Source organism: Protopterus annectens, chromosome 2.part0 (assembly GCF_019279795.1).
Source record: "Protopterus annectens isolate FY-2018-M chromosome 2.part0, PAN1.0, whole genome shotgun sequence".
Classification (NCBI taxonomy): domain Eukaryota; kingdom Metazoa; phylum Chordata; order Ceratodontiformes; family Protopteridae; genus Protopterus; species Protopterus annectens.
In genome coordinates this window covers 1,363,592,701-1,363,736,879 of record NC_056728.1, presented here as the reverse complement: position 1 = coordinate 1,363,736,879, position 144,179 = coordinate 1,363,592,701, and positions in this window count along the sequence as shown.

Sequence of the window (144,179 nt, the reverse complement as noted above, 5' to 3'; positions counted from 1 at the left end):
CCTGTAGATTTGATTTGTGATGAGTGGGTGAATGAGTGTGAATCCCACAAGGATTCTGTTGTGGCATATGTCCTAAACCTCAGGACAAGGCTTAGGGAGCTCAGCAGCTTGGCCCTGGAGAGCTTGGCAGGAGCTGAACAACAGAAAAATGTCTGGTTTGACAGGAATGCTCGATCCAGAGAGTATGCTGTGGGGCAGCAGGTGATGGTTCTCATTCCTGTCAAACACAACAAACTGCAGACAGTTTGGGAGGGACCCTTCAAGGTGGTAAGGGAGGTCAGTGATGTTAACTACACGGTAGAACCCCTAGGCTGGAGGCAGGAGGCAAGGGCACAAATTGTACCATGTTAAAATGATGAAACCTTACAATGACAAGGAAGCTCTTGTGCTGAGTATTTGCAGTAGGAGGCAGGAGGGGTCTGAGGGGATCTGTGGCTACAGGGAGCCAGCCAGCAAAATTGCAAGTTTCTGTGGTGGAGCATAGAGTTGCAGGCCTATAATATGACAGTGCAACACTGTAATGGAGTTAGCAATGCCAACGCAGATGGGCTTTCAGTACAGGGAATGGGGTAACATATTCCCAGATAGGCTTATTTCTCTCAAGCCACATTTCTCAAGGGTCACTTGAAAAACTAGCTTGAGTCTTCAAGTGGGGGGGATGTGACAATAGGAAGTACTGCCAGCCATACCAGGGAGAAGTAGGGCAGTGGATGTAAGACTTGTACCAGCACAGGTAGCTGAAATTTTATAAATAATTATATGTCATTTGTATATCAAGCTGATTTGTACAGATAAATGCTTGTGCTGAAAATGTATTTGTGAACTTTGCTTGTGTTAATTTTGTTAAAATGTATCAATAGAGCACCCTGCTGAAATGAAGATAAATGTATATGTATTATGGTATCTGAATTAAGTGTATATGTTTTAATAGAGGACACTGGCACAACAATGGTTAACCAGCTGGCTTATTTTAAGAAAAATATGCATGAGCGGTTAAATCATTGAACGGCACACCACATTGCTGAGTAGGCCTAGAGATGGTAGGTCTGGGAGCAGCCATTATCTGTTAGCTTTTGTAAAGAAGGGGGAAAGTGTTGTAACTGTTTCTGGTTCATAGGCATTGCCATAAACGCTCTAAATGTGTATTGTAGCTGTCTGCTAAAGTCCTGTCTCAAACTTCAAAAGGAGATATTGTGGGAACCTAGAGTCAGGTGACCAGATGAGGTCATTCTGCAAGTCATCTTGGATATTACATTTTACAGGCAGTATTCTCAGAATATAGAGTATTCTGTTTGGGAACTGACTAGAAAGACTAATCATGTATTTCATCTTGCCTTGCCCAAGTAAGTTATTAAGGAACAGTAAATTCCCTTAGATTCAGTCAGGAATATAGTGAAGCTTATTTTAAAGATTATTTTTCTTTATTGGTATGAGTCTGTCCATCAATGCTGTTTTCAATATTTTCTGTGATTTGAACTCTGTGGGTTACTGTGAATTTATATTTAGTATTGTCTTGTTCTTTTGTTATTTATTGAAACTTTTCATTGTGGCTGGTCCTTTTTAGAAAGTATTAACCTTTCAGAGTACTTATATTTATTTGGTGACACTGTGTGGGCCACTCCAAAAGGACTAGCCATCTTGGTGAACTGCTATCATTTGTATTAATATTAATATTAATATTACACGGTATAATTGGACACCCTTTGTTAAGGGCCTTAGAGTAGCCGATTGTGAAATGTCTGGTGGCAGTGATAACTACCTTATACTCTGGGCAGAAGGGGGAACAGCAGGTACATCTGTGCCAGCCTTTCCCAGGTGTGTGTATGTGAAAAAGAAATCTCTCGGTGTGTGTATGTCAGCTACTTGGGGCAGGAAAATGAAGCACTAGGTTCACAGAGAGGGTGCTGGAGAACTTGACTTGGACACTCAGCTGAGGACCTATGCTACAGCTGTACCAGTGGGAAGTCTTATTGGGGATATGGAAGGAAACATATATAGAGACATCCAGACCCCAGGCTGAGTGTGTTCCCTGTGTGCTCTTAAGGGGAATTGTACTTGATGCAGAGAGGTCTACATCTGGAAATACTGAGTGTATCCATTTGTATTCCAAGTGCACGCCCCTGTCCAGTGTCAGTGGTGAGGATTCAGGCTCCTTGATTCTGGACCAGTGTGAGGACATCACATAGTGGTGCCCATCACTTATTGGTAGCAGTGGTGGGCATCACACCCCTAAGTATGGATACTGCTGAACCAGTTTGTATATGAGTACATAGTTTACTGCTATTGCCTTTGTTTTAGCTTCATTAATTTTGTATCACATAAAGATTTGAAACTCTCTCAATATTTTCTACAGCACTGTAATATCCCTTTCTGATTTTGTCATGTATAAAATAATGTCATCTGCAGACAGAGACAGCTTTTCTTAACTACCATGGCCGTTTAGGCAGTTTTCCATCTCTTTCAACTTGCTGGCTTAAAAGCCTGCATTTGTGCTTCTTCCCCACCTTTCATGTAACTAGTCTAGTCCAGGTACAGATTTGCTGTATCCAGGGCTCTTTGTAAGCTTCTGAGCCCCCCAAGCCTTTCTGTGTTGGAGGGAAGCCTTCTAGCTTATCAGTGGGAGTGGTAAGCATTAGGTAGCCTATCTACCATGGGAAGAGTGGGTTTTGGCCCATAAATTGTAGTTTATTGGCTGTTTAGGCAGTTTTTCATCTCTTTCAACTTGCTGGCTTAAAAGCCTGCATTTGTGCTTGCTCCCCACCTTTCCTGTAACTAGTCTAGTCCAGGTACAGATTTGCTGTATCCAGGACTCTTTGTAAGCTTCTGAGCTCCCCAAGCCTTTCTGTGTTGGAGGGAAGCCTTCTAGCTTATCAGTGGGAGTGGTAAGCATTAGGTAGCCTATCTACCACAAGAGGAGTGGTTCCTGGCCCAGAAATTGTAGCTACTGGCCGTTTGGGCAGTTTTTCCCCATTTCTTTCAACTTTCTGATTTAAAAGCTGCACTTGCGCTGTTTCCCACCTTTCCTGTTACTAGCCTAGTCCAGATACAGAGTTGCTGTATCCAGGACTGTTGGTAAGCTTCTGAGCCCCGTAAGCCTTTCTGTGTTGGAGGGAAGCCTTCTAGTTTATCAGTGTGAGTGGTAAGCACTAGGTAGCCTATCTACCACAAGAGGAGTGGTTCTGGCCCAGAAATTGTAGTTTATTGGCTGTTTGGGCAGTTTTTTCCATCTCTCTCAACTTTCTGGTTTTAAAGCCCATGTTTGCGCTTGATCCCCACCTTTCCCGTAACTAGTCTAGTCCAGGTACAGATTTGCTGTATCCAGGACTGTTTGTAAGCTTCTGAGCCCCTCAAGCCTTTGTGTTGGAATGCAGCCTTCTAGCTTATCAGTGGGAGTGGTAAGTACTAGGTAGTCTGTCTACCACAAGAGGAGTGGTTCTTGGCCCAGGAATTGTTGTTTATTGATCATTCGGGAAGTTGTCCATCTTTTTCAACTTTCTGGTTTAAAAGACCACATCTGCACTTGTTTCCCATCTTTCCTATAGCTAACCTACTGGAAAGCACTAGAAAGCCTTAAACTGATACAATCATTCTAGCTTAAAAGTGAGACTTTGGAGTGATTGAGTATCAGTTTTCCATATTTTCTTGCTGTACTGTTTTCCGCCTAAACGCTGATTTTCCAGCACTTATTGTGATTTAAAAACTTGTTTTTTTCACATATTGTACTTATTTGATGGCCTGCACTTTTAAAAAGTTGTTTTTTGTTTAAATAAATTGTTTAATGGTTGTAGACTACACACTAAAGTGTGATAGCCTTTTCTGATCGCTTGTAGTTGTTTAAAGCTGTTTTAAGTGTACCTTTTACTGTTTTTGCCTTATCTTTTCAAAAAAAAAAATTCTTGTTTCCCGCCTTTCTAAGCTAGTATAGTCCAGTTTTCAGGCTAGTGCTGAATTCAGGGCTGTGTCACAAGTTTCTGAGTTGCCCATACCTTACTTGGATAAAGGGAAGTTTCTCTATTCACCTGTGAGAGAGGGGAACTTTGAGCAGCCATCTGTCCCTGGAGGAGTGGTTCCAGCCCAGAAGTTAGTAGTTTAAAAAACGTGTTTGCACGGTTTTGTGCACTGGGCAGCACTGGTTAGCTAGGGTTAAATTATTCCCAGCTCCACTAAGTCTCCTCTTCAGTTTTTCACTTGAAACTAGTCTAATTCTCAACCTAAGCACTCAAAAAGCATCCTACAGTCCAGCACTTGCTCAGACCTAATAGCAAGCACTAATATACACCAACACTTGACTGCCCACCAGGGCAAGGCTCTTTATCCACCCCTCACCAACCAAGCAACTAAGCAGCTCACCCTACTGTTCAGGCATGTCCAAAGGGCAACTTCAGGTGCACTCTCCAGTCCAGCTGGTGAATCTGGGTATCCTGAGGCAATGTTACAACTGCCTCATGTACACAGATAGCCCTTTCCTCCTACCACAAAACACTAACATATGCGAGAGATGCAATTATACAGCCAAACTGGAGGCTAAGGTCTCTCCACCCAAGACTGGAACAGTCATGAGGAGAAGGTTAACACTTGCACCACACCTCCAGCCTCACATAGACCTGCTAAACCAGCACTGGCAAAAAAATACACATAAATACATTAAATCATACTCAGAGGCTCTAAATAAAAACCTGCAAAAGCATCAGAGAGCTCCAAAGCAGACACCCACAAAACCTGCACCTGCCATCACAAGCCAGACAACACATAAAACACAAAATCAATGTGCTGCACAATCACAGCCCTTAAGGCGAAATAACATACCTAACACACTAGTAATAGGTGACTCAATAGTCAGGCACACTGACACCCCACTCACTAGGCCGGACAAGGAGAAGGTTACTGTTAGTTGCCTATCGGGAGCCAGAATCTGCCACATAACACAAGCACTCAGGTCACTCCAGAACAAGTACAAAAATGACTCTGACATTGTTCATGTTGGTGTGAATGACCTGAAATGTACCTCCCTGGACTACATGAAAAGAGACATGGAAGAGCTCTCTGATCATGTAGCTCAGGCGGGTATGACCCTGACCCTGAGTAGCATCCTGCCCTCACCAAGAATGATACCTCAGTATAAAGAAAAAATGATCAATTTCAACAATTGGCTAAGCTTCTGTTGTCATTCAAAGGGGATCCAGTGTCAGCCTGGGATGGCATGCTTGACAAGCCGCATTGTTTCGCAAGAGACGGCTTGCACCTGTCACCCCTTGGCCTTCGAATACCGGACAATGCTCTTGCTGCCCCCATAGTGCCTTTTTTAGGCAAGGCTCAAAATTCAAACCCACCACCGTAAACAGCACAAGTAAAAAAATGAGGGTTATGCTACTCAACGCCAGGAGTTTAAATCTCAAAATGCATGCGCTTGAAGCACTCCTAAGTATGGAGAATGTCGACATCTGTTCAGTAACTTAAACCTGGTTCAAGGCTCCAGGGAGCACTCCAGCACTACTGGGCTACAACTCATACCACACATTTCGGTCACAGAATACGGACCGAAACACAAAAGGAGGGGGTGTATCCATATTCAGCAAGGATACTCACACCTTCAGGTTAGTGGCACAGCATGATACCTCTGAGATCATCCATGTGCAACTAACATTGGGCAAATCTAAAATGCAAATTGTGGCCTGCTACAGATCACCCTCCATGACCCAGGACCACCACTCCGCCTTTCTGGAGACACTGGAAAACATGAAGGTCCTACCGAACACCCTGATATTGGGCGATTTCAATTATCCTACGATTAACTGGGAAAACTGCTTGAGTACAAGCTCCCAGGCTCAGCACTTCCTGGAATTTATCAACTCAAATGCCCTGGATCAGCTGGTAAACTCCCCTACCAGAGGCCACAACATATTGGACCTGGTCATCACCAACATGGGCGACAGGTGTTCCGTACCGGAGGTCAACCCATCACTGGTTAGATCAGACCATAAACTAATCACCCTGGATGTCCACACCCCACCACCACCCCCAACCAAGGAAACCACAGTGAAAAACTTTTCTAAAGCAAACTTCACCTTACTTAAGGCAGAGGTGGTAAGTTTCACAGCCCCCACACTAAAGGATAACACTGTCCAAGATGTAGAATCCTTTACAATTGCACTCTGTGAGCACCTACAAGGATGCATGGATCGTGCCATCCCTAGCAAGATCAAGACTCACTTCCCTAAGAGAAGGAAACCAGTCTGGTGGACCCCTGCCATAAACAGGTTATACAACAGAAGGAGGAAACTAGTTCAGAGAAAAAGCAAATCCCAAGAAGGAAAGACATCCCTGATCAGTATCAGTAAGAAACTAAGGTCCCTCATAAAATCAACCAAGGCTAACTTTGAAAGAAAAATAGCCAAGGATTCAAAAGATAACCACAAAACCTTCTTTAGCTATATCAAGAATCTAAGTGGCAACTCGCAGATATGCTCTGAGTTAGTGCAAAATAGCACAAAATATACTGAACCTACTGATATTGCCAACATCCTGGCAGATAGATTCAGTGCAAACTTCACCTCCCTCTCACCTTCAAAAGGGCCCACAACAATACCGGAAAAGTGTAGTGTCCTGAAAATCACAGAAGCACAGGTGAAAACAGCCCTTTCAAAAGCCAAAAACACAGCATCAATGGGGCCAGATGGTGTCCCAGGCTGCGTCTTGCATGAACTACAGAATGAACTAACCCCCCACCTAAATATGCTGTTCAACCTCAGCCTCTCCACAGGCTATGTGCCCATAGAATGGCACACAGCAATGGTTATTCCACTAAACAAAGGAGGGGCCACAACTGACCCTGGTAACTATCGCCCCATAAGCCTGACTAGCCTGGTCTGCAAGGCTATGGAGCGCATCATCATGGAACTTATTAACAAAGACATTGGGAACCTCCAAACACTTGACCCGACCCAGTTCGGCTTTGTTAAGGGCATTTGTTAATGTATAATTTCAACTTTTGTGTTACATGCATGGACTGTTTGGAAGGTTAATCTTTTATACATTTGCTTCTTGTCATCTCCATTTCAGCCTATGTCACATTTTACAAAAATTTTTGTTTTATTGAAAACCCTCAAACAAAAACAAACACACACACACACACACACACACACACACACACACACACACACACACACACACACACACACACACACATGCAAAATGCCCCCCAAACCTATTAACTTAATAATACACACAAACCTGGGTCTATATCACTTCATCAAAGTGACACTTCAACAAACGGCATTTCATCGGAAAATCCATTCATCAAATTCCACTCATGTGGGGGGGGGGCTGCACCCATCACACCTGCCACTAATTATATATACCAACTCTGAGGTCACACTACAGTGAAGAAAGGGCAAATTTCCCCGATTCTCACTGTACCGCGATCTCAGTATGAACAGTTCAACAAATGGCATGTTCGATGTAAGTGAGATGAAAATGCAGTTTGCTGAACTGATTTGTCACTGAACTGATAGGGACCTCACAAAACTATGTACATCTTCAAATATCGAAGTTTTACCCTGCTAATAGGAACACATGTTGCAAATGGACAGCCACACACATAGACTTCAGCTAACCTAAAAGAAAGGTTATACATGCTAAGATGCCTGGTATAGCCTGTGATTCTATTATGTGCTGTCTGGTTTTGACTTATCTTTATACTTCTATCAGCTGGGAAAACATTTGAATGCTTTCAGAAAACATTTTCTCCAAGATATTTCTCTTTTTGGATTGTCTTCTAGAGACATGAGAACTAGAAACAATACTGTTTACTAGAAAAAAGCCTTATAATATTCAATATTCTTTTTTCTTTACTTGTTTTCTCATAACACTTTTTACTAGATTCAGCTAATGGCCTTAACCCAGTCATTCCCCTATGCAAAAATGAGAAAAAGCACACTAAATTTCTTTTGTCATGCTCTTTTAACCAGATCTTTTCTAACATTGCAGTGCCTACATTTCTTAAAATGGAACAAGTAGAAAGAGAGGAGAAGGGAGAAAGAAACAAAAAAAAAAAAAACAGAAGCACCTATTTACATTAGTATCCGCATTATGCTTAAAAATAACTGAAAAAACTTTACTTTAAAACATGCACTAGTTAAATAGCACAATTAAGAAAAAAATTGTTTCACTTACAGTTAACTTTCTCCCTCCTCTTCCCCTCTCCTGAGTATTTTTCCAAACATTAATGACATGAGGTAGTATACATGCTTTAGAGTTCCCTAAAAGTTTAACAAAGGCCCAAAATTCCAATATTTCCAGATTTTCTTGTTCTGTCAAGTTTCACAATTATAGTTACTGCTTTGTAAGACCACATTTGTCATTTTCCAAGTTACTAATTTTATTCTACAAACGTTAATAACATGAAGTATGGCATATGCTTTAGAGTCCACTACAAGTTTAACAAAGCCCAAAAAGTCCAATATTTCCAGATGTTCTTGTTTAATTCCTGTTCATCTCCTTCTCCCAAACACTGTCTCTGCTTCATTTCCAACATAGTCTTCTAGTCAACTTTGTGCTGTTTTTCCCTGTCTCAAGCATTTTATGTAGAACCACTGGAAAAGTTTTCACTGGCACAGTCTCTCTCTGGTCTTTATTACCAGAAGAACAAAAAGCAGAATCTCCTTCTGTTTCACAGCTCACTTTTTGTTGGACAAACGTTTGTATTTCTTCCTTAGCATGAACTTCATCAAAAATTATTTTATTCATCCAGGGAAAATATTTTGAAGATAGCTAGGTACAGCAGTTTGAATCTCATGCCTGCTTCTCAACATTCCCTGAATAAAGGGATACATTTACTCCTATTCTGCCTGGTGGACAATGACACTCTGCTATCTCCCACATTTAGTATTTTGTCCTTCTGCCACAGTTTTGTTAGAATCAACTCCTTCTGTTGATAAGATTGTATCTTTACTATCGAAGGTCTAGGTTGTTTTCTCATAGCCAGGTTTGGAGCATACATACAATGTGCCCTTTCAATTAACAATTCCTGTTGTGGAATACCAGTCTAGATGCTTATTTGTGCTTTCATAAAATAAATACAACCTGTTCCTTCCAGCATCTTGGGTACAGCAGAAAATCTCATGTTTTCCTATGTGCTCTGTTCTCTAGTTCTGTTATTTTTTGAAATATCTCTTCTTGCCCAGTAGCATGTTCAGCCAGCCATTTTTTTATTTTGCCCTCTGAGTTTTGTATTTTTACCACCTTATCTGAATATCTGTTTAAAGCTTCTTCCATTTATTTCCAACCTTTTATTGTTTGAGTTGACATACTCCTTCAGTGTTTTATTTATTTTAGACAGGTCTGTATGCAGTTACCTTATACTTTGCTCTAGGTTACTGGAAGTTATATGTGAAGCTTGCACTGCTTTTTGCTGAACAGCTACAGTACTTTTCCCAGTTAGCGTTTTTTCATCACCTTTTGTAGCTGATTTTCCTTCAGCTCCTCTGTATTTCTATGTTCCTGGCATCCAAGCAGTGCACTTATTTACCCAGAAATCTGATTTCACCAGCTTTCTCTGCTAAGTTTCTATTTTCACACTAGGAGAATTAGAATTAAGCTGCTACTCAATGTGTAGCCATATTGGAAGTCCACCTTTCAGGCTTGTCTTTGTAGACACAAATTTACACCAGGGTTATCATGCACAGACCTACTTGCTTTGCGAGGGGAGCATGATTAAGTGCTTGTAAAAGGTGGTGAAAATGTTTAAGTGTGTTATGTGTTGACTTAAAAGTATGTTTGGATAGGCAGGTTATGGTTCCTGTAATCCCTCTGATCACTTACCCAACATTGTTCATATTCTCTTAAGCTCATAGTTAGTGCTATGATACCTTAGATCTGTTTCCTGAAATTAGGTCTAAATCCTCACACACAGCAATGAATAAGCATGGAGGCAGAATGCAAGCCTCTTATTTCTCCAGCTTTGTGGCAGCTGTATGAACCTTTGCATCGTTTTGGTACATGATGTAAAAGTCTTTGGTGTCATAAATCATGACTCAGCTTATTTTTAACTGATGACTATAGTGTTCAAGATGTATGTTCCATTTTACATGTGCGTGCCATCAGTACTAGTTGTGCAGGAGAATTCTCTGGTAGAAGGCATTACAGTATGCTTGCTGGATAATGTATGCGCTTTGGTGAGCCTAAGTGATGTTCTTTTCTCCAAAGTGGGAAGACTTGCTTTCTTGTCCAGGATTAGATTGTTGCACCTGTTATGCATTTTAGTTTTTAAAGTTTCCCAACTACTTTTGCTAAGTAGCTTGAAGCAGGATAGTGTTGTTTATGGACCAAACTTTTATATCTTCCTCTCTGTGTGACCCTTAAATAACTACTATGTTCTGTAGACTTGATTCCACTTGTCAGGGATTGATTTGGCAAGCACTGCGGTATGAACTGCAGTCCCCTGTCTGGCTACTTCCTAGTTATTGAAACATGCCAATTTTAAAGGCTGCTAATGTTTCTTTACTAGTGTAAGGGCATTCATGCCACTGATCTCAGTGCCTGATAAAATCTCTACTTGTATGTCATCTACTTCTTTTAGTCAACCTGTTCCAGTGCAGGTAATTATTCAGGGCGGAGTTATTTTTCCTGCAGTGTCTAAGGCAATTATAGTCACAAAATGTTATACTAGCAATAAGACACACCAGAGTTGTTTTTCTCTGAAGTTAAAGTATTCAAAGGAATGTTTAATAAAACACAGGCACGTTGATGATTGTGGTGAACAGCAGACCTTGTATTAGTGTATGTCCAGAATAGTGAACGATATGGTTACATAAGCAGACAGAGTTACCTGTTGCTCAGTAATCATATTTTGCAGCATGGTAGCACAGCCAAAAACTAGAATAAACAGAGCTGAGCATAATGTCACCTTATTAACCAATCAGCAAGGCTAGACTAATGGCAAAAGCAGATTCCAAAAACATGAACATGTCTGCTGCTAACAAAGCTGGTAACTTTTAATTTTAAATAGAGTTTATAAAAGACAATGCAATTGTATAAATGGCTGCTCTAGTAAATTGTTGGGTTACTGTATAGTGACTGATTGCATTTTGCCAGATTTGTGCAGATTATTGAGATCATTCTGTTGGCAACATTTATAAGGGTTTAACACCACTCTTAATCCCCCTGCAAGTGCTTTGTTTTTGAGATGGCTGGAGTGTGAGTTCCCCTTACAATTCCAAGAAACTGTCAGAATATTATGACATCAGCTGTCAAACTGCACCACCACCATAACTTTCTGAGAGATAGAAAACACATTAGTGATGTCCAATGTTCTCTGTTACCACTGATACAGTAAACTATCAGCTAACCAGCACCCATGGGGATTGGTAGATGCCAAATAACTGTAGTCCCTGGTTGCTTGAGAGTTACTATTAAAACAGGCCTAATTAATACTGTACCTTATACTATTTGTTTGGTTTGACTTGTTCTTAGGTTGGGGAGAGAGGGAATGTATTCCTATCTTCCTTTTTAAAACTCTAAAACTCTAAAAACATAAGGTATGTTTCTGCAGGGGGTGTCAGAAAGTGCAACGCATGAAAATTCTACTTCATTTCTTCAATTTTTTTTTCTGGTTGCCTGAGTTCCAGTTAACTGATAGTTTATGTACAGTCAGATAACATAATGGAAACAGTATCCAAAAATGATTAGTGTCAAAAGTCTTGTGTTAGAAAACTATACTTTTTTTTGGATCGTTAAATCAAACTGAGGACTTTTCTACTCTATCATCTATCTATCTATCTATCTATCTATCTATCTATCTATCTATCTATCTATCTATCTATCTATCTATCTATCTGTCTGTCTGTCTGTCTGTCTATCTATCTATCTATCTATCTATCTATCTATCTATCTATCTATCTATCTATCTATCTATCTATCTGTCTATCTATCTATTCTACTTAAGCATTTGTCAAGTGCATAAGAAGAATACAGAAGCCCTTGCTTTCTTTTCTTTTTAGCTATACACATTCACTATGGGGTATATTGCTCAAAACTGAACTACTTGAAGCAGTACTTTGCACATTAGAAAAGTTGAGCAGGTTGCTTTCCATTCAGAGTGAGTGCAGTTATGGCTTTGTTTGCCATACTCCATTATATTTGTGGGCATGTTTTGTAAGAAAATGAAAGCACATAGGAAGAAGTAACTATCACTGAATCAATCTCAGGATGAGGGACAAGACTTGGGGTCAGAAAAAAGCTACTCCTGCCTCCATTTCACATCATTTGCATTGCATAGCAGTTAATCCAAATACCATATACTCACACATTGTTAATGCCTTACAGTTTTAATTTACTGCATGTGAGTCCTTCAGCAAGAAAAACAGACTTAGAAAAATGTTTTATGTATTTTATTCATTTGTCATTGTTTACTGGGTTGGTCCACTGGTCCACTGACCTTTTTCAGGTACAGCCTAGGCAGAAAGTGCGCTGTGCAAAACAGGACATTCTAAAAGGACAGTCTAGTAATTTTACTACCTCAAGTGCAAGATAAGAAATTATAATACCAATTAACACACTAGACATTTTTTCAACAGCAGGAGAATAGCTTATAGTATCAAATAGGGTATTTGCAACTTGGGCAATTCACTTCAGATTGAGCAAGAAATGCATTATTATGACACTCACACAATTTTTCAATATTACTTAAATTATTTTTGATCATAAAGTGTAGGACCACAATGAAATATGGGAAATAATAATTAAATTAATTTAACATCAGAATGAACACAGTAACTAGGAACTGTATCACATCACAGAAAAACTATAATGGGAGATGTCTTTATTATGATAATATGGAAATCTATTGGGAAAATACGGGTCATAGTTTTTTGATTCTAATACATTTGAAGGAATGTGGAATATATCTACTGTCAATTTACTGGCAAAGAAACCCAGTGGCTGACATAATATTCTATATAGCATGCTGGCAATTTGTCAGCAGAATATACATAACATCAAGACAAGAAGTAAGAGAGGAGCATTTAACAATGACCACTGTCACGGCCACGGATTCAGCCTCATGAGGTACATACCTGTCACCAGTTAATTTGTGAGAGTCAGGGGCTGCAATCTCATGAGGTAGAACTCTGACTGTCAAATATTATGAAAGGAGATTGGTCTTAACAGCATATGGAAAGTTCCCTAGGAAAGCTAATGATGCATTTCTAATGCTAGTGCCCCTTTTCCTGCTTTTTCTAATACATGATGCCAGCAACTAGACCAGTCATTGTCTGTTATTAAAATAAATAATATAATTGTTTAGCAGCTATGCCTAAAGCAGTCAATCTTTGAAGCTAACAGCTGATAAGTCACCCATTCTGCACACATATCAGCAAACTAACAAATAAACCAACAGCCAGACGCTTGTAAAAATAAGCAATAAAATTGTTTACTTGAAATAAATAACATTAAACAATGCATTTTGAAAGTTAAATATAAAGGCATTTATACACTTGCATCGATATACTATATCGATATACAAAATTAAATGCAAAATAAATGGTTTAAAAACACAGATGGCAATTGGGTACATACTAGCTACTGACTACCTTGTTTCATTGCTAGCACTAGCTATAGTGCAATTATAATCTACTTCTGACTTTTATGAGCATTTAGCACTTGTAGAAGACTCGGGGCAATACATTCTACATATGAACTCTCTGTCTAAAAAAGTTCAATTCACTCTTTAGAAGGAGAAGACTAACTGCTATTCACCATGTGCACTGTGAACTCAAATTAGTCCCAGAATCTGAGTTTCCTCTTCATAGGTTCATAGGTGATTACTAGGCTAGTGAGTTCAGAGGGCCTTTGTAGGTGTAGCCATGCTTCCCAAGTGTAACTGACAAGTTTTGATATCCTAGAGTTATTTTAAGGGGTATACGCTTGGGCATGGGTGGCCAAAAATTATACAGGCTGCCTCTATTGGAGATATAGGTGACAGACCAGGAGTAAATTCCCAAATCCCCATCCGCTGATCCAAGTTACACTTGAATTAGGTTTGGGAAGAACTTTGCTTCACATGTATGGGAAGCCTGTTCCAGAGAAGGGATAGTCTCTGAGAAACATACCTGTCCTCTCAACATGTTCTATTTATGTTTCAGATGATGTTTAGGTTGCTAGATCAGGTAATTCTGATGCTATTTGTTTTACAGGTGTGTAGCAGGTCTATCAGAGTGGGATCAGAGGATGCTTTGTAGGCCAACCATTGATCATCTCTCAGCTGTCTGTAGGAGACTGAGTACAGGGATAAGCTTTGAGGCAGTCTTTCTAGGACAAGTTCTTTATGCCCTGTATTCTTTTAGTGAGGAATGCCTGTGCACAATCCAGTTGTTGCATAAGCATTGTCAAGTACATACCAAAGGGGTCAATGTACTCAGTGATTGATCTGATGAGAGCTGAGTACAGCAGACCAGTGACATCCTTGGCTGTAGATGCCATACCTTTACTTATAAGTTGTGCAACATAGAATGATTTTCTTACTACTGTAGACGCATGACAGTCAAAGGCCAGGTTACTGTCTGCATGCTTTCCCAAATCCCTGACAACTGGATCTACCCTTAGGGATGTATTATCAGTGTGTTACTTTTCAGGGGTAGTTCTCTTCCTAAAGGATGCTATTATGCATTTCTAGGGAATGAGTTTTAGACCATGGATTTGGCACCAGTTATTAGTATGTGTCAGGCCTTTTTGGAGGATATTTGTGTCTTGGGGGATTCTATGACTGCCTAGTTTGCAGTCATCTGCAGACTTGGTCATTCAGAGGCCTTTAACACTTACCTTGACTTCAGAAAAATAGATGCCAAAACTGAGCAGCCACAGCATTGAGCCTTGAGGGACTCCTCCTCTACTGATAGATCTCTTTTTGGAGGTAGACTTCCCTATCCTAATTTCTTGGGTCATATTTGTGAGCCAGCTGGCTATCTGCCAGGTGACATATTTTTTTTTACCTAAGCTTATGAGTTTGTCTACAATACTCAAGTGAGCTATTGTGTGCTGAATGCTTTGGCTGGGTCAAGGTAGGCAGTATGCACTGTTTTGGCCTCATCAGTTGCTTTGATGACCTTCTTGAAGAAGTCCACGAGGTTGAATAGGCATGACCTACCCTTGATGAAATCAAACTGAGTTGGATCCAGTTTCTGAAGGTTTCCTATATCATTGTTTATTATTTTCATGAAAATTCTTTCCTTGGCTTTGCATATGAGACTAGTTAACTTTATGGCTCTGTAGTTACCCAGGTCTGAAGATGACCCACCCTTGTGCAGAGGAATTACATTTGCAGTCCTGCCTTCACTTGGCATGAAGCCTGTTTGGAGGCTATGGCTAAATAGTGATTTTAGTGGTCCTGATAGGTCATGTTTCATGGTATTAAGGAGGCATCATGGGGTATTATTGTGGCCAACTGATGCAGTGTTCTTGGCCTTGGAGAGTGGGCTGAGGACCTGCTCATTAGTAATATTTGGGGGTGTTATGTTCAAGGGTATTTGAAAGGTGTCTGGGGGAGAGGTGTGGTAAAACTGGAGCTAAATATGTTGGCCAGTTGATTTGCTATATCCCCTGGCTCAGTAGAGGTGCATCCATTTACAATTAGCTTGGATAATTGTTGTGTATTGCCTTTAAGGTTGCTGACATAGTTGAAGAATGCCTTGTGATTGTTCTTGGCTTTGGAGGCTATGTTTAATTCAAATTTGTCTTTCATAGATTTGATTAGCCCCCTGAGTTGCTTGTTTAAATTTATGAGGGAGCTTTGCCCTTAATTGGCATTGGACTTTTTAATTTTTGCCATGATTTTCTTCCTTTTGTTTTACAGTCGATTGATGTTGAAATTCCACCAGGGTGGCTTGGTTTTTGAGATTATCCTGTGCTTATTTCAGGTAAATACAGCTGTCTGTATGCAGCCATTAACATGACTGTACAGGGTTTCTGTGAACAATTCCATATAGGGATTGGTGTTCTTTGAGTTTGGGGGCTTAAAATTTTGCCAGGGTGTCACTAGGTACCAGAAAATGTGCCTTAGAATAATTTCCAAATGTTCCAGTATTAGCTGTGAGCCTGGGTTTTATTTTTATTTTAATGGACAGTCTCATGGTCCAACCTGACCACAGGTACAGCAACTCCTCATCACAGAATCAAACCTTGGTCTTCCATATGATAGGTGAGGATACTCATCACTATACTAAATAAGAAGAACTATATTTCATCTGAAAGTTTCCTATTTACATAGTCACACTGTTCTATAGGAAATGCAGTCTGTTTATGGCAACAGCCTTTGAAAGAATTTGGCAGACTTACAAAACATAGAGATGTGCAATGTATGTCTATTTGAAACTCGTTCAATGCTCTAATAACTTGGACAAGAACCACTATAGATTTTCTGCATCTTTATACATTTTACATATCTTACATGCAGGAAGATTTACTGGTAACAACAATTACAGACTTTTGTAACTTTGTATTTTTTCTGAAAAATAATTACATTTATATCTGCTTAGTATTGCTTTTCTACATTTTATAGTTTTGCTGCATCCTCTCTAAAAGACAGCTACAAGTTTTACACGTTATGCCTTAACCACAAAATTTGAAAAATCAAAAACAGCTAAATAGGAAAACCTAGAACTTATTTAATAGTCACAAAATAAAAACAATAAAATGACAAGTATCCAGTTAGTGCTTTCATTTCTAACCTTGAGACTTCTTCAGGCTGAATACATTTAGCATCACCATGCATTTATATAATACCTAGTCATGAGATTAAAATAATTTAGTGCTTTAACACTTTGTGTTTCAGGTAAGCAACAAAATCTTCTCTGTTGTTGTTTAATCCAGGTGGATTAACCAGACAATTCATTGCACGACTGAGAGAATGCATTGTGAGCACGGCCATTAAGAAGCTATAATATTTAATACAAGAAAGCTAAACACTAAATTAAAGGAAAGCAACTGGAAGAAAGCTGAATGTCAGGACAGTAGAAGAAGGCTAAAATATTTTCCAGACATTATGATGCATATGTCAAGAGTGTACTAGAAAGAAGAATAGCTTCTTAAATTTTTTAAATAAAATTATATAAAATGGGTTTTACAATGTGCAGGCGCAGCATTTAGTATTCTTGTTGTAAGGAACAAAAAGCCTTATATAGAATATAGAAAGAGATATGAGATACTTAAAAAAGAAACATTAAATTCAAATGACAATAAGAACAGCAGATAACTAAGAAAATGAATGGACACTGTAATTACCAAGATAATGCCTGAAGCATAAACATATGCTGCATATTTTTAAATATTAAAAATAATAACAATACACAGGTTCCAGAAGTTCCTGATGACATGCCAAAAAAGACAGCTCAATAAAACCAAGTAACAGAAGACAAGGAGAAGCATATTATACAGCACAATGCACATGGCACTGCATGATGCCTTGCAGTGAAGTGGTTCTTTCTGGTTCCTTTTTAGCCATGATATAGGCCACAGTGTCTAGGGTAAGTACATATAATGTTTATGGACAGTTAGTTGTAGACAATCAGCTAGCAGGTAGGCTTCTTACTGCTGCTTGGCTTACATTTACTTGAGTATGACTTGCTCAGTCTAACATATTCATCTTGAGACTGGATTCACATTTTGTCAAAGAAAGGTGAGCATATTAGTTTCACTTGAGTTAAATCATTTACCTTTTTCTTTAAATAAGTAAATAAAGATACAGTGCTTCCTTGGGGTTGATATATTATGCAAACAGTATGGGTGCATGGGGTGGTGGGGGCTACTACCTTTGCAAAATTGATGGATGGATTTACATTGATATCCATTCATAACACACTGACAGCAAATTAGTCAAGTTAAACTCACATCAAACAACACACCCAAAAATAGCAGGTGGCATACTGGAAAGCGAGGCAAAATCCTTGCAAGTCCAAATGGAGGACTTCACTATCCCTCTCCCTACTTATATATATGAACTCCATGTTACATAACTGTGGAGACAAAAGACACACACTGTAAGGGTGAAAAAGAGCAATTCTGCAGTGCAGCCGTACAATGTAACATCACTGTTTACATATTCAGTGATTTGTAATCAAAGTGACGACATCAGCAAGAGATGCTTTATTGAAAGGTATGACTCATGTTCTCAGTGGTAACTTATACAGATAAAGAGAGAACATGTAAACGTGTACAGATGAGGTAACTTACACAGATAAAGGGAAAACATGTAAACGTGTACACATGAGGTAACTTACACAGATAAAGGGAGAACATGTAAATGTGTACAGATGAGGCAACTTACACAGATAAAGGGAGAACATGTAAAGCTGTACAGATGAGATAACTTACACAGATAAAGGGAGAACATGTAAACGTGCACAGATGAGGTAACTTACACAGATAAAAGAAGAACATGTAAACATGTACAGATGAGGTAACTTACACAGATAAAGGGAGAACATACATACTTGCACAGATGCTAGACTCTGCAGCTGTGATGTAAAAATCTTAACCATTGAGGATGTACTTTTTCAAGCTATTCAGGACAATAGCCTTATGCTGTTTCCCACAATGATGAATCAGCCATTGATCAGTGTCTGTACAACTGATAACTCAGTATGTGACTATAATTAAAATAAATAATAAATAAAAATAGACTGTCTGTGGTTATTGCGTGCTTACAAACCATACATGTCCATGACACAAAACAGACTTCAAGATATGCTCTAAGTGAAGAAGTCTGACAAAGGTACATGGGAAAGCCAAGATTGTGTGTGTGTGTGTGTGTGTGTGTGTGTGTGTGTGTGTGTGTGTGTGTGTGTGTGTGTGTGTGTATGTTTGGTTGTGAATGTGTGCCTATATTTGTGTGTGTATGTGTGTGCTCATGTGTGTGTGTGTGTGTGTGTGTGTGTGTGTGTGCGCATATGTGTACATGTGTGTGATCAGGTTTAGAAAACTTAAAGATGATGAAAGCTTTCTGGCATTCCTTTGTGGTTGTTTATTTTTAAAGACCTTATAGGGCTGCCCATTTCGAGTGCAGCTTGGTATGTATTTCTGCTTAGGATAGGTATGGTTACAGGCATTTCAGCTTGACACTTTCATGTGCTCTAATAACTCTTACAGCATAGCTTGCTTATTGTTGCTTATGTCTTTTATATTAACTTTGTATCATATACATGCTTGAGAAATGATATTTTGCACCCATTTATCTTTATATGGCACTGATGGTATTTATGAATTGCAGATATGTTGTAATGTAATAGTTATGACTTATGTGATGATTCATCTTAATGAAATAGTAACAGAGAAGATGCTTACATATGCTGTAGAAAATAATTTTGTAGAGGGATAGACTATCTCCTTGTGGACCCATAAAGTTACCTACAAGCTTTCTCGAAAATATTTGTAATTGTATATAAATAAGAATAAATATTTGTGTCACCTTTATTGGTTATTACTTTTCACTGATATAGTCCATTCTGCACTCCAGCAAATAAATGCAATTAATTTCTTTATCTCAGTATCAGTCTTCTTCTACAAGCTACACCACCAAATCGAAAATAATCTATACTAAACTGACTTTGACTCATAAGGTAACCTTGTGTATAAGATATATGATGCTAAATATATATATTTTGTGATATGCTTTAAAAATACAGTCACTGCTTAAATATTCATGTACTCAACAAACATATGTACACTGTTTAAAATATCATGTATTCTGTAAATATTTGTATGCTGTTTGTATGGGTCTATATTAGAAACCTGAAAAGGCTAAATCCTGAATGTATGTACATCAACACATAAAGGTCGATGTACATACAAAGCGAAACACGTAAACGGCGAAAATCAAAATGCCGAATGTGTTTCGTAATCAAAACACGTCAAACAGGTAAGCAAAATAAAAAATAAATATTAATTTAATATGCTTTTCAGGAGGGCTTCACCCCCCCCCCTACTTAAATATACCAACTCCGAGACCACACTACAGTGGGGATAAGGACATCTTTCCTTATCTCCACCATCACGCTGCTGGCTAAAAGACACGTTCGGCATTTTGAATTTCTCCATTTACGTGTTTCGCTCTGTATGTACATCAACCTTTATGTGTCGATGTACATACATTCGACATTTAGCCTTTTCGTGTTTCTAATATGTAACCGTTTGGACACTGTCATTCTATGTGTAACCTTGATAATTTCTGTAAAAAAATATGAGGAGGTTTTCTTCCTGGGCCTCCAATGAATAGGGCTTTATCTAAAAACAGTCAGACATTCCAAATAAACAAAGACATATTAAAATTAAATAAATAAAATAAAATCTATTGTTTGTTAAATACTGTCACTATCTGGTATTACATTGATAATAGTTCATAATAAGCAGAACAGATCTTAATAAAGTAAGCTAAAATAGTAAGATATTGGGACATATCCAGAGAAAATATCACTGTACCTCTACAAGTGGTTTATTGCTGAGCTGTATTAATGCTATGGCAGTAATAAAAAATTCAGAGACATTAAAGAGGCTCAGTGTGCAAAAAACAATTAGCAATTCATTTGATCCAGCTGTGTTAAGATTTACTGAAGGTGTAGGCACCTACAGACACATGCACACATACATAACCCCATAAACACTCCACTCATTCCCCTAGACACTCAGACACACACATGTGCATGTACACACACTTACACACACACACCAGAACACTTTTGCACACACACACACACACACACACACACACACACACACACACACACACACAGAACAGGAGACTTTTACACATACACAGACATAGATACACACACACACGCACACACACACACACACACACACACACACACACACACACACACACACACACACACACACACACACACATGCATGCACGTGCATAAAGCCTCATAGTACGTACCTGCTTCAGTGCTAAATAGTAAATATGAGAGGACACCATAAAATGGTTGTGTACATGCCTATCACTTTGCTCCAAAAAAGCACAGTAGACCTTGGGCCAGATTCACGATGGCTTGCATGGAGTCTACAAGTAGAGTAAGACTCCATGCAGCCATCATGTCAGACGAGCGATCCAGGAACAGCCTGTAGGGGTGTGTAAGAGAGCTCCTAAAACGTCTCCTACACGGACAGGGCTGGGATATGCTAATTACCTCACTTGCAGCCGAAAGACATGCAAATGAGGTAAATTTGCGATCCAGGAAGCACAAACCTGTCCGAGTAGGAGACGTGTTAGCTGCAGAAATGTACTCAGTTAACAACTGAGTACCGTTCTGCAAATAGCACAATGGAGCCTTGTCAGCTCCAAATAAAGGTTGCATATGGTTGAGGAAGCATGCCAATGGCCAAATATACGGCCATTGGAAAGTTTTCCAGATGCAAAATTAAAATAAAAAGAATTTTATTTTGGCGATTTCCGATGTTTAAGCGTAGCGCAGCGCCGCGCAAACAGGGTGCACTATAAAAATCATAAAATAAGACAATAAAAGCCACAAACATGGAATTTATGAAAAGTGTTAAATGACAATGTAAGGGAATAGCAGGCTGAAGACAACATGGCCACCGAGTAGGGGTTGCTAAGGGGAGAAGCCCAGTCTAAGACATGTAACCAAGCATTAGTCGGCAATCCTATGTAAATGAGTGTTAGGATAGTGAATTGCACTTTTACATAACAAATGAGCACAGTCAGTGGAGTGTAGGAGTAGGATATGGGGAGGAACAGAGTAGGAGATAGGTGACATCACAAGGGGGTATGTATGAAAGTAGTGAAACTCATTGGAGCACAGTGGCATGTGTTAGCTTTCAGTTAGACATCATGGAAAGAGGTGTGTCAACAGGTAGGCCAAGGAAAGCCAAGAAATGGAAGGTGTATACTGTGGATAACACCAAAGTTTCTTGCTGAGTGGGTATGCATGTGTGTGCGCGCCTGTAAACTCGAGTAAGACAGAGTGCGCGCGTGGAAGTGTGAGTGCACGCGTTTAAGCTGGAGTACACATGTATAAGGCTGTTGGAAGACCTGTAAGCGTGTTTGTGCTGGTGTGCGCACATTTTAACCCAAATAAGCAAGTCTTAGTCCATCTAAGCATGTGTGCGCATGTATGAGCTGCTGTGAGTATGTTTCCACTTGTATGCGCGTCACTCCCCCATGGAAACAGAAAGGAAAAAGGAAGCACAGCAAATAGTAGGAAGCTACCAGGGAATACTAGTAGAGCTAGCAAGTGCAAACAATCAGAATCAGGCAATTACACAGGCAGAACACTAGCCCAGCCCAGCACTTAAAACTCTGCAAACAACAGTGTAGTTTGTTTCTCTCAGGAGACACTGCAACACTGGAGTAAGCTACTAGAAGTGAAAACTGAAAAAGCTGCACTCAGACAAAAAATGCTAGGGGCTGCCATTGCTGTTATAAGGCGACATATGCAACATGCTGAGGGTGGTGACAATGCAAATGCTGCCGGACAACCCACAGTGAGGAGACGGAGAAGAGTGTACAGGCCCAGGGTCACATACCGGGGTTACATGAGCTGGAGATAGTGGAGCGCTATAGAGTGGACAGAGACCTCCTGCAGCAAATTGTTGAGCTGTGCAGGCCACGCCTCACACACAGAACCAACAGAGGGGAACCCATCCCAGTGGAAACCAAGGTATGTGTTGGCCTAAGAATACTAGCAACAGGTACCTTTTAGAGAACACCTGGTGATATGATGGGGATATCACAGGCATCAGCATCCAGGGTACTGCACCAGTTCCTGGATGCCATGTCAGCACATGTCGGTGATCATGTATATTTCCCCAATTCTCATAAGGTATTGGCCAGCAATATGCGTCTCTTCCAGCAAATAGCAGAATACCCTGAGGTAGTGGGTGTAATAGCCTTGCAATACACACCAACTATATGTACCCAAATTGTCATGGTATGTGCTATGCTACATAATATGATTCTGCGAAAATAGCTGCAACAGGACCAGCATAGGCCTGGGCCAAACAGCCCCCCACCAGTGCCAAGGCCATCACAGGGAGAGCGTGACTCGGAGGAGGAACAACCTGTGCCTGCCCCAGTAGGCAGAAGGAGGCGTGCCCAGTATGCCTTGGCCTTGGCAAAGAGGCAACGCATAGCACATACACTGGCTCAGTAGGAACCCTGGAAATGATACCTCTCTCTGACTCGCGCATATAGTAAAAGGGATGCCTAACTTGACACTACCTGTTTCCAAACATGTATAGGGAGTGCAGTATGTGCATCTGACATAGGCAGCCCTGCAGCACCACCTGAGGCATGATTGCCATGTGTTAAGCTATGTAAGGTAGTGCTAAACAGCATTTACCACCATGTAGTATATGCAGACTTGATGACCTTGAGTATCATCCTACCCTCACCAAACATGAGGCCACAATATGAAGACAAGATGATCAATTACAACAATTGGCTTAAGTATTGATGTCAGTGAAAAGGGATACAATGCCTGTCAGCCTGGGATGACATGCTCAACAAGACATGATGCTTTGCTAGGGATGGATTTCACCTATCACCTGTGGCCTTTTGGATATTGCCAAAGGCTCTTGTCACCTCCATAGTGCCTTTTTTAGGTAAGGCTCAAAACACAAACCCACCTCCATAGGTATCACAAGGGATAAGAAACTATAAGTAATGCTACTCAATGCCAGAAGTCTAAACTGCAAGATGCATGCACTCCAAACTCTCCTCAGCATGGAGAATGTTGATATCTGTGCAGTAACAGAAACCTGGCTCAAGGCTCCCAAGAGCACCCTAGCATTAACAGGTTACACCTCATACCATGCTTTACAGCTGCAAAATATGGAACAAACTACAAAAGGAGGGTGAGTATCAATATTTTTCAAAGATACCCACGCCCCCAGGTTGGTGGCACAGCATGAAGCATCGGAGACTATTCATGTGCAACTAACAGTGGCTAAAACCGCCTTCCAGTTCATATTTTGCTACAGACCACCCTCCTAAACCCAGGAACCACACTTGGCTGACTGGAGAACACATGAATATATGAAGGTCTCCCCAAACACCATTATATTGGGTGACTTCAACTACCCAAACATAGACTGGGAGCATTACCCTAGCCCCAACACCCTAGCCCAAAGGTTCCCAGAATTTATAAACCAAAATGCTATGGAACAACATTCTACCACTCCCACAACAGGAGAAAACATACTGGTCCTGATCATCACCAACATGGGGACTCTATGCCCAAGACCAGAAGTGTATCCCTCACTGGTAAGATCAGACCAGAGAGTAATCTCACTGGATATTCACATCCTGATCCCAGCCCATGGCCAGAAAAACACAGTGAAAATTATTCACTAAAGCAGATGTCACACTCCTCAAAACTGAGGTGGAATCCTTCACAGCCCCTGTGCCTGTGGAAAATATGGTCCAGACCTCATTACCCTCTATGAACGCATTCTATGAACACCTTCAGGAATGCATGGATCATGCAATCCCAAATAAAACCAAGATCCAATCCTCCAAAGCCAGGCATCCTGTCCAGTGGACCCCAGCCATAAACAAACCATACAATACAAGAAGGGAGCTATTATATGATAGATCAAAATCCCAAAAAGGGAAGGCATCTCTGATCAGTATTATTGAAAACATACGGCCACACATAAGATCATCTAAGGCCATCTTTGAGTTAAAAATTGTACAGGACACCAAGGATAATCACAAGGCATTCTTTGCTTATGGTAGGAACCTGTGTGGGAATCCCCAGATATGCTCAGAAGTAGTCCAAAATGACAAACAATACACCAAACCCACAGACATTGCCAACATCTGAGCTGACAGGTTCAGTGCAAACTTCTCCCCCCCCTCCCCACCAAAAGGGCAAATATCTATCCCAGCAGAGTGCTGGCCCCCTGACATTGCAGATGCTCAGATAACAGCCAGCCTCTCCAAAGCAAAACACACAGCATCAATAGGACCAGACAGTATCCTGGGCAGTGCCCAACATGAACCCCAAGAAGAATTGAACACAAACATAAAACCACTGTGCAATCTCAGCCTTACCACAGGATATTTACCCAAAGAGCAGTATACAGCAACAGTGGTTCCTCTCCACAAAGGTGGTGCCTCAATGGATATTGCAAACTATCGCCCCAGAAGCCTGACTAGCTTGGTCTGCAAAGCTATGGAAAGGATCATCATGGATCTCAGAAATAAACATATTGGGGACCTACAGACACTGGATCCTACCCAGTTTGGCTTTGTTAAGGGCAGATCCTGCCTCTTAAACCTGGTTGAGTCATTTGAAACAGTCACCAAGGTCATTGACGAGGGGAAGGTGGTCCACACAGCCTACCTGGACCTCGCAAAAGCCTTCCATACAGTACCCCACTTGGTCATCATAGATAAGATCACCAGCTTCAATATAAACCCCTATGTCACTAGATGGGTTGCAAACTGGCTCAAGGACAGAACCCACATGGTCAGAAATGCTGGAGCCATGTCAGACCCCAAACCAGCTACAAGTGGCATCCCACAAGGATCAATCCTGGGACCTCCCTTGTTTGGTATATATTTCTCAGAGGTACAGGCCAACACAGAAGGACTGTTGGTGAACAAGTTTGCTGATGACTGCAAACTGGGCACCATAATCGACCCTCCAGCTGACACAAGCATCCAACAAAAGGGCCTCATAGAAACAGACAACTGGTGCCAGAGCCATGTCCTTAAGCTAAACGCAAAACAGTGTATAGTCCTCCCTTTGTCAAAATCTAAGTGCCCACAAATTACCACATAGGTGGTAACCCATTAAGTATGGAAGAAGTGATAAGGGGCCTGGGGACCCAAGCTGATAGCGATCTCTCATTTGATAACCACGTGGCCAAAGTGTTTAGAAAAACATTTCATATAGCCCACCTAATCATGAAGGTATTCACATCTACATCAGGGGAGGTCATCGTGCCTCTTAACTCATCCCTCATCAGGCCCATAATTGAGTACAATGCCCCTTGTGGGATGTACCTTATCAGACACCTGCATCAGCTGGAAAGACCACAAAAGTACCTCACCAGGAGGATCAAAGGGCTCAAACACATGCCATTCGCTGCCTGGTTAAAGAAACTGCAGCTCCACTCAGTGGCATACCGCCTGCCCAGAGGAAATCTGTGTCTGATGTATAAAGCCATGTCCAACCTGGAATCAATGGACATGCTGCACCTCGGAAAATCAGAATCCCATCAAGCTACGCGCTCAAGAGACCTGAACCTCAGGACTGAAATAAATAGGACATGCTGGAGTGACAGATTCATAACCCAGAGGCTCCCCCCATTCCTGAGTAACCCCCCACTCCAGGTTAGCCAGAGTCCCTCATTGACTCTCTTCAAGAGGAATCTTGATGAGTGGATGGGAGATTGTAGGTTTACCCTGGGTATCACTTCTATGTCACTGTTAGACAGAGGCACAGTATACTAACCTTGAAAAATGTCACGGCAAACTCCACTTAAAATGTGTGTTGAAAGCCAAACACACTCTGGCTAGGATTATAAATGCCCTAGGGCAGATAGCCTAGTATGAACCTATGAACAGAATCACACACACCAACTAGTACAACTGTGGTCAGTGTGGAGTAATGTTTGGCAATGTCCACCCAAGTTGGTGAATACACAGCAATGTCGGACAAGCCTGGTTTAAGTATGCCATAGCTGAACAAAATGCAACATGCTCATAGTTGCCCAACTGGCCCTTAACCAGTCTGGTCTGCTCAGTATGAACATTTAAAGCAGTGATGGGACTCAAACCCATGATACTGTGCACCATAGTGAAAGTACTGAACCACTACACCATGACAGTATTGCAGTGTTCAGCCAGTATGAGAGAATGTTGCCAAGTCTTTGCAAACTATCACATGGAAACCCTGCAGGCACAGCATAATCCCTGTTGAGTTATGACACAAAGGAGTCTGGCAGTAAGAACACAACATGACTTCCAGCACACACAGTATAAATGTCAATATTGGTCATGTTCACACACAACCAGAAATGTAGTGGACTCCAGATCACAACATATGGAAAGGTCACACTGGGCATGCTCACACACTTGGATAAATGAGACATATGTCAGGCAACAAACCATGGAAAGCCTGAACTGGGCATTCTCACACACTTAGGCCATGTCTGAGTATAGCAGTCAGTCACACATATCTGGCAGTTGTATGTGTTAAGCCAGGAACCTCCCACGATCCAGCAATCCGCCATGTGCACACAGTTAAATGACAACAGACACATATATTAATATACTGGAACCCTGTCATGATGAAACATGTTCCGCAGATACACAAGTTGTTCATAGAAACTGGGAAAGCTACGGCAATAAAGACCTGCAAACAGAAGCAGCAACAAATATTGTGCATCCCGAACATAAAATAGGTGCAGAGGTCAATACTAGGCTGTCTGCCCTAGGGAATTCATAAACCTTGGCAGACTGTATTTGGCGTCCACCTCCCCAGTAGAGTAGCCTACTGTGCCTCTGTAAAGTAGGTCACAAAAGGCACCCTTTAAGGCTAGTTTGCTGTGCCTCAGTCAAGCAGGGACACAGTGGAGATTCCAGGGGTGAATTTGCAATTTCCCATCCATGCGGCTGTATTTCGCTGGAAGAGGGTTGGCGAGGGGCTATGTCTAACTTTAATTGGGATTCAATTCCAGAGTGAGGGGAGCCTCTGGGTAATGAATCTGTCCCTGCAGCATGTCCTATTTATTTTTGTGCTGAGGTTTAAGTCCCTGGAGTATGTAGCTCTAAGGGTCTTGGATGTTATGAGGTATAGCATGTCCATTACTTCTGGGTTTGAAATGGCTGCATACGTCAGGCATAGATCACCTCTGAGTAGGTGTTAAGCAACTGAGTAGAGCTGGAGATCCTTTAGTTGAGCTGCATAGGACATCTGAGTGCAGCTTATGATCCTCTTGGGGAGGTACTGTTGTGTTCACTGTAGTTGCCGCAGGTGTTGGGTAAGGTACACCCCAAAAGGGGCATTGTAGTCAAACATGGGCCTGATGAGTGACTAGTAGAGGGCCACAATGACCTCCCATGATCTACATGCAAACACCCATGTGATAAGGAGGGCTATATAAAGGTCTTTGCAATGGCTCTGTCAATGTGATTAGCAAAGGAGAGGTTATGATCTATGTGGGTCTGTGGGATATTGCTCTGTTATGTAGTTGCTTCCTCCTTCTGTTGTACAGCTTATATATGGCTGGGGTCAACCAGACAGGTCTCCTGTTTTGGAGGAGTCATGGTTTTATTTGGGATAGCATGATCAATACATACCTGCAGGTGCTCATACAATGCGTTTGTAAAGGATTCTGCAGATTGGGCTGTATTATCCTCCAGCACGGGGCCTTTAAAGTATTCCACCCCAGTCTTCATAAGTGCAAAGTTTGCTTTTGAGAAATTCTTTACAGTGATCTCCTTGGCTGGGGTGGGGACGGGATATGGATATCCAGGGGGTTGTGTATGTATGCAATTCTCTGTGAAATGAATGGCCTTTTTGAAGACTGGGATAACACACTAAAAGATGTACATTCCTCTTTGGAAAGACTGATGATGTCAGCACCCTATAAACACAGCAGGAGAAGGGAAATCATCCAGTAATGCGAACAGCGCTGTCCTAATGCGTCTCTCTCAAGTATCATAACATAGTTAGGTAGGGGTTTGAACCCTACAAATGCCATGTGTGTGTTTGTCACACAGTTTGTCAATGTGTTGTGTGTTTTGCTTTTATTATTGTATGACATATTATTATAACAGTAATTTCAATGCACACATCAGGTATGTGTGTGCCACATACAGATATGTACCTGTGACCTTTAATAGTTCCTATGTGTGAAGCCTGCCCCATATGGATACAGTTGTTACCTTTGCCAGCATGTGCCGCAGCTTACCAGACCTTAGGCCATACATGTATGTTGGTGACAATGCAGGCTACTGCAGTGATCTGTGTCCTAGGCCAACTATGTGACACACACCCATGAAAGCTTTGATAGATTAATGTGGGTGAGGGTTCATGTCTGGAGTATATGTCAGACATGTTAAAACACAGCAAAGTCTGTGAGTGATGGACACCCAGTGTAGGTGTATGGCAACTGTTGCCAATATGCATACAGACACCTTCTTGCTTAGGTGATACACTGAGGGACTGCAGAATACCTTTGGAAATGTGAATATCACAGGAAAGACAAGATAACACTTGTCCACATGTACACACCATTACCCGATCTACATGATGGGTGCTACCACCTACGTGGTACTGTTGGAATATGTTAATTACATGCTGATGCCAATGCCACAGTTGCATTACAGCAATACAGCATGGCTTGGACAACAGGTATCTGTCCGTATGATACCCTTGTGGTGGTTAGGTGTGTCATGTGTAGAATGCATTGTAGGCCACTGTATGTATTTGCAGTCATGGATGGACATATCTGTAGTGTGTTGGCATGTACATGAGACTGCTATATGCCAAAGGGTATTGTTCCCAGGGATGTGTGGGGCTCAGTAAGAATGGCTACTGGTATAGTGTAGTACTGCAGGGATATCACTGACACCAGGTTCCTACATCTGTGTATCAGTTGAGGAGACACCATGTAATGACCACTGAATGTCAGGCTATGTAAGCTGTGTTTACTACCAGAATGCAGACCATTGACATTTGGAAACTGTATCACCCACAGCATACTGTCAAACCATGTCATGTTCCATGTTAACCATGTTCACAAATGTACACCTGCAACTCAGTGCTGTAAACATCACACATGTACTGTCCACACCCCAAAACATGCAGGCACAAGTACACACAACAGCCATGTGGCACATGTGCAGACAGTACACTTTGGGAATTAACACTGGTGTATACAAAACTGCAATGACAAACATAGGTAATGCATCATGCAAGCTCGAATATACCCACAACAATATCATTACACTGTACTGTTAACAATGTGATAATATTACTACAGTGCTATGTAGTCACCCTGTGCATCAGCACGATGCTACCCTGTTCCTGCATCAATGTTACAGATGGCAGGAGGTGGCACAGTTTCATCATATGCACAGGGTGTTATCTTGGTTTGCCAGAGTCTGCCACTGACACATCCAATTGACATGTATGTGTGTGTGTGTGTGTGTGTGTGTGTGTGTGTGTGTGTGTGTGTGTGTGTTAGTGAGGGGCAACAGTACAACATGGGGCAATGTTGCTGCAATGTGTGTGTGTGTATGTGTTAGCCCTAGGTGTTAGCATTATGTGTGTGTGTATGCATGCACACAGTTTCACCACATGGCTGCAATATACGGGTGTTTGTGGACAGCCACAGACTGTACCTGCCAGGTCATACAGATCACTGTCTCTGGCTATGAACATGGTACCTGTGCCTGGCAGGGGTACTATGGACAGTATCAGGTACTAAGCCAGACTGGGTACTGTCATCAGAAGCAATGGGTTATTGACTGGAGATATGTCCCTGCTTGACTGTCCAGAGCCACATGCACATGGTCTTCTCAGACGGTCTAATGACAGCACAGACCCAGCATTGTTGGGGCTGGTACTGGCACTATGGGAGCGGCTGCGGGTTTGTTGTCATCCGCGATGACTACCAGCTGATAATGTTGCTGGCATACATCCATGTCGATGCCTCAACCGTCCTGCACTGTCCTGGCTCCTGGACATGTAGTTGTGGAAGAGATCTAATGTGTCCCCCCAACATCTATCAATGACCTCGCTGATGTTACGGATGGCAGATGCAATGTCACGCATAGTGTCATTCATAGCGGTGCGATGTGCTCTAAGCTCCCTCAGACCCTGTCTGGTGTACCGTTCCATACATGCCTGTGTCTGCATTACAGCCCAGAACATAGCTGAGGTTGAAAGACCTCTGTGGGCACGTCTGACAGGGGCAGTACGACCACGAATGCTCCCACGAGAACCCCTGGACATTTGCCTGTGTGGTACCATGTCAGGAATCTGGCCATGGCTGTTGTGAGGGGATGCATGTGCCAATCATACCACACTACACTGGTCAATGCCCACTGTATGCTGTCCCTCAGCTAAGGACATTAGTGATAATGGATGTATCGGCAGGATGACTGTGCACATTGATGGGGTTTACTGCTGTGTAGTGTCAATTGGCTGACCAACGACAGACCCTGTCACACCTCCCTGTGCCATTACACATGTATCATCATAATCACTATCCCCAGCAGTGGCTTCAGGTTCCCTGCTGCACTCCACCAGAGCAACATCAGCACCTGTGAGAGGAAGATAGGAAACACAGTTTAAAAATGTGTACACAATATTAGCACACAGGCGCACATGCACACATGCACATAGGCACACAGGCGCACATGCACGCATGCACACAGTTGCACATGCACACATGCACACAGGCGCACATGCACATATGCACACAGGCGCACATGCACACTGGCGCACATGCACACAGGCACACAAGCACACAGGCACACAGGCACACAAGCACACAGGCACACTCCTCAGTACAGCAGATACAAACACAGACACACCTGCAATCCAACACATACACAATACTGTTTTAGGGTGGGTGACAGTATCACAAGGAAAAAAATCACTGCACATGTGTCAGCATGCAGATTATGTGTTGCACAGGAACATGCAGTGCAAGTGTAGACAGCCCTTGTTAATAACAGTATACGTGTACTTGATGCTTGTGTGTAGTTGTTCAGTGATTGTCTCCACCCTGGGACACAATGTGTACAAGGAGATAACAATGTTGTGCAAGTGTTACAAGCTGTGGGTGCATATATGTGCACACACACACACACACACACACACACACACACACACACACACACACACACACACACACACACACAAAAAACACATGACGGTGCTACTCATTGACTGCTATGTGTACTTTTGTGGTCGGCGGAACTGGATGTGGTGTAGTAACGTGAGCCATGATCAACATGCTTCTTGTGATCATTCAACAATAATAATGTGTGCCTGACAGGCAGCTAGCAGGCTGTACCTGAGGTGCAGTAACATGACTACATCCACAATTACACAGCCACTTGTTACATGGGTTTGTAAGGTGGCCAATAGTGAGCATTGCCTAACATGAATGTATTATTTGTTCAAGACTATTGCACAAAGACATGATAGGCCTCTACCCCTCAGGTATATTATGTGTGCTGCGTACATGATAAGTGGGATACTGAAGGGTGGCTATACAGCAGGTGTCATAATTGGACATGTGCAGCAGGCTAAGGTGTAGTGTGTATGCCAAACATGTGTGTGTTGTGTACATGTGTATCAGGTATGCCTATAAAATGTCCAGTACTGTGTTGCCACACATATGTGTCATGCTCTGTGTATTGCATGTGAGTGAGGCAGCTATTGAGAATAATGGGATATGCATAGTCTCACAGCAAACATGCATAGCATGCATTATGCGTAGGTGTGTTACATGTGCACAGACTACACCTCCATATGACATGCACATGTCATTAGCAATAGTATTGTTATTACACACTCACCAGCATGGATTGGCTGCCTTGCTGTCACTCCAGAGGACCTGCAAAATATGAGAGTGATTGCCAGTGGCCCAGATTATGCTCAAAATATCAATTTTGCAGAAGAATAGGCAGGTTAACAGCTACACAAACAGTACACATCTCACACACGCATAAACTACCAGTACAGAGAACAGTCAACTACAGATATGGCATGTTACCTGCACGCTCCATTTCAACATGCTGGGTGGCTCCGGCCTCCATGATGACACATGTTTGTGGATGTTGCTGTTGTTGGCCTGGAGCCACAACACTTAGGAGGTGCTCCTCCACACTGGTGAGGGGGCGTGGATAGGTACTCCACCACCTGTGGCAAGCTGTTGTCTGTGGATATCAGACGCACACTGCCGGACATGTCTAATTAAATCACTGCAGTGATGGCGTACCTGCTCATATGTCTGGTTATGCATGCCTATGTCATTTACCCAATGGACAAGATCTTGCCACAGTGCAGCCCTCTCATGCTGGTTCTGGCTGGTCCTGGAAAACAGCACACAGTAATTCTGCACCAGGCTCTGGTGGATCTCCTGATCCTCTGCTGCTGTATAAGGTGGGTTTCGCTGATGCACCATCACCCTGAAAGGAAAAGAAAAATATGTGAGCAAGTCATGTGGCACACTTAATATTCTAATGTACTGATATCACTTAACTGCCATATATAGCATCTGTCTGTCTATCAGGGGATACACATGTTTGATACCACATATCAGTGCTCAGCCCAGAACTGTCTGACAGTGCCTGCCACACTCCATACAACAAACTAGTATACACAAGCACTCGGCACACTGTGTGGGATACAATGCACAACCTCACACTGGGGGACTGTATCAAGCTAATGGATAAAGAATAGTGTCATCCCATGCAATGAATGCAATACACATTTACAGTTTCAATGGTAATCCACCCTAGTTTTTGATGCCATACCCCTACCTGACATATATGCACAGTTGTTACTATAGCCAGCATACTGCTGTCACAGAGTATACATGCTGCCAGGTACACACACATACCTTGTAACACACATGTGATTGCGGCCATGGCACAGGCATCATTGCACACACATTGCACATACATACGACACAAAAATGTATGACAACACAGGTGAGAATTAACTGTGTACCTTATAGTACTGTGTGCACCTACTTACAGATTACCTATGCATGAGGTATGTAATCTGTGCAGACTACAGGAAACACACCAGACAGTGTTACCAGGGAATGTGAACATACACCATACTGTAGTGTTTAGGCCTACAACATCATGTAATACAACAGTTCATATGTGAGCTGGATTCAACAGCAGTACCACTTACTGAGCATACATGTATTGTTTCTGCCTATGATGGGACACCGCAGTCATACACAGGGAAGTACATCACAATATATGCCAATCTACTATGTTTGCATCCCGATAACTGACACATCTTTCTCTGGCCTTACACCAAGGACACCAACTACCATGGCAGACACAAACTCACACTAAGCTATCACACTTTTACAGACCTTGCAGACAATCAGTGTCACACTCATTCAATGTCACATAGCTGGTATTGCACTGAGTACATGTCTATCTGCATTGTGTCATAGGTAGGTACTATGCTATTGGCCCTGGGCCTAGGGCAGCCTAGCCATATGCTACCATGCCCTTTGGGACACATGTAATGTGATTTTACTTGCTCCTGTGAAACGGTTACACAGAGGTGACTCACAGGGCATATTACCTATCTCCATAACATTCATCAGGGGTATGTATGACATCTACTAATAAGGAGCCTTGTTTGTTAATGCTGGGTGGTTTACTCCAGGGTATGGCATATTTGTGTATAGAAACCTGTACCTCCAGCATGTGCTGTTTAGTGTGGTGACAAGGATTAGGGCCCTAGGTCATGTAGGCTGGATGGATTGTGAGGTGTTGCCATGGTGGTTGGCCAACTGGTATGGGTGTGACATAACTGTGTATGTCCAGCAGTGGTAACCTCTGTGTAGGAAGTATGCAAAGCACTCTAGCTGTGGTTTTGAGAGTCAGTCTGCATAGGGAATGTGTTTGAGGGCATTATCAGTCTTTGTTAGGTATGTCTGTGGCCTTTCCACTTGCTGTAGTTCTCATGGGAGGTACATACTGCATAGGACATTGTGAGGTGTAGAGGGTACACTGACTTACATTTCCCTAGCTGACACACCTTTTGTGATGACACGTACCATGTACAGGGATTACAAGACTAGTGTGCCACTGTAGATATCAAAGGGGAGGCTATTGTACACCTGTGTCCCATGTTCCCTTCTGACAACTCCAGTGGTAGGCGGGCAACCACCTATGTAGTAGTTAGTGGGTAACATGTTTTGGAATGGGGAATGGTACTGCAGTACCAACACTGGTGTTCAGTCCATGCCTTGGTCACCAGGCACCTGTTGCAGCACATCTGCCCCATGTCCCTCTCTCACTCTGTCTTATATATATATATATATATATATATATATATATATATATATATATTTATATATATGTATATATATATATATATATATATATATATATATATATATATATATATATATATATATATATATATATATATATATATATATATATATATATGTATATATATATATATATATATATATATATATATATATATATATATATATATATACATATATATATATATATATATATATATATATATATATATATATATATATATATATATATATATATATATATATATATATATACACACACCACTATATATCTATATATATATATATATATATATATATATATATATATATATATATCTATCTATACATATCTATAGACATTCATATATATCTGTATATATGTATATCTACATATATATCTATATATGTATATATATATATATATATATATATATATCTCTATCTATCTGTACATACCTCTCTATCTATCTATCTATATATATATATATATATATGGATATGTATATATATATATATATATATATATATATATATATATATATATATATATATATATATATATATATATATATATATATATATATATATATATATATATTCATACACTTCTAAACATCCATTGCTGTACATAGACATAGACATGTACATAGACTGTCCACCTTTCATGGTGGGAATATCACTTCTGAAACAGATGTGAGACATACCATTCTGTAATGATATTGCACAGTGTTGTGCATAATGCATTATGCTGTCCTCAGGCCGTATAGCTGTAGCAGGCCTCACCACCACATGACATATACCTGCACTGCATGCTGTTTTCAATGCCACACACTACAACCTACATTGATATGTGCACATAGCAACCTTCAACTACATATGTATGTCCAGCCTTCACTAACAGTTGCAGTATGTCCCTTGCCCTATGCACATCTGCATATACATATAGATACAGACTGCTAACACATATGGAGGGTTCACAGTATGTAGATTATTAGATTATGCTGGTTTGCTGTGGACACTATTGTGTGAGTCAGAAGGTTGGTATATCTCTCATATCTCACGCTGTGTTGTAGCCACTGAAATGCATGTTGTACTGAAACCTGACTGCTGCTTCTTCCAGTTCACTTTTCTCAGTGTGTATGTTAACTCACACCTGCTAATGCTAACACTGTTTACATGGGAGTATGTACTTACCTGTGGGATTTGAGGATTAACTGGCATACAACAGTAGTTCTTGCAATGTGTTGCTATGGCTTTTGTATTTTCCCTTTACATTCACTCCTTGAATGCCTGATATTTGTCTTTACTGGAATGTGTTGCTATGGCTTTCCTATTTTCCATTTGCATTCACTCCTTGTAATGCATGATATATTTCTTTCAGCACTAAGCTCTTATATGTTTGCTGTGGCTTGGTGGCATGTCATGCGGTCGGGTGAGCCCAAGGTCTGGGGTTTGACACATACAGGGATATTTTATTTTGCTGCTGAGCAGTACTAGGGCCTTGTCATACAGAGTGAATAAGGCACTTTTAAACAGTTGTAAGCAGGTAGCAGGAAGTCAGTGGGGACACCAGCTAGGGATGTGCAGGCTGGGTGTAGGGAAGGTCCATAGCTGCACATTTCTTTAACTGCAATAGCTGTACATATGTTTGACATTTGCTGTGACATTTGAAACCTTCCACCACTGAGAGAGGGGTGAGGACAACTAAGTATATTGTACTAACAATTATGAATATCAGGCACATGCAGTGCTTGTGAACTGCTATACTGTCATTAGTATGTTAGATGGCTACATTCTTTGATATTTCTGTTTTGTACTCCTACATAAGGGCATGCTTGTGGAAGTAATTATACAGCTATTCGCAGAGTATGTAACAGCAGACAGGCTGATATGCCTGTGTGTTTCTGACACTTTCAGGCCTCAGATACTCTCAGGTATATATTTGACCAGCCTCAGGGAAAGGTACATATCAGTGGGATACACCTGTGATATATTTCAGATATTCTGCAGTTGTGACTGTGGGGTATTTTGAGCATATGTATTACTACACCATTTCTGACATGCAAGTAGTGTCTACTTTAACTTATTGACAGTTACCATTACGTGGGATTCCCCACCTTTCTGCCTACTGTTAGTACATTTCACAGGGAGTCCGTGGGGCACATGTAACAGTTGTTTGCAAATCAGGGACATCCCTGTAAATCAGTCACAGTTGGGAGGTCTGGCCTCTTACCTATTCAAATATGGCGATGTTTATCCTGCTGTGATACTGTGTGGGGTTTGTAAGGTGCTACTGTAACATTATTACCTACTAGCATGGCTGTTTCTCTTCTCACACTAATGTAATGCAATTCCAAAAGAATTGCCAGTAAAGATACACAGAACAAGCTTTGTGTAATGGCCTTCCTATTTTCCCTTTACATTCACTCCTTGTATTTCATGATATATTTCTTTCAGCACCAAGTTCTTGTATATCTGCTGGGTTCAGTGGTAATTCATGCAGACTAATGTTTCCAAGGTCCGGGGTTCGAGACTGACAGGGGTATTTTATTTTGCTGATGAGCAGACTACAGGCCTTGTCATACAGAGTGACTAAGGCACTTTTAAGCAGTTGTAAGTGGGTTTGCGTGAGTTTGCGAGACGCTTAGCTACGCTTATCTACGCTTAGCTAAGTGCACACAAGTCCACACCCACTGACTACTGCTTAAAAGTGCTTCCTCCCGCTAACACCCGCGCTAATTTCTTTTAAAGAAAAGAAAATGGGGAAATAGGAAAGTGGTGAAAAAGGGGGCACAAAGAGGGAAAGACAGTAGGGAAACCAGCTCAGGATGTGCAGGATGGGTGTAGGGAAGGTCCATAGCTGCCCATTTCTTTATCAGCAACAGCTGTGCATATGTTTGGAATTTGGTGTGAAAATTGAAACCTTCCACCCCTGAGAGAGGGGTGAGGACAACAAAATATGTTGTACTGCCAATTAGAATTATCAGTTTACATGTCCAGCGGACATGTGTGCGAATTGGGCAGCTATGTATAGGGCGTATTTTTTTGTGGGAACAGAGTGCCCTTTTTTATTTTTTTTCAGGTGAGAGTGGAATATGAGGTACAGGAAGTAGGTATATTTGGGGAGGTAGGTTGGGGAGGTTAATAGACAAGACAAACAAGATGCATACAGGGGTGGAGTATGACACATGTGGGGGGTAAACACAATTGATGGGGATGGATGTTTGGGCTTATATATGCCAGTTTTCCCGCACTTATCTGTGATTGGTCATTTTGGATATTTATCAGCTTAAAGCAACCCTGCTTTGTCATGGTTCTATTTTCATTCATTCCTATATATATATGCTAATACTGTATTTCTCAGTACAACTGTCATGGCTTAGTGGTTCAGTACTTTGACTATGGTGCACAGTATCCTGGGTTCGACCCTTGGCATTGCTTTTTTTATTTTACTACTGTCTAGACAGGCTAGGAGGTGTGTCTGTGTAAAGGCAGCTTTGATACAGCTTGCCCAATGTTGCCCGCTGGTAAGCTGGTTGGCGCGCTGTGCAGCTCCACGCAAACGGCTTATGCTGGGTAACGCTCTATTTAGCTATGAGCACTCATATTATGCTGGGTGAAGTGCTGCTGAGCTATGGACACTCATATTAAGCTTGTTAAAGTTCTGCTCACCTTTGGGCACTCATATGCAGCTTGTTAAAGCGCTGCTCACCTACGGGCACTGATATTCAGCTTGCTAAAGCATTGCTCAGCTTTAGGCAATTATAATCCTTTTTTTATAAATTATTCTGTCGGATTTCTTCACAAATACATGGCCCATTTCATTACATTTTACTTAAATTATAGTTTATATATATATATATATATATATATATATATATATATATATGTCAGGGGATTGTTTCATACTTATTTAAATAAAAATGGTGAATGATGTTGTGGGGGCTCGAACCATGACTACCTCCTCTTTGGCCAACGTCTCTACCGCTATGCTATTGCTACTTGGCTCAATTTGCATATGTAGATCTTATATGCTTTTCAATGTCTGCTAACTGTGGCTGAGCAAAGGGCATACCCACACAAACGAGCGCAAATGCGGGCAAACATTTTTGAAATTATAAAAAAAAAATGAAACTGCTATTTTTATGTTTTACACATTTTCAGTAGGGTTTAGTTTGTGGGGATGTGTGGTGTTGTGTTCCTTGACATTTCTAAGGACTCGCTTGTGGGTGTTTACTTTCAGGCCTCTGACTCTTCTGGGGGCATGTCCCTTTGCAGTACTCGGCATTCAGACATGTCCCCTACTTTCCTACACGGACCGTGTTAGCCTAGGGTATGATTCAGCATGCCCTCATGAATATGCATGGCATGCTGACGTCATACCGTTCAACTGCAGCCTCCGAGTAAGACATATTAAGTCTTATATGGAGGTCTCGTGAATCCGGCCCCTTGTCTATGAATTGTTATACAGTGCTATTTCAAAGACTATCTACAGCTCTTGGACAGAGTACATGGCTAATTTTGATAATCATACCCCCTGACAGCTGCATTTGCATTTGGCGATATCTAGCAAAATCATTGTAGCTCTGCTTCACACAGCCTTCATAGTGCTGTAGCATTTCAGCAGTCTTTGAATTACTAGCTTATAATGTACTGAGGAAAGCTGATAAAGAGAGGAGTGTTGAGCAATTCATTGTGTGTTTCTGAAAATACCCCCTAATTGCTTCCAGAACAAATCAAATGATCTGCAGCTCAATAATGCTTAGGGAATTGTGTACTTAGAAATCTTAACGACATTGTTCACCCACAATGCAGCAATGTTTTTACTATCATTCTGTTGATTAGAACAGCACTTCCACGTGGAATATAATGCAGTCTTCAGTGCTAATTCCACATTTAGGCAGGACTGTGAAACTTGAATGAAGACAGGAAAAATATGTGCTGTCTCTCACTGAACTTGTGCAACCTAAGAGTATGATGTACTGAAGGATTACAGTCTTAATTTATACTTCAAACTACCTCATGCTTTCTCATTTTATTGCCCACACATATTTAACTGCTGTTGCTGCAGTTTGCATTAGTCCAAACAAGCATTCAAACTGACAAATGATATTTCCAATTTCTTCTTAACTTTGGTTATGTAGGTGTTCTGCCTAGAAGGACAGCTCTCTGTGCACTTATAGCATTTCAAACCTTCATTCACAATAACAGAAGTTAGAGCTCCTGAAAAATCTCCTCTTGCTGATTACACGGACATCAATGTTATACTGTCAAGGGGTGCTGTCTTAAAAATAGAAAGGGCTAGGAGAGCTTGATAGGGTAGCAGGTTCTTTTTTATAAACTATAGATGTGGAGTCCCTGTTGCATGTTCAAGAACCATAATTGTGCTCTTTGGGACTCTGAAAAATCAAGTGAGAGAAGAGAGAAAGTATGTTAGGTTTAAAATTGCTGCATTTCAGAGAATTTCCTGTTCTATGAAGTGCAGCAATCTCAAACTTAGTACATATAAATAATGAGGTTGTAGGGGTGTGGTGACCTTTATCCCTTGCAAGAAATACATTTACTTTGTAACAGCGAGTTTTGCATTTCTCTTATATTTCTTATGTTATGAATCACACTTTTTTTTGTGGATTCAGGATTGGAAGTATTGAGTCTTTAACTTCTGATAGGGTGTTTTCGTAATTGTAGATATAATGCTCTTCTCTGCAGCTGTTTTTTTTTTGATATGAGTCTTCTGTTCATAGGTTCATTGGTTCATAAGAAGGTACTAGGCTATCGGCCCTAGGGCCTATTACAAGCCCAGCCAAAAAGGTACCCTGGCTTTTGCCACCCAAGAAAATTATTTTCCTGTGCCACTGTCAAGCAGAGCCACAGAAGTGATCCCCGGGATGAATTTCCTATTTCTCATACAATCATCAAGATTTTTCTTGAAGAGTACTAATGAGGAGCTTTGTTTGATATAGATAGGTAGTTTATTCCAGAGTATGGGAAGTTTCTGGGACAGGACTATATCCCTTCGGCATGTTCTGTTTATTGTGGTGACAAGGTTTAGGTCCCTTGAGCATGTAGCTCGATTGGATTGGGACTTCTTTAAGTGGAGCATGTCCAACAGCTCTGGGTTTGTCATAGCTTTGTATGTTAGGCAGAGATCACCTCTGAGTAGGCAATATGCGATGGAGTAATGCTAGAGTTTTTTGAGATGGTCTGCATAGGACATCTGTTTGAGGCCAGCAATCCTCTTTGTGAGGTATTTCTGTGGCCTTTCCAGTTGTTGTAGATGTCTTGTGAGGTACATATCAAAAGGGGCGTTGTACTTTATAATGGGCCTAATGAGTGATGAGTAGAGGGGAACAATGACCTCTTTTTTTCTGGATGAGAAACCTTTTATGATGAGGTGTGCCACGTAGAAGGATTTCCTGACTACTGTGGCGATGTGATTATCAAAGGAGAGACTACTGTCCACCTGTGTCCCAAGGTCTCTTATCACACTTTCGGTGTTAAGTATACTCCTGCCTATGTTGTAGTTCATGGGTAAAGAGTTTTTACCAAAGGGGATGACAATGCACTTTTTGGCATTGAGCTTCAGGCCATGGCTTTGACACCAGGCATCTGTCTCAGTGAGGCCCTTTTACAGGATGTCCACATCGTTAGGAGTTTGTTTCGATTATGGCTCCTAGTTTGCAGTCATCTGCAAACTTCATTAGCCAAAGACCTTCTGTGTTAGCCTGTACTTCGGAGAAGTAGAAACCAAACAGGAGAGGACCCAGGACTGAACCCTGTGGTACTCCACTTGTCACTGGTCTGAATTCAGATTTGGAGTCTGCTACTTTCACAGTGTGGGTTCTGTCAGTGAGCCAGTTGGCAACCCATCTTGTGACATAGGGATTTATACATAGTTTAGTGAGTTTATCTATAACTCTAGAGTGGGGGATGGTGTCAAAAGCCTTGGTAAGATCTAGATAGGCTATGTGAACCACCTTACCCTCGTCTACGGCTTTGGTGACTGCTTCAAAGAAGTCTGTCAGGTTTAGGAGACATGATCTGCCTTTTACAAACCTGAACTGGGTGGGGTCCAGAGTTTAAAGATTACCAATGTCTTTGTTTATAAGTTCCACGATGATACGTTCCATGGCCTTGCAGACCAGGCTCATCAGGCTAATGGGGCGGTAGTTCCTGGGTCCATGTTGACTCCCCCTTGTGGAGTGGGATAACCATCATTGTGCGCCATTCAGCGGGCACAAAGCCCGAAGTGAAGCTATAATTGAACATGGTACTTAGGTGAGGTGCCAGTTCATTCTGTAGTTCATGTAGAACGCAGCCTGGGATGTTGTCTGGTCTCATGGATGCTGTGTTCTTGGCTTTGGAGAGTGTGGTTTGTACCTATGCAGCCATGATTGCAGGAACTTTGCATTCTTCATAGAGATGGGCTTTTTAGGGGGTGAGAGGAGGTAAAGTTAGCACTGAACCTATCTGCCAGGATGTTGGCAATATCAGTTGGGTCTGTATATTTAGTGCCATTGTGCTGTAACTCAGAGCAGATCTGAGTATTGCCATTGAGATTCTTGACATAGCTATAGAATGTTTTGTGGTTGTCTTTAGAGTCAGTGGTGATTTTTGTTTTCATAACTAGCTTTGGAGGATTTTATCAGGGATCGCAGCTTCTTACTGAGGCTGACCAGGGAGCTCCTCCACTTATAGGATTTTACTCTCTTTTGCAACAGTTTCTTCCTTCTGTTGTACAGTTTGTTTATGGCAGGGGACCACCAGATTGGCTTCCTTTTTTTGGAGGATAGCATCTTGGTTCTGTTTGGGATAGCATGATCCATACACTCGTGTAAGTGCTTATAAAGTGCAATTGTGTAGGATTCAGTAGTTGTAACTGTATTGTCCATCTGCATGGGTATCATGAAGTTCACCACTTCTGTCTTAAGAAACATGAAGTTGGCTTTGGAGAATTTCTTTTACCGTGGTTTCCTTAATGGGGGGTGGGAGCAGGATGTGGATATCTAGGGTAATTAGCTTATGGTCAGATCGGACCAATGAAGCATTGACTTCAGGTGTGGAACACTGGTCACTCATGTTGGTAATGACTAGATCTAAGATATTGTTGCCCCTGGTGGGGGTGTGGATAAACTGATCCAGGGCATTGGAGTTTATGAATTCCAGAAAGCGTTGAGTGAAGGAATTGGTACATGAGTAGTTTTCCCAGTTAATGGCTGGGTAGTTGAAATTGACCATTATTAGGGTGTTTGGTTGAACCCTAATATTTTCCAGTACATCAAGAAAAGAGGAGTGGGAATCCTGGGGCATGGTGGGGGATCTGTAGCAAGCTACAATTTGGATTGCAGTTTTGCCCAGAGTTAGTTGCACTTGGATAACCTCGGCTGCATTCTGCTGAGCAACTAGCTGGAGGTGTGGATATCCTTAATGAATGTGGACACATGTCCGCCTTTGGTGTTCCGGTCCAGGTTACATGGCTGAAAAGTGTGGTATGAGTTATAGCCTGGTAGTGCAGGGCTGCTCTCTGGAGCCTTGAACCAGGTCTCAGTCACTGCACAGATATCGATGATCTCCATTTTAAGGAGTGCCTCGAGTGAGTGCATTTTGAGATTTAGACTTCTAGCATTGAGTAGCATCACCCTCAATTTTTGCTTGCGTGTTCCTGTTACAGTGGTGATTTTGTCATTTGAACCTTGCCTAAAAAAGGCACTATAGGAACGGCAAGAACCTTAGCCAGTATCCGGAATCCCAGGGAATGTACACCTGTGAATGTTAGATATTCCTGACTTACTGCTCATTCACAAAGGACACTGTTGCTTAACTTCTTATTTAAATTGTTTGTTGCATTAGAATGAACTTGTTTATACAACACAAAATGTACTTTGCATGTACTGTTGATTTATAGCACCAGTTTTTCCTAGGTTTCATGATCAAGTAACCCCTATAGTTGATTTACACTTATTGCATTGGTCTCATGCACGACTTTAGACATTAACAATTCACTTAAGTGTCTAGAATTTTGTAAACACTGACTTTGATCTTTGGACATTTTCATTATTTCAGCCAGGCAATGATTTCCATAGATCTTGTTATGAATCAGATAGCTTTATTTTGTCATATCCCTGACAAATATCCAATTTCACACCCTGAAATGATGTATATTTGAATTGTAAAGCCAAACCCTTGACTATCTGAAAGTCTGTTCATGTGACATTTATTCATAAGATAACATCTAAAAATTTCAGAACTTTTGATTAATATATGTTGACAACTATCAAAATTACAGCGTTGCCTTTCTTTGAAAATTCAGCCTGCCACCTTTTGTTAGTGTTTAACATTTTCACTTGCAAGTCAGTGAACAATCTTTTTGCTTTTTTCTGGCCCTCTCATGAACTTCACCTTTGACACTTTCATATTTTCTTTTGCACTAGGAAGCCAGGAAAGGAGCTTTTATCCTAAGATTCTATTTTGGAAAATGTTAATCCTTTTATTTCTATCTCTCCATCACAAAAAGACTTGTTGAACTTTTCAGACAAAGGCATTTCATATCAGGTGTGCACTGTCTTGAACCATTAGAAGGTAAAAAAACGTATCAAAGTTCTTTGTACAACTTTGCTTCCTTGTGTCAGCAGCTTAACATGTGGCACCACTTCACACTTGTCTTTGATGCTGACATATCTGAAAGCTGTTGGTTCTCTTCCGACATTGGCTGCTTGCATCCATTTTTCCAGTATTGATACAACAATACTGCATAGTGTGGGAACTAAACTCCTGAGGTGCCCTCCTTTGCATGAGACATTAAATGTAGGTTCTATCTGCCTGAGATGGTGATAGCTCAGGTACATGTAAAAAATTCCATGGAAGTATAAAAGAAAGAGTAGAGGTGCTTTATTAAAATATACTTTACAAGTATATATACATATTTACATACAATAATCACCTACACTTTTACCCCAGTCTTACTGTCAGTTCCAAAATATTATTTTCCTTAACACTTCATGTAAAATCTGTTGTGTGTTATATGAGGGCTCACAGCACCACTCTTTCCATAAAATGCATAAACATATCAGAAGAGTTCTGTCCATTGTTTTTGTTCATTGGACCCACCCTCATCGATTATACACAAAATGTCTGATGTTACATTTTTGCAATAAATCTTGTTTGAATATTCTAACAGTCTTTTTTCTAAATGCATATAATTTCATACATTCTACAAATACATTGGATGTGTTTTCTGTATTACACTCTTCTCTGTTATATATTTTTTCTTCCTTACTTTTCTGTTTCTTTTCTCCTTTAATAGATAGCTTTTTCTTTGGTCCAGTCTTTCCCTGACCACTGAGGTTATCCTCTCAGATACATTATGGACCCATTTTTCCCCCTGGGTGAGAGCCACATGGTCCATTCATTCCCTGGGGATGAGGGTCAGATGTATCGGGAGTGGCAACATCATTCTAAAGAAGATCAGAGTTTTTCTTTGGAACCCTAACTCCCTGCACATGCTCAATAGTATCCAAGAGGCTGGCATGTAATGAGCCTTTGTGATGCATGCTTTGCCTCAGCATGATATGATGTATTGGCCTTACCCCTTATAAATAATCAGCTTTGTGTGACCCCAGTTACCACCAGGGATTTTACAGTGGAGAGTGTGTCCATGAGCACACAGCCCTCCCCTACCACCTAAATAGAGGGAAGCAGGCTTAGGCCTTGTCATTATTGCCCTCCCCATACCAGCTCCAACAGGCATGTCAGCCACTAGCTGAACTTTGATCACCTGACCTGTATTCAAGGCTTTATACCACCATAGCAGCACAACTGGCTTATGGGTAAATTATTTACTGAATGTCTCCAGAGAGAGTCACATGATTCAATTACATCTCTATACATATTTTTCTCTGAAAATAAATCCTTTTTGTTTTTTTTTATTCCCTTCCATGCATCTACCCCTAAAAAGTAATCATTATATTATTATATCACATTTTCTTGTAATCACAAATGCGTTCCATATCAAGTTTTCACATAAACATTTTCTTTTGTGTTACTTTCATATTATTCCCTTTAGTAGGATTTCACTTTTTCCCTGCCTTGTAACTTTCCCAAAAGAATTCGTCATTTCTTTTTATTGACCAAGAATGTTATGTTTATCTAAAAAAAAAAAAAAATAACCAATATATAGTGGACTTAAATGCACCACTCAACCACCCTTTTACTTGTCATGTTAACTCCTCTCTTTTCTGTGGGTCCCTCTTAGAATCCAAAAAACATGAAGTAGCTTAGAACAAATCTCTTTCCATACATTCTAGTAAAATATGGACACTATCCTAACATTGTATCACTTATCAAATATACCTTCTTTTTAAATGATATCGCAAATGATTTCCATAACTTTATAATTTCTTTTATCCTTTCAAATGGTTGCTTGTATTTTTTTTTACCTTCCCTTCTTTGCCACAAATGAGAGCTATTTCCAAAAACAGATACCATCATTTCTCACTTCCTGTTATATTCCTTTACCCTTTTTCTTTAAACAGCCATAACCCTACATTTTAAGATATTTTCAAGTTTGAAAATTACTTCTGTTATTTAAATTTTATCAACAAAAATTAAATGATCTGTGCATGACATAGTAGTAAGAAGCATTTTACATTTAACAATTTCCTAATTTCCTTTATTCACTGCTCCATTATCTTAATCTAATTAAAATCATACTCCTCATAGGCCATCCTTATCCAATCCAATTTTCATGTAGCATTTCTTTCCACATTATAGTTTTATTACTTACACCCTAGTTTCTTAAATCGTCCCGTGCCTGTATGTAACTCACATTGTTAATGCCTTTTGTGCGACGCAGGCTACTATTCTCCTTTCTTTGTTGTCTTTTAATATAATAATTAATAGCATTCACACTTCTCAGTCTGCAAACATCAAACATCTGGAAAAAAGTACTTGAAAAGTAGGCCCATCTGGTTAATAACAAATCTGGACACATAATTAGCATAACAGTCTGCATGCTAAATATAATTAACTCCTCCAACGTACAGTAGGATGGTGGGATATTTCTCAAAGATTAAGAAGTTTAAAATACCGAGTAACAACATGATACAAAAGTGGCCTACTGTAAGTGCTCTTGTGCTAGCAGCTTGTTACGCACTTGCTGCCACTTTCTCCAAAAGGCAAAGGCCCTAAGTCTCTCTAGCCTGATCTTAACTACTTAGCCCTCACAACATCCTGCCCTAGTAAACTATATAGCAATACCAAAATCCTAATTCTAACTCTAAAACTCCCACTCAGTTCCTAATCAGAGTTCTTTCTACATAACCCTAAAAATCTATTCTCCCTTCTGTCGCTTGTCTAGTCAGGATACAATAGACAAGTCTTCGTGGGTTCTTTTCAAGAAGCTTTATTATGTACAAACACATCACAAGAAAAGCTTACTGACTTTAACATAGGTAACTTACATACAAACTAGCTATTGCATTCATACATGCTCACTCTCTGACTGCACTCTCAAAATGGCACTGGGTAAAGCATGTGCCCGCTATTTATATGTGCATGTTCAGTCCTTGATATGCCTTTTAAAGATAAAGTGCATACACTCTGTTCTACACCATTCTAAACTTAAAATCCTTAATCACTGCTGCCTCACATCAAGAGGTTCTTCTGTTCGATTCTCGGCTGGAGTGCCTTCTGTGTGGAGTCTGCATGTCCTCCCCACGGTCGAGTGGCCTCCAAAAGACATGCGCAAATGGACGTGCCTTTGCTGAAGGTTGGGCATCGGGCTGGCAACTCGGCACCATAAAAATTGACTGCCAATCATTAGCGGACCAGAGTTCCACTGTGGCGACCCCTAACTGGGAAAAGCCGAAAAGACAAACAAACTGCATATACCTAAAACTAAAATCCCCCTGCCTAAACCTAAACTCCTTGATTGTTCTCTAAACCTAAAATTCCTGCCCTGCTCCTTAACCCTAAACTCTCTTCCTACTCTCTAGACCTAAACCTCACACCCACTTCTTAAACCTAAATCCCCTTCCTGACCTTGGCCTCACTCCCTAATTTACATTCCCAAGTGACTGATTCCAGGAAGTATGACAACAGCTTGCATGCAGTAAGGGACAGCACTGTGAAAGTAAAGTAATATTCATAGGTTCATAGGTTCATAGGTAGGTACTAGGCTATTAGCCCAAGGGCCTAAGTAAGCCTAGCCAACAAGGTTCCCTGGCGTACGCCACTCAAGAAAGTTTTTTTCCTGTGCCCCTGTTGAGCAGAGCCACAGAAGTGAGCCCTGGCGTGTATTTCCTATTTCCCATCCACTCATCAAGATTTTTCTTGAAGAGTGCTAATGAGGAACTTTGCTTGACATAGATGGTTAGCTTGTTCCAGAGTATGGGAAGTCTCTGGGACAGGAATCTATCCCTCCAGCATGTCCTGTTTATTGTGTTGACAAGGTTTAGGTCCCTAGAACATGTAGCTTGGAGGGATTGTGATTTCTTTAGGTGCAGCATATCCAACAGCTCTGGGTTTGACATAGCTTTATATGTTAGGCAGAGATTAGGAATGCTAGGCAGGGGTTGGGAGGGTGGCCTAATGTTTAAGGTGCTTGCTTTGCAAACACAAGGTGCAGGGTTTGAGTCTCACAAGGGATAACTGGCTAGGCCTAAAATGGCTCACAAGGGCAGTTAGCTTAGTACTAATCTATGAACCTATGAGATCCCCTCAGAGTAGGTGATATGCTATGGAGTAATGCTGGAATTTTTTGAGACTGTCATTGTAGGGCATCTGTTTGAGGCCAATAATCCTCTTTATGAGGTACTTCTGTGGCCTTTCCAGCTGCTGCAGATGTTTTGTAAGGTACATTCCAAAAGGGGGTATTGTACTCTGTAATGGATCTAATGAGTGTCGAGTGGAGGGGAACAATGACCTAATTTTTCCTGGATGAGAACCCTTTTGTGATGAGGTGTGCCACGTAGAAGGATTTCCTGACTACTGTGGTGATGTGATTATCAAAGGAGAGACTACTGTCCACCTGGGTCCCAAGGTCTCTTATCATACATTCGGCATTAAGTAGACTGCCGCCTATGTGGTAGTTCATGGGTACAGAATTTTTACCAAAGGGTATGACAATGCACTTTTTGGCATTGAGCTTGAGGCCATGGCTTTGACACCAGGCATCTGTCTCAGTGAGGCCCTTCTGTAGGATGTCCACATCATTTGGGGACTCAACTATGGCTCCTAGTTTCCAGTCATCTGTGAACTTCATTAGCCGAAGGCCTTCTGTGTTAGCTTGTACTTCAGAGAAGTAGATGCCAAACAGAAGAGGTCCCAGGACTGAACCCTGTGGTACTCCACTTATCATTTGGAGTCTGCAACTTTTACAGTGTGGGTTCTGTCAGTGAGCCAGTTGGTAACCTGTCTTGTGACGTAAGGATTTATACCTAGTTTAGTGAGTTTATCTATAATTCCAGAATGGGGAATGGTGTTGAAAGCCTTAGCGAGGTAAAGATAGGCTGTGTGAACCACCTTACCCTCATCTACAGCTTGGATGATTGCCTCAAAGAAGTCAATCAGGTTCAGGAGGCATGATCTGCCTTTCGCAAACCCGAGCTAGGTGGGGTCCAGAGTTTGGAGGTTAGCAATGTTTTTGTTTATGAGTTTCATGATGATACATTCCATGACCTTACAGACCAGGCTCATCAGGCTAATAGAGTGATAGTTCCCAGGATCAGTGGTGGCTCTCCCTTTGTGGAGTGGGATAACTGTTGCTGTACACCATTTGGTGGGCACAAAGCCTGATGTGAGGCTATGATTGAAGATGGTGCTTAGGTGGGGAGCCAGTTCGGTCTGAAGTTCATGTAAAACGCAGCCTGGGATGTTGTCCTGTCCCATGGATGCTGTGTTTTTGGCTTTAGAGAGTGCAGCTTTTACCTGCGTAGTTGTGATTACAGGGACTCTGCATTCTTCCTGTATAGATATGGGCCCTTTAGGGAGTGAGAGGGGAATAGAGTTAGGGGGCCTATCTGCCAGGATGTTGGCAATATCAGTTGATTCTGTAATTTTTGTGTTAATTTTTATTAAAAACATTCTGTGTCTGGCATGCATTTACAGCAGTGTATGCTGTCTTTAAACTGGGTTTTGGGAGAAGCCAACTGTTTCAAACACCCGAGTCTCACTGATTCCATGTTCCCACTCAACATATTTACAAAACATCCTCCTGGAATTCAAAAATAACGCTTTGTGTGAGAGTAAACTAAAACACCTAAAAGTAGAAGTTAATGCAGTCTTGTAAAATGAGATTCAGAGGCAAATTTAACCATATTATTGACTTTTTTATATGTCTCGGAATTGGGTGTAATTGCCTTCAGTGCTAAACAGCACTTTCTGGCAGCAATTATCACTGGTAGCCCATGCATGTTATTGACACAGGCACCCCATTAATTCACTCTCAAACACACACACACACACACACACACACACACACACACACACACACACACACACACACACACACACACACACACACACACACACACACACACACACACACACACATACACACACACACACACACACACACACACACACATGCAACATCCGATATCTTCACCCCAGCACCATCATATCTCTACTTCATGTTACCTAACCTTAAGAGTAACATGGTCTCCCAATTGACTATAACGAAGGATTTCAGCACATTGGCTGTGTTAATTTAGATAGCCAAACAATTAACTGAATCACTTAGGGAGATCACATGACTAATTAACATTAGTTTCTTCCCTGGAATGTTTTGCTAACATTAAACACAACTGTGGAGATCGTCCATTGAGGTCATTCTAATGATCAAGTAGAACCACTGCATCGGCTGTATCTCTGAATCGGAAATGGTATCTGTGAGTGGTTGGCCACTTGTGTTAAGGCTTCTTGCTCATGATAGCCCTTTCTGAATTCCAGGTCCTATATATCTTTTTAAAATGTACAGCTCAGACCAGACATTCATTGTAGGTGTTGTTTGTTCCTTCACCAGTCTCAACATTTTATTCAGTTCCTCCATAGTTATTTTTTGTCCTTCTTCCTTTTGTTCCACTTTTATCTTGTTTACTGCCAGTCCTTCTCTGATTTAAGTTCTTCTCCTGTATACATCTTCTGCACATTTCTATATCCACTTGCATTATTTGATTTTGCTTAACTGTGGGATTTGTTGTGGAAATAAGATATGTATCTGAGGAAATATGTAGAAATCAGGTAAAAAAATTGTTTCACTATAAAGATGGCAAACAGTCTGTAAATGGAACTGCACGCACACACACACACACACACACACACACACACACACACACACACACACACACACACACACACACACACACACACACACACACACACACACACACACACACATACACAATGTTATATGATCAGGAATAATGTCGCTGATCTGAATTACTTCATTCAGATAGTGGAGAGGGCCTCCAAAGACCTGGGACATTTTTTCTTGACATGGTTGTTTTCTGAATGTTCTGGGCAGAATAGTCATGTGGCAAAGACAAGAAGGCTGTTGCAGTAGGAAATAAAACCATAGGCACCCGGGAAGGGACAGCTAAGCCAAATAAGTAGGGGAATCCAGACATGGGGCAGGGACACCAGACTATCTACAAACACTGACTTATAACAGGCAACCTTCCAGGATGTGAACAACTAATGCGAATCACTTTTAGGAAAAAGAAATATGTATTAGCTTTTCTCTGTCTTTGTTCTGTCTAAACTCCTGAACAATGCTAAATAGCTAGGAGCAATACAAGCGACATGTAATAACATTTGCTCTGTGTACACCTGGACACAGTGAACTCATGTGCTTCTTTTAGGCACTGATTTGTTTATAAGTTAAGAGTTAGACAACTTCAGTCATTGTTTAAGTAAACTTATAGATAGATCTGTAGAAAGTATTTTTTCTGAAGCTGCATATTTAATCATTTCTTTTAAATTTTCCTGTGCAAAAGTTTATGATCTCTGAAAATTTGTTAATTCATTAATTTTAAGTAAAATTCTTTATTATTTCATGAAAAACTTGTGCCTGGCATATTACTGTAGTGCTTAGATTCTATCCTTTCAAGAGCGACCATTTTGCTGCACTATAGGTTAATATAATATGCTGTCCTACCTTAAGCGAGTCCAATTTTTATGAGCTTGTTATCAGGTGTCACAAAGCACAAGCTGGCTTTTTTTATCATGTGTGTCAGTTGGTGGCAGCATAATACTGAAGAATCAGGAGTAGGAGGCACTGTGGCCTGGAAATCATGGTACATAGTTACACACGGATGTACTGTATGCCAAAATAAAGAATTACCATAAACACGAGTTGCAAAATGGCAAGACAGAAACAATAAAACTTTGCATTCATGAACATCCAGATCATTGTAAGTTTTTGCGGCAAAAGGAGTCAGTTGGACAGTGTGGTTCACCTTGCCCTTTTCTCCACTGTAGTATGATCTTGGAATTGGTATATCTAGTTGAGGGTGTGTGTGTGTGTGTGTGTGTGTGTGTGTGTGTGTGTGTGTGTGTGTGTGCGTGTGGGGGTTATTTGCTTCGGTTTAGTTTTTTAAGTTTTGTTGGCCGATTTTTTAATTACCAGGGGAAAATTTATGATGATCTGGACATTCATGAACATAAGCTTTCGTTGTTTCTGTCTCACTGTTTTGTAACTTGACATTATGGTAATTCACCTCTGACATCTCTGGCACCTTAATCTCCTATTCTAATATATTGGTTTAGTAGGAACCATTCCACTTGTAAATAACTACTCAAACATTTACAAGCTTACCTTATCTCAAAACTTGTATCTTAAATGCAATACTTTTATTTGAATATCTGTACTTAGTGCGACCATACATGATTTGTAATTCCTGCCTCTGAAATAGTAACTTTTGAATGCAATGTTTTTACTATATTTTTACTAGTACTTCTTTACTTACTGTAACCAGAACTTTGATTGTAATTTTCCTTTGCTTGTTTTTGGAGCTTTTCTCCCCAGGACTCCATTGAAAACAGGTTCTTCTTGACCCAATGGACTATCCTGGTAAATCTACTGCAAATAAATAAAAAAAATAATTATTTTGACATAGATCCATACACACACATAGTTGTGAAATGGTGTAAGCCAAGTTCCAATAACTTTTGCTGAGTTAACACTGCAAGGCAATAACCTAAGGGTGAGAAGGGTTGTGTCCTGTGGAGTCAGTGATCAGGACCCTATTCTTCTTTTTCTGTATAATGTGCAGTTGATTTAATCATAGCAGTTATTTGTCATAACTGAAGGCAGCAGTGCTCACTGGTCACTTACTGTTAAGGGCAATACCTAACATTTGTTACCACTGCTTCTTTATCACTTACCTTCAACATTTTTTCCCTTTTTAATTTTTTTCATTTCTTTCTTTCCTTTTTTTTTCCTAGAAAAGGATTAATTTTCTCTTTTTGACCTTTTTAGTGTCTATCACTAAAGTACTGTACATTTTCCTTCCCAGCATTGCCTAATGCCTCTTTTTTATATTGCTACATCCCTGTTGTTCTCTGTTTATTCATCTTTATCTGTATATAATCTTCTTATATTTTAGCTTTCCAAGTATCATAATATTCTGTCACTGTCATGCAATCTCTCCATGATTCTTTTGAAACTTGAACCACCTCTGTACTTCCACTGTGGTACTGTAAGTATCCTTAACCTCTCGGCTATCTTTCTTCTAGCTTCATCGTACTTAACAAGCTTTGAATTGCATAGTGATCCTAACAAACTATGTTCCACATTCTGCCTCCTTCGTAATATTTGAATAAATGATGTAATCTAGTTATCCTTTCAAGTTATCTCTTCTTTAAGTGTAGTCTGTGTCCTGTCCTGTTTGCAGTTTACCCTATCTTGCCATCTCTTTAGATTTTCTAAACGCCTGTCCCATCTTCCATTCATTCTTTCTTTCTTAAGTGACATTTACATCATTTACAACAATATTTCCATATTTACTCTCCTATAGTTTCCATGCTCTCAAATAAGCCTTCTTTTTTATAGAATTAGTGTTAGTAAGATGTACCACTGCTAACCTAAATTGGTCCATCTTAGTTATGACATTCAAACTTCTCCCTGACTTAATAATAATGATACTTGGTGCCTTTATTTACTTTTCTTTGTTAAAATGGCTAAGGTACAAAATTCTTTCAGGTCTATAGACCATATCATCTCCCCTCCCCAAATAGTTTGAAATTGCTCCCCTTTGCCATTGAAGTTAAACTCTTATATCCTACACAAAATTATATCAGATTTAATGAATTGATAACACTTTAGCAGTGCTAGCCTTCATAACTCACTTCTTATACTATTTACATTCAGACATTATCCTTAGCTGTTACATATTCTTTATTTTAAGCCCTCTCCGGCTCTTGTCCTGCACCTTTTCCTTCTCACCCTTTATCTGTTTTATCTCAATTGTCACTCCTTCCTCTGTTATATACTCTGAATGCCTTTCATCATCATCCTGAAGATCAAGTACTTCAAGTCCAATACTATTTTTGTCAATAGTTTTATCAAACAAAATTCATTAGTAGTTGAATTAAGCAATCAAACAAATCTAATGTTTCATTAGACACATTTCAGTCCATTCACCCCCATAAAAATATTAATTACCGGCAGTATTTCCATTTTGTTTAGAACATTCAGCATTAAAGTAATATCATGTTCAACGTTATTCATGTGATGCTTTTCAATTATATCTCTTTCTGAATCCTATTAGGTATCATTAACAGGTTCAAGAGTCTTAACAATATCTCCATATTTTGTACATTTTAATACAGAGTATATTTTACAGAGTCACCTTCAATCTCACTAGCACAATCTCTCTTTTTAGAACAGTCATTTTATTGGTGTTGTGTGTTTCTGCAAAGGAAAGAAGTTGTAGGCTGGTTTTAGTATTGTGCTGACCCATTGTTGAAATTAATAATGATAATGTTTGGTGCATGAAATTCCATTGTTGAAATTAAAAATGATAACATTTGGTGCGTGAGAAAGCCTCAAGTCTTTTGCATGTTAAGTATCCTGCCCCTTCCCTGCCCAAATTAACCTTTCATCTACAGTCTTCTTAGCATTAATCACCACGTTGAAACTTTTGTTTAATTATATTTATGTATCCCTTCTTTAAAGTTTATCAGTTCTCAGTTGTACATAGCATTTCTTTTAGCTTGGATGATTGTCGCTTTTTCTAAGGTAAATAGCTTTAGGCACAAATTGCATACTAAAAGCTTCAATCAGCAATGTACTAGTTACCTAAATAAGTTGTATAATGAATTTCTAGAACTTAAAAGCTCACGTTATCATACTATCCCAAACAAAATTTGAGTCCCCTTTTATGTAATCCTTACAAGTTGACATTTTCTCTGCATTATCTGCATGTTTACTGAGATCTTTTGCCATCTCAGCATTGCAGCACAACAATTTGCCCTCCTGGTATTCCTCTGAATTCCACCTTCCCTGGTCATGGAAATAATGCCCTCATGCTGTCTCTATGAAACATTCAAGATCCTAGCTCTTTTGTTTAGACTGTGGGGAAATACGGCAATGAAGTATCTTACCTTCCTTTAAAATGTTGCAACTTTGCAGTTTGCAACGAAAACATTTCTCAGCCGTTAGGATAAAAAACTATAGCATTACTAGGCTCTCTTTCATTCATTAATCCAAAAAGAACATCATTTTCCAAGCTGCTTGGCTACATTTCAGTTACAAGGATCATTTTTTTCTTCTTTATCAGTAGAAGGTCCATTGGTATATTTTATATCTATACCAACATTACCTCTTTCCATAACATCTTTAATACTCTCTCCTCTGCAGTGTTGTTGTCACAGTAAAAGCACCCCTACCCTGGTGCTGCAGCAACCAATTTGTTCTATCCTACAAAGATTAGGGGAAATTTACCCAGTATCCTTAACAGGTTTTCCCTTGCCTGTATGAATACCACTTCAGGTCCTGTAAAAGTATACTATATCTAGTGGGACTAATCTAGTCAATAAATAAATAAATAAATACATACATACTTACATACATACATAATAGTGCCCTATCCCCTAAGTAACAATCTGTTGTCCTTGTTGCAAGAAATAAATGTTTACAGGTACTTTTGTGGATCATTACTAAAAAAGATCCTCTTCTTGGATGGCTAGCAAGACCAGCAATAAAAATTCAGCCCATTTATAGTTCAGAACCATCTCAAAAGGTATGGTAAGACTATGTTTCCATCCAGGTATTTGGTAGTTTTGTAGAAGCTCTTCTGTTGCAAGTTCCTGTGACGTGTAGAAATTAAACTCTGGGTGGCATGGTTGGTTAATTATAAGATTTTTTTCCCCATATTTCCAAGGTCTGGTGTTCAGTTTGATTCCTGGTTACTATCTTTTGGAAATCTGCATATTGATCTCCTTTGTCTATGGGTTTTCTGTGTGTAAGCCATTTTCTTTCCCCCTCTCAAATCCATGCTGGTTGACTGGCTGCACTAAATTATCTCTCTCTCGCTCTCGCTCTGTCTCTCTTTATATATGTAGCTGAACACTGGGCCCACATACCTAGCTAATACATTTATTTTTGTTTTCTTTGACTGTATGAACAATGTGGTATCTACATGTCTTTTTAAAATTACTCCATAAAAGTCAATTATATACTTGCATATCATGGCAGTTTGCAAGCATGTCGAGTCAAAGAAAATTGGGAAAGAAATAAAATAACTTGCATTAGAGAATGAAAATTCCCAACATGTTTATTAATGTTTATTGTGAGCCCAACGAAAAGAAGAATACCTGCTTACAACAAGAACTCTCTGTGCCACTACACAACCGAATTCCATCAGTGTGTGATTTTTCTCCCTTGATAATTGATAACTCATCTTTATGTATGTCACATCTGATGACTGAAACATTCCCAGTTACCACTACTCACAGTCACTGCTACTGACTGCATTGGAGGACGGTACAGTGTATGGCTGCAGTCTTCAAAATGAATACTTTGACTGGAAGAGTAGTGACATAAAACTGCCAATAATAAAAGCAGTAATAAACTCATAAACTGCAGGTAAACTCAGTGATGCAGGTTCGCACTACCTTCATTTTGCCCTTCATCTCTGTGTTCTCTTTCTGAACCTTTGACCCCACTGCACAACTTGCAGGGCTGTAAGCAAGACACTGCAGTGGTAATAGCACTGGCTGCTGAGCAGGGTTTACACAAAAGTGTGAAGTGATGGCACTGTAAGTAAAAGCAATCAAACAAATCTTGACATGAGCCCGAACCTGTTTACATGTTTTCTATGTATTTTTTATTGACTAAATGATGGTTTATGCTTCAATAAGAATACAGCTACACATACTGCTAATCTGTCCAGATTTTCACAGAATGAAAAGATTTTTGCCTCATACTTTTGGTCTGTTTCTCATTAAATGTGTGTTTTTTTCTTGCAAATCATTGAGGATTGAAGTTAATTAATAATGACAGACATTTGACTTTCAGACTTCATATCCCTCAGAAAATGTGAACTAATGCATAATTTATTATTCTAGAAGCTGTCTAATCTTATAAGAACAATATTTACAATCTCCCTGATTTTGGGCTTTAGCCTCCCCATTATTTCTGACTTTGCCCAGATTTCCTGCATGAAGAGGTTAAGAAGTATGCATTTACAGTTACATTTTCTGAAGGCTTAAAATGCAAAGAAAAGGGAATTGCACAAATGTAGGTGAGATGAACTCAGAAAATTGGCACGTTTACAGTTATCTGATGAAAACTACAGTAGCAAAACATCAACTCCAAGTAAGTAATTTAAAACATGGTTGCTAATTCTTTATCATTGAAGCTGTGGCTCAAACACAGTGACTTAATACTGGGTTACAAAAATGTACCCTTTACTGCTGTCCTTGTAACTGACTAATTGCTAAGAGAATTTTGGAGAAGGGAACATTGTCAGACCATCAGTACCTCAATTACATTACAGGGGAGGGGATATTTTATATCAAAACTGAAATAAAATGTATAGTTTAAAATTAAAATTTAAAAAAAGTAATAATGCGTAGATCCATTTTATTTATTTTTTTTGTTTCTTTTTAGGGTCTGTGCCTGCTGACCACCTAGCCTACATAATAGTTGCCCATTCAGTCGCCTTTACTAGGGCAAGCGTTGGTCTTAACATAGTCATTGTCCAGACAGCCATGAGAGGATCTGTGCCTAACCCTCACCACTGATGAGCATTGTGAATTTTCATGTACACTTCTATCAGTTTGTTTCCCCACAGCATTTCTATATTTTCATTTCTTAAAGAAATTTTGAAAGGAGTTGAGAAGAGCATCTCAAAAACTAAAGATAACACAGACCTAGAATTTCAGTCCTAGTGTGTAACTATAATACTATGGAAAATATGAATGCAGAGTAGACATTTATAGCAATTTGTTTGATACATTACACTGCTAAGCTCGTGGTTCTGAGAGCTTTGGGGGCAGCACTTTACTTACGAGTATTAAATTACAGAAAGCTCTTGACAATTTATTGCATTTTGCAGACATTATTCAATTATTCATTCCAGATTTTGTGGAGTGACTCTTCTTTACCCCAAAGCTAGTCATTATTCCATGAATATAATCACTTAACGAGAGAAGTACATTTTTCTGCCACATTTAGACCTGCAGGAGTTCATTTTATGTCTACTTTTATTCTAAAAAAGGACATTTGTTCTAAATTTCACTGGAGCTTTTTTAAGTGTCTTATATGGGTTGCGTGAATGAATCATATCAAGTATAGCTAACATTAGACAAATTATCTGGAAAATAACTGTCTCTCACTAGGAAAAAAACAGCTTGAAATACAGTTTTTATTAGAGCAGCGATAAGACCTATGTAAAACAATGCTTTCTTACCTTGTTTCAAAATATCTGCCATGGGTCATTGCGCCTTATGCAATTATATAGCTGGTAAAGAGAAACACTTTCTTGTTTCCTTTTTAATGAAGAACAAGAATTTGGGGTGCCTTTTTTTTGAAAATGATCAAGGAATGTTTCTTGGATATGTTTTTTTTCCAGGAACACAATTTTAATTTATAGATGTGCTAAGTCTGGGAAGTGATAAATGTCAAATTAGTCAAAAGTGTTTGTTGTCAGATTTTACCCACAGCATATGCTCTTTGATAATGCCAGGTAAAATTCACTCTCCAAAATATAAAGTTATATTGTGGAAGGTGACTTATTCACTGAGCTGTTAACAAAGCACAGAAACAGTTTTTTTTGCAAGTGCAATAGCCAGTAAAGTAGCACGGTGCACTATTCATGGCCTTCTGTGTGCAGTAAGTGCGTTAATGGGAGATGGTGCTGGGAAAATAATTAATTCATAGGGCACACAGTAGGTCAGTACTGCAAACCATAAACATACTCGGCATTAATCAAAGAGAAGTTGTTAAATGATTTAAATAGGATAGACTGTATGGCACCCAATGAAAAAAGTATATAAATAGTACTGTCAGCGCTGTAAATACCTGAAGAGAGTATAGGGCAGACAATAGGGTGCCCTTTGTGTCCTGTATTTAAATAGTTCTGTGAGTGATACTGGATTGTCTAAGTATTTATCCAGGGTTCACAGTACAATGTTCAGGATTCCTTTGTAGATAACTAGTGCTTCATGCACTGCTAGGTTTCTGTAACTGTTTAAACAAGGTGCAAAATAAGACAGCATGTACTGAATGCATATTAAAAATGCTGCTGTAAGTGCAGGGAGAAGTTGCATTATTTTAGTGGGATGTACAGCAAAGTGGCTTGTGTACAGTTAATTACACTATAATTAATGAGGAGGAAGTCCTACTATTTTAGTAATGTACAACCAGACGCTGTATGGAGACTGCATAGTAGCATTGCAGTACATGCTGGGGAAACCTCAAGTGAAGTTGGTGCATCTCAAACTGCAAAAGCAGAGAAGAAACTCTAGGAATGGGTGGGTGGGGCTATATTCATGCTGATGGTACACAAAATGGTGACACTATGTGGCATGTTTATGAGCTATGCAGAAAGTACTCTACTATGTAGCTAATTTGTTTGTTATGGGCTGCCAGTCTCACAGCCTATTGGAAAAAGGGCAGGACAGCCTTCATACTGCCTGTTAATGGTCATTTTTCACTGCACTGCAGTGACCTCATAGTGTGAATAATAAAGATTTAGGGTATGAGGGGCAAAGCCACTACATGAAGGAGCATTTTTTTTTAAATTTCATTGTAACAGGGTAGATCTTTTTCAAATTACTGTGTACTCAAGGTCAGGTAATAGTATAAGCATTCTTTGGTGAGCAAGTGTGATTTGAGCTTAGCTGTTTCAAGGACATATAGTGGCACTTACTGTGCTCTAATCTTGCAGTGTAGACACCCCCTATTTTTTTACTTTAAAAGTATGCTAACCATAGAGACAAACAGTACTGGGAAGGAATTTGAACAACAACTGCAGTTTTAATGGCAGTTAAGTCTGAAATAGATGGGCGGTTTTACTGGCAAAGAAGAATGAAGCCCTGAATTTTGCAGCAGTAACCTGGGTTTGATTAGTGAGTCCACATACTGGGAGAGACTGGAAAAGGGGAGGTGTGAGAGGACCAGCAATTTCTGCTTTATCTGTCTTAGGGGGGGGGCTGCATGTTGGACTCTGGGGGGGACCATGGGGTGGATTCAGAGGACCATGCATGCATCATGCAATATTCCACAGAGCAGGAGGAAGGCATGTATGTAAGTATGCATATGCTGTTCATAACAAGCCTTGTGGAAGTTGCTTGCACCTTCCTTCTGGATGGGGATTACTACAGGTGTTTTCCAGACTTCTAGTACATATCCAGTGGAGAGGCTGTAGTTGTTGAATATTTAATAATGAGGTTTGCTGAAGGGGTTCGTACTCATCAAGAAACAGTCTGGTATGTTTTCTGGACCCATGAAACTGGTGGTTTTGGTCTTGGAGAGTGGGGATATACACTGGAGACTTTATGTCAGTAAGCCCGGTTGTGACATTTGAGAGAAGCTTGATGGGAATGGTTGAGGTGTAGACAGGGTCTGTGCTGGTGAAGACAAGATCACATGTGTCCATACTTCTAATGGGGGAGTGTCTTATTTGGCCAAGGGAGTTTTGAATGATAAAGTCAAGGAAACATCGACCATATTTATTTGTAGAGGTGTAGATGTGCCATTTTATAGAAAGATAGTTAAATAAAGTTCTCTAGAAATTTGGGAGTTTGGTTAATACAAAGAGGCTTTAATTTGTTAAGATATGTTTTGTGTTTAGTGGGTGCTATGGGTAGGGATTTGTAGTTGACCAGGATATGGTATGAGGTCTTGTTTACAGATATTAGGACATGAAGGAGTTTGAATTTCTTATCCTGGTTGATTAGTCTAGAGGTGATGTTGCTTCAGATACTCCACTGCCAGTTTAACTGCTATGTCTACTTGCGTGACTAAATGAATGGTAGGTACAAAGTTCAATAAGAAGGGAATGCTGTCAGTGCTCTGTAACCACGTTTCAATAAGAACACAGTTATCCACATTCTCCATAATAGAAGGCCTTGAGGGAGGGCATTTTGTTACTTAGGCTCCTAGTGCTGAACAGAGCTATATTGATATATGCCAGATCTGAATTTGTGTTTACTAAGTTGAAGACCTGGGTAGACAGATCTTTCTTAAAACAAGCACTGCAAGGGTGGAAATGTCTTACCCAGTGTGTGAAAGCTTTAAGAAAACAGATGTAAGCCATCTTTGGCCAAACAGGCAGGACCATCTTCCAGCTCCCTCTGAACTAACACTCATTAAGGCCCCCTCAGAGTGACACCAATAACTATGCCAATTATTAAAGTCAGCCATGTTTTGCTTATATTATAGCATTATTCTCTGTGATGACTACATACAGCTCAGGACTAGTTTCCTTCTAGCCTTAAATACATACTCAGACAGCTTCATCATGGTCTTCTTCATATAGTGTAAGGGAGGGTGCATCATTATTCATTCACACCCACAAGAACAATAACCATATCATACTCATACCCAGTGTCAAATGACTTGAGTATCCTTGTGACAAGGCAGGTTCTAACACCTGAGAGGCAGATGATTGTTACTCTGTCTTTACCTAGACTTGTGAGTGGTGCATCAGAATGCTGAGCCATGGAGTCACCTGTAACAAGTATATCTCCATGATGAGTGAACTCTTACAGCTAGAAGGGCTTTCCTTAATGGCTTTGGTAATGCTTTTATGTGGTGGTGGTGATCAAATACGTTTATAAGCATGGAATAGGTGTTGGCATGCTGCCAAGGTTTGACTGCAGTCTGTGCTTTTTCAGTGCCACCTCTAGCAGGTTTTTGGTTTTGCAAATTATTTTTGGAGTGCCTTGGCCTACAAATGTTTTACATTTGTCTTGTACTGTGTAGGTGTGGTATTAGTATATGCACTGATAATAGGGTTTTGTGAAAGGTTTCCCTCCATTTGTGACATGTATTTGCACCTGTCATATGTGGACTCATTCTGGGGTAATTGTTCATTTATAGCATTAACATTAGCTTGCACATGTATAACTCTCTTTCTCACTCTCCACTTCCTCAGATATCTAATTATCTGACTAACTACTCATACCAAATGCTTCTATTCTTACTCTTACCTGTACCTTACCCCCATTCTGTGCTTATAGGAAACTGTTCACACTAACTGGCCGTACCCATCTGAGTAAACCTTCTGTCATACCTGCTGAGCCATTCCTACAACAAAATTTCACTGCACTACCTATCAGATGGAAGGAAAGACCTCACAAACATATAAATTATTTCTTTCTGCACAATCATTATCATTTTTCTAGACTTCCTTTCCTTTACTCACTCACCACTATCCATACACTAATAGATAGATATTATTTCTATCTACCCCTTTACTAGACTACACACAATAATTGCGCTACAGCTGTCACTCCTATCTTTCTCCATTCCAGTACACATAACATCCTTGCTCTGCTTTAACTCCTCCCATGTTATCTCCCCATATCTTTGCTAGCCCATAAATATCCATCTTTTCATGTACACCCACTTAAAACAGCAGCATTCCCTAATTTATTTTAACTGTAGGCCTAAACCCAAACAAAAAAATATCTATCCACAAAATTATTTGTACATATCAATAAAATTGCATGCATACTGCCAATGCCTTCAATACCTTTTTCACTGATGCTATCCAAACACTAGCCAGTCAGCTATTACCTAATAACTTAACTTTACCTACCTATAACAAAACCCCACCCCCTCCATTTCTTTTCCAACCAGTCCCAACAACCCATATTCTTGTCCTAATCCAAACACTGAAGCCATGCCTCCTTCAGCAGCCCAACTACCTGCTGAATATCTTCAGAAATCTGCCACGTCGATTGTTTACCCCATCTCCATTCTGATCAATAGAACTATTAACGAAGGTCACACCCCTAGCATCTGGAAAGTCTCCCATATTATCCCCCTTCATAAAGGTGGTAACTCCACCCAATTTTCCAACTACTGTCCCATAGCCCTTCTTTTTCCTTTGGCAAAGATCATGGAGAAATGCATCTATAGGCAATTGCTAGACCACCTAATCCAAAATAACCTACTTTCTAGCTGTCAACATGGTTTCAGACCTTCCCATAGTGCTACCACTGCCCTCCTTTCCTTTATGGATTGTATTAACAGAAACCGTAACTGTAAAATGCTTTCCTCTGCAATATTTATCGATCTGTCCAAAGCATTTGACATGGTAAATAATCAAATTCTTATAGATATCCTCAAATCCCTGTCTTCAGATGCACTCTCTATTAAATGGTTCTAATCCTACTTATATAAAAGACAAGAGGCTGTGCTTTGGCACAACACTCTATCTACCCACCTACCCGTTAACCTCGGTGTCCCTCATGGTTCCATATTAGGACCTCTACTTTTCTCCATATTTATTAATGACCTTCATCTAGCAATCCCCCAAGCTACTTGCATACAATTTCACAGATGACTCCACACATATATGCTCAGCCACAACCACCTCTGAACTTCACTCCCTTACCCAAAAAGTATTTAACACAGTTGAACAATGGTTCACACTCCGTTGTCTTGTCTTGAACCCCCAAAAAACTAAATTCCTCCTTTTCAATCCTACTCATAAGTCCTCTCCCATAGATTTTCTGGTTCCATCCACTAATGGTACCATTATATCACCTGACCCAACTACCAAGCTACTTGGTATTACCATTGACAACAACCTCAACTTTGAAATGCACATCAACAACACTATAAAATCTGTCAACAAAAAACTTGTCTCTCTCTACAGAATTAAATCCTTCCTGTCACCTACAGCTAGAACTACTATTGCAAACACTCATCTAATCTCTACACTCCTCTATGCCTCATCCATTTTCACTAATGTATCTAAGAACAACCTCAATAAATTGGAAATCTCCTACAATAACATAGCAATATTTGCTACTGGCAACCCATTTAGGACTCAAGATTGCTTTAATTTAAAGCAGCTAGAATGGTTGGAACTACAGAATCTGCTTAAATACCACCAGCTAATCATTGCCCATAAGACTCTTTATCAACCTTCTGATACTCCTATTCTATCTAACGTCATCACCCCTATAAAAATCTGAAGTCCTTACGTTCATCTCAGAAACTTCTAGTTAACACATCTACATCTAACAACAGGGCTGGAGATTCTCTCTTCTCTAATACTGTGGGAAAATCCTGGAATCTCCTACCCAGCAACCTTTCCTCACTTTCCTCTATATCACTCTTCAAAAACAGACTGAAACTTTTCCTCAGAACACACTGGTTATGCCCCTGTACTAAACCTGACTAGTTATCTATTCTATCCAAAATATGCTCTGCTTACCCTATTCTTTTCATTAACTCTTCTATCTTCCTTATTAACAATTTTTTTTACCTTTTCGCTCTGTATTTCATTATTTCCATCCCATTGGATACTTATTTGTTAAAAAAATCATTATTAAGGGTCTATATTAGAACACAGAACATTTGAATTGTCGAGTGTTCTAATATTGACCCATTTTTAGCAAATGCTGACAATATCGAAGAAACAGAAAATTAATGTCTTTCCTAAGGAAAGAATTCGGTTGTCCGTTTCTGTTGCTTTGGTATTTTCAACGCTCTGGTGGAAAGTTACGGGTCGGGTTCAGGTAAGTGTGCGATTGTGTGGACGTGTGGGTTAGGGTGGGTTAGGTGAGTTAGGGTTAGGGCATGGGTCAGGTAAGTGTGCGATTGTGTGGACGTGAGGGTTAGGATGAGGTAGGTGAGTTAGGATTAGGGCACGGGTGAGGTGACTGTGCGATAGTGACGGACCTTAGGGTTAGGGTTTGGGTTAAGGTAAGTGGATAGTTAGTGGTGTATGTATAGTTTAGTGCAGGGTTAGGTGTAAGAGTTTAGGTGTATGTGTGTGGATTTCTGTTTGTTTTGTGTGCTTATGTTGTGTGTATGTGTTTTGGAACAGCAAATTTTTCCCTAGGAAAGAATTCGCTGTTCCGAATGTTTGATGTTTTGTATTTTCGATTGCTAGGGTTCGATATTAGAACACTCGACATTTTGAATGTTCGATGTTCTAATATAGACCCCATTATTACTATAGCTAAAGATTAAACTGCTTCTTTTTTATTATGTACTGTACTTGTATGTTGCATAACCTGTATGCCTTCTTTTATTTCCATTATGTACTGTACTTATATGTTGATTTGTACCTGCATTTTATACTGTAATGACTTCTGTCCTCTCTGAATATTTCTATGTTAACCAGAAATTTTCTTGTATATACAACTGATGTTATTTTTGATATTTGCTTTTATTTTATCTGTGTGTCATGGAGCTTATCTCCCGGGGCCTCTACTGATGATGGACATATATCCAGTTAGACTAGCCCAGTCAACAAATGTTGGTTATATGTTGTCTTCTGGAAAAATTCTTTTATTACACTTGTAGGTATCCATTTATATGCTTTAAAATATTTACAATATGTGGGGGGCTACACCCCCCTTACTTTATTTATTTATGTACTAACTCCAGGATCGCACAACAGTGGGGAAAAGGCCATATATACCTTTCAAAGAAATGAGTTTCAGTGAAATGTGTTTTCAGTGAAGTGAGCTTTCAGTGAATTGGGTTCAGTGAGGTGAACTTTCAGTGAATATGTGTCAATGAATTAAGCTTCAATGAAATGAGTTTTCAATGAAATGATATAGACCCACAATATCCACCTTTATAAATTCACTCAACTCATCACTACTCCAACTAGGTAGAACAAGCCTACTAACATTTGTGCTGTAACAGAGACCTGGTTCAAAGCAGCAGAAAGCACCCCTGCACTACCAGGTTATAACTCATTCCACACCTTTTGGCCCCAGAACTTGGGCCGAAACTCCAAAGGTGGTGGTGTTTCCATATTCATAATGGATGTGCTGGGAAAACTACTCATGTACCAATACACTTGCTGAATGTTTCCTGGAATTCATTAATTCTAATGCCCTGGACCAGCTTGTTCTTACCCCCACTAGAGGTAGCAACATCCTTGACCTGGTCATTAGTAACATGGGTGACCGTTGGTCTACACCAATAGTCAACTTCTCCCTGGTTAGACCCAACCACAAGCTAATCACCTTGGAAATCCACACCCCCCCCCTCAAAGGTAACCACCATGAAAAATTCTCCAAAGCTAACTTTGGGCTCCTAAAAACAGAGATGGCTAACTTCACGGCACCCATACAAATGGAGAATAGTTGCATGACTGCTGAATCATACACCAATACACTGTATGAACACGTACACAAATGCATGGATCTCTCCATACTTAATAGAACCAAGATGCTCTCCTCCAAAAATAGGAAGCCAGTCTGGTGGTCTCCTGCCATAAACAAACTCTGCAACAGAAGGAGGAAACTGATGCAGAATAAGGTGAAGTCCCAAGACTGGAAAAACTTCCTTATCAACCTCAACAAAAAGTTGAGATCCCTCATCAAATCCTCTAAAGCTAGCTATGAAAACAGAACTGTGGCAGATAGTAAAGACTACCACAAGGCCTTCAATAGTTATGGAAAGAATCTCCATGGCATTTCCCAGATTTGCTCTGAGCTACTGCACAATGGTACCTCCTATACCGAGCCAAAAGATATTGCCAGTATGCTGACTGACAGAATCAGTGCCAACTTTACCCCTCTCTCCCCTCCCAAAGGACCTATCACATTAACAGTAGATTGCCAGGCACTCAGTATTACTGCTGCACAGGTTAAAACAGCACTGTCCAAGGCCAAGAATGCAGCTTCTATGGGATGTGACAATTTCCCTGGCTGTGTGCTACATGAACTACAGTGTGAACTGGCACCTCACCTGTGTGCCCTGTTCAATCACAGCCTCACCTCAGGCTTTGTCCCTACCGAATGGCACACTGCTACAGTCATCCCCCTCCACAAAGGAGGAGTGACTACAGACCCTGGGAACTATTGCCCCATTAGCCTAACGAGTCTGATATGCAAAGCTATGGAACGCATTATCATTGACCTAATAAACAAGGATATAGAGAATCTCCAAACTCTGAATCCCACACAGTTTGGTTTTGTGAAGGGTAGATCATACCTGCTCAGCTTGGTCGACTTCTTTGAGTCAGCCACCAGAGCTGTGAATGAAGACAAGGTGTCTCACACAGCCTAGCTTGATCTGGCCAAGGCCTTTGATACCATTTCCCACTCAGGAATCATAGAAAAACTCAGTAAGCTAGGCATCAACCCCTATATCACTAGGTGGGTTGCAAACTGGCTCACAGATAGAACCCACAGTGTGAAAGTAGCTTACTCCAAGTCAGACTGCCGACCAGTCACGAATGGAGTCCCACAGGGTTCTTTCCTGGGTCCTCTCCTGTTTAGAATCTACTTCTCTGAAGTCCAGGTCAATACGAAGGGAATCTGGCTGACAAAGTTCGCAGACGATTGCAAGTTGGGAGCTACTATTAACTCCCCAAGTGATGTTGACATCCTACAGAAAGGCCTCACTAAGACCAAAGACTGGTGTCAGAACCATGGCCTTTAGCTCAATGCCAAAAAATGTGTCGTCATTCTCTTTGGGGAAAAAAACTGTTCCCATGAATTACCACATCGATGGTAGTCTACTGAACACAGAAGGCATTATAAGAGATCTAGGAACACAGGTTGACAGCAACCTCTCTTTCGACTACCACATTGCCACTGTGGTCAGAAAGTCCTTCTACGTGGCACATCTCATTACCAAGGGTTTTGCATCCAGGAAGAAAGAAGTCATTTTCTCCCTCTACTCTTCCCTCATTAGGCCAGTCACAATACCCCATTTGGCATGTACCTCACTAGACACCTGCAACAACTGGAGAGGCCGCAAAAGTACCTCACAAAGAGGATTCTAGGTCTTAAACACTTGTCCTATATGGACAAAAAACTCCAGCTATTCTCTGTCTCATATTGCCTACTTAGAGGCGATCTCTGCTTGACTTACAAAGCCATGTCTGACCCAGCACTGTTAGAAATGCTATATGTAAAGAAATCCCAATCCCTCCGCACCATATGCTCCAGAGACCTCAAGCTCATTACCACAATCAACCGAACGTGCTGGAGGGACAGGTTCATAACCAATATACTGCCCATGCTATGGAATAGACTTCCCATACATGTCAAACAGAGCATCTCACTGGCCCTCTTCAAGAGAAATCTTGATGAGTGGATGGGAAATAGAAAATTCACTGCGGGGATCACTCCAGTGGCTCTACTTGACAGAGACACTGGGAACTAAGGTCGGGTGGCACGATGCCAGGGTAATCATATGGGCTAGGCTTGTAAAGGCTCCAGGGCCATTAGCCTAGTACACACCTATGAACCTATGAACAGACAATCCACCCTAGATTGGATATTAACATCTCCTGATAAAATCTCTTGCTATGTCACTTTCCCAGATAAATTAAGTGACCATATGTCTATCTATGCAGTCAAGTACCAGATCAGCAACCCTAGAATTCCCAACTATACCTTGATTATAAAAACTTTCATCTTCTGTAAAGAAACTTTCATAAACACACAATCAATGTAAATGGGAGTCATTTAGGACACTCCGTTTAGTTAATGCTGTGACACAATTTCATACTGTCTTCCAAAGCATTAGATCAAAGAAAGTAAAAGCAAACTCGCATGCATTGCAAAGCTAAATAGCTTATTACTGATGATAAGAAAATCTATTATTGCACACTCCAAAATACACAGTCTAATAACCTTAAACTTCTCTGAATATTAGTTAATATGCTCCTAAGTCCAGGACAAGCCACACAAGCTACTCCAAAAACAGCAAATCAATATGATAGCATTGTTAATCAGTTTAAGACCCACTTTATCAACACAGTTGTATCCTTGACTAGCGACACTTCCATTCGAATGCTAATAGTCCCCCTTAATCTAATAACTTCCTTGAACATGTCTCTCTTCAACTTGTTACAACTGCCATGATTAAGAGATCTAATAAAGTCCAACAAGGCCAATTATGAGTTCAGGATAGCATCCCACGCTAAGGACAATTACAAGGCCTTTTTCAGCTATGTCAGGAACCTTAAAGGTAACACTCAGCAGTGTGCAGAACTGGAAGTAAATGGCACAACCTACACTGACCCGGGTGACATAGTGAATCTAGTGGCTGGTATATTTAGCTCCAACTTCATCCCCACTCCCCTCCCACTACTCCCTATGAAATCTGTTCTAGTATACCCCCCCCCCCCCACAACTATCAACAGGGAGCAGGTCCTGGCCATGATAGCTAAGGCCAAAAACTCATCTTCAGTGGGCCCTGACAATATCCCTGGTTGCCCCTAAATAGTCTAAACATGACCTAGCAAGACCACTTGAGGCACTCCTCAACTATAGCCTCAAAACAGGTTACATGTCAGGTGAATGGAAGACAGCAACAGTCATCCCTCTTCATAAGGATGGGCCATCAACTGATCCTGGGAACCACTGGCCTATCAATCTGACAAGTGTAATATGCAAAGCTATGGAATGAATGTTCATGGACATAATCATTAAGGACATTGGCAATCTATAGACACTGGACACATTCCAATTTGACTTTGTTAAGGGAAGGTCTTACCTACTCAACCTAGTGGATTTCTTTGAGAGGGTCACCAAGCCTCTGGATGACTAGAAAATAGTTCATACTGCCTACCTTGATGTGGCCAAGGGGTTCAATACAATACAATACTCCACTCAGGTATTACTGACAAACTCTCATAACTTGGCATAAATCCCTACATAACTCACTGGATTGCTGAGTGGCTCACAGATAAGAACCAAGAATTCAGGATCAGTGAGACCACCTCCGCCAGGAGACTGGTTACCAGTGTAGTACCCCAGGGTACCGTGTTGGGTCCACTCCTGTTTGGTAACTACTTCTTGGAAGTCAAGGCTAATGTCAAAGACCTCTGACTCAAGGAGTTTGCAGATGACTGTAAATTGGGCACTGTCATAGATTCCCACCATGACACCTGGATCCTACCAGAGGGTCTAACACAAACAAATGACTGGTGCCAAAGATATGGATTAAAACTTAAAGAGAAGAAATGCATTGCACTGCCTTTTGAGAAATTATCCACTCAAGCTAATTGCTTCATCAATAAAACACCCTTAGGAGTTGACTTAATAGTTAGGGATCTAGGAACATATGTAGACAGTAATCTCTGCCTTCAACCAACACATAGATAAGATAGTATGAAAATAATTCTATGTCATCCAACTCATAAGCAAGGGTATGACATCCAGGTCCAAGGAAGTTATAGCCCTTATCAGACACATCATTGAGTACTATGGCATGTGCCTAACCAGGCACTTGCAACAGTTGGAACACCCTCAAAGGTTCCTCACCAGGAGAATCTAGGGCATGAATACCCTGTCCTACACAGACTGCATTAAAGGCCTATCTCTGTACTCAGTTTCCTGCAGGTTACTGACAGGTGATACATATCTGGCATATAAGGCATCCTCAGATCCAGCTCTGATGGATCTCTTGCACATCCGAAAAGCAAACAGCACCAGAAACACTAGATCCAAGAAAATTAACTTTGCCGGAGACTTAACTAGAACACACTGGGGAAACAGATATGTGTCTCAAATGATCCATGCATTATGGAATAAGCTCTACATCCACATGAAGCAGAGCTCATCCCTGACCCTATTCAAACAAAATCTTGTTCATTAGATGTGAAATCACAAATTCACCCCTGGTCTGGTCTCCGTGTCTCCGATGGACAGAGGTTGACAGCAAGTAAATTAATCCCCAACTAACATACCCCCATAACCCTTAGTTATCTCCTTACTAACATACCCCACCATATATGCCTCCATGGTACTCGAGAACAAAGTTGGCTAGGCTTGTAAAGACCCTGGTGGTCATTAGCCTGGTATAAAACCTATGAATTTATGAACCAATGATCAAAAAAATCCTCTATAAACTATAACTGACTATCAATACCCAGGGCAAACTGGCAGGTAAATATCTTAAAATAGCCACAGAAGCTATCTGCTAGAAAAACAAGTTCTATCCCCTACACAACCCTGCTATAACACTACTACTGCTCAGTTGAACTTCATTACGACTGTAAATACACAACAGAAGGAAGGTAACCATCAAAGGCTTCTTCAAATAACTTTCCTCCATAGGCCTAGCTAAATCCTGCCTACATTGGTTTTATAGTTATCTATCAGATAGAGCACAAGATGTAAAATGGCAAACTGACCTGCTCTTTCCTCCCCATAAACATAGGAGTTCCACAAGGATCCGTTTTAGGGCCTGTACTTTTTAACCTCTTCATTAATTGCCTCCATACAGCTGTTAAATATGCTATTATAAGCCAATATGCAGATGATTCCACATTGTTTTCCTCTGCTAAAACTATAATGAAACTATAAGACCTCACACAAGAATTATTCTCCTCTGTCAGGTATTGTTAAGTAACTCTTAGCTCCTACTAAATTCCCCAAAACCCAGTGTAATACTCTTTACTCCCAAACAACTGTTTACACAAAAAGGCTTCTTCCATCATAATCTCTGCCAACAACATCAGGATTGAAGAGTTAACCCAAGCTAAACTACTAAGTGACATCATGGATGGGCAGCTAAAATTATATCTCCACATATCAAAGCTGTTACAATCAAACCTAAAAACTTGACTCCCTACAAGGATCTAAAGCATACTTGGCTCACATAGCCAGAAAATGTATGGCCACTATTTTTCTACTGGCATCTGTCCTATATGCTGCACCCATTTTTATTAACCTTCTAGTTACATGTTTAAACAAATTGGAGCAATGTTAAAATAAAATAGCAAAATTCTACCACCAGCTTGCAGTTCAGAGGATATCACTCTGAAATGTCATGTACTCTGTAAGTACATGTAGACTGTTTGTTCACTATCATTCTCTATGTAATCTTGATAATTTTTGTAAAAAAAAATCTGAGGAGCTTTTTACCTCAGGGCTCAGCTGAAAAGGGAGTTTATCTAAAATAAGTTGGACTTTCCCAGTAAACAATGACTAAATAAATAAATAAAATAAATTAGGGACTGCAGTCAATGAAAATTACTGCTTTGCTGTTAATACATAAGCTCATGTTCCAGATTAAGGAACTTTTCCTGCATGTGCTGACAGGGTTCATTGTTTAGTGTACTATGTTTTTCAATATTCATCAATGACATTCATAACCTTTTCTCATCTATCCTATTTCCAGTGTCTTCTACCTCAACTCTGTCTGTTGATGACATATTAGTTCTTGTAAGTCATATAAATAGCAAAACAATGCGTCCCCCCTTACAAGTGCCCTTATTAAAATATCACATTGGATCCAACAAAACAAATTCATATTAAATCATGCTAAAACAACCTATGTAATATTTGAACCCAAAAACATTTACAAAAATGCTTAGTCGCTAACACTTTGCAGTTTATATTATACGCAGATTAAATGAGTTAAACTCAGAAATACTTCAGCATCTAATTAGATCTCATGTTCTCTTTAAACATCACTTTTTTACCGCAATCAATAAAATCATAACCCAGCATAAGGCATGCTACACCATTTCTCATATTTTTATACTAAATTAAAGAAGTGCCTCTGAAATTAATTTTTGTTTACCAAGGTTAGAATATGCACTTCTTATAATCGCCCTTAATTCTTGCCATAAGACTGTCATCCTTCAATCAGCAGTTAATATGTAGTAGTTCATTAACTTATTAAGCCGACTGGAATGCCACTGTCTTTACCTAGAAAAAGCAAAATGGATACCGGTCATTCTGCAAGCCAGGCTGCTACACTCACATTTAAATGACTACAGCTGATTACTGTCCCCTCTAAGTTGTTAACAGAGTGGCACTTCTACCTTGCTCATCTTTTTAAATAAATTAAAACAGTGGAGTCATTTTAAATAAGACTTAACCTGGTCAACGTCCCTGATGAGAAAAGATTTAGTAAAAATTATACCTGGAAATTGGAACCACCTCCTTCTTCAGCTGTACATTGAAAATAAACAGAAAAACACTGAGTTTTAAAGAGTCGAGTACAGGGCAACATTGTAGGGAGGATAAGTGAGTTCAAACTGATGCTGAGTTTAATGGTTAAACTGATGTTGAGTTTAATGGTTACGTGGAATACATGAACATCTTAAAAATACTAATGAATGCTCTTGCTTTCAACATAACCATTAAACTCAACATCAGTTTGAACTCACTTATCCTCCCTACAATGTTGCCCTGTACTCGACTCTTTAAAACTCAGTTGTTGTGTTTTTTAGCTTTTCCCGTTTAGGGGTCGCCACACCGCTAATGATTGGCAGTAGATTTTTACGTGCTGAGTTGCCAGCTCTGACACACAACCTTCAACGAAGGTACGCCCATTCACGCATGTCTCCACACAGAAGACGCTCTAACTAAGAATCGAGCAGGACAGTGTCTTACTGTGAGGCGACAATGCTACCGCAGCACCACCACCACAGTTCTTTAAAACTCAGTGTTTTTCTTTGTTTTCAGTCACTGTAACTCCAACTCTCCTCATTTTTCACAGAAGCATAAGCCATTTAATACTTGCATGAAACTTTCAACATAATTTCTTTCTTATCTTTGCATTATGTAGGCATTATTATGTCAGGCATAATTGTTTTGCTTCTACATAATTTAAAAATCAATGTCTAACATACTCTACGCTGTTTTTTTTTTTTTGGCATCATGTGCTTTGCTTTAACATGCAGAATTTAAATGTGATTATTTCTACCTGATGAAGTGTATCCAATTATGCTTTAAAGCATGGTTTACCATGCAGAAATTGAATATGATTATTTTTACCTGATTAATTATATCAAATTGCAATTTAAAGTGTGATTCAACATTTTCTGCATTATCGAACATTGAAATGCTTTGGCCTGCATTTAACATTACATGCATTACATGGACCAGCCTACCTATCCAGGTTTACAAGCAAATAACAAATAAGAAAATATCTTCAATGTATATACCTCACAGTTCTCTGATTAATAATGTCTGGCTATTATGGCTATATATGTACATGCATCTGCATATGTTCAGGTTACTTTTCATTAGACTTTTACAGAAAACTAATAAAATAACTACAGGTTCATAGGTTCATAATTAGGTAGCATCATTAGCTCCCCTCTCCTCAACGTTTTACCAGTAATATTTCCATCCCAGCATTGTACATGCAGCTGTCAAGTCCTTTCTTCTGAGTGAATCAGCCACTGATACTATGACACTAAGCTCAGTTACTCTTGAGTTGAAAGATATCTGACATGCTGAGGTTTATACATAAAAAACATATAGATAATAATCATATATTCTTTTCTACAGCTAGATTGGATCTCTTCCAGTCTGCTTAAAACAAATGTAACTGTTATTACTTGATGACTGATTATGCTCTCATGTCTAAACGATATTCTCTTATGCAAAACTAATAAGTGTAATTAATTAGCAATGTTCGCTGTTGTGGATAATATAGGTTAGTTGTAGCATACAGGAACACTGGTCCTAATGTATTAGGACTTATTGCATTTCTTGTAAAACTTGGTGACATTGTCAAGAAAAAACTGCTATGATCCTAGAAGATTTTAACTGTCCAAACATTGATTGAGATAAAGGTTCGTTTAAAGCTATCTGTAAAAGCTATTTTTGGATATTATAAATTAACTTTTTTTTTAACAAATGGATAAAGCACCCTTTTGTGGTAAAACCTACTAGATTTGGTAATTGTTAGTCAACAAAATATGGCTAATAATCTACCAATCTTGTAGCCATTAGGATCTTCTGATCAGCACTCAACTGATTTTTATCTTAAACAAATTATGTTAAAAAATAGAAAAAAAAAAACAAACTATAATATTAATAAATTACATATGAAAGCTCTAGTTTAGCAGTTTCCCTTAGGGTAAGAAGATAGAATTAAACAAATCATATGATGAATGGGAATTTCTGATGAATAAATGTGGAGATCAACTTAATAAAGTAGCCACAATTAAAAATAAGAATACATTTATTACAAAGCTGTTGTGGGACAATAAATTAAAGATGGTTGTAAACAGAAAGAAAAACATTATAAAGTATATGGAATATCTCAAAATAATTATTAAAATTTAAGGTGATGGCAGTTACCAAAGATATCAAGGAAGCATTTTTTTATTTTCCAAGAAAAAGAAATATGAATTTGAGCTAATAAACACAATACATTACTATACACCTTTTATAGGTATGTGAATTCACACACGAAAACTTCTACAAGGGGACCACTATAAATTAATGCAATTCAAGTATAATCTCCTCAAGAGTTTGCTGAATTGTTTAACATATGCGTGCCATCCCAACAGATTTTATTCATTAACAAAACGTCTATTTTTATTCTGAGCCATTTCCCTATTGCTTTATACTCAGATGATACAGATATGCTTGATGTTCTGTTTCAACTTCCATTTCTTTCCCATTACATAATTTCAGAATTTCGTTTTAATATCAGAACTATATGTGTTCTCTGTAGAAGGTCCCCAGTAAAGGCCATGATCAGAAAAAAATATATTCTGCTCCCTTATGATTCTATTGTCATCTTTCATTCAGATTTGTTTTGTTGATAGCCTTAGAATATTTGTTCCCACCAGGGCTATTACCTTCATACCCCCTTCAGCTGGTGCAGCATTCATTTCCCTGTATATCTTAGGATGCCCCCTTCACTTGGTGCAGCAGTCATTTCCCTATATATATTTTATTTTATTTTATTTTGACATTTGTTAATCAGGTATGTCTGACTGACCAATAGCCCATTTTCAGTGGAGGCCCAGGGGGAAAAGTCCCATACAGAAACATAATTACAATAAAAAATGGTTGCAAGCAGAAGTTAACAATATATGGGATATATAAATACATGGAGTTCAGCTTAAAAGTTTAAATAGAAAACACAGACATAATTAGAGAAAAAGTACAGTAAGAGGTAGGACTCAGTAGGTTGGGAAGAAGAAGTAAAAGGTAGTGGTATGGAAATTATAAGATACGCATAGAAGAAAGAGAAATAAGTTATAGAGAAGTTTAAGTCTGAAGGAAGGGAAGAAGAAGAAAGAGAAGCAGAGTAGATGAGATGAGTAGAGTAAGAAGACGAGGTTAGTAGAAAAAAGAAAAGTAAAAAAAAAGTATATCTAATGATGCCCCTTTGAGTTGGTGCAGCATTCATTTCCCTGTATATCTCACACTTTAAACTTCTCAGTCTCATTTTCCTAGACTTTATCCACATCATCTTTCTCCTGTTCCATACTCTTATTTACACTTTGTGCACAGAAATAGCTTTCATGGTATTTAGCAACTGCTTATGATGACCATTTATGTTTTCAGGCTTTGGTCTGTCTATCTATTTATATATTTATCTACCTATCTATCTATCTATCTATCTATCTATCTATCTATCTATCTATCTATCTATCTATCTATCTATCTATCTATCCAGCTATCCCTCTCTCTCTAACTATACTATTGGAAAGGGCCACTTCTAATTATCTGAATTTTAGTATTGGCAAGTGCACCAGGACACACAGTGGGGGAGTTAGGCTATCATCAGTTAATGTGTGTGTGTGTGTGTGTGTGTGTGTGTGTGTGTGTGTGTGTGTGTGTGTGTGTGTGTGTGTGTGCACGCATGCGCGCACTTGCGCATGTGAGTGTGTGTGTGTGTGTGTGTGTGTGTGTGTGTGTGTGTGTGTGTGTGTGTGTGTGTGTGTGTTAAGGACTTGGGATCTCTGTGAATACTAAATTGAACTTTACATTCCATGTAAAGGACTTAGTCCTAAGAGCAAATAGAAGTACAGGGGAATATTATGCCATTTATATCAACATAAGTGAAGATAATGTTCAGATATTTAATTAATGTGAACAAGTGAGGAGTACTGTGTTGTACTCTAGAATCCTTAAAAGAGATGTGATATTGGTCCCTTAGAGAAAGGACTTGCAAACAATAGGTGAAGGATAGTGAGAACAGCAGGTCTGACATACAAAGAAATTTTTAAGAGGTTGGGTCAGTTCTGACTGCCATACAGAAGAAAAATAGACTTGATTATAGCTTACAAACTTCAAGGAGCCTTGTCAGATGTGAATGTTACCACAGAAGGTAAATGAAGAAGAGATTTGGAAATATTGGATAGAAATGTCTCCACTGTGCAAAGCACTGCTACTAGTACTGTGTGTTTCACAAATGGGTATCATGGGTTAGCAGCATGTTCACTTATGTTCACTAATGGTATACCTTCATAAGTTCAATGGCCACTTGTTTGACACTGCTGCCAGGAAATGCGAACTGCGAAATTTGAAAATTGCGAAAACTGAAGTGCCGAATTACAAAACCTCGCCCCCTTTTTGACCCATGGTAGCACTCGTTTCGGCGGTGGAGTGATCAGGAATGTCGAATTTCAATATTTTTACGATGTTTAGGGAAGTCGGCGTGATGGAATTTGGCTAAATAGTTTGCATTTAAGCACATTCGGAAATGTGCTTTCGTACATATGAAGGTATACCACTCACTAATATATGTTCTGGTCAAAGCAGTACTGCTGCCAGTGTATCATTAAAGCATAATGTCATACTTGACCTAGGAAAACTGCATTTCTCTATCTATTCTGCAGTCATCTTTATTGCACAAAACCATGCCTTGCACAATGCACTGCAACTGTATACTGGTAAATGAGTATCACAAAATACCAGTATTTCTTTACAGTGTGTGCTGCATAAATTGTACCTTTGCCAGTGTAATATTCCCTGTTACTGTGCTGTGGGACAATGTGTGTCATGGAATAGCAATAGGTTCATTATAATGTCTTCACTTTGACTGATCTTATGTCATTTACTCAAAATGTGATTACTCTAAGCTGTAATGTCTAAATCCTCAGGTGGCTGCAGTCTCAAAACAGTAATAATCCAGAGGGTGCACAACACACAAAAACCCTGGTGTGGGTTCATGACTCCACACCCCTGATCTCAAAATATGTCTACTCCAGTGTTGCACAAACTCAGAAAAGACAGAGAAAGTGGAACACAACAGTAAAACTCCCCTTTTTCCTATTCTGTAACTTCACAATGCAATAATTGGATGCCTTATGCACTCATTATTTATTATGACATCACCCAAAGGAAAGCTGTAATGTGCCTGTTTCAGTGTTCTGAGCCTCATTGTTTTAAGATGGCATTATGTATAGCTTTCCCACATAATATGTTCTGCACAAAGCAGTGTTATTGTCAGGGTAGTATTAAAGCACAATGTCAGATGAGGCCTAAGAAAACTCTCACTTGCACAGCTGTTATCTGGGAAGAGCGTCACTACACCTATATGCAAATACACTAAGTGCAGGTTACTTAAGCTGACTAAGGAAATGCAAAGACATTTTAATAATCACACCCACTTGAAGTTAATAATTAGTATGTGGAAAGAACTACTACAAAATGTTAAGCTTGGTATTGTTTTGTGCATGCTTGGATATCGAGAATGAATGTGGTTATGCACAGGCACAACTGAAAGAGTTAAGGTGAGTCGAGGACAGCAAAGCTTTTATTATTAACCTTTAAAAATATAAAGGGGTTTAATATGTTTTACACAGGGACAGCCTTATGTGGGCACCCTGTTTGCTTTAAGGAATGGAATAGGAGAGATAGGAAAGACTGAAAAAGGGAAGACATAACAAAGAGAGAAACACAGAAGAAACAAATCAAGTGTGTTGTGCTGGAGGAGATGGGAGAGGAGGGACACTGTTTTTGTTGGGAGGTAGACCCTCATGTTTTAAAATTTTTCATATAAGAGGGTAGTTTGGGTGGGAAGTAGGTAAGAGGATATAGGAAAGAGGATAAGGGAAGGAAGGGAGTGATGAAGAGTGCAGCCCAGAAGGAACTCCCAGTCCATAGGACCTCAAACATTTCCACTGCCTGATGGTGTTGTAGTTGGAGGACTCTGATGCTGTGGTGGTACAGTGGGCTGCACTGCTTTGGACAGCAAGTCTTAAACCCACAGAAGAGCCTGCTGGACTGACTGAAGGCATCACTGCACTTTATTTTGTTTTACTTGAATAAAGATTTAACAAAAATTAAATTCAGTGCTAATAAAGATTGGAATGATATTGATTACTTTGACACAGAAATAGTATTTTTACTGATGTAATTCAACACACTGTATTTATTTAAAAGTCCAGTAGCCTTTCAGAATTAAATATGTGAAAACAGTTGCAATTTATATTTTATGTTACAGATGTACAATACTGCATGTGATTCTGAGTTAGCAAATACTAAGATACAAGGTGGAAATGCTGATCAAACATCTCTGTGGTTTAACATCACATTCAGCCTAATGAACATTTAAGCTTGGCTTAAGAGTTGTGAAGCATTTAGTGTTGTTGCCCATGTGATGGGGGATGGTACCACTGCCACCAATGTTGCACCCAGATGGCTGTATGCCACCAACTGTGATTTCAGAATGGCTGGCACTGATGCAGTTTGAATCCTGCCACTGCCAACCAAGGGTGAAGTAATAGCAAACAATACACAAGTCTATTTTGATAATTAATTCATAAAATACAACCTGACCTCATGAGCATAAAGGGAATATATATACACTACTGTCATGGACATGGTGTTCCACACTCAGATTGGACTAACCGCAGTCCATTTATAGAGCTCAGTCTTTGGTTAAGCACCAGAGGTACCTTTCTCACTGTTATTTTGTGAACCATTGTCTTTCAATGCACCATACAGTGAATATAAAAAGTGTACACACTCCTGTTAAAATGCCAGTTTTTTGTCATATAAAAAATGAGACCACAATAAATCATTTCAAAATTTTTCCCACCTTTAATGTGACCTATAACTTGTACAATTAAATTGAGAAACAAACAAATCTGTTAGGGGAAAAATATAAAAAATAAAAACGTACAAAAAGCTGGTTGCATAAGTGTGTACACCTTTAAACTAATACTTTGTTGAAGCACCTTTTGATTTAATCACAGTATTCAGTCTTCTTGGGTGCACACCTGCCATCAATTAAAGAGAATCTGATTAACCCCAAATAAAGTTCAGCTCTCCTAGTAGGATTTACCTGGCATTTACTCATTTGTCTGCTACAGCAAAAGCCATTGTTCGCGGAGAGCTTACAAGGCATCAAAGACATCTCATTGTTGAAAGGTATCAGTCAGGAGAAGGGTAAAAAAAAATTCCACAGCATTGGATATACCATGGAACACAGTGAAGACAGTCATCAAAAAGTGAAGAAAATATGGGACAACAGTGACGTTGAAAAGAACTAGATGTCCCTCCAAAATTGATGAAAAGGCAAGACAAAAACTGGTTAGGGAGGCTGCCAAGAGACATACAGCAACTCTGAAGGAGCTGTAGGAATTTCTGGCAAGTACTGGTTGTGTACTACATGTGACAACAATCTCCTGTATTCTCCATATGTCTGGACCATGGGGTAGGGTTGTAAGATGGAAGCCTTTTCTTACACAGAAAAACATCCAGGCCTGCCTAAAATTTGCAAAACAATACATCAAGTCTCCCCAAAGCATGTGGAAAAACGTGTTATGGTCTGATGAGACCAAGGTTGAACTTTTTGGCCACAATTCCAAAAGGTACGTTTGGTGCAAAAACAACACTTCGCATCACCAAAAGAATACCACCCCTACGGTGAAGCATGGTGGTGGCAGTATCATGTTTTGGGGTTTTATGAATGGTTCCAAATACCAGTTACTTTTAGTCCAAAACTTTCAGGCATCTGCTAGAAAGCTGAAGATGAAGAAGAATTTCACCTTTCAACATGGCAATGACCCCAAGTATACATCCAAATCAACAAAAGAATAGCTTCACCAGAAGAAAATTAAAGTTTTGGAATGGCCCGGCCAGAGCTCAGACCTAAATCCAATAGAAATCTGTGGGGTGACCTGAAGTGGGCTGTGCACAAGAGATGCCCCTCACAATCTTACAGATTTGGAGTGCTTTTGCAAGGAAAAGTGGGCAAATATTGCCAAGTCAAGATGTGCTATGCTGATAGACTCCTACCCAAGAAGACTGAATGCTATAAATAAATCAAAAGGTGCTTCAACAAAGTATTAGCTTAAGGGTGTGCACACGTATGTAACCAGCATTTTGTATATTTTTTATTTTTTATATTTTTTCCTCTAATAGATTTGTTTGTTTTTCAATTGAATTGTACAGGTTATAGGTCACATTAAAGGTGGGAAAGGTTTTGAAATGATTTATTGTGGTCTCATTTTTATATCACAAAAACCTGGCATTTTAACAGGGGTGTGTACACTTTTACTATCCACTGTATATCCACAGTAATTGCCTTACACACACACACACACACACACACACACACACACACACACACACACACACACACACACACACACACACACACACACACACACACACACACACACACACACACACTTCCCAGGGAAGGCTTGCAGAATTCTCAAATTCCCCATAGCTTTCTTCCTGGCATAGTATTACTGCCAACACTCTAGATTACTGGCTGCTCTTAATTAAGCCAAATATTATAAATACATCAATTCATAAAGTTCATTGACAGTAGGTTTAAGCAGTTTAATGGAAGACGTGTCACATAGCTTATTAACCAACAGTGTAAATAATGATGAACCTCTTCTCAAATAAATAGAAGTACACACACACACGTGCACACACACTCACACACACACACACACACACACACACACACACACACACACACACACACACACACACACACACACACACACACACACACACTGTGATATTAATGGATGGGCTCCACAAGAGCTTCAAGGTGAATGAATGAATTTTACATAAATAATAAAGACAATGGTACAGATTTAGACTAAACTATCTGCCGGATGGCATGCACAGTAAATAAACGACAATAAAACAATATGTATACAGAAAAATCTAAGTTAGAATATCTGAATTTCCTGCCTCTCCACCTTCCTGTAGATATACTGTCCCTAACTGTCATAAGTTAGATAAATTAATAACTAGAGTTCACAAACTTGTCTACCACAAACAAAACATCACAGCATAGCAAACTTAAAGATACACAGTTATGTACAATGTTTTTCTGCTTTTCCCCTAGTCTCCAGTGGTTATCAAGTGACATCATCTTCCTGTTGCTGACCTCAATTTACGTCAGAGAAAAACAACTAGTTAGACCAGTCATTATACTCATCATAGCAAGACTATTTTACTTCAACCCACAAGATAATAACTGAAATTACTAATAAGTTTGCTTCCTTTCCTTGATCCCACCTTTGTTTGGCTTAGCGATATGTAAGCTATTAAGTCTATCACATACTGCACCAATTATATCTCAAAAGATAGTTCCTCATCTCTCATCTCTTTTGTCACTTTCGCAAGAGACACAAGTATATCCAAGAAGTCTGGAAGTTCAACACATTTCAAAAGCTATTCCCTGTTCTTTTATAATCAAAAAGACAAAAGTCACTCATTGCTAAGACATGACAGCAAACATAGTGACTGCATATGAACTTTACATTTTTAACACAGTTTCTTTAGCCTGGTATCACTCCTGGCATCACACCTCATAGTGTTATTTTTGTGATTCAGTGTGTTCCAAGTAACAACCAGGTATGTGAGACTGGGATTGGATAGGCTAATACTCATGTGAGACTTTCTAGACACAAAAGCAATCTTTTTTAATTATATGCTCATGTGGTGCTATCATTAAGGTTCCTGTGATGGAGAAGAGGAAGAGATAATGAGAGGTGGGTTTTAAAGGAGAAGGGGTCTGAATATTATATTATGTTGAAGCTGTGACGGACAGAGAAGAGGCAAAGAAGAATGCAATACATAGGAAAAGGACATTAGACAGATGTTTCCTCATTGACCAAAGGTAAGTGTGCCAAGGGAGCTACATTGTGAATATCTGTGTTTGTTCATATTGATTATTCAAGAACTGAATGACAGACATTGGGAGAAGGTGCATCATTTAATGACTCCTAAAAGAAAATATATAAATATTACAAAATGGATGCACTTTAAAACGGTATTGAAGAGTATAAACGTAGGAAGAATTACATGAAGATGCTATTTCAATGCAATATAGGGGAGGGGGAATAGAGCTAACTGATGGAAGGGGTGCTACTTGTTGGAAAATATGACATAAATGCAATTATGCACAATGAACATTTATGAAGTATGAACGGTGTGGGGAAGGTGCTATTAAATGATACTAAATGGAATTGTGCAAATATTACAAAATGCTGTCATCTTACAGTTTGTCCTTTAAATAAGCCATCTAACAGCTATTAACCCTTAAGTTAATAAATAAGATATCATACAAGCAGAACTATGTGTATAACTAAAATGCTAGTAACTTCAAAGTATTAAAGTGGGACAAAACTTTATGAACATTCTGTCTGATTGTTTATTGAAGGAAAATATGTCTATTTGAAGCTGGGTCATGGGGAGAGATACAAACTGTTGGGAATGATGTAGAAAACATTCTAGAGGAGTGTTTGAAATGTACCCTGCAGAATATGAAGATATACAATGATGATATGAAGAGGATTTAAAAAAGGAGGCAAGGGTTATGTTAAGTACTGGCCTAGTGAAAAAGGGGGGTTTAAATAAGGGGAAATAGGGGCTAAAATGTAATTAGTTTTGTATAGTGTGTTATAAGCAGAGTTTTGTGTAGATTGATATATTAGTACAACTTTAAGTGGTTTTACGGTAATTGCCATAGTTAAAAATTTTCAAAATATACTTAAGAATGAGAAGTTATGGTAGAGTTACAACTCACTGGAATTCTAGACAAAGCTCCTGGACACAATACTCTGGCATTTAAAAATGACAGACATCTCACTGGATAGTTAAAAAAATGGAGTCACCAAAAAAAAAAAAAAAACAGTGTAAAACATGAAATCAAAGCATTATTTGCACAACATCACATGTCATCACTCCAGACAACCAGAATTAAACAGATTAATCCTACATGGCCATATGTGCTCATGCTTTCTGTCAAAAAAGAACAAGGGTAATGCAGACTGATCCCGAAAGCTGTAATCATGCACATGCAGTTGTCACACTTGCTTATAATTTCTTTATTCTATCTCTGTTTTTAATTGCTGTACAGACAGATAGACTAATACAAAATAACATTAATCATCATCTGCAAATCAGGATCGCATTTTTGCTGATTTTGAAGTGAGTAGATTTTCTAAACAGCTAGGCGGATGATAATATTGTGTAGCCATTTCTGTCAATGAGGAAGCTGAACTGTATAAAGGGTGCACTTTTGAAGGTAATAGGAGCTAATTACCAATTATGCAAACACTGCAGTTATTACATAACTTAATTTGTGGTTAGCCACCTCACAGCATGTGTTATAAACCATATACCAATGTCATATGGAATGTTTCAAGATTAAATGCTGCAGGATTATAAATTAGCTTTGGGGACAACTCTCTGTTCAGGACAGGTGAAATACTCTTAGTCTGGCAGTATGAGTTTCTATTGAGCTCACATCAAAGCACTATGACATTGTCAGGATTTATTTCCTGCTTCTGTAACTTCAACATATTCAGAGCAGGGTTTAGTGAAAGTTTTTTATGTTGGATCAAGTGTATGCTTTATCCCGGGTCTATATCAGTTCACCGAAACGGCTGAAGTTTGAACACCATATGTTCGAACTTCTAACCACAAAGTACAAAAACATTGAAGTCTTAGAACAGCAATTTTTTTCCTAGGGGAAAAAAAATCGCTGTTCCAAGAAACACACACACAACACAAGCACACCAGAAAAACAGCAATCCACACACAAACACTTAAAATCCTACATCTAACCCTAGACTAAACTGTACATACACTACTATCTATCCACTTACCTTAACCCAAACCCTAACCCTAAGGTCTGTCACTATCGCACACTCACCTGACTCGCACCCTAACCCTAACTCACCTATCCCGCCCTAACCCTAAAGTCTGTCACTATCGCACACCCACCTCACCTGCGCCCTAACCCTAACTCACCTAACATGTGCCCTAACCCTAAAGTCCACACAATCGCACACTTACCTGAACCCAACCCATAACTTCCCACCACATTCCTGATAATCGCAAAGCCACAGAAACGGCCCACCGAATTCTTTCCCTGAGAAAGAATTCGGTGTTCCGTGGCTTTGCGATAATCACTGTTCGAACTTCACAGTTCAAACATCTGGTGTTTGATCGTCAGCCGTTTCGACAGACTGATATAGACCCCTTTATCCCTATGCAATACATAACATGCCAACATATCAGTTTATGGCAATTAATGCAATAATTTATAACACACAGTTACACTTTAAATAAATAGGTATCAGAATTACAATAGTGGAAACTGCAGAACTGGAGATTATATCAGCTAAGTTTCCACTCTGCTATTATGTTGCATAGAGGAAAAAAGCCCATTACATTGCAAACTGTGGTGTTGAGATGTTATTTACTTTTTGGAATTGTCAGCATTTTTTCACTTGTTAAATAAAGGACTAAAAAAGTGGAGGAGTAGTTATTACTCATACAGTTAAAACTGAACAATGTTTTCATTTTTTTAAAGATATTTTGCTTTTTACAGACGGTGTTCAGAAGCCCTTGCAGTTCAGGATTGTAAGCACAGAGCAGGGGGAGGGTGAAGAGTGAAGGAATATTGTGCGCTGAAATCTCACATGGAGTGGGGAGGGCTGTGCACACACAGTGGCATATTAAACAGTGTGATCCCCCTGGTGGAAATGGAAAGAGACCACTGCTTGTGCTTTGAAGGCTGGAACAAGGTTGCTTGGTGGCAATACCAAAAGTGAGGGAGCATCTCCACACCCCTGACTTCTAGGGTTAAACTATATTTTAATGGTTAGCAATCTAAATTTCCCAGAGAAATAGCAAATTATACTTGTGACATGATGTCCTTAGTATAACTAGCCACAAGGTCAAAAATCTTCGTTTTTAAAACGTTCTAAATATATTGCATAAAATTATGACAGCAAAGTATGCCCCCAGATTCTTGGTCATATACATAAGTAGATACTATGGCAATCCCTTCAATACCAGAGTAATTAAAGTGATCATAAAGAGTTGTTGAAGTACAATTAACGTCTGTATGTTTGTCAGGCTCTTTGAATGCTCTTCAGTTGTTACATTATATGGATTGTAACAGTGGCAATATTGTAATAATTTATAACTTCCTTGATGTTACCAATAGTGAAGGCTGTCCCAGGTGAATCATGTTGCATAATGAGATGACCTCAGTGATGTTATCAGACCCAAAGTGAACCCCCCCCCCCAAAAAAAAATAGCTGATCTTGAAATATGGTAATACTTATGTGTTTATTTTAATCACATGTATTCCATGCATTCTGTAATTACACTTGCATTAATACCATGCCTCTTTAGTAATAGTGGCTTAATAGTCATATTCGGGCTTCTAGCATTTGTTTAATTTACACTTGAAGAGTTATAGGACTTATGAACATGCTGCTCCTCCTAAAGAATGAACAATATACAGACAATTGTATTAGAAAGAAATCTACTACCCTTGTAAGTAATTTCAGATCAGATGGGATAATATTCCTATATTTTAAAATGCATTTCATAAAAGAAACTTAACTAGCTAATTCACTTGTTAAAGGTATGAATTTGATATTTTGGTAGTCAAATAGAAGGGAAGATTTTACCATATAAATATTATACCTTATCATTTCCGACAACGTTGTGTCCCTAATCTTGGCAGCTTTTGCCTCTTTGTACTCCATGTCTAGAAGATGCTACATCTCCAAAATGGATTTAATATATCATGATAAAATATTCAGAAACATCTGTGACTTACTTTTTAATTTTGCTCCCAGCTTCAAAGATAAATGAAAAGTTGCATGCTGAATTTAAACAAAATAAAAGTAGTATCTTTTACCAAAATATTTCAAAATACCGGAAATTATACTTTTTTTTAGAAATACAGTTTTAAGGCTTGATGCATTAACTGCAGTGTATTTTATGTTTTGATGGCTTTTATATTGCTGATATTAAAAGAACTAGTAGCAATACATTTGATTTAAATTAAGCATTTTGGAACTGTTATAGTTTGTCAGTTTCTAATGGTCATTCTAATCTGATTTTATATTCAAATGTTCATATCTCTGTTCTTCCATGCTTTCAGATTTTCCTCTATTTTTTAGAGTACAGCACTTGGACAGTCAATCTTTCAATATATATTAAAAGCTGGAAGGTATTGCCACCAGTCTGTATTTGTTAAAAGTATGCTATCTACTGACAGAAAACACCACTTTCTTAGAAATAAATATTATTTTTAATTTGAATGTTATAACAACATACCAGACTCGAGTCAGATATTTACTGAGTTTACCATCAGAATATGTCATGCATAAATTAAAGTTTGTGGGTAATTTGAACCCAGTATCAATAAACAACCTAAGGGCTCTATATATAGTAAAGAGTTATCTCGATACCTTCCATCCTATTACGTACAATTAATGCGCCCTTGATAGAAATATTGAATGAAGACTGCATTCATCAAACACACCAATTAAGCACACAACAACGTGAGCAATCTCAAATGTAAGGGTGAGGTATTCTTGGATCTGTCTAAAGGTTGCAGGTCAGTCAACTATGCATCATTAAGTCAGTCTTGACAAATGGGTTTGGAGGCAGGCTTCTTCTTTCATGGTATATCATCATTCATGACAGGCAAAAAGGAAAATAATTTGGTGATATCTGATTTAATGTTTTATTTCACTGACCAGAGATTCATGGCAGACCTGTCTTCTATGGAACTTCTGAATTTATGTTTGTAACTAGACATGCTATAAGAACTCCAGCAGAAAAAAATATATAGATAACAACACAGTGTTCTGCATTTCCTTTCTCATAATGACTTATAAAGCTCACCACAGCATAACATCACAGTCCTCACTGAATGGCTTGTCAATTTAAAAAAAATGATGTGCCCTTGAATGGAAAAAAAAATAAAAGTAATAGAACTTAGAGACAACTCTTTACAAGCTGCCAGAATGTATTCACTACACGTGAGTATTAACAATGCTTTTTGTCACAGTTGTTTGCCCCTGTAGCCATCAGAGATGGCTCAGTCTTGTCCTCCTTTTTTTCTCCCTGTCTCACATGTGTTTATGCACTCAATAAGGCACCAGGGAGGGGGTATGTAATGGGGGGACTGCAGAGTATACCTCTCATTTCTACGATGGACATTGTCTCCAAGTGGCCCTGTTCCTTCCCATGCAGCATGAGTGGTGGTTTTGCTGGTCTCCACTTAGAAGATCACACTACCTTGTGCTTGTGACTGCATGCAGCCCAACCTTACCTGGAGAAATATGAGCAAGCCATGTCTCTTCATTGTTTCTCCTTTGTTGCCTGTTTGCTTCAGTGCAGGGGCTGATAACCAAACCCTGGTTACATGGATTGCATTCAAGGCTCCATTCCTCTGCTCCTCTTAGCCAGGTTAAGTACCAGAAGAGTTAAAACAATCAAAAGTGTTCTACAGGGCCACCACTATTGGATAGATAGATAGATAGATAGATAGATAGATAGATAGATAGATAGATAGATGAAGCCTTGACTGACTATAACAATGACTTTGATTACCTGCTTAGGTGCCAGAAGAACTGGCATGGGGAGATGGAACTAGAGTGGTGTTGTTAGCTCATGTACATCATGGGGAGCCATGAGGAGCCATGAACAGTATGTGAGTGAGGGCTTCAATAACCACACTTACTTAAGCAATATGAAGCATTGCAGCTAGTCTGGTATGCATGGGAACATGAACATGTCCTATAGTAGAAGTACAATACAGAAAACACAAGCACAGCAAAGCATTGTTAGAATCTCTCTGACCCCTATCATGAATATCACCACCACTCTCAGTCATTGTCCCTCAATATCAAAGTAAACAAATAAGTCAGTGGGCTCTTGACCATTAAAAGAACAAAAATAATGTGTGGGTCATATAGGACAACTAGGTAAATGAGGTGTTTGCTGGTCACTGTGATGTCTTGGAACAAAATACAAACAGAAAATGCTCCCCAGTTTAAATATCATTGTTCCAGTTTGCACCAGTACCTAAACATTTCTTCACATGTAACATCTGTGGCTTCACATGCCTTTCAAAATCTGTAGTGTCTGTTTATCTATCCATTTTCTAAATGACCTGTGTTTGTTAGAGTAACAGAAGTAGCAAGCTGAGTGTGGAAGACTAGACTTCACTATCAACAGCAACAGCTTCCTGCTCACCCTGGGGGATGCCTGGACTTTACCCGGCAAGTTGACAGGTGTAATCTCTGTATCATGTCCTGGACATGCCCTATGTCTTCTTTCCATGGGGTTATGCTTCATATAGTTCCCATAGAAGACAACCAGAAGGTATATTCACTAGGTGTCTAAACTACCTCATTTAGGTCCTGTCAGTCCTGGAGCAGCAATGAGAGCAGTTATACCTCTCAACCTCTTAGCATAACAAATCGGACCAAAGCCTAAAGTAATGGGGAGGGGGATAAAGACCCAAAAATAGGGAGAGATTTTAAATATTGTTCTTTTAAACTTAGAAAATTGGTAGAATAACAGGATTTGTATTAGCATACATTTACTGAAAGATATGAAGTCTGAAAATCAAAATGTGTCTGTATTCAGTGACTTCAGTCCTCACTGATTGCCACAAAACCACAAATTTTATGAAGAACAAACCAAACATATGAGGAAAACATCTAGACATTCAGTGAAAATCTGGAGAGTTGAGAAGTATGGGAGCAGTGAGGCCAGCAACAAGACAAAGGACCCTCATTTCTACCAGATGTATCTATGATTTCATCTTTTCAAGTCAGTACCCACTGTTTATGATCACAGGTAAGGCTGGAGACACCAAGACTAATAAATGTAGAGCTTCATCTTAGGACTCATCTCCTGCTTCACTACCAAAGTGCAGTACGATGCCTGTAGTACTGACAGAACTGCACTCCCCAATCTCCCAGTTCCCTCTACCCTCTGTTATGAACATGAGCCCTGCCACAGCTGCTGCCCTCCTGATGTGTTTGTACTTATTGCCAAATTTGCAAAACTTTCTTGCCATTGCTTTATCTGATACAGTATTGAAAAGGGTCATTTCAAATAATCAGACATTTAACTGAGAGCAGTCAGCTTTCAAGCACTTAAAAAGTGACTAACTAAAGAAAATCCTATGTAAGAATATATATATATATATATATATATATATATATATATATATATATATATATATTGTAAACACACACACACACACACACACACACACACACACACACACACACAATTATATATCTGATAACTCATCAAAAATGACTGTCAGAAAAGGAAATAGTGTCAGCCTAGCTATCTGGAATTTTGTAAATAATTATATGTCATTTGACTATTAATATAATTTATATAGAAGTGTGACAGAAGGAGATACTACCATCCCAGCTATCTGTAATGTTGTAAGTGGTTGTGTGTCATTTGTGAATATCAGCATGATACAATTGCTTGTGTTATAACTGTTTTAGAATTGTATGTCATATTGTACAGACGTGCAGAAGAGATATTTTGTAAAATACTGAGGAGAAATATATATACTATTGTAACTGTTTAGATGTATATGTATTTTAACAATGGGGACTGAAACACAAGAATTTAACTTCAGAAGAAAAGCTGAAAACTTAAATTACTTTATAACCACATAATAAAAGATATGTTACCTTTCAGTTTCAGTGCAACAGGAGACATAATGTCTAGAACTAGAAGTTTGTTATATTCTCTTCAAATGTGGAGGAATGTAAATTATTTTACATCTTCCACCATTTGCCAAAATATCTAAGATCTACGTGTTTTTGCAGGTAGATGCTAAAATCAATGGTTGTGAGCTTGGGAACTGATAGTCAGATGACAAGACGTGATGTCATGCTGCCAGCTATCCCAGCAGAAATATTTGAAATATTAATTTAAGAACTCTCTGAGAGAGAGAGACAGAACATTCTGTATTTGTCTTTGACCTGACAACATCAGCTGGAAAATCCACTCACCACATCTATCTTGCCTTGCTATGAGTAAGTAAGTCTAGGGTACAATCATTTCTCTTAGATACAGTTAGGAATATAATGAAGTTTATCTTAGATGTTTTCTTTATTTGAGACTGTCCTGCAATGTTGTTTTAAATATTTCCTGTGATTTTGAACTCTGAAGTAACTGTGATTGTTTACTGGGTAATTTCTTGTTCTTTTATTATTTATTATTAAATATATTTAAACCTTTCATTGTGGCTGATATTTGTGAGACATATTTTAAGCTTTTAGAGTACATGCATGTCTATTTGATGACACCGTGCAGGCCACTCCTAATAGCCTTGCTCTTGGTCAAACTACCATTTGGATTAATAGTAACATTACACAGTAAGGCTGGACACCCTTTGTTAAAGGCCTTAACGTAGCTGATAAGTAGTGGTTGGTGGCAGTGAAACCTACCTTATAGTCTGGGCAGAAGGGGGCATAGCTAGTAAACCTGTGCCCGCCTTTCCCAAGTGTATGGGTATGTTTGTGTATAAATCAAATCTCAAAGAGTACGTATGTATGTCAGCTACTTGGGCAGGGACACAGAGCACTGATTGGACAGAGAGGGTGCTGGAGGTCTTGGCTTGGCTGAGATCTCAACTCTATAGCTGTGCTAGTGGGGAGTCTTACTAGGGATCTGGAGAAAGAGGTAGAAACCAGCCCCAGACTGACTGTGATCTCTATATGCTCTTAAGGGAAATTACACTTGATGCAGAGAGCTGCATATGGAAATACTGTGCATGTAACTTGTCATCCTCCCAGTGTGTACACCCCCACTGTTGCCAGTGGTAAGCACTGAGGCTCCTTGATTACTGTTCTAGTGGTGAGGTGTTACAATGACATTCATTGAATGGCAATTGACTGAGCACAACTTGTCAAACAGCAGATGATCAAAATACACAAAAGAAAAGAAAATAAAAAAGTGTTTTTTTTTTGCAGGAGTGTAAGCCTTCATATGACCCCCCCCCCCACCGTGCACACACACACCCCATGCTAAATATGTATATCAGCTCTGGGATAGCACTATAGTGAGGAAATGGCAAATTCCCTGATTCCCACTATACTGCAATCTTACCCAGAACAACTGCCACATATTTGATCAGCTCATTTTTAATCAGCTTTTGCAGCATTTTTTCAGTTTCAACAAGTTGTCGAATCAGTAACCCAGACACACACACACACACACACACACACACACACACACACACACACACACACACACACACACACACAGATTTAAGGATCTGGGGTGTGATATTTGAAATACATTCCCTGCATAGGTTCAAAGGTTCATAGACCACCAGGACCTTTATAAGCGTAGCCATACAATCCAACCCAATTGTGTCCTTAAGTACATGGGCATTTATTAGAAAGGAGTATGTTAGTTAGGAATTTTAAAGAGGTTATGTGAAGGGTATGTTGGTTTGGGCATTACTGTCTGCCTCTGTCTATCAAAAACATGGGGTGAATGTCTGATTTCATGTCCATTGCTCAAGGCTACACTTAAAAGGATTTGGGATGTACTCTATTTTATATGTATAGGGAGCCTGTTCCAGAGCATGGGGATCTTCTGAGACACATATCTGCCTTACCAACATGTCTTATTTATGTCAGAATCAAAATTTAAATCCTTGGGTCTAAGGGCTCTAATACTGTTCATTGCACTAATGTGCAAAACGTCCATCAGAGCTGGATCCGAGGAGCCTATAGGGGACAGTATTATATGTGTGTGTTTATATATATATATATATATATATATATATATATATATATATATATATATATGTGTGTGTGTGTGTGTGTGTGTGTGTGCATATTTTTTTTCTTACATTATTTGCAATATATTTTTTATTTCTTTTTTAATGGTGTGTCCTATGATACTTTTAAATCTAATTACTATATGATATTGTCAATGTATTTTTTCCCTCCCTGGCCTTTCCATGGAAACAAATATAAACAGAAAAAGAGTGAGATAGTAATCACAAAATGAATGCAGACATTTCATGTATCATACAGCCTGGGCCACTACATGTTCCTTTCATCACACAGCACTGCAGAAAAGGAGGAACTTCCTTAACCCCAATATCTACCAATTTTGTACTAACTCAGTGCACTATGATTAATTATCTATTCATAAAATGGCAATTATATAAAAATATGACAACTTCCACTTTAATAATTAACCCTCTTCACAATAATAGGTGTGTGTGTGTGTGTGTGTGTGTGTGTGTGTGTGTGTGTGTGTGTGTGTGTGTGTGTGTGTGTGTGTGTCTGTCTGTCTGTGGATGACCTAGGGGCAGATGAAGACTGAACTCTCGAGCTTCAGTTGCCCGAGGTTCAACCAGTCAACAATCATAGCTCCTCCTCAGGAAATCACTGTTGGAGAGTTATACCAGCAGTGATGCCCTTTTTGTGGGAATTTCTCTCTTCTTTGAGTTTATGTGATCGTGGAGTTGGTATATATAAGTTTGAAGGGGCTGTGGGGTATGGTGGGCTTTGTCCCCCTGCAAAATACACTTAAGTGTTTTCGCTGATTGCAGTTTAGGGATTTTGATCCTCTGTGCATTCAGTTTCATCCACTCATAGTGGAATAGTGTGTGTGCACGTGTGCATGTTTCTCTCTCTCTCTCTCTTGAGATATATATATATATATATATATATATATATATATATATATATATATATATATATATATATATAAACACAATCATACACAAACACATACACAATTTATTTTTATTTATTATTCAAAGTAATGTTTAAATATTTACATTATAGAGGACTTTATTGCATGACTTATAGCTATTTACAGATATATGTTTTTATTAAATAGCTTGGAATGTTTTCTTTTGGTGTATAGAAGCTGATGTGTTTCCAAGAAGTCCATATAGCTGATTTTATATCCTTCAGATATATTCAACTTCTACCTAAATGCACACATCTATAGGTGTTTACTTAGGAATAAAAGAAAAAAGAAAAACTTGCATCATGCAGATTTTAAGATGTTATTAAGATTTAAAGGCTAACACTGTAGGATGGCTCGGCTGTTTCTGCATTATCCTAAACAAAATACATGACTGGTACAAGGCCTACATCCCAAGTATAATGTTCTGCATGCAGCACAGTAGTAAGGGGTCAGAGGAACCTGACCTTGCTAAGGGGCTAATAACATAGTCAAGGAAGGTTCACTGTTGCTAAGTAGCACTAAATGAGTTGCCCTAAGGCCCAGCTGCTTTGTTTACTGATGCGTTAATTGTACACCAAGGACACACAAATTTGTCAGGCTTTTCCAGTATAGAATAGTGGTTCATTATTTCTGAAGTCTATATTGACATGCTGTTTCATTTCTAACAGTTTAACAAAGCAAACTAGCTTGAACGCCCTCTGAGAAATCACTTACTGGAATTAGTAGCAAACTTCATTTTATATTCATTGAAACTCTTGAACATGAGAGACACAAATGTTTTGTTCTGGTGCCAGTATTTGCTTCTAAACTCTCCATAAAGTTATATTCCAGCCCAGTGTCACACTCATTTATAATTGGCTGATTTAATGTTTTCTGAGACAGTGGGGTATTTACTGTCATTAAATGTTCAAGTTTCTTGTCTATATATTAGCAGTGATGCATTTAACAGTTTATTATTTCATTACCTATAATGGCTTAGTCATTCTTAATTTGCCATGCTTCATATTATGAAATATTTCTCATAGCGTGTACCTAACACTGATGCAACATTTCATTTAAACAGCAGGGATTCAGTTTATTGCTAAAGTTCCTATAGTTTCTTCGATGCAATTCCAACCAAAGGCATACACAATCTTAAAGTATTAAATCATATTTGATTTTGTATAAATGTCATTACATTAATGCAAACACATATCTGTGAATATGAATGCCAGACAGCTCTTCCATCTGATACTATTAAAAGCACATTTTTATGTATAGTTTAATTTTTTACAAGATAGTCAAGGATATTAAACACACGTGTCTTCATCTGCATTTTGAAAAGGAACATGAAATAGGCATAAGTATAAATGTAGTTTAGAAAACTCATCTGTGTTTTAACATTATTAAATCAGTTGACCAACTTTCATTACTGCTTTATTTTTCTGTTCATATCCACTTGAATAACAGACTTGACCCATGCCTGCACTGCATTATTTCCAACTTTGTAATTTCACCTCTGATGTATTTCTTTTTAAATGTAACATTTTATTGACTTATCATTTAAAGCTGACAAGATTAAGCACGGCAAAACAAAAACAAATAAACAAACAATATATATGTGTGTGTGTGTGTGTGTGTGTGTGTGTGTGTACACACACACACACACACACACACACACACACACACACACACACACTTCTTTCCTTTTATTTGATAAAGATTCTTGTCTTGCAAAGACCTTCCCTGGGATTCATGAAGCTTGCGCCAGGCGCAGGCGTAGCGTTGGCGATCTAACACCAAATATGGCCGCCGAGCGATTCAGGTACGAGCTGTTTCCACATGCACTACCTGCGTATGCCATGCCCACACAGCTCCCAGTGCATGTATGCTAATTACCCCATGCACAGCAGCGTAGCATGCAAACAAAGCTATATAGCAATTCAGGAAGTGGTGCAAGCATAGTGTAAGCATGCAGAAATGTAAACCAAAAAAAAAAAATGGTTTACATTTTTCAAACATAAAATCTGAGCCATGACAGCGGACCAAACTCATGTAATATACTGTTAATATATGCCAATGGCTATATATATATATAACCATTGGCATAAAAAACATGCACAACATATAAAAAAGAGCATTTAATGTCATGCCCACACTAATGCGAAGTTAAATCGCAGGCCATCAGTGTGCAAACGGGATCACAATGAAAATATAATTATATGGAATAAAACTGCAATGTAACACATTTCATGAATTCCCCATAATAGTCAATGGCACACATGCTACACCACACCATGGCGCAAGGGTTGCTAAGGGGCTGTGACAGTGTTCTGCGTGTTAACTAGGAATTAGTAGGCAATCGCATGCAAATGAGACAAGTAATACTGAATCACAAAATCCCCACAGGTGTAAGGATGTACTTCACAGCGTAGCGGTACAACACCGAGGTGTGGCCTGGAGATAAAGATGACATCAAGAGAGGGGTGCGCCACCTTAGCTGTAAGCACACTGGAGCATTGCTAATCCGGTTTGCCTGTTGCTAAGCAAAGCTGCAGGATAGGGGTGTGTTGAAGTAGCCATAGCTTTGCTTAGCTGAGAGCACACAAGGTAACCGAATGTGTATGTGAACGCTGATGGAAATGCGCTTGAAACCCGTTAAACGGCTGTGCGCGGCGTGCACCAGAGCTGAAACAGGAAGGATACAGGAAGAAAATAAGGAAATGCTGCAGCATGGTAATTGGAGTACAAATGAGCAATTAACAGCTAGGAACTCACAGTGGACCATAGACAACAGCTAACAAGGCTGCTAGCAGCTACCTGCAGAACAGGAAAGGGGATGTTCTGTATTGCAAAGAAAAGAGAACTGTCACAGCAGAACAAAGCAAACTTGCAGTAGATCAGCTACATAACACATTTCGCAACACAATCCTGGGTTGGGAAAGTACAAAGCAAGAAAGCCGGCAACTTGATTCATGCCTGACAATGGGAGGGGAATTGGGTTGAAAAGTGAAGTAAAGGGCAATAGATAAATCACAGCAGCCAAACATAATTCAACACCAAAGGCCCCACAATAGCAGTACCTGCTGTAAAACCCATAATTAAGATACCCTGCAGCTGGAATTGCACATGCACACCCAATTACACCAGCAGCATCCATAGCACAATAGTATAAAGTGTGAAAGCACCTCACACACACTTGTGTATTCTCAGACACTCTGCACCATTTGTGTATACAGATGGGGAACTTTTAATATGTACATGTTAGGGGCTGCCATAGCTTTGATTCACCAGCATGTGTCGGAGACTGAGGGTGGTGTGGAGGATGATGCTGACAACCATCTCATGTACCGGAGGAGGAGAAGAGTGTTCAGACCCAGGGTAACCTGCCAGGGGCTACATGATCTGGAGATAGTAGAGTGTTACAGGGTGGACAGAGACACCATACAGCAACTTGTTGAGCTGTGCCAGCCACGCCTCAGAGCCAGAAATAACAGAGGGGAACCCATCCCAGTGGACATAAAGGTATGTGTAAGCTTGAGAATACTAGCCGCAGGTACCTTTCAAAGGCCAACTGGGGATATCATGGGAATCTCATAGGCATCAGCATCCAGAGTACTCCACCAGTTCCTAGATGCCATGTTACCACATGCCAATGAGCACATATACTTCCCGTGAATGCAGGAGGAGTTGGCCAATATGCATCTCTTCCACCGTGTGGCAGACTACCTGGAGGTACTGGGTGCAATAGACTGGAAGCACATGCACATCAAGTCACCACCCGGCGAGCAGGGTAGGTGATACATAAACTGCAAGGGATACCCCTCGATCAACTGCCAGGTCATGTGCAATGCCCAGGGCATTATCATGGATGTGTGTGCTGGCAGCCCTGGAAGCTATCATGACTCCCACATCTGGCATGCCTCACAGCTGTATCAGGTATTTGCCAGGGTGGACATCCCATATGGCCACCTGGTGGGGGATGCTGGCAATGCACTGGAACCGTGGATGATGACTCCCATCAGAAATGCACACACACCCATGCAAAAACACCATAATGAGGCACATGCACAAACCAGAATCATCATAGAGCATGTGTTTGGGATGCTGAATTCACAGTTCCATTGCTTGGACATACCTGGTGGAGCCTTGCAGTACTCTCCAGGCATGTGTGCCCACATCATCATAGTATGTGCCATGCTACACAATATGATCCTGTGGAAACAGCTGCAGCAGGGACAGACTGGTGAAGGCCCTCACAGCCCACCACCATTGCCAAGGGCCCCACAGGCACAGAGGTACTCAGACCATGAACACCCTGAGCCAGCCCCAGTAGGCAGACGGAGGTGTGCCCAGTATGCCCATGTCTTGGCAAAGAGGGAATGTATAGCACACACACTGACAGTGTAGGCACCTATGGACTGACACCCTTCTCCACCTGCACACACAGTAAATATGGATGGCACACACACTCGACCACCTGTAAATTGTCATGTATAGGCGGTCTACTGTGTGCATCCTACATAGGCAGCCCTCAACTATTGTACACACAACTGCCATTGGCACAAGGTAAGGCAATACCTGAACAGTAAATTAAGCTATCAACATGTGTCGATACTGTATGTATAGGTTCATAGGTACATAGGTAGGTGCTTGCCTAACTGCCCGAGGCCATTCATAAGCCTAGCCAAAATGTGTCTGCTGTTGCCACCCCATTGATTAACTAACTGTCCCTCTGTGGAGCAGAGCCAATTACGTGATCCCTGGGGTGTATCCACTGTTCCCCACCCACTCTACAAGGATTCCCTGGAGTGTTAGTGAGGGGCTCCATATAATGTAATCAGGTATGTAGCTCCAAAGCTTGGGGAGTACCCGTGACAGGAATCTGTCACTCCAGCATCTTCCAGTTATGGCTGTGGCAAGGTGTAGTTCATTACAGTGTGTGGCTCACTGTGACATGGACTCCCATAGGTGGAGCATATCCATTAAGCCTGACTTGGGCACAGCTTTGCTGGCCAGCAAATATCATCTCTGAGTAAACGAGATGCCACTGAGTAATGCAAGAGTTCATGCAGTCTGGCAGCATAGGACACATGTCTGAGGCCATTAATCCTCTTGGCGAGGTACGTTTGTGGCCCTTCCAGCTGTTGGATGTGTCTTCTGAGGTACATCCAAAATGGGTTATCATACTCGATGATGGGATTGATGAGTGATGAGTAAAGGGGCACAATAACCTTAGTCTGTCTAGATGCGAGCCCTTAAATAATCAGATGGCCTACATAGATGGATGTCTTAACTACTTCGCAGATATGATTGCCAAAGGAGAGATCACTATCTAATGTAGTCCCCACATACCCATTACATCATCTGAATAATAGTGTCTGCCATTCATGTGTTAATATGTGTGTGTAGCTTCCCAAAATGGAATGACCTTGCAGTATGTGGCCTTTAGCTGGAGGCCATAACTCTGACACCCTGTGTTGGTCTATGTGAGGCCCCTTGAAGGACGTCTGTGACAGCTGGATTGTCAGTTATGGCTCCCAGTTTGCAGTAATCACCAAACACAGTCTGCTGTAGTCCACCTGTGTTAGCCTGTACCTCTAAGACGTATATGGCAAACAGTAGGGGTCCCAGGACTGAGTCCTGTGGGACACCAGTTGTGACTGGTCAAGAGTTGGACCTGGAGGCTGCTAGGCTTACCATGTGGGTTCTGTGTGTAAGCCTGTTGGCAAACCAACCTGTGATGTATGTGTGTATGTACTGGCTGGTGAGTTTAGAAATAATACCTGAGTGGGGAATGGCGTCAAAACCCTTGGCGAGGTCCAGGTAGTATGTGTGAACTACCACACCCCACACCTAAAGTCTAGGTGACTGTAAGATGTCAAGCAGGTTCAGTAGGCATGATCTGCACTCAATCAAGCTGACCTGGGTTGGGGCAAGTGTCTGGAGGTTACCATTGTCTATGTTAATGAGTGCCATAAGGATGTGCTCCATAGCCATGCAGATAACGCTACTCAGGCTTATGGGGTGGTAGTTGCCATGGTCAGTTGTGTCACCACCTTAGTGGAGTGGAATAGCTGTTGCCATGCGCCATTGAATGGGCATGTAGCCTGTATAGAGGCTGATGTTGAATTGCTATAGTAGTCAAGAGGTTACCTTGTCTTGTAGTGTCTGCAGGATGCAGTCTGGGACACCATTTGCCTCCACTGATGCTCTGTCATGCCATTTGAATGGGTCATTTCCACCTGTATTTCTCTGATGTCTGGGATACTGTACATTTTGGGTATTGTTGTGGGCCCTGTAGGGGGTGAAGCTTGCACCGAATGTATCATCAAGTGTTTTGGTGATATCAGTAGGGTCAGTATATTCAGTGCAATATTGCACCAGCACATTGCAAATCTGTGTGTTACTGCTTAGATCCTTGACATAGCCAAAGAAGCCTTTGCGGTCATCTTCCGAATCCATGCCTATTTACCTGTGGATGTCAGCCTTGGATGATTTCATAAGTAACATAAGTGTCTTACTAATACTGGTCATGGATGTCTGCATGTCTTGGGATTTGCTGTTGTTCTGGACTACTGTCCTACTTCTGTTGTATAGCCTGCATATTGCAGGTGTCCAGCGGACTGGTGTCCTTGTGTAGGAGTAGTGAGTCCTGGTTTACCATTGATGGCACGACCCATACATCTTTGTAGGTGCTTATAGAGTGCATTTGTAATTCTGTCAGTATCTTGAGCAGTGTCATCCCTGAGCGTGGGGGCTGTGAACCCTCCCACTTCTGTCGTTAGTACTATGAATTTAGCTGTAGGAAAGGTATTCACTGTGTGTTCCTTGGGTGAGGGTGATGGTTGGTAGAGGAAATCATCAGTGAATAGTTCATGGTCAGATCTTAACAGTGACCGGTTTACCTCCGCTGTAGTGCACCTGTTGCACATGTCCATGATTACCACTTCTAGTATGTTTTCACCTCTCGTTAGTCTGTCTACCAACTGATACAGGCCATATGAGGTGATAAATCCCAGGAAGTGCTGGGCCTGAAAGTGAATACTCGAGAAGGTTATCCAGCTAAGTGTAGGGTAGCTGACATTAACCAATAACAGGGTGTCTGGTAGGACTGCCATGTTTACCACTGTCTCCAGATAGTTGTAGTGGTGCTCCTGGGTCATGGAGGGTTATCTGTAGCACCTCACAGTTTGCATTGCAGTCGTGACTGATGTTAGCTGCACATGGATGATTACAGAGGTATCAAGCTGCCCCACTAACTTGGAGGTGTATGTATCCCTGATGAATATGGATACACCCCCTCCATGTCTGTGCCAGTCCATGTTCAGTGGCTGAAATGTGTGTTATGGGTTGTAGTCAGGTAGTGCCGGTGTGCTCACTGGAGCCTTATACAGATCCCAGTCACAGAACAGATGTTGATATTGTCCATACTGAGGGATGCTGTGAGTGCGTGCATGTTGTGAGTACTACCTCTGGTGTTGAATAGCCTAACCCTCATTGATTCTGCTATTGTGAGATTCACCTCTTAGACCTGCCTAAAAATGGCACCATGGGGGCGCCAATAGCCTTGCCCAGCATTCCAAAGCCTTAGGCTCACACATGCAAGTTGGTATAGTATTGTTGCAGGCATGTTTCCCATCTGTGCCTGTGTCCCATCTTTCCTGTAGGTAACCTACTGGTAAGCAATACAAAGCCTGAAACCTATACAAGTCCACTAGCTTCCAAGGTAGGCTTTTGGAGTGATTAAGTATTAGTAGTCTGTATGCTCTTGCTGTACTTAACTGTTGTCTAACTACACGGTGATATTACACTGTATATTGTGATCAGAAAACTCTGTATAATCACATATGATATTGGAGATGGCCTGCACTGTAGAGGTTCACAGATAGGTAGTAGGCTATCTGCCCAAGGGCATTTAGAAGCATAGCTACAGTGTGGTGGCTTTATCTGCACCATTGATGAAGTAACTGAGCCTCTGTCAAGCATAGCCAATGAAGTGATTCCAGGCAGAGTTGCTGGAAGCTGTTCAAGACTGGGGTGCTGTAGGGTGATAGGGGCACATAGTGATCTCAAAAGGGCATGTTAACATGACAACCCAACAGCATTCAATTTCCCCAACAGATCTTGCAGCTGTAAAACTGGAGTGGCTCCCCCACACCCTGGCTATATGTTTCTGGGACACATGATCCCAGGGGTGTATATACTGTTGCCCAGTCACACATCAAGGTTTCCCCTGAAGTGTGTCAGTGAGGGGCTATGCCAAATGTAGTTAGGATTTTAATGTATAGTTTCTTATTTCATGTGTTATGTCGGTATTTCATGAAGCTCACTGGGTGTGGGTGGCTCTGCCTGTTGTGTAGCCAAGCTTACACATAGGATTCATGGACATAGGAAATAGGCAAAAGGAACGTTAATGTCAATAGTGTAATGGCTACAGCATTTGCATAATATCTGTGCATTCGTGGTTCAAATTCCAATAAAGTCAGAGATGTTTTACATGTTACATAGTATACCTTAACCACAGCTTGCATATATAGGTAGTATTCCACAGAATAATAGACATTTGGAACACACATAAACCCATGTGTGCTGGAGAGTACAGTTAACAGATAATGTAATGTTATGTAAGCACATAGTGAGATGTTATGTCACTGAAATGTATATATCCTGAGTAGTTAGCAGAAGCGGCCATATTTGCATGCACAGGTTGTAGGATGTAAAGTTTGTTTAACTGTGTACAACCGCTGGTATAATGTTGCACAAACACCTTTAAACCTGCTTACAACATCTTAAATTAGCCTTATTCTGTAGTAAAATATGTCTAATATATCGCAGGTGTTGAACCCTGGACCATGCACACCATAGTCATGGGACCTACCACTAAGCCATCTAATCTGTATACATGTTTAGTGGTCATTAGACTACACCTTATACTACAGGCATTTTACAGTACTGACCACAAATGGGACAGTCACTTTGTGTACATATGTACAGTACATTGTAATGTACTGTAACGTGTGAATCAACATATACAAGTCTACATATGTATAAGTGTTACAAATTAATACTAAACATATCTAGACATATATATATATATATATATATATATATATATATATATATATATATACATATATATATATATATATATATATATATATATATATATATACACATGTCACAGATGTGTGCACATAGAAATATGTATATATATATATATATATATATATATATATATATATATATATATATATATATATATATATATATATATATATACAGTAACATCTATAGCCATATATATATATATATATATATATATATATATATATATATATATATATATATATATATAAATAAATATATATATATATATATATAAACATCTATGAACACACTTTGTGACACAGAAGCATTCCAAATGGATAGAAGTGTACGCAAAACACATGCAGCTCTGGTATTATAACTATTAATATTAACCTAATTCCCCATAGAAGCAATGGTTGCTGTGTATGTGGAGATTGGTGTGGGGGAGGACTGCTGGCTAATGGAATATGCATCAAGGAGGGCCTGTGTCGGATGTTCATTACGTGAATTGGAGAGGTACACATGGAGTATGGGGACAATGTAAAAAGGACACAAAACAAGAACCATTCTCATTTATAATACACTCTGTCAGGTCACATTGCAACACTGACTTAAACAAACATATGAACATTAACAGGTATCATACAAATGTACACCAACTGACTTACACATTCGTTTGCAGTAGTGAGGAACGGCTGTAGTACACTGTACATACTAAACACCATAAAAGTTGTACATAGCTCAGATGCCTCACTGGTAAAGCCAGTGACTGTGGTGTTCATGGACCTGCAAGGGCTGTTATGTCATTTTGAGGTCCCAAATAAGGGATGTTGGATGCAGGGTGATTAAAGCACTTTTAAGCAGTCGTTAGCGGGTTATTGTGCCGGTAAGTGCCGGTAAGCAGCGCTTAAACATGACTACATGGATAAGCATCACACAGGTTTAACTTTTGCTGAACATCGCGCAGCTCATGGGCAAAGCCGCTCACAACCGCTGAAATGTGCGTTAATCACCCTTGCATTACCAGTGCCTGCACTGAGAGGTAAAATGACCACTGCCAGGATTAGAACACACAACCATGTTCACAATCTTCACAGTAACCTACCACTAAGCTACCTGAGATGTACAAACAGCAGTTGCGTATTCTGACAGGTTAAAACACAAAAGGGAGGATTGTGTAGAAATAGGACAAAATGCCATGGCTAAGGGACTTTGAGTTAGTGCTTCTGGTGTTGCTGTCCAGGTAGGTTACTGTGTGTAAGTGTGTTTCTGAGGGCTTTAGTAAGTGTAAGTGTGTGTTCTGAGTGTGTTGTGTGTTTGTGGGGGACTGTAATGTGTGGGTGTGGGTTTGTCTTCTGTATCTGTTTGTGTGATCTCGGAGGTAGAATATTAAAGTAGGGGGGTGTGGGGGGCGCAGCCATCCACATGGGGGGGTGTAGGGGGGCTTGCCCCCCTGCTCATACATAGTGTAGGATGGTTTGTTTGGATGTGGTGGGTAGCAGTGTGTCTGTGTGTGAGTGTGTGTGTTCTGTGTTTGTGTTACTTTCGCGAGTTTGACTGTCGCGAGTTTGAGTGTTCGGTAATGTGGGGTTTGGGAGTCTAGGCACAGTACTGTGGGTGTTGGAATTGTGTGTGTTCGGGATTCTGTAGGTATCCCATATACAGTGGTTGAAGTGTTCATATATGAGTATAACATGGACCATAGCAATCACACATTCCGCCACGACCAAACTATATGAACAAAGGATATGGAGAGTATATGCCTATACACTATTACAAAAATGTGCTATGGACATGAGCCAAAGAGGGTCAGTCACCAACACAACTCCAATGACTGCAAATACCTATGACAGAAATACACAGACAACTTTCATGTAGCAGCACTTTATTACATTCCGATGTATTGCAAAAAGGATTCAAGGACTAACATCACCTGCATGCTATACAGGAACCATTTAACAGTGCCTAAATGAATCAGCCTGCAATTACCATAGTATTAGTCCACTAAAGGATAGGTGTTCAAATAGGGAAGGAACCCTCACACACATATTGAATATGTATAAAAGCAGTTCCTACACACCTGCATCTGCTATGTACACCCACCAACATCTCCCCCACACCCAAACCAATTACAATACTTACTGTAATAACATTACAAATCATTCACTCACTGTACTACATCTGCTGAAGCCTTAACATACCTTGTCAGAGACACACTAACATGACCCTATGTGAAATAGTTGCTGTTATACAATGGAACAGCTGCTGATGTTACAGGGTTTGTTTGCACTACTCCCGTTTCAGAGGGTTGTATGTAGACCAGGAAGTGTTACCAATTACTGATTATCAGCACAGTATGATACACATTTACACCAAACCAAAGATGTCTGGTGAGCACACTGTAAACCCACCTAACATTATATGCATATCCATACAGCCTTGAGCTGCTCAAACATCCTTGCCAGGCTGAAACATCTGCAGGAGTATCAGGTACAAACAAACCCTGCATAAGTAGCAATGTTCTGAAATATAACACCTGTACTCACATGTAGAATAACATCTTCTAGGCATTACACACAATCCACGGGAGTCATGAAGCTAATATATCTGTGTGTGTCTCCATATAGCTGTTGCAATACATCACAAACAATACAGTCAGGCTGTCTTCCTCGAAAGTAAGGCAAAGGGACAACGCCCAAGTGGAGTACTCACTTATGTTGCCATGGTATTGGCTAATGGAGTAGCTGCACAGCTGATGTGCATGTAATTAACTACTTTGGAACACCAATTGGTGGTCAGGATAGCACATGTTACTGATATCTAACTATAAAAGGATGGCTGGTCACACATTCAAACCATCTGTATATACCATCTGAACATTACAAAGAAGATTGAAACACAAACTGAAAAAGATTGAAATAACAGTCAACAACACCTTGAGTTACTAATAAAGTATGTAGAACACTCAGTATGTCTGTGTATGTAGTACCTGTTCTGTAATAATTAAAGTGTATGCAATGCATATAGTGGAAACAGTTATCTTGTAATGATGTATTGTTGAGCATAGTAATGCTTGTAGTATTTATGTGTGTACTGCTGTAGGTCACAAGCCAAACACCTCATACACCACAAGGGATGCTATATAAGGGCTTTGAACCCAACAGTTCCTCTCCAGCCACTGTCAGTGGCAGGGTTGGTCCAACAAGTACGTGCTATAACAGGGGATAGTATATGTTGATATATTGTAACACTAGGCATATGTATGGGTGTATTACTGAGAATAACATGTCGAAGGTGGGCCTACTGTGCAATTATGATTTGCATTGTGGGATATTGTGCCAATAACTGTATAATGTACGGTATTGTAGGCAGATATGTATTGCATTTTACATAGCATTACTGTTATTTTAGGCAAACAGTTATGTCTATTATTCGCATGCAAATAAATCTGCTGCTGCTTACACCTACAGGCTCGTGCTTTATTATTATTATCTCCTGCCTCTTTGGGTGCCTGTTGTGGTTTTACTAAATACAGTACATGGTACTTGTAGTACTGAATGCTCATACAGGCATGCCCACTAGTCAGCTACTGGTGTTTACTAATGTTAGCTTTGTGTATGTGGCCATCCTGGAGGAATGCAATCTCTAAGACATGTACACTGCCAAACTCGCCTAACACAACACCCCACACATTGTCTGGGATGCAGCTACAGGGGTGAGCTTGGAGGCAGTCCATTCTACAGCCAAGACTGGACTAGACAGTCAAGAGGTGTAGGTTAACACATGCATCTCATCACCACAACCAACACATACCCTTACCAGAACACAGTAAGGACCACCAGAACTCAGACACATCCACAGAAGCCTCTAAGTTTCGGGCCAAGCAAGAGGCCTCCCAAGTTGGAATAGACAGACAACCGGATACAAAGAATGCATGACATAGTTTGCATAACTGTGTCACTTCTCAGAACAAGTGGCCAGAAACATGGCCAACAGTACGCATTTGTGAATGCAAACTCTAGCACTATGTTACACACCAAGCTATATGAGGGCAAACATACTGTCAATTACCTGTCTGCCATGATTAGCCACATACCCATACACTCAGACCACCTTTTGAACTATACACATGTCTCTGGCATATTCTGTGTTGTTGTGCAGGACCTGTGATGCAGTAGCCTTGACTGCATGGAAACACATGTAGGAACCATCAGGTCCTGTAGCCCATGCAGGTATGTCCCAAGTCCTGGGTAGCATTCTGCCATTGGCCAGAATGATGCAGCAGTACAGGGACAAGGAATGTATTCCCCAATCGTGTAATGTACTGGTGTAATTCAAAGAGTATCCAGCATCTCTCTGCCTGGGATAACATGGTTGACAGACCATAATGCTTTGCCAGACAGGGCCTGCACCTGTCACCCCTGATAATCTGGATACTGGCAACAGCCTGTGCTTCCCCTATAGTGCCCTCATCATGCCAAGTTCAAGTGAAAGTCCACTGGTGCAACAGGGACAGCCAAGAAATAAACTGTGGGTCTTGATACTCAATGATACAAATCAGGTACTCGATATGGACTCACAGCAATCTGAAACATGGGGAACATATCTGTGCAGTGATAGCTATGGTTCAATGCTCTGGAGAACACCCCTGCATGACAATGTTATAACACATACCTCACCACATGGCCATCACCCTTTATTGGAACACGTCCCACATGTGTGTCCAACTTCATGAGGGATATGTACACCCCCACGCTAGTTGCACTTGCACAACGTAAGATGCATTATGCTGAGCAACTACCTTTGTGCCAAAGTTTAATCCAAAATGCACCTTGTGACAGATCATCCACCATGACTCAGTATTCCCAACTGTAATTGTGCTGTAATGGGGAATACCAGTTTTGAGACAGGAAACCATAATCATGGCCACTCAGCTATCCCATTATGAACTGGGAAGACTCATCATGTACCAACACATGTGCTCAATGCATGTTGGATGTCAACAACAGCAATGACCTGGATCACCATAATCACACAAACAGGGCTAACAGTATGCCACACATGGTCAGTCTTCAAAGCCACTTTTATGCTCCTTAAGAGTGAAGTGGTGACTGTCATGGCACCCGTGCAGATGTACAATGCATGTGCAAATGCTGAGTCCTACACAAATGCACTTTAAGCACTCACATATGTGCATTGATTGTGCCAGTGAAACAGGAACATGATTCAACCAGACACAAACATAAGGGCAAACCGGTGGTACCCTGCTTAAACTGTACCACAGAAGGTAGTAACTGTTGCAAGAGTCAACACACATGAGTGGAAGATGACCTATGGTCAGCCTCTGTAAGATGCAGATGCACCATATAATGCCACAAAAAGCTACTGTGAAACTAATCATCCACATATTATGAGGCCAACCACAGAGGATTCCATAGCTGTGTCATGAAACATAATGGCAACAACAAGACCTGCTGTTCTTCATAGCATTATGGCATGAGATGCATTGCACCTACTGAAATAGCACCTGTTCATCCAGATAGGGTCTTGGATAACATAAACACACTGCCCCCCCCAACAGGTGCACATTCATATATCCATGTACTCTACACAGCCCCTGTAACCACAATTATGCAGGTGCAAGCTGCACTCAGGCTGCATGGGACCTGTCCACATCCCAGGTTGTATCATACACATAATGGCAAAACAATTTGCTTTCCACATAAACATCATGTAAAACGTAGCTTCATGTCAGGCTGTGTACACACTGAATGGTGCATGCCAACAGTTATCACAACCGACAAAGGGGTAGACACCACTGATAATGGGATTTACTGCACTACTACCCTACTGAGTCTGGTCTAAAAGGCCATGAACCTTGATCAACTTTTTTGATGTTAGCAGTACAGATGTAGATGACAGTAAGTTTGATTTCACACAGCATATTATAACCTTGCCAGATCATAAGACATCATCACCCATACTGTGTTCCAGCTAAACTCAGTATACTAGATGTACATTCCTATGTCACAGGAGTGTTTTGCAACTGGACTGCTGGCAGAATCAACACTACAGAAGGTGTCTGAATAATACATGCACATCACACTAGTGCCAGCTACAGTAAGACAGGGTAATTCATTGTACTCCCCCTCATTGTAGTCTATATCACACAGACTAACACAGAAGGCATCTGCCTATTGAAGTATGTGAATGACTATGCCCTAGGAGCAATAGCTGACTCAATGAGTGTTGCAGTCAACATACAGAAGGGGCTTTGTGGGTGAGGTGTGTGACATATGGCCACAATCTGACAACTACATATTGCATTGTCTCCCCTATGCTAATAACTATGTACCCATGAACTACTACCTAGGCAGTGGTCAACATAATGGACACTGTGTGTAAGGAATGCAGCTGGACAGTTATCTTTCCTGTGAAAGCTATGTCACCAGATCTGTCAGGTAGTCATAAGTGGCAACCCTATTCATGACAGGGTGCCATCCATGAATATAGAGACCATTGTTCAGCTATACACAACACTCAAGTGACCCATATCAGATCACATATTTCCTTTAAGGGGTATTGGCCATGTTCAGATGGCTTACACCAGCCTTTCCAATCCCCATCTCCACTATGTAGCATGATGCCTACCCTGAATAAAGCCATGTCCAACCCAGTGATGCTGGACATGCTACATTTACACATCCTGATTTCAAATACATACTTCATGGACATCCACCTTCCTAGTACAAGGATCACCACATGCTGGACAGATCCTTGTCCCATACACTTTACATACTCCTGCCATACTATGCATCCCTGTCCAGCAAAGCTGCACATTGCCCCTCTTTCAGACATGGTGTGATGACCGCATGTTAAATATATCATTAACCCTGCGGATCAGTTATGTGGCACTGCTTGACCTTGCCCTAGAAACCCGCCTGTTGGCTACAGCTAGGTAACCTTTCATCCTAGGCTCATACATGGCCTAGGGCATATAGCCTACTAGTTGACTTTGACCGTACATGCTATAGTTGATATCCAACCCTGCAAATACCATCAGGCTAGCCAGTGTCCCATGTGTATCACATGTGCAGCACAGGTGATACATGTCAGGATGTTGAACTGCTGTACAGTGCCATGTAGATGTATGTGGCAAAACACATACATGTAAAACCTTCCATGAGCAAATCTGCAGGGTCACAGGTCATGTCCGTTAAGGCAGTGTAAGTCTTTATGTGTGACATATACACAGCATCAAGGTCAATTATATTAATGTGAGCACATCCAGGCATGTGTTGATAGGTAAGAACACCAGTACAGGCAAACAGACATGCCCACATCAAGACAGCATCCACATGGAGTATGAGCAATGTCATCAGGTGACACACACATATATGGTGATAATATCCAATCACCATTGAGTGTCAAATGTGTGTGACACAAACATGTCAGTGGTGTCAGTGTCATGTAGATTTGCAAAGACAACTATTTAATCGTAATAAATGTGATTCACATGTATGTTCAGCTGTACGTCTCTGTGAGTTACTGTGACCTGTCTCCATCATTATGTCTTCCAGGTATGCTACGTGCAAGGCTGCCACCTTATACCTACTTGGAGGATGAGGTCCTCATCCCATACCTACTTGATAATCATCATGTACTGTTCAGCCATGTGCCACAGGATGCACAGCAGTGGGATGCCCTGTGGCAGGAATTTCGCAGGAGGGTTAATGATGTGGGTGGCCACAACTGCACATACCAGCAAGTGCGCAGACACTGTACAGACCTAATTAGATGGGCGAAACAGCATGCGAATGCAATCATCAGGAAACAAGGTGCAATAGGTGGTGGGCCACCAACCCAGCCCCCACTCACACGTACCGAGGAGCTACTGGCCAACCTGGGGACACCTGCAGAACAACATCCACAAGCCTTAGCTGATATCGTGGAGGTGGGTGTCTCTCAACCACCAAGCCTGGAGTTGCCTGGTAAGTCACTATTGCACATATAACAACTATATTTCATATAAGTTACATGTGTCACTGTACAATATGTAATGTAACATCATATGCAAGGCATGTATACACACATGCTGCATACTGTAGTATGCTACTCTGTGTATGCACACATGTGCATACTCCATAGTATAGTCTATTGTACTGGCGTATGTGTTAACATGCACATTGCACCCTGTAGATATCATACAGGCATGGATAATGATCATACTGCTGTGTCACTCCTATTTAGGTATCTCTGGCGTTCCGCTGCAACAGCAGCCCATTGCAGCTGAGACTGTTATTATTTATCAGGCATGTTAATTCATAGCTCTATCTGCCATGTGGCCATTTACCACATGTACACATAATGTATGGTCCTGTCACAATATACAGGTTGGACCTGCAATGCATCACAATGTCTACCCATGTGCAATACTTGCAAACTATGTGAAACACCGACATGAAACCTCACAAACTGTCATTGCCGGATGTGTGGACAGCTGTGCATACAATGGTGGAGGTGTTGCTCAATGTAGGGACATGTACTACAGATCAGAACTACACATGTGGGGAATACAAACAGTACTACACAGTGAGCTGGAGTATGGCCAGCCCACAGGATTCACCGGTGTGGATTATACCCCTGATATGAATGTCACACAATGTTATGTGCTATCTGACATGTCCATGACATCTAGTGGGCTGGCTGCAACACTGCCTAACTATCCTGAAAAACATATCCCACATACCAAACATACCACCCTTTGTCTGTATAACCCTGTCGTCAGTGGAGCATATGACATCTATGGGTGTATGTCATATGGGACAACACAGACATGTGAAATAGATGCCCGTCACAACCATTTGGCCAACACATGTTCACACATGGCCATGGAGGATGGACAGAGACATGAAGCAACACACACAGTAGACGTGATGTGCATGTGTGTACACCCTGTTGTACATTGGCTCCACATGGTCCAACTATGGCCTTTGTATAATGGTTATATTGCAGATGTGGAACACTAGACATCCTACAAGCCTCTGCACATCTTGTGTAGGTGTGACATGAATCCACCACATAAGATGTGTTGAACATCTTGAGTGTGTCACGACATGACAGCAGTCACCTATACAGTATCCACATACATACACAGACAACCACATCAGGCCACAGATACAGTACATTCCCCTTACTGGTGTCAGACATCACTGCCATCCTTGCTCTTCATGTGTGTGTGTGTGATACACAGATGTCATGTGGGACATGGTGTACCAGCGAGTTTGCCATGTCTGGGCATAGTTGCCAGGCAGCAGCAATATGGTTGCAGATGTGCAGGGGTGTCATCCATATACCCTTCAGTGACCTGTGTCACACATTCCACATTATGATTTAGTGTCTATACACCTCAGTGACGTGGGTCACATTCCACAGTATATATGTATTGTATCTGAACAGAGTCATGGCTATGAACTGTGTCTGTAACTCACACTGTATAGCAATAGAGAAGCCACATGATTCCCTGCAATGGCCATGCACATCAGCTAAATGTACAGTATATCTGTAGGGCAGACAGACAATGCTGCGTCAGTGGAAGGTCCTTGTTAGTATAACACATCCCTGCATTGGGACACCATTACTCCACTGTATATTTGACAGGACACCATTGTGTTAAACATGTATGCATGTCATTGCACATGTCAGCAGATCACATGTCATACTACATGTGATTGTCAACGTCATCGTCATATGTCACACATCGGGCAGGTGTACTGTTAAACTGTGCTGGTCTACATGGTGTAACACAGGGATGTATGCTAACTACTACTATAATTATGTAATGTGCATGCCTTCTGCTATGACACATGCATGCTGCTGTTGTGTGCAACCCAGGGATGTATAACTACCACTATTATTGTCTGAGCTGCATGCCGTCTGCCGTATCACATGCATGTTGCATGCCTTCTCTCATATCACAGGCATGTTGGGTGCCATAGGGTGTGTGTGTGTGTGTGTGTGTGTGTGTGTGTGTGTGTGTGTGTGTGTGTGTGTGTGTGTGTGTGTGTGTGTGTCTGTGTCTGTGTGTGTCTGTGTGTGTCTGTCTGTCTGTGTGTGTATATTGTATAGATTGTAATGTACAGTTCTTGTCTGCCCCTCACAGGTGTTGATGTAGGTGTGTTCCCCTCCTGTGGTCCATCTGATGTTAGTGTCCCCACAGACTCGAGCAGTGATGATGAACATATGATTGAGGCACAAGCAGGGTTGTCAGGGGCTGAATCTGTGCCACTGGTTGCCATTCCACCTATATCCCCCTCATCCCCTCACACAGTTCTCATGCCAACACATACCCCATCACCAGTGGCCATAGAGGAAGTACAGTTGGCATGTGGTAGCTTGGAACAGGAAAGTGTGGAGGCTATGGAAGATGTGCCTGCACACCATGGTGTCAGCCAACTGACTGGTGATTCTCCACACAGGCATGTGGCTAGTGCTGCTTGTAGGAGGACCTCTGGCCAACATGCCCCTGCAAGACAGAGCACAGCAGCTGGTGTCACCAGACGCATGTTTCAGGCTGTAATGGAGGCACAGGCATGTGCTGAACGGCACAACAGAGAAGGTCAGAGGCTTCAGAGGGCTGCTGTCTGTTCTTTAAACAACATCCAGGCAATGGCAAATGCTCAACAGCAGCTTGCTGAAGTTTTGGATAGACGATTGGGTGACATGGTTGGAGTCCTTGACCGTGGCATGTCAATCTGCGAGCGTGAGATGTCTGTGCTGGAACATCTGGTAGGAGTGAGGCATCGGGCACATGAACATAGCCCAGCTACATCACCTGTTGCAGGTCTACGTGAACGAGCTACCTCACATGCCCGCTCCCATAGTGGTGGTAGCAGCAGCAGTGCAGCTGGTGCTGTGCTGTCCACACCAGGACACAACAGGCCATGTGCACGTGGCCTTGGACGGTCCCAACAGGGACATGGTTCCAATGGACATGTGTCATCAGACAGTACCCAATCTGCACCTCTGCCTGGTAGTGCCCATGCAACCTCTGGCAGGCACAGGTCACGTGGCCATGGCTGGACATGGTGAACTATAAAACCTGGTCTGTACAGTCCGCAGCTGTCAATAATACCTGTATGTAGGCCAGACACATGCCAGGACTGTGTGCATACATACACACACACACACACACACACACACACACACACACACACACACACACACCGGAAACATATGTAGGGCACCACAACACACACATGCATAACATCCACACATGCCCAATGAGATCAAAGGCCCTAACCCACACACATGATGTCATCCAATGGTGCAGCCTAGGCCTCTGGCAAACATTATCATTCTGTGCATATGATGATGCCCATGCCGCATCCCTGTCATCCACACCATCGGTGCAGGGACATGCTCATATGATCTGATGCACAGGGTGAACAGACTAGGAAGATAAGTGTAGATTACAATTGTTGTGTACTGTTGACAGGCAGCAGACATACCATGTACTACAGGTTTAGAATGCATTTTGTGCTGTTAACAGTATGTGTCAAGTGTAACCACAGTAACTGCATGTTGGTCTTGATGTTCTGCCTTCCTCCTTCTGGTTTAATTGCATGTGCCAGTGGATGTCAGTGTTTGAAGTTAGTGTCCCATATGTAAATGTGAACTACTCACAGGTATGTATGAAAATACCAGCATGCACTTTGTAGCTTCCACATCACAGTTAGAAAGTCCCACGTTCCAAACACATCTACTGATCTACTGATCCAAGAGCATGATAGCTGTGTATTAAGCTACTGTGGCTAGAGACATGACATCCATACTGGGTGACATCACAGGTACAGTTACATGGAGTGGGGAGGTAAGAGAGCAGTCTAGCTGATGACAAGGGTAGAGGCCAGTGGAAAGCATGTTGCCTCATTGGGAAACAGTAATACATTTCCATGACAGGATGCAAACACACAAAGACACCCACACACTCAGGTATTCACACCCATGTATTCAGAGACACAGTAACATACCCACACACTCACGGATTCACTGACACAGTAAAACACACACACACACACACACACACACACACACACACACACACACACACACACACACACACACACACACACACACACACACATGCTAGTGTTGAGTAGTGTTGAGGTGAGGACCCCTGCCTATGTGCAAATCATCATTATAGTACTGTGCACTTACCTGACACACCACAGAGATTACACATGTACAAGTAGTCAGAATGGCCTAAGATTGAGGACATCAACAGGGATACTAGATTGCATTGCCTGGATTTGGGGAGGGGTCTTATCAGTTCACTATGGTAACATACATCCTCACTCCAGAGACCAGGCAGCCATACATATATACATACACACACACACACACACACACACACACACACACACACACACACACACACACACACACACACACACACATACACACACAAACTGTGGCATTCACTATTGAATACACCTATGTCACGCACATACAGATACTTGACATGTGTGAGATACACACCCCTGCCTATGTCCTGCTTTCTACATTGCAGTCTGTACAGATGTCTACAACAGTGTACATGAGAGTGAGTAACAATTGAGATGTATTCTCCACCATACGTGACATATATGGACACACACACACAACCACACATGCCAGTACTGTGAATCAAACATCTGCCTATCTTATGATATGCATGACAGACTTACAGCAGTATGGCACGTGCTACAAAGTGTACTGATGCTTCCCTTGGCAACTGTGCTGATATATGCACAATATATGCACACAGGAGGTCTTAACTGTTACAGGTGTCAAGTGATTTACCTTCGGTGTCACCCTGACTGCTGTCTAAGTTGTGTGTGTTCCCCTTCAATTAACAAAACCATAGCTTAACAGTTACACAGGTTATTGTAGGAATGCTTGTGACAAACCTGTGAGCTGTCCTCAGCAAACATCCATCTGCACTTAATGTCCACACATCTGTCCATACCTGAAGTACAGCTTACCGTACTTTCAGCATATCACCATATGCAGTTGGCAATATTGAGGCTGCATTGCAACTGCATGATGTACTAAGACACATGTCACCTGCAAACATCAGCAACTGCACACGCATGGTATCTGAACACACACCACTACATGTACATGTGTGTAGGTCCTACATTTCTGTCATTTGGGCATGTTTGTAGGCATTGCATTTGGTGGACATGTGTAATGACATACATGACACATGGAATGTTGTATGATATGATAGGTGTCATGGGTGACCAGTACAGAAGGAATGTTACCTCTGTCAACATTGATATCACACCTTATGTACTGTTAGCATTCAGCAGCCATGGACCTACCCTCCATGTGCATGTGTGTAATGGCTGTAGCCACCTGTCTACACAAAGGACAACAACAGCTATTCTATTTACATATATGTTGTATGTGTGTGGCATGTACATATCCAGGGCAAGTACATGTACGTCATATCCAAACATGAGAGTGTTTACTGGTGTACAGCAACAGTCATCTGTTAATGCTGTAAATAACTGAGGGATCCTGGTATGTGTACAGCTGACCTGGTTACAAACAGTTGTATCATTGCATTGCATAACACATGTATGTGTCAATACATGGGTACTCTGCACATTTGATGTAGAGCTAGGTACAGTCCACCGGTCAAAGGTCACATGGTGTTGTACTATTATATGTCATACCACATGTATGGATGTGTGTTGGTGGTCCGAAGGCATGGTGGTGTCTGAGCATTAGATCCTAGAATGCAGCTTTTGACACTGTGACCTGCACCTGACTCTTCTGTGATGCCTTTTGTGGGAGTACTAGTCAGTACGTGTAAGTGGCCTTTATGTATGTGGGGACACCACCACCTGGAGTGGTCTGTACCTGTGTTATTGCCCACATTTCTGGTTCTAAGATATATGGTGGTAGTGGTATTGTGCACTACAGAGCCTTCAGCCAGGTGTTCCTCACTGCATAGAAGTCAGTATTCCCCATTGTTGGATCTACAGTGAGCAGCTGTGATTATGAACAATACACATCTAGCACTGGTTAGCATAAGCATACAATGCAGTTGTCCTCTAGGTGTCAGAGTGTTATCCTGTGTTTAGGACATTTGCCTTGGAATGGCACTATATGGGAGAGTGCGACCTAGGTATTATCCCCACTCCCTTGAATCATGGATGCATGTGATATGTGACAAAGGCCTGTCTTCTTTCAGTCATGTCATCCCAGAATGACAAACACTGGACAACCTTGTAATTACAGCAGGACATTGGCTCATTGTGTTGGTCAAGCAGTTGCCACTCCTAGCATGACATCACTGCGAGTGGTAGTATTGTGCTTGGTATAGAATGGTACATCTAAGGTGACGGACAGCAGCAGATGTTGTGTAGATGACCAGTGTCAGATATATGTAGTGCAGCATTCCTGCTAACAATGACAACTACTAACACCGGAGTCCATTACAATGTGTTCTGTACATCTAACTGTAATAACATGGCCACTGTGGCCTTCCGTGTTTAGAATCAGAGTGCATCCCAAACAGCCCTGTGCTACTAAGTATATGAGCATGCCCAGTATAACCTTGTGTAGTTGGAGACATAGTGCATTCCAAAGTGTGTGAGCATGCCCAGTGACACCTTGTGTCAGTTATGTGCCTCTATGTGTATAGGCATGGCCATTGTAACCCTGTATAGTGATAGTAGTTGTCCATTCCACAGATGGGCATACTCCAGTTCAGGATGAATTCCTACTTTAAACACACAGGTATGTACATCTTAACCACCAGCATCCCTGTTGATGTCCGCATTCCTAGAAGGTCATAATGACAGCCGTGAAATGTGTAGTCTCTGTGGCGCAACTTGTAACTATGTAGTACTGTAATAGTGATCTGTCAATAGGCAGGTGTTCTGATCTCACCAATGGCGTATGTGTGTTTCCGCCTGCCTGAGGACAGAACAATGCTTTTAAACTACTCACACTCTGTACAATTCCTATACCCAACTTTGGCAAGGCTGATGATGTCACCCACCTAGAAATACACCTCTGGGAATGCTGTGATCCAGTAATCTCGGTAGCACATTCTGTAACTGTGTAATGCTGTAGTGTGATAAAGTAGTTAGGTCGGTGTTCTAATCCCAGACTTGCCAAGTGTGTGTGTGTGTGTCTCCATCAGCCTGAAGACAGAACAATGCTTTTAGACTACTCACAGTCCATACAATTCCTATACCCAACTTTGGCAAGGCTGATGATGTCACCCACCTAGAAATACACCTCTGGGAATACCACAACCCAGTAATCTCGGTAGCGCATTCTGTAACTGCGTAATGCTTTAGTGTGATAAAGTAGTTAGGTCAGTGTTCAAATCCCAGCCTTGCAAACTGTGTATGTGTGTCTCTGTCTGCCTGAGGACAAAACAATGCTTTTAGACTACTCACACTCCATACAATTCCTATACCCAACTTTGGCAAGGCTGATGATGTCACCCACCTAGAAATACACCTCTGGGAGTGCTGTGACTCAGTAATCTTGGTATTGCATTCTGTAACTGCATAATGCTGTAGTGTGATAAAGTAGTTAGGTTGGTGTTCTAATCCCAGACTTGCAAACTGTGTGTGTGTGTCTCCCTCTGCCTGAAGACAGAACAGTGCTTTTAGAATACTCACACTCCATACAATTCCTATACCCAACTTTGGCAAGGCTGATGATGTCACCCACCTAGAAATACACCTCTGGGAGTGCTATGACCCAGTAATCTTGGTAGCGTGTTCTGTAACTGCATAATGCTGTAGTGTGATAAAGTAGTTAGGTCAGTGCTCTAATCCCAGACTTGCCAACTGTGTGTGTGTGTGTGTGTGTGTGTGTGTGTGTGTGTTTGTCTCTGTCTGCCTGAGGACAGAACAATGCTTTTAGACTACTCACACTCCATACAATTCCTATACCCAACTTTGGCAAGGCTGATGATGTCACCCACCTAGAAATACACCTCTGGGAGTACTATGACCCAGTAATCTCGGTAGCGCATTCTGTAACTGTGTAATGCTGGAGTGTAATAAAGTAGCTAGGTGAGTGTTCTAATCCCAGACTTGCAAACTGTGTATGTGTGTGTGTATGTCTCCATCTGTCTGAAGACAGAACCTTGCTTTTAGACTACTCACACTCCATACAATTCCTATACCCAACTTTGGCAAGGCTGATGATGTCACCCACCTAGAAATACACCTCTGTGAGTGCTGTGACCCAGTAATCTCAGTATTGCATTCTGTAACTGCATAATGCTGTAGTGTAATAAAGTAGTTAGGTCAGAGTTCTAATCCCAGACTTGCCAACTGTGTGTGTGTGTCTCTGTCTGCATGAGACAAGTACAATGCTTTGTAGAGTATGCACTCTCTATACAAATCACATGACCACCTTTGTCAATCCTGCTGATGTCACCCACCTAGGAATACACCTCTAGGTGTGCTGTATCCCAGTATTCGCCATAGCACATGCTGTAAATGTGTATTGCTGCAGTGTGCTACGGTATGTAGGGGTTCAAATCCAGGACATGGCAAGTGTATGTGTTTTGCTGTCATAGCCTGCATGGAGGTGGCTGTGAGTGTCCAACCACTGGACATGTTGCGGAGAGGATTTTGTAGTTTTCCTATATGGTGTCCGTCTTATGACAAAATGGCCACCTCATGAGGAGTACAGATGTCAGTCAACCACGGGACTGTGTTGACAAGCCATACCCCTACATCTGGCAAAAGGCCTGGTGAACAAAGTATGCAACCCTACTAGTACCCGGTATATGTCCTGAACCCATTTGTCATACACAAACACACTTGCCTAGGATATCCCGCTATGTTGCTAGTACCACGCACATTGATGACAGATAGTAGGCATGGTGTGATTGCAGTGGGCTGCAGAGGACATGGCACCCTTTACAGCGGTACAATAGGCACATAATTGCGGACAATGTGCCTTCACTATGTTCCCCACTGGATACCTGCAACATATGTGATGCCATCAAATGTGATCCACAAAGGCCATACAATGCCGTACACATATGCCCTGTATGGACCGATGCCACTGACACCAGGGAATACCTGTATCATGCTATCAATGCAGGTGCAGGGTCAATCTGCTGACTATAAGCTGGTTTCGCCACACCAGGCCAGTATTGGCATATCAGAGGATAACAGTCTGTGTATACAACATGTGCCTGCCAAACCAAGTGCACCTGTACATGTCACTGTACAGTATTGTGGGACATGCACATCCCAGGCAATGTCCATGCCAAGGACTATCAAGCACAGACATGGCATGCATTGCAAAGTTATGGCCATACACAATGGTAACCAGGATGTTAGGGCAGTTCATGCAGTACCCATCTGTGTGGGACTTTGCAGACACTACACACCTGTACCACACTGCACACCATTGTCGGGTGGCATGATGCCAAGGATTACCCCTCACCCAGCCTTCTACAGCTATCTTGCACAGCCAACCACTACACATCCATGAAGCAATGCATACATGCATATCAGTACTGGCACCTTGTTTCTGCATGTGGGTTATGATGCACCCAACCACAGTCACTCCCAGTATAACCCTCATTGGCATACCAACAGATGTCAAACACATTCACATGCCCTAGCCCATAGAACCTCCAGATATCCCCTGTGGTGCATGTAGTCCTGTGCATTACTGCAGTGTGGCAAACTAAGTAGTTAGGGAGTGTATTTGTGGCCCTAGCAAAGAGTGTCAATGCGAGTCCATTAGAGAGTGTGGTTGTGGTGATAATGGCATCCATTCACATGGACAGCCATGTGTGCTACACCTAATGTATGTCTACTATATCTCTGTTGCAGATGTCTCTCACCAACACACATATATGTTCTTACAGCACAGCAACATGTTGGCTTTGTGGCACATGTAGTAACTGCATACACATGTAATAGTAATGACTAGTCAGTCAGGGGTTTGACCCCTGTACTAGTAGGCATGTGTCAGACAATGCTTAGGTTTTAGTCTCCAAGCCCTTCTCTGATGTACTTTGTCTGTCCCTCCCACACACTCTCTGGTGGATGTGGAGGTGTACACCTGCTCAACAGCAGCATGTGAATTGCAAGTGATGGACATGATCAGGTGATGGCCTCTGCACCTATTGCAGTCCTCCTCTTGCTGATTGCATGTGGAACAGCTGTGATGATGTTCCCATAGCCATTCACATGTTAACCACAGTACATTATCTAGGAACATCATGTTGGTGCTTGGCCATGACAGTCGCTGTGAGTGATACCTGGATGTGGTGTTTTGAAACAGCATCACAGATGATATCTGGATGTTCCTCAAACATCATACACAGTGAGAAATAGCCTAAAGACAGGAGGGTGATGTGCCAGACATGACTACAGCATGTAAGTGTAGCTATGCTGCATTGAGACTACTGCCTGTTTAACATGTTGTGTGTGGTAATGGCTATTCTGCATGTTTTAAAACAAACATGACAGTGCTCTGTTCATGAGGGACCTCCATCTTTAGGGCCATCTGTGGACTAGTCAGTGTATGGAACCATTTGTTTCCTGTGTTACACACTGAACACACATCTGTGCACAGCAGGAGCATAGTGTGAGGATTGCAGAAAGTACATGGTGATAGGGATGTGTTACTGCCATTGTATCCCTGACTGGACATATGTCACATGAAACAGTGGTATGACAGACACTGTCTGGGGTTCCCAGTGACAAGCCAATAATGGGCAACTGTTCATAGCTGCAGTCACACATCTTCTACACATTGCACAGATGTCATGCAGTTTATATGCATGTGTTGTGCTCCCTCTGCAAATGTATACCATCTGTTTTGCTGGGTTGATGGTCATATCTATGCATACTGTTGTAAGTAATCCTGAATGCTATTGTCTATTACTAAGCCATATCTGTATTTAAACTGCAACACCATAGGCTGTATGGGTTTGGAGGCCCCGTCAGAACCTCCTGTCCCACTTCAGCTGACCATGGCACTGGGCACCAGCACATCTGGGGCCCAGCCTTGAACCTCAACCTCTGTTGGCTCTGCACCACCTTCTGGGGATGGGGCATGTCACACCTGGGAGCAGGGCCAGAAAGGAACATTTCTGCTGTTGTGTGGTCCCGGATGTGGTGCGTTGGGGGCTCATTAAGGGGTTCCGAAGCCCGATACATTTACACATTTACAGGGTGAGGCTGTTCCTCCTGGACAGCCCCCAGCACTGCCTCCTTTGCAGCTGTTTTGGTGCAGTGGTGACTGCCCATGGCTGGGGACCTGCATCCCACTGTTACCATGGGCTTGTGAATGCCGAACACCCATCCCCGTCCGAGGTGTATCCCCCTACATGTGTCATATACCGACCCTGTATGCTGTGTTGTCTGTAATCCTACCCTACCTAACCTCCACGGGCATCCCTACTCTCCTTCCCCCACATCCCACTCTCACCCTATGGAAACATAAGGCCAATCAGTTCCTAGGACAAAATTTGCCCCATACATAGCTGTCCATTTCACACACGTGCCCACTGGACACATGTAACCCTTGTAATATGCATCACAACATACTCCTGTTATCCTCACCCCTGTCCCTCAGGCGCACAATCCTGGTATGCACATCACTCCTAAATGGTCCAGGTACATGTGATGCAGATGACCCCATTGTACACACAACACTACCGGTCCCTCTATGGTTACCTCATTTACCTTTATCATGATGATGAAGTTGCACACAGCACCTTGCAAGAGTAATGTTCTCACATAATTATTGGACAGGTATTGTTGTGTTAATGTACATTACATGCCTAGCATGATGTATACAGTCAATGTACAACTGTTTGCATGTATGAATGACACATGTCTGTCTGAGGGAGTCTTGATATTACATAGGACAACACCACTACATAATACAGGCATCGCTGGTGTTTCCCTTTTCATTCATTTGTAATGCTTTGTTGCCACATGGCATGTTCCTGATATATCTCTATATATGTATGTACCTATATGCTGGACATAAACACTCACACATACATCTACATGATGGGATACATTCCTATACTGTTGAATGACTGCGCTGTATGATATGTTGGTGGTAATGTCCGATGTCTGTATATCTGCCATGGCGTATTGGTAAATCACATTAGCTATGTGTGCAGGGTCCTGGTTCCGAGCCTTGCAGATGCCTTTTATTTTGTTGCAGGGCAGAACAAGGCCATTGGATATGGAGGGATTAAGGCACATGAAAGCAGTTGTGAGTGGGTGTGCATGGGTTTGTGCGGTGTTATGCAATGCTAACCTCTGGTTACAGCTTCTTACACTCAATTAGCCTCTACATTGCTTTACCAGTGTAATACTCGCATACTGGCGACCAAACATGCTTACACCCGCTTGCTCCTGCACTTGCAAATGCATTGACATTGGCGCTTGCATCTGACACTCACACGCCTGGGTGGGAACGAGGGCCACAATTTTACCTTGTGATGCCTATTACATTGGAATACATGCCTACAGTATCGGGAATGGCCACCCATTAGGCGACGGCATGCCATTTGACTGTACGGAATCAGCGGCCTGTCCAGTGTTTTATTCATATTATCTGTGTGTTCCTCTTACAATCTGCACCCATCTGGCAAATACATGGGAACTGAGACTCTTCAATACAGACAAGTAATTGGGTTTTGGAAGCCATATCTGTCAGCTGAGTCATGCTACTGCATACCCATTATTCTATCATCTTTCTAAGGTAGTCAGTGGAATATGTGCTTTCTGTCCCTATGAGACCTCTCATACGATTGGGGAAAAGACTGAATCAGGGACACAGCATAACAACATCAGGGACACATTTAAATTATTGGTGCTATCAACCTGACACATTGATGGACTCAGAGCATATGTATTCATACACATTGCCTGAGGTACATGCTGTTTATGACTCTTAATTGTTGTCGTTATTCATTACGTGTAATCCACCACCTTTCCTCCTAATATCACTAGTTTTAGGAGGGTTTCGGTGGGACAGAGTTAGAATCTGAGTCGAAGTCAGGGACGTCCCTGGTAATCGGGTGCAGTTCAATGGTATGGTCCCTATGTGTTCCCCCAATGGTTTACAGCCTATCCAGTGGATGTGCTCTTAGGGGTTGGGAGGTATGGGCGTCAGCTAGGCCCATATTGGAATATTACTTACATCACAGGGGCGGTCCTAATACAGCTCTGCCAGCCAACACCTGCACATCTTGGCCCATAATCGCATACCCATAGTTCCCCCACCTGCCACTCCTCTACAGCAGTCATCCATACTCTGGGTCCAGGTGGGGTATAAACACACCACTACATACTGCCCACTCTCCCCGTGTCAGGACACATATCATACGTTGTGTTGAACCATGGGTTATCAAGCTTGCACAACCTACTGGTCCGTGTACATCTACAGCTTGGTCTGATAAATCATTACCGGGACTGTTTCTGATCATTCATTTTTGGTGTCCCACAAGGGACATCGATGTCTATGTTTCAAGATTAGACCTTGCAGGTCTCTCCCACTTGCAGTATCCTGCTGGTGGTCTGGGAAGCAGTGGTGTGTTTACCTTTATTGTGTGTCTGTATGTCTCAACGGCCTAGATGGGGGGTGATGCTACATGTTACACGTTTGTTTATTGGACCTCCCACCACCATATGCATGGCCTGTGAACATATGTTACTCGTAACTGCTGTATCATATCCAAGCTATATACATGTGTATGTTTACTGTCACATATATATATATATATATATATATATATATATATATATATATATATTACATTAATATATACAGATATATCTGTATATGTATGCATACATGTATATTTATATCTTGCTGTCTATATATATATATATATATATATATATATATATATATATATATATATATATATATAAAATCTAACGACATATGGGTCTATGGTTGTCTGCATATGTATATGTTTATATGTATTTATGTATCTGCATTCTTTCTGTGTATGTATACATTCGTACTACGGTGAGGGAGAGGCATATCTCTATGTCACTATGGGTAGATATACACACACATACCTCTACATATATATGTCTACATTTGGTTATTCCGTTCCTTGCCATATAGATTACACTTTGCTTTAGTGGGTCTCGCAGTGAATGTGGCTGCTCGTTGGCCGATGCCTCTGCCCAATGAACACATTCACTTGCATCCCTCGGGCTGTCCATATAGGCCCACATCAGCCAACACCTGCACACCTAGACCTATAGGTAGCTACCCATAGTTCCCCCACCCTCGCCTGCTCAACAGCACCCATCCTTACTCTGGGTCCTGGTCTGTTCTGGACACAGCACTCCACGCTGCCCACTCTCCACTTTACAGGACCCATTTCATACAATTGTCTCGGCCCATGGGTCATCAGGGTTACCCACCCTTGTATTCCGAGTCTGTATACACCACAGACAATATGGCTGGTCTATCTCCTTTATTTGGTTTGTGCAAATTATGGGGTGTCCCGCAAGGGACGCTCCAGTCTGTGTTTCAAGATTACAATCCACGGGTGTACTGTGTACTGTCTGGGGAGCAGTGGACTCTTTACATTGTTTGCATTTATGTTTCCCATGTTTGGCTGGGGGGGGGGTGTTGGAAGGGCATGCTACATGTTTCATGTTTCATGCCTGGGCTCCTCACTTCCATTGACATAGCCTGTGAACATATGTCAATCCTGTCTGGTGTTTCCTATCATAGCTGTATATCTCTGTATATCTACGCACACACACACACACACACATATATATATATATATATATATATATATATATATATATATATATATATATATATATATATATATATTATATATATATATATATATATATATATATATACATATATATATACATATATGTATATGTCTGGCACTATATATATATATATATATATATATATATATATATATATATATATATATATATATATATATATATATATATGTATATCTGCATATATATATATATATATATATATATATATATATATACATATTTATATATATATATATATATATATATATATATATATATATATATATATATATATATATATATATGTGTGTGTGTGTGTGTGTGTCTGTAAACCAATACATACCCTGTGCAAACGCACTTACACATGCGTAATGGTGTTTATATATGCTTCCCTGCATACTAGTGCCTTATTCATTATGACACTGACACTTCACTCCAGTTATCTTGTAATCGATATTTAGCAGGTTATACAGCGGACAGATGTCACAATATGTTCATGTATGGATTACCGATGGTAACTGCAATGTGATACAGCGGGATTCGGTACGAGAATGTCTGTTTGTTAGGGGGTTGCTGTAAAGAATGCACTATTGCTGTGCTGCTCCATATGCATATATACCCATATACCCATGGCTCCTGGTTCCCCAAACACACACCCCAACACGACCCTAAAACTGCTGTAATCCATTCTCCTGTTGGATTCGCAGTGTATCAACACCACTACACACTGGCCACTCCCTACTCCTGTAGAGCCATCCCATTGGTTTGCTCACTCCATATATCCTCAGAACTCCCATACGTTTAGTCCACAAACATTGGTGACTTGGGCACCCGAAGGAATACTATTCGCAATTACTGGGTTGCCCCACATGGAACACGCATGTGTTTATGGCAAGATTAGACTCTATACTTAATTACATACTTACTCCCGTTAACATGATACTACAATTAATTAATATGTATGACTATGTGGTAACGCACATGTTACACATGGGAGCCTAATTATGTACGTGTTCAGCATATTTCTTTTACAAATAGTCCGGTTTAGCAATTGGTGTTGCCATAGTGGGCAGATCACAGGAATGATTCCATGTGTGGGGAAGCACTCACATTTGATTACGTCAGCACAGCACTGACTTTGGACACTGTACACACCTATGCATTTTAGCAGTTTCATCCCATCCCTCTTCTGCACAGCCTATTATTCCATCTACTGTCGATGTTTGTATGTGCACATTCCTGTTATCTATGTCTACAAATGGAATGCATGTGTTACAGAGAATGTACTTCTATATATTGATGTCTGCATGTATGTATGCATATATACCTATTACGAACTCGCTGACCTCCATGGGGTGTTCCAAATAGAACCGGGCCATCCAACCCTGGCACGCCTGGATCCGTAATTTCATACCCATAGTTCCTCCACCCCACCCGTGTTCAACTTATACGTGTAACTTCCAATATCCACCTATTATCGCAGCCATGACACACCTCCAAACATTGCCCTCTCCAGAGCATTAGGGGCCCTACACATATGTTGTCCCGCCTCGTGTATTCTCAGGCTCTCCCACCATTTAGTCTTTGAACATACCTGCCCTTGCTTGTGTAATGGATGATGCCCAAGTGTGCCTTAGAATTTCTGGTAGTCCCAGCAGGGACTACTCTCTGTCTGTGTGTAAAGTAGACTTAGCAATTCAACGATGTTACTCCCACTGGTAAAACACTGCCTGTGGTGGAAGTAGCAGTGCTCTGCTCTGCTCACTCCTGGCCAGCTTTTTATGACATATGCTGACAGCACTATATAATACCATAGTTGCTGTTGATTCCCTTCTCATCCCTTGTCTATGCTTTATTGTTACGTCGTTCATTCTTCATATAAATATAATATATATATATATATATATATATATATATATATATATATATATATATGTATATATATATATATATATGTGTGTGTGTGTGTGTGTGTGTGTGTGTGTATATATATATATATATATATATATATATATATATATATATATATATATATAAATATATATATATATATATATATATATATATATATATATATATATATATATATATTACATCTGTACATACTTATATACATTTCCTATGCTGGGCGCTGCTTACACCCGTGCAAGCACACTCGCATATGCTTACTGTGTGTTACATATGTTTACTGCCGCTTATTTGTGCTTACTTGTGCCTTATTCATTATGACAGTACCACTTTGATTGAAAGGATCTGGTTGAAAGTCCCATGCGATACTCAAGTTCACTTTTACATGTTATTATGTCAGTATTACAGCAGAACGACATTCATTCCACAAGGAAAATGATATGTGCTATAGTCGAACTTGAACCGTGAATGCCTGTTCGTTAGGCGGATGCTCTAACCACTACACTATTGGTGTTCTGCTTCATTTATATGTATACCCATGGTTCATAGTTACCCGAACACATGCCTCGACACTTCACTAACACAGCAGGCATCCATTCTCCTGTTGGGAAAACTGCACCACTACACATGCGCCATTCCCTACTGCTCTGGATCCGTCACGCATGTTGACTCACTCCAAGTATATTCAGACTTCCCAAGCCTATAGTCCTGGCACATAGATTTGTTTGATGGTAAGGGTGTCCATATGGTCATCTGGGTTTAGACTTGTCTGACTGGGGACTGGGACTGCCCTGTACCTGTTAGAAAGTCAGACTTAGCACGTGGACAAAGTTACTCCCACTGTTAGCATCCTACCTGTGGTTAGAGATGCAGGGGTTTTGCCCAGCTCTGGCCAGCTTGATATGTCAGCACTAGATAATATGGGTGTTTCACTGCTGTTTTCCTTCGCATTCGTTATGAATGCTTTCTTGTGCCCATGTTTGTCCTGTAGATATATATATATATATATATATATATATATATATATATATATATATAAAATATCTGTACGTATGCATGCATATACATTTACATGATTAATTACTTTGATCATACTGTTGAATGACTGTGCTGCCTGCTATGTTTGTGATAACATCAGAGTTAGGTATAACTGCCGTGGCTTAGTGGTAAATCACATTGGTTGTGGTGTGTAGGGTCCTGGCGTCGAGATTGGCTGAGGCGGTTTATTGTGTTGCTGGGCAGAACAAGGGCCATTGGACAAAGGGTGAGTAGAACACTTTTCACCAGAGGTTTTCCGTTTCGCCATGTTTAACCACCGTTTCCCTTCACGCAAACACCTTCTGCATTCTTACTGTGATATGTCACCCCATTTCACATTTCAATGGTATTATATTGTTATACAGCATAAAAGAGCAGGATATGCTCGTATACGGATTACGTGTCGTAAATGGTGTGTGCTGCAGTTGAACCGGCAACGTTTGCTCAATAGGCGGATGCTCTAACCACTACACTATTGCTGTGCTGCTTCATTTGCATGTATACCCATGGTTCATAGTTACCAGAACAAATGCAGCAAAACATCCACTAACATAGAAGTCATCCATTCTCTGGTCGGAAATAAACCACACCATTACACATGCGCCATTCCCTACTGCTCTAGACATGTCCCGTATGTTGGCTCACTCCAAGTAAATTCAGACGTCCCAAGCTTATAGTCCTGGGACATACGTTCATATAATGGTTAGGGTATTCAATAAGTCTTCTTGTTTTCAGCTCATCTGAATGAAGATTGTTTGAAAGTTAGACTTAGCGCGTGGATAAAGTTAGTTGCACTGTTTACATCCTACCTGTGGGTGGGGACGCAGGAGGTTTGCTCACCTCTGGCCAGCTTGATATGATAACACTAAATAATACAGCAGTTTCTGCTGCTGTTTCCCTTCACATTCATTATGACTGCTTTATTGTGACCATGTTCATTCTTCATGTATATATATATATATATATATATATATATATATATATATATATATATGTTTGTACATACACATACACCTACATACTTATTTACATTTCCCATACTGTTGAATGACTGCCACTTACCACTGCCCCTATATCCGACGGCCATTATTCTGGGCATCATATAAAATTAGCAGCCCTTGCATGGTTTGGACCCAGGAACGGAAACACCTTAGTCACCGGTTTGACCACTACACCATCTGTGGTACATTCTGCATGGATGGTAGTTAGGTTATATGACTTTACTACAGGCATTCCACACTACTGGCAACAAATGTGACAGTCGGTTGGTGTACTTATGTATAGTACATGTTAATGTTCATATGTTTCTGAGAGACATATGTACACATTTGCAAGTATACATATTTATAAATAGGACACATATTTGACAACTACTTATATGCATGTATGTGTGATGTGTAGCTGTAGCTATGTGTATATAAGTATGCAAATTTATAGATGTATGACTACATATCTGGGGTTGTACATGGCCATATATATGAACACCCGCATCCGGGAGGGACGTGTACCATTTGCATACAGGGGTTGTGTGCATCATTACAATGTGGAACCTGGACAGGGTATATAATTTGTGGACGTGTACTATTTGGACGATGGCTATGGGGAAGCTTCTAGGGAACATGTGAAAGGTATATATTCCTGATAATGCACATGGGGAGACATGCATCACGGTCAGGTGTTTAACCCCGGGTCGTAGGTTATGCAGGTTTGGCTGGAGGCTGAGCAGGGTTGTGGACAACTACTGCTAATGCAACTTGTGTCAGGATGTCTACGGGGATGGACATAGTGTTGTGCCACCAAGTCTAATCTTTAGAACAGACACTTATCCCATGAGGGATGTCCAAAGTTGTGGACGGCAATAACTCCCATTCTTTTGGCTTTATGAAAATGAGGGAGGGTTATACATGCATGGGATACCTAGTTTGCAAGCCTGAGACTGTCTAGGGTGAGACTGCCTACTGGATGTGGGTAGGGGGCACTATGTGCAGATATGGCTGCGCCAAGCTAGCAGCCCGAGTATGGGTGGTTTGGTGGACGTTCAGCAAGGGGGGGGGTGTGCTGTGGAGGGGATGATGGATATTCAATTATGTATCCAGGTGTGTTGGGGTTGGATGGCTCAATTCAGGCCAGACCATTATGTGGGTGTGAGCCGGTAACATTTCTGTACATGTGTATCGCACATTTTAATGTTCATATGTTTGTGGGATTGTGTTCTGCAGTATGGCCTGTCAGAGTGTATTGGGGATGTGAATGTATGTTCTTTGGTTTCCTTTTTGATTCACCCACTGCTCCCTCGTACACCTCCAGTTCACCTATTGTACATCCGACCCAGTCTCTCCTTGGCGAATTATTACATTACCCATCACCCCCCCCCCCCAAATTCCACAAACACACCATCCATCCCTTCTCTAGTTGCTGGCCCATGGCACAGACAGCAGTACACATTGTGTACTCTACGTATCTCTGGTACCAATATGGTTGTGAGGACAACCCTAGCATATTTGGTCTTCCACATGCTGTACTTCACGCACATAGGTACATGCAAATACTTATCTTTCATGACATGGTAGGTTGACCCGGGTAATACCCATTCATCTTTGGGCCATCCAGACAAGGACGACTCGGACAGCGAATGGCCAGTTATTGAGCGAATGCTCTGACCATTGGTAGGGTTGCCACCTTTTCAAATGGCCAAAGTGGGACATTTTCGGGACACACATCAGATTTTACAGGCCGACACATACCCATGGTCAGTACAAAGGATAGAACTTTACTTTTTTGCCTAAACAAAAGTTTATTCTTGTAGCAGTTTAGTTGCTTATTCTGTTTCTTGTAACATTTAGGTATTTTAGATACAGAAATAACTATTTTATGCAACTGTTACATAAAATATGAGACATAATTATGTCCTACAATCTCAGGACATTTGCCATTTTTAATATTTTTGGTCAGGACACAACTGCCCAAAGAGAGACTGTCTCTTGCAAAGTGGGACAGGTGCTAACCCTAACCATTGGGCTAGGCTTAGCAAAGGGCAACAACGTGCAAGCATGCTGCGTTTCACTTCCACTTCGTATAACAATCAACACTACAATGAAATATGGGCACAGGGTTTTAAATGTCATTGTTTGAGGGACGGGGGCTCAAAATTCAGCTACGTGCTTTTGTGTTTACATTTTATTTTGGTGTTCGTGGAACTCTCTTGTATGCTTTGCATACATTTCAGTATCCACGGACACTGACAAGAGTGATTACGATTAGAGGCAGGCTGTACTAGTCAGCATTTTAGGTTGCGCGTCTGTAGCCGACATGTTCACGCCTCCATGCAGCGCTTAAACATGCCCCTGCACTCGCGCATGTTTCCTGTGCACATGGACGCTGGGGCAGCGTGCCTTCATTAATATGCATATGGTGCTGCTGGGCCATCTCTACGCTGCATGGTTGGCGCAAGGCTAATGCCGTCCTTGTGCCGAGCTTCATGAATCCCGGGGCTTATCTTCAAAAAGCATGTGATTGCTCTTTAATATGCATTTGGGTGTTTGAAGATGCTTGTGCTCATGTTCAGTTTTAGGTTTAGCACATGACAATAAAAGCTGTAAGTTAAAACAGAAAAAGTTAAATAAGCATAGTAAACTAATATGAAAGTGCCAAACAAATCAAGCTGTAGCAAATCAGCTATGATAAAATAATGCCCAGGCTGCTTAAAGACCAAAGTGAAGAAATGCTTTTTAAGGAACCTCTTGAAAATGGCTACTGTGAAAGATGTCCCTCAACAACAAGAGCAGAATGATCCAGATGTAGAGAAGGAAATTACTGAACAGAAGAAGATTCAGACCTTACCCTAGGAACTTCCAATATCACTAAAAGGACAGGCTGTGAGGAACTATGCTTACATTTAAGTAAGGGGGTTCCAGGTCGTGCAAGGCTAAATAAACTGCTGTAAGAACTTTGTTATTAGTTGGCATGATGTAGTGGTAGCAGAATGCACCTGATCATCTCAAAAGCTTGGCTAGGCTGCATAATTTTCCACCAGCTAGAGAGGACCAAAGTCCAAACTAGATAACTCCAGGCGTAGTAATCAATGCATGTATAACCACCTAAATGTCCCCATGTAGTAGGAGGTGTTTGATTGTAGCCATGCTCCTCATAGGAATGCACAATGACCTAACTATTGGTGAAACATATTCAACAAGTGTTAGAATGACTTCCAGGACAATGCAAAAATCTCTTACCTTGCAGCTTGCTTACAAAGGCCAACATCACTTCCTCATAATTAACATAGGCATTAACTATCATATGGTTTGGGAGTGCACAAATGTAGGGTAAATTATGCAAAAAATATTTCACTGCATTGTTATGTGACCTGATCTATCTTGCCTACCTTAGATGATGCTCATTTTTTAGGAATAAACCCAGAGGAGTCAAAGCTGCCTAAGATTTTATATTGCTGGATAAAGGATCTGATCACTACTATTCTTTTGGTTATATTTTTCAGGATGGAAAAATATCCCCATGACCTGGCATAGTCAATTGCATATACTCAATTACAGATTAAGAGCATGGTCTAATCCTCTCTTGGGTATGGAACTGGGGCGGGAATATTGGTCACTTTTTTGGCATTGTTTAGATAGCCAAGAAGGATATGCTTTATCTAGCTGGTAATGTCAATATTAATCTTGTTCGCTGGTGTGCTTTAATAAACTTTATGTTACATGTATCTTCATCCATAGTTTAGTTTTGCATGAAAAGTCAAGAATGTTGTTTTGGGTAAGATTATTCCAAGGCCATGTTTGGTGTGACTGTGAAGTTTAATTTTGGATTTATCATATTATATGCCATGTTTTATCAAGGTATGTTAACTACTGATTGTTTGCATGGTGCTTGCTATGTATAAATACTTTAATAAGTGATTCAAATGAAAAAAATAACTTAGAAATTAAATGGTTGACAGAGTTCCTCATGAAAAGTGCATACCAGACCATAGCCATTATCTTTGCAGTGCTGAGCTTTAGGCGATCACTGTTACTATTTTGGAAAAATACCCACACAACTACAATGGAATTATTAGCAGACATGCATCTGACGGATGAAGATTTATATCTGAATGACATCTGCATGAAAACCTCACCATAAAATGAGTAATCACAACAGAAACACATAATGAACAACAAGGAGCTCACATAGAACATTGCTGTACACCTGAGGTGATGGGCAGAAAGAAACAAGCCCCGATTTCAAAATATTTGCTGTCAGTGTAAGTGAGGCTGAGAGTAGGTGATTTGGAATCTGGTCCCTGTAGTAAGCCTGTTTATAGATAGGCCTTACATCAAAGTAAGGCACTTACAGTGAGAGCAGGTCTTTCAGAATCAAGGCAGACTTACACTGAGAACAACTCTTTTGGAATCTGGCCCTTAGAGTTTATCACTAAATCTATTCTCTGAGTAACTACTGAAAGGTAGGAGACAAAGCAAATGAGGATGATGTTAGAGACCTCACTATAAGCCTGGAAACAACTCAGGATGGTGCAGTGACCAACCATGTCAAATGCTGATGAGAGATGAATGAGGACCAGAATGGAATAGCACCACTGGTCTTCCACCATTAATATAATATTCATTATCATAATAAGAAAAGTCCTACGACTATGCATTTAATGTGAAGACACAAATGGAAAAGATCATGAACCTGCAAACGTCTCAGGAATCTTATTGATAAACAGAATGCTAGACAAGAGTGGTGACAATCTGACCTGTTTGCATCTAATGACTTCTTTTCATTAATGCCTTTTTAGTAGAAATTGGAAAAAACAAACCTCAAATAAGAGATGAATTGATAAATAATTGGGTCTAACACATCAAGGCAGGCACATGTGTTAGATCTGAGCTCGGACAAGTAGTGGGACTTTTTCTTCAAAACATAACATAATAATTGAAAAATTGAAACTCTCACAATGACTACAACAGAGGCTCCTGGTGAAAGCCAATTATGTCAGTTGAGGTTATCACAGAAGCAGAAACTGATGTCAGAGGCAACATCTTAGCTGCAATGAGCTGTATTATATAGGTGCAGAAACAGGCCCATTTGGGCAGCCTGTTGACCACCTAGAAGAGGATGGTCAATCAGTATGATGCAGTGGTCATCTCTCTGCAGTACAATGCTGTCTATTTATGACAGAGATCTACTTGACAAAAAGCACAATGTTTGTTAAGCCGCAGTGTTGTCACCGAGAAGCCAGTATGCTTCCATTTATAGTCAAGCATTTGTCCCAGTCTTTAAAACTTTCAAAGCTAAGCATATTTTCTTGGCCCACATGCAGTCAACTCAATAGGATATACATGGGCAAAGAAATCCAGGGTGGCTCTTACTACTGTTTTCTTTATAGGCTATGAATAGTTCATCTGTGAAGCTTACACTGGGCATTGAGATGAACGAATGGAAAAGGAGGAATAACGTCACAGTTACAGCATTTGTGTTCTTGCATTCCACTAGTTCAGGATTAGGATGGCAAAACATGGGTAGGCTCATAACAAACTGCATATGCTGAATATATAAAACCTTATTTAAGTTCCTAGTACTATTACTCACTTCACAAAAAATAACAACTTCAGTGCCGATTTTATTAAATGTATATGCCATAGTTCATTTGTAGTTCTGCCATTTAATAATGCCTTATTATGTTACAAACCTGCCATTTGTCAGAAAATTAGCATATTGTATATTATTTCTGTCTAAACCACAAGAATGAAACTTTATAATGCTATTGGAATACATTCTCATTTCTGTCATATGAAAGAAAAGTGGCAACACTTTTCTCATGAACAACTGGTTCATGTATAATTTGAAATATTTTCCTCCTGTTCAGATGTCACTTTAAATTAATATTAAATATTATCATACATACCACAAATGACAGGAACACTGAAATAAGGTTAACTATTTACTATTTTTTAAATTATTTATTGCAGTTTTTTTAAACATTACAAGTAACTGCTTGCTGTTCTTTTTATGGTCTCTCTCTCTTCTCATTACTGTTTTTATTGCTACATTCATTTAAAGACCAGAAGCTCAGTTGCCCTAAGACCTGCTATGCTCATAATGTCCCTCTTCATCTGCTTCTGGATGTGCATGTGGCACCTCTGTTTTACCAGCACAGCTTCTCTGTTCAATACCCTTACATTAATCCATGCATATAGAAGCAGGTAGGTATAGTGTTTTTATACGTCACCAGGACATGTGCTGTCTGCCTCTCTTCTAAGATGGCAAGTGTGGTAGACAGGGGCAGAGTGGACTCAGAGAGCCACAACTGCTGCTCTCACGGCTTGGGTGTCTACAGTAAGTAGCATTAACCTCTCTATGAGTATATATCATCTAGAAGCTGGGTCTTGCAATGAAGAGTGGTTACAGGGAGTGTACCTGCCCTTGGCAAAGGGACAGGACTGCACCCATCCCCACCCACAGTCTAATTCAGCTCCTGACGTTCCTTGGCTCTGGCCTTTACCACAGCCAGGACAAACAGTATACCCACTCACAGCTTCCTCATACACTTCTTCCTGGAAGAGGCCACCCGGCTTACATCTAAGAGGCAACTATGCCTACATTTAATCATCTATTCCTTGCCCCATGACATCTCTAAAAGAAGCTGAAGCTGTTAATTAAACTCCAGTCGCCTGGGTCACAGTCAGTGTTTTTGCCCTCCATACCAGGAGCTGGCTGCTATGGTCATAATATATCTGTAAGAAACTGCCTACATGCAAGGTTGCTGTGCTCTTAAGATTGCCTTGGTACATCTGTTACATGTAGAATCATATCTGTTCTTTAGAACAGTGTTTCGTGCTGCTTTGATACTGTTTTTCTGTTCCAATCTTTGCTTTTTGATGTTCATTGCTTGGTGTTTTTGGCTAAAAATTTCTCACATCATGCATTTTAAATGAGCAGTTAAATATTGTCAAAAAAAATCACATGTGCTCATTGGACTTTTGCAGATTGCTTCCTTGGAATTAATTTATTTATTTATTTCCTTTTGTTTACTTGGAAAGTTTGTCTAGGTAAAGTTTGACCTTTTCTGTAGATGCCTCTGGGGATCAGCTCCATACCTGCAGAAAATTTTTTTTTAGGTTTTATATAAAATTTACAGCATTAGAAATTATGTAGTCTAGACAGACGATGTATAAGGTACATTCTAATAATACAAAATGGAAAAAGAAATGACACCTTCTTGACATACATGCAAAGGGATATTGTTACTTGGTTGCACTAAAAACAAGAACGTCAGAAAAAATGTTAATTGTTAGTCATAACAATAGATAAGGCTTGTGAGGTGAACTCAAGGACTATCAGTATGAGGCCTTGTAGGGTAACATAGACGGAAACAGTGGTATTTAATCAAATTTAAGTGAACAGGAGATATGAAAAGCCAATGAAATCAATAACATGAAATGGGCTGCAGAGAAATCTGGAGTTAACAAAGATTTAAAGATGCATGAAGATAGGCTACAGATTTTGGACTATAAATTACTTGTATAAGTGACAGACAAATAAGTTATAAACAAGCACAGAGCAAAAAGAAGACTGTAGTTTAGCAAGGACATGATCTAGGTAGGAAATGAGGATGGAGGTTTGACTTGAAGGGGATGGTAATACTTTTTTCACAAAAAAAAAAAAAGAAAAAAATCACAACGGATATAGTTGACAAAGCAAAGACTCGGGCTGTGTTTTAGTCAGTAAAGATTGTTATTCATTATTAATTAGTATGTGTTTCAGGTAGTTGTTTGCCTTTTATCATGGTGGTATTTAACAATCACATTGGGTAGTAGATATCAAATCATTTTTGACCAATAATTTCAAGGCATTGCAGTTCTTAGTTTACCTGCTGTCCATTGGAATATCGTTCCATAATTTATCAGTTTTGACAAGAGTGCAATGTCTGTCTGTGGATATTGTGTGTTTTTTTTGTTTGACATTTAGGCTCTGTTCTTTGGCCTTTTAAGTTTCGTGGTGGTATATACCAAGTTAAACTGGAGGAGAGTGAGGGCACCGTTTCATGGCAGTTCAGAATTTTATGTGCTGTCTCGGTGGAAGAAGGCAAGGAGCTGTGGGATCTTCATCCATATTTTAGGGTTACGTAGTGATGAGTTTTATGTGCCATGTTAGTGATGTATTTGGCTACTTTGTTGTAGGAAATTTGGTTAACTGGGCTTTCTGAAGATTTGTAAATATGGCTGATGCATAAATTATGATTAGAATTAGAAGGGCAGATGCAGTAGTGTTTCTATCATTTTCAGGAAATGTTTTGATTTGTACAAGGTTCTTAGTTTATAATCAGTTTTCTATATGACAAAGTCAATATGTTAATCAAATTTTAGTTTGTTATTGATTGCAACCCTCAGAAGGATTGTATATGATTCAATCTCAATCCTTGCTCTGTCTGCTGACAGTATCTGTAAATCTGGGATGTCCTGTTGCAGGTAGCTGGATATGAATACAATTACTTTAGGTTTGTTGGGATTAAGGTGGGAATGTTCAGGCCAGGTCTCAGTAGATGAGAAGGATTTTTGGGTGACAGTTTGTAGCTTGGAGATTGAGGCAGCAGAGGAGACAAGCATGGCATTGTCTGCATATTGTGTGATGGAGGCATGATTTGTTGTACTGTTGATATTGTTTAGAGATATGTTGAAGAGTATTGGGCCCAAGATGGAGCCTTTTGGGACTATTATTTCTGTGAGGAGACAGGGAGAGTAGGAGTCAAGCCATTTACCCCTCTGTTGGCATCCTTTGAGACAACTATTGAATCACTTAGTTGTGCCTGTTGAGGCTGAGAATCTGCAGCCTGTTTAGAATTAAGTTATGGGATCAGGATAGAGTGTAGAGACAAAGTGTCCTTGTTTATTGGTTGGTTATCCTTGTCTAGAATGGAGAAGAGTGTTGTTTACATATTGTGTGTGTGTGTGTGTGTGTGTGTGTGTGTGTGTGTGTGTGTGTGTGTGTGTGTGTGTGTGTGTGTGTGTGTGTGTGTGTGTGTGTGTGTGTGTGTGTGTGTGTGTGTGTGTTCATGCACGCATGCATACGTGTGTGTGCTTCATAGTAGTTTGTTGTTTAATAGATATATCAGCAATTTTTGGGCACATTTTTCCAAAACATTGAAGAAAGAGAACACATGGCAATGGCTTAGTAGTCTGACAGTTCAGTTGAAGTCTTTCCTTTGTGGATGGGTATTATGAAAGATGTTTTCCAGATGGACAGAGCATAAGATTCTTTTATTGACTGATTTGTTAAAATAGAAACTGGGTAGCATATACCATCCATGGCAAGTTTAGACTATTCAGCTGGTAAATCATCTTCAACTAATGTGGTGTTCCTTGATTCTTGTAGATTTTTTTAAATTGTATGGGTGCATATTGGGTCATGGGTGAAAGTGTGTGGGTAGTTACACCTGGGTTATCCTTTTTTTTGCTAGGTTATTTGTTTTAGTCACAGAGGATATGAAATGCTCATTAAAATTGCTAGCTGTAGTAATGCTTGTAGAGAATGGTAGAGCATTGGTTGTGGTTGTTTACCTGTGCAAGTAAGTTGTTGACAACATTCCAGATTTCTTTGAGCTTCTTATAGCTGTTTCTTTAGATGATAAGTAGAAGACTGCTTTATCTGAGAGAAGCTGTTTTCGGTTAGGTTTCTGAGGTACCAATAGTTCTGCTAGTTTGTTGTGTTTCTGTCCTTATGTCAGGTGAACCTGGCCCTATCACTTTGTTTCATTAACTGTTAGGTTGTACAGGTTAGCCATGGAGCATAACTAGGTTAAACTCTTCTAGCTTGTAAAGGTACTGGTTTCTTTAAAATATTCAAGAACATAGAGTTAAAGTACTTTATATTCAAGAACGTAGAGTTAAAGTACTTTATTGCCTCATCTAGTTGAAGGATTTGGAGTGGTCACCAAATTTTTCTGCTTTCGTGTTTCTGTGAAGTTATCCATTTGTTTGTGAAGGTGGTTGTTGGTAGCTTTTGTTTTTTTTACGCATTTGTAATGAGTTTGAGATAGTTGGTAGATTGGGAAGGCCATGGGAACTGAAATCAGGTGGGACAAGTGTATCATTTATGTTTGTAGTTTGTGGGCCTGTGTCTGGGTGAATATCACAACAACTTAAGAGGATGCATTTTTCAGGCTTCTTGGTTTATAGTTTTAATTTTTATGTATATCTAGATCAGACAGAAGTATAGGGAGGGGATAATACCATTGCTGCAATTGTTATGGACTTGTGCGGAGGTAGTTTTAGTTGGTGTGGTGCCTGTACTGGGTATTAGTATTTGGCCCATTGCATGAAAAGTAGCAGTGCTATAGAGATCATTGTTGGGTAGATTATCAATTTTTATTTTGTGTAATAGAGTAGTCTAGTTGGTAAGTGATTGGATATGACAGAAGGTTTCAAGATGATTTGACTGCATTATGTGCATACTGTTTTCTGGGGAATTGCTTAGTAATTATAAACTGGAGGACATGGGATGGGTAGGAATGGTGGTGGGTTGGAGAGCAAAACAAAGCCATGCATGACTAAGCAGATCAGGGCTAACGTGCAGTTTTCTTGCCACAAAGAAAAGAATCAGTGGAAGTGGAGTGTATCCATGAGTGCCAAGGTTAGATATCCTTACCCAGGATTGTCTTAACAGCACTCTTGTCTTATGAAAATAAAATTGGGGAAGCATAAACTTTAGTGAGCAAAATACCTAAGAGGTGATTATGGATAATCTTGTAGAGTTTGGTACCCCTACTGCAAGTAATATTCACCTAAACAATAAAAACCGTATCTCTAATGGAAATGTTTAAAAGACAGCTGGTTTATGTAGAAGTTGTAGAGCTTGTAGTAGACACCTTACCATTTAGACACTAAAGTATCTACTCAGTAAAAATTTGCATTCAAAACTAATTGTTCTGTTAGAGTTTGTGACTGCCCTGGAGCACACTGTTGTCAGACTTAACTTTGAACTTCTGCTAATTACACAAATGAAAATGCTAACATACAATTGGCAAATGGAAGCTATCTGAATGCTATTTGCTACCTCAGCTATGAGAAGAAGGACTTACTTAAATATACAGGGATATATTCCCTAGCACAAGTCCTTTGTTCAAGGGAAGCCTTCATGTCGTAGTTTGTAGGGCATACTGTTTCATCCTTGTATGCTGAGAGCACTGCTGTTTGGTCAAATATCAGCGAAGTTGCCCAGACAGGAAAATAAGAGTGTCCATATAAAATGCAAGTACGAAAAGATACAGTAGGAGTATTTAACCTCTAAAACGTAGAAAATGGAAGTTTCACAATGAAATAAGTCATAAAAGCCATATGGAGCACTGTGCATATTACTGTGATATTATGGTATACGTTCCCTGAAGCTCGGCTTGTATATGGTGAAGACAAGAGAGGAATACAGGGAGGAAAGAAGATAAGGATAAGAGCAAGTTGTTTAAAATACAACAAAGGAAAATAAGGAAGAGGAAAAAACGTTTACAAGTACAGGATATAGTCGCTTACACTCTCAGCAGTGCCTGCTGCCATTTGCCAGAACTTTTAATTGGTCTAGCACTATTTACTATGGCCTGCGGGAAATATGGCATTCAGAGTCAGCAACTGCTTTTACCAAGGAGTGAAAAGAATTAGGTTACTCAGGAGACAGACAGTTTCTGCAGAAAGTACTGGAAAGATAGTAAATTTTGTGAATATAGGAAGGAGCAGTATGTTCAAAAAAAAAAAGAGAGGGAAAAAATACTGTGCGTCCATGGGAAAGAACGGCAAGCAGTTATAAGTTAAGGGATGCCACAGGGCTATGCAATGATGCAGATAAATGCTGTTTGCAGCATCTTGCTTTGACTTTGGGTTTGCGTTAATCATTCTTGTCTTGTCCCCTCCTGATGAGTAAATAGTATATGTCTGAAAATTAATCATTTGTTTTTTCTTACCATCTAATACAGCAGGTGTTCTGAGCTGTCCAGAGTTCAAGTTCTATGCAAGTACAAGTCTGTTCTTTGCAGTCTGTAGTCAGTTTCACATTTCATATCTTCTTTGCTTTGCTACTTGTCACTGTTTTTTACTTCACTTTTTGAGTAATGCCATTCCTGATACATTCATATCGATTAGTTAATCGGTGGCACCTGTGACACTCGTTGGCTGACTGTTTTTTTTTCCCTAGCTGTAGGCTGTGCCACCTGCATACATTAGGAGCTTCTTATTTTTCTTTTAGGGGCACTCATTATTATTATAGGTAGTTGGCAACACACACATTCTTCTTTCAAAGGGATAATTTCATTTTTGCTAAAAGATTTATATTTTAAGACAGAAAATCACAGCTTGCCTTGAAAATAAAGAAATAAAACAAATACTATGGTAAAATTACCATTCCGTTAGGTTTTATTGGTAAAAACATCATCACAAGTAATGGTTCTTCCCTCTGGACTGCATCAGACTATGGAAAGAACATATTAAAACATGCTTTCAGTAGTACATACAATATCATATGGACCAATTTCCTACTTAAAAGTAAATCACTTGATGAAATCATTGGATTAAAATCAATGCTTCAGTGTACATCTCTTCAAATAAAGTTTGAAATTTCCCATTCCATTTGATCTCAGAGGGTTGCATGCATCTACCCTAACCTGCCAACAGTATTCTTTCCAATCAAATTGTTCCCCAATAAAACTTTTGCCAAATACTGAATTTACAGCATCTAAAACAGAAAACTTAACATGAATAAGCATATTCAATTTAATGCTTCCATAAAGCATCGGTTTCATTGCTAGCAACCACAGCATACATATGTTCATAATGAGTTTCTCCAAATATAAAACTGTACATTAATTACATCTAGCAGTATAAATCACATTTTTAGAAATAAATACATGAACAGTTGTGTTGTATATTGTATTGCTTATCCCTCATATTTACTTGCTTGAAAACAAAATCAATACGCTTATATTGGGTAAGATCCGCATCTACGCATACCCCTTCTTATTGCTTTATTCATCGATGATTTTACTAACAGATCTTTCATACTCTTTCTTTGTTTTATACACAGACTTGGGAGCATCCCCTGCAACATTTGAGGGACAGGGGAAGTCCTTCAATATCTTCAGTGGGATCAGTTGGATGTACTAACTTTCTGGATCCTATTTGCATGAACAGGCTATGTTACTTTCATCGAAATAACTCTGTTATTGCCATTTATACTTCAAACAACAGCCCAAGAGCTTCCATCTACGTGCTATGCACAGGACTTATAAATCCTACCCTTCCTATTATTACTTCATTAAAGCTTTTATTAATCACATCAATAGGGTAGCTTCTTTGATGCAATCTACATTTTAAACCTTCTATTTCTGTCTTAAAATTTAGTTGTCCTCTGTTAAACAGCTCACCCTTATGGTTTACCTTTCACAATGTTATTTCTTCATCCATATGGCATGTAGGTTACTAAAATCAAGAGAACTGTTACTAGCTATGGGTTGTTATAAATTCTTGTTCATAACTTTTCTTTATGCTTACTAAAATATTATTACACTTCAAATTAATTGCCTTCTCTTTGCATTTATTCGTACATAGAGTTTAAATGAATGCCTTCTGAACTCCATCTGCATATATCTGTTTCATTTCTTAGGCTTTTTATTAGAGGCTTCTTAAATTAGAAATTGACTGTCTCTAGCGTGTGGAAGATGAAGGAATTACTACTGGATTATTTATGATATTTTTATTTAATTAAGTTGCTGCTAGTAAACTCTTCTTTTTCATAATTGCCTTATCTAACTTTTTCTGGTAAATTAATTGATGCTATTCTGACGATGCATTATTTCTTCTGGATTGCTTTGGTTTAGCCTGTATTGTGCCAGATGCATGAGGGATGAGATCTATACGTCAGTACATT